General features: G+C 37.8%; 4 protein-coding genes and 3 pseudogenes across 5 annotated transcripts; 6 read left to right on the forward strand and 1 right to left on the reverse strand.

Annotated features, from left to right (window-relative positions):
- The first annotated feature begins 43,895 nt into the window (after nucleotides 1-43,895).
- On the forward strand, nucleotides 43,896-55,738 carry LOC114275315 (uncharacterized; annotated as a pseudogene). Its single transcript, XR_014332507.1, has 6 exons — nucleotides 43,896-44,127; nucleotides 44,245-44,382; nucleotides 54,147-54,241; nucleotides 54,436-54,558; nucleotides 54,691-54,953; nucleotides 55,244-55,738. The product of XR_014332507.1 is annotated as an uncharacterized LOC114275315 (transcript).
- Nucleotides 48,841-49,651, forward strand: LOC145792722 (E3 ubiquitin protein ligase RIN2 pseudogene; annotated as a pseudogene).
- A 12,400-nt stretch (nucleotides 55,739-68,138) lies between the features above and the next one.
- Nucleotides 68,139-69,017, forward strand: LOC145793378 (pentatricopeptide repeat-containing protein At3g53360, mitochondrial pseudogene; annotated as a pseudogene).
- A 6,950-nt stretch (nucleotides 69,018-75,967) lies between these two features.
- On the forward strand, nucleotides 75,968-78,245 carry LOC114275313 (uncharacterized). Its single transcript, XM_028217329.2, has 2 exons — nucleotides 75,968-76,102; nucleotides 77,340-78,245. The coding sequence occupies exon 2, from the start codon at nucleotides 77,379-77,381 to the stop codon at nucleotides 77,928-77,930; it is 552 nt and encodes a 183-aa protein (XP_028073130.2). The 5' UTR covers nucleotides 75,968-76,102; nucleotides 77,340-77,378; the 3' UTR covers nucleotides 77,931-78,245.
- Nucleotides 78,246-79,174: 929 nt separating this feature from the next.
- On the forward strand, nucleotides 79,175-80,324 carry LOC114270362 (uncharacterized). Its single transcript, XM_082874058.1, has 2 exons — nucleotides 79,175-79,619; nucleotides 79,727-80,324. Exons 1-2 carry the CDS (start codon nucleotides 79,452-79,454, stop codon nucleotides 80,222-80,224), a joined length of 666 nt encoding a protein of 221 aa, XP_082730184.1. The 5' UTR covers nucleotides 79,175-79,451; the 3' UTR covers nucleotides 80,225-80,324.
- A 1,600-nt stretch (nucleotides 80,325-81,924) lies between these two features.
- Nucleotides 81,925-83,647, reverse strand: LOC114294329 (succinate dehydrogenase subunit 5, mitochondrial). The gene is made up of 3 exons (XM_028238450.2): nucleotides 83,292-83,647; nucleotides 83,011-83,196; nucleotides 81,925-82,197 (listed from the first exon to the last, which is right to left on the reverse strand). The coding sequence occupies exons 1-3, from the start codon at nucleotides 83,580-83,582 to the stop codon at nucleotides 82,141-82,143; spliced, it is 534 nt and encodes a 177-aa protein (XP_028094251.2). The 5' UTR covers nucleotides 83,583-83,647; the 3' UTR covers nucleotides 81,925-82,140.
- A 59,135-nt stretch (nucleotides 83,648-142,782) lies between these two features.
- LOC114275327 (putative carboxylesterase 2) lies at nucleotides 142,783-144,142 on the forward strand. The gene has a single exon (XM_028217346.2). It carries the CDS (start codon nucleotides 142,882-142,884, stop codon nucleotides 143,854-143,856), a length of 975 nt encoding a protein of 324 aa, XP_028073147.2. The 5' UTR covers nucleotides 142,783-142,881; the 3' UTR covers nucleotides 143,857-144,142.
- Nucleotides 144,143-144,179: the final 37 nt, after the last annotated feature.

The following is a 144,179-nucleotide window of genomic DNA, read 5'->3' on the forward strand; positions in this document are numbered from 1 at the left end:
GTTTGGACTTACATATGCCTATACCTTTGCGTGGGATGTTAATTAATTGTACTTGACACACTCTTTGTATCCGCTGCATTTGTATTTAGACTGAGTAGACTTATGACTTGTCGCCTTAACTATTGTATATGGGAAAACTGTTTTGTGTTCATTTGTACATAGACCTCGTGAATCTGTATTATGAAGGTTATTAGACTCTGGACATGTATATATATGACTATACCGTTGCCCAGAATGCTTGATATGATTATTTGTTGATAACTTGACCGCTGAGACCATGACTCTGGGAGATTGTTATATTGACTGTGATGCTTACTTCTTGATATGAACAATGACATACCCATGCATCCACGTGTGAACTTACTTGGAGAATGTAACATTGTATATGACCTTTGAAAGTGTGGCGACACTACTTGTTTGGGGAACACTTTGAGTTGTACACAGATCACAAGAGCCTCAAATATTGAATTCGTCAGTAGTTATGATTTCGAGATCCTTTACCACCCAAGGAAAGGAAATGTGGTCGCTGATGCACTTATGGAATTATAGCTTCTTTGATGATTCAAGAATGGAAGTCCTTGGAGTTAATTTCGATGCATGATGTTCAACCAATAGAGAGTGCTGAGAAGGCATACAATGGTGGTTTGACCGTGCAGCCCATTTTACTGGGTAAAGTTCGTCAAATGCAGAATTTAGATGGGTTTCTCGTCAGTAAGCTCGATGATCTTGTAGTGGATTTGATTGATGATTGTCCTACTGATTAGTCTGTGGATTCAGATGGGGGACTGCGATTCAAGGGCAGGTTGTGTGTACCTAACATTGTTGAATTGAGAAAAGAGATTATGGATGATGTCCATAGGTCCCGATATACCATCCACCCTGGTGAGACTAAGATGTATCATGACTTGAAGAGGACATTTTGGTAGGAAGGTATGAAGAAAGACGTAGGAGAGTTTGTTTCTCAATGTTATGTGTGCCAACAGGTTAAGGCAGAACACTAGCGACCGTTTGGACTTTTGCAGCCTCTTGAGATTCCTACTTGGAAATGGGAGTATATCTCTATGGACTTCGTGGATAGATTGCCACGGTCTAAGCGGGGCAATGAATCTATTTGGGTGATAGTAGATCGACTTACCAAGTCTGCTCATTTTATTCCTATCAGTGTTCACCGAACTGCGAATAAACTGGCTAGGCTATATATTCGGGAGGTGGTGCAACTTCATGGTGCACCAGTTTCTATAGTTTCAGATCGTGATTCGTTGTTTGTAGCAGAGTTTTGGGAGAGTTTTCAGCATGCATTGGGTGCTAGGTTAGACCTGAGCATGGCTTATCATCCTCAGACAGATGGGCAAACTGAGCGGGTAAATCAGATCTTGGAGGATATATTGAGAGCTTGTGTTCTCGATCTTGGTGGTAGTTGGGAAGAACACTTGTCATTGGTGGAGTTTGCTTATAATAATAGCTATCACTCCAGTATCGGGATGGCACCTTTTAAGGCTTTGTATGGAAGGCCATGTCGATCACCTTCATGTTGGATGGAGGTAGGAGATGTGCCGTTGTTAGGGCCAGAGTTGGTGAGAGAGACCACGGAGAAGGTGAATATTATTCAGGAACGTATTAAGACTGCACAGAGTTGTCAGAAGAGTTACGTTGATAGAAAACATAAGGGGGTTAAGTTGAATGTTAGAGATTTTTTGTTTTTGAAAGTCTCGCCGATGAAGGGGGTCATGAGGTTTGGAAAGAGGGGAAAGTTGGCATGTGAAACCCTTGAAAAATGTTTTCTTTTTAAAAACCCTAGTATTTAAATTATTTTCTTAAAGCCCTTAATTACTTGAATTATTTCGAATCTTGTCGGATAGTATTTTTTTTTTATCAAAACCAGAATATCCTAGCTGGATTAGGTTCCTTAGTCTAATTTACATAAGTAAGGTTCCAATACATGAATTTAACTTCAAGCCCTCACTTCTTTATTTAAATTCAAAATTTCCCCAAAATTAGTACATGTACCTTATACTATAAGTACCATCAATTAATTGAGATCTATATAAATATATTCATTGAACTTCCCAAGGTTAAGCTCCCTAAGCACTCCTAATTCATTGAACTCCAAGTAAATTCTAGCTTGTCCATTCAATTCCAACTAGTGGGCTTCTATGTCATTTTACACCAAATTTGCCTATAAATATCACCACTCCCTAGCTTGGCAAACACAAGCATCACACCCACACACACACTTTCGGCTAGAGGAGGGGAAGGAGAACAAGAGAGAAGTCTTGAGAGGAAAAGGAAGGGAGAAGAGAGTCATTTTGTTCAAAGCTTAGCAAGTAAGCCACAACACAGCCTTCTCTTTCATTTTTCTTTTTCAAATACATGTTCTTAAAGGTTCTAAATATTGTTTTCATGTGTCATTGATATATGTTAGTTAGCATGTTTTCATCATAAAAGAGACGGAAATTTTCCGTAGTGGATCCCTTTTCTCACAAATCTTCTTGTTTTGGGTATTGTGTCTTAAAATCTGTTTTCACAGCCAAATTTCAAAAATTCTAGAAAACTTTAGAAAATTATTTTGGACCTCTATTTTATGTCAAAATCTTCCTTAAGGAGTTAGCTTTCAACTAAAATTGGTTTCATTGAAAAACAGTGAGCGGTTTGCAAGAAAATCAATTTTTTGTAACGGTCGACGAATCTGGACAGCGCTGGAATGTTTTCTAAATAACTTAAAATCTAGAAAAGCTATCACATTTTCAAAATATGTTCTGGAAACTAGATTAAATTCTCCACAAACCATTTGGAGGCCGAGTCCGGTAAAAATTCTAGAATAGGCCTTTTCATTCTAATCCTTATGTGATATTGAATCTGGAAATCCTGTTGTGCATGGATGTTTTATGCTCTAGTATTCATGATGATGCTTATTAGCTTATGATCATATCTTGGCATGATATTATATGTGTTATGGTTATGTTCTTTATCTTCTTCATCTCAATGATGCATGCTTTTGTGGATATTATTACCTTGTTAAGTTGGTCTAACCTTGTTTTAAAACATTTAACTTAACGGGAAACTTAATTGGGATGATATTGGGTTTTTGATCACTTGAGTAATAATGATAATGTGTGATGTGTGGATTGTTGGGATGCGTTCCCTACTTAGAAGTTAAAGTCTTGCGCAAGTGGTTTTTGGAACCCTTGAACGGAGCGGTTGTATTCGAACCCTAGGTGGTTTGGTGTGAGGAGGGATTTGGGCAAGGCCCATTATTACCGTCTTTTTTGAGGCCCTGCGGTTGGCGCTACGCGGTATATAACCGTTGGTAGGCATCTGAGGCTAGTTCTGCAACAAAGCAGCAAAAGAGGGGACATACCGAATAATCCGCGTCTGATTCTTGTGGTTGGGAGGACGAAATCTCTTTGGGTGATTTCTAGTTTACTAACATCTAACTTGTAACCCTTTGTTTATCTATTTTGAGTATCATGCTTTACTACGCGTTGTTATACTTGAGATTGTGTATTGGACTGGAAAAAAAGGACGGGGTGTGTGTGTGTTTACTGGGCATTCAAAGCTCACGGCATATCATGCCAGGTGACGAAGAGGAACTTATAGCTGGAGACGAAGAGCCTGAAACCTTCGAAGACTTTTAGCTATCTTAGTAAAGTTAGAAATTTCCTTTTGTTGTTTTGTAAGACTCATGTGAATATTTAAATTTTCTTGGGATGTTATGTAATAGAACAAGCTATTGAATTAAGGATATTCGTGATTGTTATGTATTTATATTCTTCATATATGTTTGAACCTTATCGTTGCTTATGAGACCTTGTGTCAATGCCTTTTAAGATCTGTTAAAAGGGTAGTGCACTGCCTAAGAAAGCTGGACTTAGAAGGGAGGCTAATTTGACTCTTCCGGCGAACTGGGATCTTACTTGGATATTGACCATAGGACTCATTAGTGACTCTCCCTTGACTGCAACCAATAGTGTAGATTCGAGGCGTCACATGGCACCTAGATTTGTGGGACCATATGAAATCACTAAGAGGATTGGTAATGTGGCTTACAAATTACCTCTACCACCTGCTTTAGCTATGATTCACAATGTGTTCCATGTATCTTTATTGCGGAAGTGTGTACAAGACCCTTCCCAAGTAGTATCATAAGAAGTGTTGGAGATAAGTGATGATTTAACGTATGTGATGCGACCGGTTACTATTCTAGATTTGGATGTAAAGCAGTTGCGGCACAAGAAAGTGAAATTGGTGAAAGTGAATTGGAGCGAAGATGAGAACGATATTACTTGGGAGTTAGAAGAGAAAGTTCAGCGTATGCACCCAGAACTTTTTGCCTAGTACTCTCTCTTATCAAATCTCGGGATGAGATTCTTTTGAGGTGTGTATATTGTAGCGACCCTAATTTTCTTAAGTCATTATTTATTATTATTATGATTATTATTATCTTATTTTATTTTTGGCTTTATTAATTATGTGGATCCGTGAGAATTTAATGTCGTATTTAATTAATTTAATGTGTTATTTAATTATGGATAATTAATTTGAATATTGATATATTTATATGGTTTGAAAAAAAGTGGTGTTTAGATATTGATAAAATATATATCATATTTCTATATTATATTTATGTTCTATTTTTATAATATAAATATAATAGTCAAATAGGTTTTTTGGTACCGTTTGGGAAGAGCTAAACTAGGCTTTTTTAGCTATTTTAGCCACAAAAGATAAAATATGCTATTTTAGCCACAAAAAATAAAATATCACATCCAATCCATAATCATTACACTCTTTTCTCACAAAAAAAGTCAAAAAAGCCAAAAAGTCAAAAAGTCCTTCCCAAACCAAGCTTTTTAGCCCAGGCCAAAATAGCCAAAAAGCCAACCCACTTCCCAAACCAACCCAAAATAAAATATAATCCTAAGTTAGGTTAAGCATATATAAGTGGCTGATGCTAATAAGAAAAAAAAAACAGAACGAAAAAAAAAAAAAAAAGGAAGAGAAAAGTGTGTGAGGCAGCCGAGTGTGAAAAGGAGAGAGATTAATCAAAGAATTGAGAAAGAACAGAGAGACGGCGGAAAATGGAGAAAAGAAAAGAAAGAAAAAGATTAGGGTTTTGTTTTGGTGGCTCTATTGACTTTTCAAATAATTTTTTGATCTTTAAAAAAATATTATGAGTACAAAACCCACTTCTCTTGATTTATATTTAATTCGTTGTTTTTATTTATTTATTTTTATTTATTTGATATTAGTTTGATTTTGTATTTATATAAAGATGATAGATTGATTTTAATTATTTTGATTAGTTGTGTATGTAAGGTTTAGGGTTTTTAGATGATTGATTGATTTTAATTATTTTATTTAGTTGTGTATGTAAGGTTTAGGGTTTTTAGTTGATTGATTGATTGATTTTAATTATTTTGATTAGTTGTGTTTGTCAGTTTTAGGATTTTTATATGGATTTATTTTATGGTTGTAATCACACTCATGGTTATATGAAATTAAAATTAATTAGGAACTCAAAGATAAATTCCTTATACTCCACCATGACTCCGTGGATTATTGTTTTATTTGAGTGTTGGTAAGAAAGAGTATTAAAAAAAAACAGTGAAGATTATAAGATTTATTTGAATACCTTAGGCTTGGCATTGTTATGTTTGTTCTCAAGAGTGAGATGTTTTGGAAATGTATATTGTTGCCTCGTTCTCATAAGTAGACAAGTGCTTTGATTTATGCGTGTACGTATATGTTAACCATCCGGAGAGTGTGAGTCAAACTCGGGATGATATCCCCATGCAAGTTTGGCATCAGAGCGGTGTTAGGTATACGGGAGGCACATAGGATATATGTGTAGGTTAGAAGTGGGGGGCCAAAGTGGTGGAGTTAAGGTACAAAGAATTTAATCATGAGTTTATTAGTATAGTGTGAATTGTATTAATTTGTATATCTTGAAAAATAGTAAACGACCTCGACAAATTATGAAATTTGAGAAGAGGCATGTATACGTGCTTCTAGACAACTTTTGTGTTTTAACTTTTTATTAAAAAGATCGATTAGAACTTATAATCGGACGATCTTAAATATTATAGTTTTGATTCATTTTAGTAATGTAGATTTTAGAGACTGTTTTAACCCATGAAACGAGCTCATTTTTTTTGGTTTCGCGAAAATTGAAGTAAAACATTATTTTGCACACTTTTTGTGTTTTGAAATTTTCCAAAATAAATCATCTTATGGCAGTTTTTGTTTGTTTTCAACTTCAGATTTTTCGATTGAATTCCGTCTAGGTTTTTCTATCAAGTTTTTCTCTCAACCTGTTCAGTTTTTGTTAAATTCGTTCGCGTAGTCTTTTAGGAAATTTGATTTTATACAATTTTCGTTCTTTGAGTTTTGGTCAGTTCAAATTATTTAAGCATGAAACGGTGCATTTTTATACTTCTTCAGCAAGTTACTTATGATTAAATTATGCTAACTTTATTTTTTTTGCAAGATGGTGGGTATTACTAACTTTTTTGTCATACCCTGAATTTTAATTACTCGAAAACATTACCAAAGCCTGTAAATTTAGGTCCATTTTTTTTTTAATAGATAGATCTATTACACTTGAGTAATAGAAACATGCCAAGCTTCCGCTAGTTTTCGGATCTATTACACTAGTTTTCACTCTCAAAGAGTGCAACAACAATAATACATGCCAAGCTTCCGCTACGGGGCTACAAATAAATAATTACAAGCCACAAGATACATTTTTTATTCCCTTAACATCTATGATAGAATTTATACAAAAAGAAACATGGAATCCATACTCTTCAACTAATGAATCTGAAATTCTCTTCTTGAAAAAGAATAAAACAACGAGGGGTGAGCACTAATGCCCAGTAGGAATCCCATAGTTCTACAACAATAGTTAACACATAGATAGAAATGATCATGCATACAGAGTGATACCATATAGTAAGGTGACATTTTGTAAGTTCAAAATATTATACAAAAAGTATCTTTTCTTAAAATTTCACTTGAACATTTAAGAAAACTCTCTGCCATAAATGTAGTATCTCATCATTAGGAAGCCGTAAATTCTCTTTGAAAATAAATATACTTAAGGAAGAATATCATCTTAAATTTATTAATCCGATTCTAAATTATTCCTCATTTCGTTTCCATTTTAATATCCCACATTTCATTTACATTTCAAATTACCATACTCCATAACATCAAAATCTAAAAGATTAGAGTTCAAACATAACACAAGAGTCACAAACCCTTTTTAATTCAATTTCTCAATTACTTACAAAACAAAGCTCATAATCTTCCCTTTTGTCACAAACAATCCATTGAGTTCATCATCACTAGCCCCTAATCCAATTACCCACATGATGGCAATTTTAATCCTTAATCCATTTTCCTTCAGTTCATTTTCAATTCATTTATTCTTCTCAATTCATGAGTCAATTTCATTATTTCACAATAACCAAATTGAGACTACAACTTAGTGGTTTTCCAATCATACAAAACATACACAAACACTTCAAACTGCCATTTTACGGAAATTTCGTCCGCGTGATCGGCACTCCTGTATAAATTTCAGGACTTTCACCCAGGACACTCCGTCCAACTTAGTTATAATGGAGTCCATCCCCTTTCTCTTCCCAAACAAACATACATATACAATATATTTAATCACATAATCACACATAGAGTACATCTTCTTTCTCCTCCAAAACAATCACACATATACAATGTATTAAAACACACAGTCATATTCAATGACAACCATTTCTCAGATTTATCATATTATTTACTCTTTTCAACTAGCATAATACATGTGATCCAAAATATGATTTTCAAAATGAAATAAGTTTACTTAAAACATAACGCAAGAATTTCCAAAATCTCTTTCCAAAACATACAGCTTATATCTTCAAAATCCATTGCATGCACCATGATATGCATGATTTATAAATAGTCCAGTTTGCCTAGTCAACATGCAATTTCTACGACAATCATAGCTATCCTCCACCGATAGCCAAAACAAATATATCTAAACCAATAAATAAATTCCTTTAAAGATATGTTTTTTCCAAAATCTCATATGGGAGTGATAATGCATATCAAGCTCCACCATCATCATTAATAATCCTCCGATTTCACATTTACAATGACAATTTCAATTATTTTTACAAAATAACAATTTGACCCAATTAGGAAAAAACTCCCTCTACTTAATTCAACACAATTCAACGTAGTCAACACAATTCAACATGATCAACACTATTCAACATGATTCAATTCAACACCAAGAAATGTAATTCAACATAAATCAAGGTGAACTCTTAAATCCCCATTTCATCATTTCATCCCAAGTCTCACGCCATCCATATCATTACCAAATCTTTTTCCCCAAATTTCATTTCATATTATAACATGATTTACAATATCCATAATAAAGGTTCATTCACTAATTTTTAACATAATTTTCAAACACTTCCAAAATTCAATTAAACTGGCATATATATACTTCAATACCTCAATTTCATGATTCTACTTTCAATTTAGACAAAATCATTAATTATCACCATGAATCAACTTAGGGTTTTCAAGAAAAACCAAGAATTTCAAGAACAATTGAACTTCTCACACCATTACTTTTAATTACAATTTTTCCCTTGATTATACACCTAAGGTTCATAATCCACAAGCTTAACCCAACAATTGAACCCTAACATTTCAAACCCTAAACCCCAAAATTCCATGATATAACACTATATGCTCAAAAATGGAGATTTTGTATTTATAGGATCAAAATACCACAAATCTATCTATAAATGCAAGTATTGAAGAAGAACTAGGACCCCTACCTCAAGATTCAAGCAAAAGAATAAAGCTTTGATGAGATTCCTTCACAAATCCAAACTTCAATCAGTTGAAAAGTGAGATCTTCAAGCACTCTTCACTTTTTGGTAAGAGATCTTAGCCAAATCTTTGATGAATGGAAGGTATTTGGGTCAAGAGATCAAGGGGTTTTCAGACCTAGGGTGAGAGGAAGGAAGAAGGAAAACAAAAGTGGAGAGAATGATCTAGAAATTCACTTTTTAAGTCGCTGAATTCGCGCAGTATGCTCAAGCATCACTTTTCCCGCTGGAGCGTAACTGTTTCCAACACAGATACCAAAACTTCAAACGGGTATAATTCTCCCATCCGGACTCTGTTTTAGGTCGTTCTTGTGTCCAAATTGAAGCCCCAGAAATAATATTTCCAATGGTTCTAGTCTTACATCCAAATTCAAAGTGTGGAAAAAAAAAAGGGCAAAAGAGTAACGGCTGTTCGTAGGAAAAATTACCCGAATTAAATTCTTAGTTCACTCTTACTTTACCATCATATTACCACTTTGATCAACGACCCAAAATAAAATAGAGAGGCTCCAAACACAATAACAAAAGGTCAAAAAAAAAATCCCACTAGCCTCAGAAATTCAAACTCAACCAGGCAGAACGCTCGAGCACCCATTCTTGCACTCAAGCGTGCAAACCAACAAAACCGGCCGCTCGAGCGACCACTCCTACGCTCGAGCGGGAATTCACAACTCTCACAATCTCGGACAGACTGGAAAAGTACTGGAAGCTTCACAAGTCCGCTCGAGCGTCAACTCCCCCGCTCGAGCGGAGGGAAAAATTTTGGATTGCTACATTTTTTATGCAGGGCTGACCCACCATATTTTTATTTCTATTTTGTTTATTTTATAATCAATTTATATTCCGTTGTGTACGGACAAGAAACTAAATGTCATCGTATCTCGGGAAACTACCCATTCGTTTCGGTGTGGTTGGAACTACTTGTCTTGTCTCGTAATAAGAATTATATGTATTTTTGTTTGTGTCTAGTGGACACATGGGAATTAAATCTTGTACTCATACCAGTATATCTATATATTGACCTGTTTTGTCTCTTGGCAACTCGGGTGCGTTCTGTTTGAGCGCAGCCGAGCTTCCTTTGCAAGATTAGTTGGGGCTACGGTGGTGACATGGAATTACTATAGTGTTGGACTTGTCGTTTGGACTTCTTTTGTTTTCTTGAGCTTAGAGTTGATATTAGCTTATGTATTTATTTTTTTTTTCTTTTATGACTTTAGCATTGGGATAATTTTAAGTTATTTAAGTTAATAAAGACAAAATAAGCTAAAATAATCAATAAAACAAATGTTATCCAAACCAAAATCATTTTACTTTTTCTCTTACAATCATCAAATTAATTACCAAAAAAAAAAAAAATCAACTCTTCCCAAATACAACCTTTTTAGCTAGAAACAACCAAAAAGTCAACTAAAGTAGCCAACTTTCCAAATGAGTCCAAAGTTATTTCTATTGAAAATTTAAAATAGTATTATATACAAACATATAAAATTTATAATTTTTTTTAATGATGTAATGTGACACCTATTATTTTAGTTTATTGATTTTTCTAAAATTTTAGGACAAATTATAAAAAAAAATTTACATGTTTTTTAATTTAAACTCTAGGATTTCAATTGTAACAATTAAAATCCTGATATTACTTTCGTATCACAGTTTAGCCCCTCCGTTCATTTCTGTCTCATTCAACTAATAGAAATCTAGGCAAAATGTTTAGAGTCAAACCCACATGTTCAAGCCCTTGTATCTCCCTCATCGTAACTCTGTTTCGCCGCATTTTCACATCATTGGATTCGCATATGGCCTAGTTTTCATTCCACCCTTCATACGCCTTATTCCACCTCTTTTTACATGCCGTTAGAGCTCCGAAAATTGACCAAAAATAATATTTTTTTTTTTTGTGTGTGTGTTTATAGATTCAAACCCACATGGTCAAGATCTTGTATCTCTCTCATTGTAACTCCATTTCGCCTTATTTTCACTTCGTTGGATTCACCTCATGGCCTAATTTTAATTTCACTTCTCATATGCCTTGTTCCATATCTTTTTGCATGCTATCAAAGTTCCTAAAGTTGGCCAAAAATATTTTTCCCTTTTGGCTTCTTTTCTTGGTTACAAAACTAAGCCAAGAATATTCTCTCTAGAACAAAATGAAACCAAAGTTTTAACCACTCGATGGCATCGCCACCGTCGGAGGTTCATAAAGGAAAAGAAAAGGAATGAGAAAATAACAAGCACAGAGATAGAAGATAGAGAAAGGAGAAAAAAATGAGAAAAATTTTATTTTTGGCCATCTTTTGGAGCTCCGATAACATACAAAACGTGGTGGAATAAGGCGTATGAGGGGTGGAATGAAAATTAAGCTATGAGGTAAATCCAACGATGTAAAAATGAGACAAAACAGATTTATGACAAGTGAGATGTAAGGTTTTGAACATGTGAATTTGAATATGGAAGAGAGAGAGAGAGAGAGAGAGAGAGAGAGAGAGAGAGAGAGAGATAAATCTTATTTTTGGCCAACGTTTGGAGCTCCGATGGTACGCAAAAGAGGTAGAATAAGGCATATGAAGGGTGGAATGAAAACTAGGTCATGAGGTAAATCCAAGACACGAAAATGAGGTGAAAAGGAATTACGACAAGGGAGATATAATAGTTTGAACATATAGGTTTGAATTTGAAGAAAAAAAATGAGAAAAATCTTATTTTTGGCCAAATTTGGAGCTCTGACAGAAGCAAAAAGAGGTGAAACAAGACGTATGAGAGATGGAATGAAAATTAAGCTATGAAATGAATTCAATGACACAAAAAAGAGGCAAAATGGAGTTATAATGATGGAGATACAAAAATTTGAATATGTGGGTTTGAATATGAAAATTTTGTTTAGATTTTCGTCAATTAAATGAGACAGAGATGGCAAAGGGGTTAAATTGTGACACGAAAGTAACATCAGAGTTTTAATTGTTACAATTAAAATTTTGTGATTTAAATTAAAAAATAGGCAAAGTCCTAAGTTTTTTTTTTATAATTTATCCAAAATTTTATTATGCAATTTATATGAAAAAATTTATTTGTATATTTATTTGAAAAATCACACTCTTCATATATGATATGATGAGTTGTTCAAACAAGAAAGCACCATAATAACTACCATGACTAATGATCTGATGCTGACTTCCTTTATTGTCAACAAATCAGCAATATCTGTTAAAAAAAAAAAGTTACAAAACAGCTGTACTTTAAGAAATAATTACTAATACGGAAAATTTTATATCCTTAACAATTAAATAATAATATTAGGGATCATAAAAAAAATATTATAAAATATATTATGAAAATTTTTTATTATTTAATTAATATGTAATATTTTATTGTATGTGTAATCTAAAGGTAGAAAATCTTTCATTATTATATTCATGATATTTTCTTTATGATTCCTAACATTACTCATAATTAAAATTTGTAAAGTTTATCATTAATTTAGTTATTTTTTTCAAAATATACACTGGTATGTTATTCCCCTAAAAAAAAATCATTGATGTACAAGTAGAACTCTTAATTAATCAGTTGATTTTAGATGAAAACTCACTAAATCTTGAATTAATATTCATTATTTATTTACTTATTTATTTTTGTTGTGCTATTTTTAAGTCAACATCTATCATTTATGGCGAGGTGTTCAATAATTTGCATCAAACCAATCCCATGCATGTATGCCATAATCTCATATGAGTAATATTTGAAAGATTAACATATCACATGCCTTAATCACATGTCATATGCATCTAACAAGTGTGTTTAGAGCAATGTTTAATATTAATTGGAGTGCAAATTACGTTGGAAATATATATATATATATATATATATTTTAATTTATAAGTAACGAAAATTATTTTAAATAAATGAAAAATATCTAATATTTTTTCAATTTTGTATATTTTTCTTATTTATGTGACGCAATTGTTAATAAGACCCATTTTGTTTTTAAAAGACATACTAACAAATGCATGTTGTTATTTATGTAAAATTAAGCGATAACCGCTCATATCATTGTTGGTATTTTTTTCATAAAAATACAAGGAAAATATATAAAATGAATTAAACAGAAATGACAAAACAATTATTATTATTATTATTTTTTATTAGTAAAGAATGAAATATATAACAAACTATAGAACTAAAAAAAAACCTCAAGAATGAATTAGATTACACCACGGAACATATTACAAGATGGATTCAAATGGACATATAAAATAATATACGAAAAATTATTTATATTTAAAACTTTGAAGAACAAAAGATAAAGGATGCAAATCGAAACTTGCATAATATCACAGTTTCCTTAAAACAGATTCATCACCTCCCGGTGAGTGTTGGAGGTACGCCAAGCAATTAAAATTTGTTATCAGAATTATACCAATCATAAAAGTTAACTGGTATTCTCGGAACTGAGCCCATTATTTATGAATAAAAATAAAAAATATTTTGGCTAATGCTAAAAGTTGGTTTCTTTTCCCAAAACTAAACACTTTGAAAATAATCAAATTATAACCAAAAACTTTCTCAAAACTTGGTTTCCTAGCACTTTGGGAATAAAATATTAAACCCAAAGATTTCCTCTAATCACAAAGGTTTGAAACCAAATCCATCTTAATTGCCATTTCTGAACAAATCAGAAACACTTTTTAGCCAAGGCTAAACTTTGGTTTCCATTACAGAAAATCAAAACAATTTGAAAATAATAAAATTAATCCCAAAGATTTTCTCTAAACCCGAAGGTTTGCAATTTCCCCCTTTCCTCATTTCCTTTCACTATGGTGAAACTATTAAAAATTAGAAATTAAAAACACTACAAATGGAAATGGAAATGGAAATGCAATTGTTACAATCACAAATTGTCTAAATTTGCAAAACGGAGTCCATGGTTGCATCCGAAATCGTCTGTTTAGCCAAGAGCACACTTCTCCACTTATGATGCTTATCTTTGTGTAAAACAAATTACAAAACTCTATCCTTGTTGCCACTAAATCTCCATGCTCACTGTTCATATACATACTTGGATACAAGATGGATTAATGAACCAATAAAGTGAATATTACACAAGTAATTTCAGCTATAACTCGGTATGTGTAAATTAAAAGCTATAGATGCATTGTTGTTATAAGAATGACATGAGTTGCATAACTATAAATCAATTATACACACAGGAATATTATGGTCATAATGTTAGCAATCCAACTATGCAATTTTGAGCAAATATATATAATAATAGAGTTAAACTTCCATTTACCATTCCATGAATACAAAAAATATTTTGGAGTAATTTCCTTGATTACCCATCAAGATATGAAAGAACTTTCTACCGAAACAACAATTAATTAATAGAATTATAATACAAAATTATTCCACCATGCATTAATTCTCTCTTAGGATCCATCCACCTTATAATATAACATAATCATAAGCAAACTCAGAAATAAGACCATTATATAGAAAGAAACGAAACTGTTTTATTAAATTTCCTTCTAAAACAAATCTGTTTGGAGATATTTTATACCGTCGAAAACCTTTTGACTAGACAAGTCGCTTGAAATTCTCAAAACACGAATTCCAACACTTTGATTTTCTCAGAATTTAATAAATCAAATTAAATCAAAATTATTACTAAACTTTCAAAACAACAAACGGAATAAATCTAAAATCAAACTAAACTATAAAGTTAATAATTAAATTCACTAAAATTCCGAAGGTCCAATATTTTTCCTTATTCTACGCAAAGGTAATCTTGTTCAAATCACAATTAGTAGTGAAATTTACTAATTCCAATTTATTTTATTTGTTCGTATTATATATCATTCTATCTCACTTAGATAAACCTGTAAAGAAAGTTAGTAACAAAAGAAAGCAAATAACAAACAAATCAAATCAAATAGTAAGAATATTACATAATAAAATTTTTATTTTTATAAACTTCTACCAACTTAAACACTAACAATCAAATAACTCATGCAATAACAACTAATTAAAGTAAAATAAATTGTATGAATAAATTATTAGAAATAAACAACTCAAAACAATCCAATAACTCTAAGCGATTAAATTAATTTTAATTCCAAGAGTTACTAGAAGCAATTAAAATAAAAGCTAAATTGTTTTTTCAAAAACTATTTTTAAAAAATCTGTTTCAAGAATGTTGGTTTTTTTCCATAAAAATACAAGAAAAATATATAAAATGAATTAAATAGAACTGACAAAACAATTATTATTATTATTATTATTATTATTATTATTATTATTATTATTATTATTATTATTAAACTATAGAACTAAAAAAAAAAAAAAAACACAAGAATGAACTAGATTACACCATGGAACATATTATAAGATGGGTTCAAATGGACATATAAAATAGTATACGGGAAATTATTTAAATTTAAAACTTTGAAGAACAAAGGATAAAGGATACAAACCGAAACTTGTGTAATACCATAGGTTTCTTAAAACAGATTCACCGCCTCCCGGTGGGTACTGGAGGTACGCGGGCGTTTGTCTCCCAGGATAAGACGGTTGAAACTAGCTAATGCAGAAGTACATTCTGAATAGCTTCAACGAATTTGACAATAGCTGCACTCTTTCTAACAAGAACCAAAGAAGAGGCTAACAAAAGAAGATAGAAAAATTTTTCTTTGGTATAAAAAATCATCTCCAACTTTTTATTTCAAAATACTATATCATTTTCCATCACAAAACCTCTTTAAAAAACAACCTACTAAGTTGCAGGAGAAATGCCTTTATTTATACTAGTAGGGGAGAGCCTTAACCATGAAGGCTAACATCAATGGGGTTATCAAATGTCATCAACTCTAGCCATTAAGGCTAGAGTTACAAAGGTTCAAAACTCTAAAGCCATTATATAAAACATAATGTGTATATAATGTATAAGTTTTGAGAATTAAATTAGATGGGTTGCAAAATGGATACGGGTGTTGGGTCACAACCTGATCCAAGCCCAATCTCAAACACATGTACAAACTAAGCCCAACACAGCTCAGCCCAAAGCTCAAGACTAGATCTAAGTCCAAGTCTAAGACCAAACCCAGCACATGAACAAGTACAAGCCTAGGCCTAGTCTAAACGAAGACTAAGTCTAAATCTAAACCCAATTTTACTGATGCCCACTTTATGAGACAATTCTCATCCACAACTCAATGATTTCGACTCATTATTTTTGTATTGCAATCTTCTCAAAACTACTCAGACCCATCTTAACTGGCAATTAGGTCCCACTTTAATTTCGAATTAAATTGCCAAAAAACCCATTATTTTCTAACAATTTATTTATTAATTATTGTGACAACCTAAGAGTTACATTGAACTAGTGGGGTAGGCTAAATAAGTATGGTCCATAGTCTTAGATCGAGCTAATTATCATGGTCCTTAATCTTGGGCCGGTCTATATATGATCTCATAAGTTTTGGGCCGAGCTAAGTTTGTTGACTTGGCAATTTGAACCGAGCTAGAGATGTTGATTTGTCAAACAAAGCATGCATGTTGAGCGAGCTAAGCGGCTTATTAGGTCATTGACCGAAGTGAAGAACCTAATAGAAGGATGAATTGGACAAATTTAGCATGGTTTTTGTGTTGAGTTTCAGCTTGGCAGTCTCACTAGAGGTTAGTGAGACTCAACTAAAGCGGTTGTGTAATTGACATACAATCGTGTTAGAATCTTGAGTTAGCTCAGTTGTCGACTCGAGAGTTGAGCCGTTTTACTTGAATTTTGATAATAAGTTATCCTTTAAAAGATGGAATCCTGATAGGACTCTACATGTAATGCCCCAACTTTCGGGCCGTTAAATACGTATCATAATACAACACAAGTAGGATAGATAACCAAAACATCTTAATATATATATATATATATATAACCAGAGTTAATATCACAGATAATTCGTTTATGTTCCACTACAGGATTACCAAAACATTGCCAAACCAAAAGTCAAAAGAGAAAAAAAAAAAAAAAAAAAAAAACAACAACAACAACAACAACTAGTCTAAGTCTTGAAATGAACCACAACTCCAACACTTCATTTTATTTGCCTTCAAAATAATCTTCACCATTGTAAACTGCTTCATCACCTGGCATTACATGCCATGAGCTTGGAATGCCTAGTAAAAACACACACACCCCCATATCTTCTATCAACCAATCAACCATATACAAAACAAATTGGGTAACATAACATATAATAGTTCTATGAATTAATAGTTAGACTAGACATCTAGAATCCCCCAAAGAGATCCTTCTACCCAACCACAAGGATTGAACACCAAACTATTCAGAACTCCCCATTTTGCTGCTTTGCAGACCTTACCACCTATGCCCACCTCCCAGTTATTTACCAGTCAATGATATTGATGGACCTCAAAAGGGACGGCCAAATAAGTGGGCTCGCTTATACCTAAATCGTGCTTAGGGCTGGCTTACACCCTGTACATACCATACCAAATCGTGCCTAGGGCTCGCTTACACCCTGCACATACCATACCGAAGGGCTCACTTACACCCTGAGACCACCGCATAAAGTCTGAATGCATCCGTGTCAACCTAGGGGCTCGCTTAGACCGCTTGCGCAAGACTTAACCCATTTGGTTTTAATCCCATCATAATTCATGTCCTTTATATGTATAAATTATGTCACAACACTAATGTGAACGTCACCCATTGCCAACCCCTTATCATTTCCTGTTTATTAGACCTTTTGCCAAGCAAGTTGGTCACATTCAGTAATTCGGTAATATAAAAGAGCATGAGACAAACGTAAGAGAGAAAATATAGCCCATGATAATCATACATAAGTATGGTAAGGCAAGAAAACAACATTAGGTATGCTTTGAAATACTTGGAGACAAATAACAAAATAAAACCCCATTTTCAGCACTATTTAGTTCTGTAGGGCTAACAAGAATGCTTTGGTAAAAATACTTCCAGGTCAAATTAGGGGCTAAAATTGCACAGAAACAATAATCACCCTATCTAGTTTTAATTCTAATTCTCAGAATTTGCACAGAATCTCCAGAAATTCATTCACAAGCTATATTCGAAAAACCTGTCCAGATTTGTCACCCTTTGGGAAAACTAGCTTTCCTCTCAATCTACCCGGTGATTTTCACCCAAATAAATTCTATTGGAAAGGGAACTCAAAATTCTAAATTTTGACAAAATAACCCACATGAGATGATTTTTCTGAAATTTTATAAAATTGAAAGAAGTGGACTGTTTTTCAGAGACTTAGGACCAGATTTTTAAACACAATATCCAAGCCCTAAAATCACACAAGGAGGGGCTAATAAAATTATCACAAGCTCTAAACACACAAAATAGCCTACATTAAATTCATGTTTGAGAAATAAATAGGTTTGATATTTCTTTTAAATTAGAGAAGCTGCAGTAGTGTATAATTTGACAAACTGGTAAGGCAACGTCACTAAATCAAACCCACACTTTTCATACACATCAAAAACCCTATTTACCATTAATATGCAACATAAGAGGGCATCTAGACAATAGGATGAGATGGGTGAAGGATTGGAGAAGATAAGGGAGAGATGTGTTCTTAACTTGACTCAAGAAAGCGCCTTTTCTTCCTATACTCCCTTCTTCTTTTTTCTTTTTTTTTTTTCCCTTTTTCTTCTCTATTTCCCCCTAATCACTCTCTCCCTCTCTCACCCTCTCCTTGGCTGCTGAAATATGGGTGTGAAATTGAGCCAAGACTCTCAATTTATAGGCCATGAATTTGGGTTAAAAAGACCATTCTACCCTCTTGCTTAAAGACTAAGGAAAATCATAAAAATCTAGATATTTTGTGTTCCACTAATTTGCTCAAATAAAGAATAAAATAAATAATAAAAATATTTATTTAAAGATATTTATTTGCTCAAATAAATAATAAAGATTCAAATAACTAATATTCAAATAGGCTAAAAAAAATGTATGAATTAATTTCGAAACTAGGAGGTAAGTAAATAAAAACCAAGTTTTAGGGTATTTCCAATTATAAAATAGTGTTTTAGGATTTAATTATAATACAAAATAAAATACAGAAAAATTATTCTTTATTGGACCATTTTGTAAAATTTTATGAAATTTGGGACTAAAATGCAATTAACCTAAGGCTTAGGGTTTCAAGTGTAATTACCAAAAATTAGGGTCTCTACACTACAAGTAAGGAATTAGAGTTCAACTAAAATTCTATCATGTGAAAGATATAAAAACTCAGAGTTAACCTTAATAGAGGTAAACGCATATTTAGTTTACGGAATTTATAGAGTTTTTTTCATGTAGATCTTGAGAACTAACTTAAGTATCGGAGGAGTTTTCCAACACACACCCACTAGTTAGTTCATCGGTGTTGTTTTATAGGAAATACGATGCCGTTTGGAAGAGTTTAGATTTGATCACAAAGAATACATGTGTGAAGTATTTTTGTGATCAAATCTGAACTCTTCCAAACAGCTTTAGTTGAGTCAGAAAAGAAAAGCTGAGGAAGGGCTGCAAATATGCGTTTACCTCTATTAAGGTTGTTTTACAAGAAATTATTCATACAACCCACGTACACAACCTATAATTATTCACACAATAAACCCCACACAAAACTCATTTTAACATTGAATCAGTATATGCGTGTCGTAAGTGAGTGATCTACAAATATATATTGTATAAAGAATAAACAAAATACTGTAAATGTAACATATAATTATAAAATAAAAATATTATGTAAATTAATAATTTTTATAATTTTTTTCACTTACACTCGTATCATTTAATTATGAAATTTTAAAATTTAAAACGAAATGCTTTGTAATAATATAATTGTTGGCACCTCAATTAAGAAAATTTATTTATTTATATTATAATATATTGTTGCAAATTGCTACAATAATATCTCTCTCTATTTCTCATGGAAGTAAACTATCTTAATTGATTATTTAACTTTTTGATTATTTTACTCTGGTTAAAATAGTTGTATTTGGAAAAATAGTTTTTTTTTTTTTTTGTAGTTGATTTGATGGTTGTGAGAGAAAAAATAAAATAATTATGGATTAGATATGATGTTTCCTCTATTAACTATTTGAACTTATTTTATCTTTATTGCCTATTTTAGCCCCCCCTCCAAAAAAAAAAACAACAACTTGCCAAACAGTGCCTAAATGACTTGCATTAATTGCCTTATAAAAAGTCTAGGCGCACAAACGATTGAACACAAATTTGAACACAGAAACTGTGCATCCGATCACTTGTCAATCGCGATTGTCATCTTGATCAAAACTTATTGGCTGTGACTATCATAATATCCTCCGGTCGTCTGGACAATTGTCTCACCGATCGTCCGGTAAAACAGTTTTCATATTTGACCCATGTGAGTAATGTGGGTGTTGATTTTTGACCACACAACCAAATGGGAAACTTAGCTAGAGAGCACTGGCAGAATAGATTAAACCCAACAACCTGTGCAAGAAGATGAGAATCTGGCGGTGGTTCGTCCACCCGTGGGCACTCCGACGATCAAGTCAGTAATCAATATCCTCACAGATAGCAAATTGTTCTTAAACTCACAAGAAAAAACTTACCTCAGACCCATGAGGGTGCCCTACTTTTATAACTAGAAGTAACCTGATCCCTTTAGAAGCCTTACTTTAGTGGACTCAGGCTCAATGCTCACCCTGCTTTTATAATTAGCAGTGACCTGTCACGCACAATCTTTCCAACTGTTTCATACACGTATCATTTCTTTGTTGGTTTGTACCTGAGACACGCTATCAGAGCGCGTCATTCCTGCCCATGCCACCTGACAGACACGTCATCCGAGGCAGCTCATTATGTTTTTGCCGCATTTTCATATTTTTAACAAAACTTCTTCTCTCTCTCTCTCTGTCTCTTCACTTCGCATTCTCGCATTCTCTCTTTGTGTTCAAATTTTCTCTCTCTAAAGTTCTATACGAAACCCACTATTTCCAATCCCTTTAAAGCTCTGCAACTGCTCCATTTACCTCCTCCGGCAAGTTCCTCATTGTTTGTTTCCAGTCATTTCTGTCATTAGGCTCTAGCGAACCTTATCCCAATGTCTACTTCTCCAGCTCCAATCAGTTAGTCCTTGACTTTTTCCTTTTCATTTTTCTTGTTTTTCAATATACTTCCTTTTCGAATTTGCCATATACTTGCACTGTATCTGTTGCTGTGAAATTTGCCTCTGTGTTTGTAGTTGTACGTTGTTTTTCTACTATGACGAATTACTTTTCACAATGCCCATGGTTTTTGTACACAACCTTGCACACTCCTATTTCACGAATTTTGTCGTTTGGTGTGGGCATATCGATTTTCTTGTTCTCTGCCTCATTCTTGAATGTCTGACACAGTTCTTGCCACATTTGTATTTGTCTTTTCCTGATTCTGAATCATGCTCTCTTTATGGTTTCTTGGTGTTTTTTCCAGATCTTTGCCTTCGAATATTTGTTCATTTGTATAGAGTTCTAGGTTTGGGATTTGATTAGAAACCACACACTTAAGAAAATTGAAACAGATTCCCCCTTAGATCTTTATAATCTTTACCGTAGTGCTCTTCTAGGGTTTAGCCGAGGTCTTCAGACCCTTTTCAACCACTTTTTCCAAAAGTCTAGTACTAATTTCCTCAAGCCAACATTATGGATATGTTTAGGTGGAAGGTAGACACCCCTTCTAAACTAGAGTACTTTAGGCAAGAGTTTTGCATTCCAACCGACGTTTAACATCGGTTGCTGTTGGAGGGGATGACTCTATCATGCCTGGGAAGGACTACATGCCCTTTCCCTGTAGTCTCCATCATTGAGGGCGGAGTTAGATTTCCGCTCGACATTCTCTTCAGGGAAGTCCTCCACTATTTTAAACTCAATCCCATGCAGCTGGTTGTTAACTCCTTTAGGATTATCAATGGTTTTGCTGAGCTGACACGTAGGCAAAATGCCAGAATTACCTTAGCCGATATCCAGTATTGCTATACTATGTGTGGCCTTAAGACCAACACTGGCTACACATACTACCTCAAGCCGAGATCCACTCAGTACAAGCTAATAGCTGGCATTCAATAAGGGCGTGGCGGATGACTACCTGATTGCCTCAAGCAATTGGGAGTTCGCGCCAAACGATGAGCTCCACCTTTTTCCATTGCGCCGTGAAGTTTTTAGGGATGACAAGGGTAAGGACTTAGTCCCCCCGTAAAGTCCCTTCTCTATTACCTTACTTAACAATCTTTCTGTTAATCTATTCTAATGCTCTTCTTTCTGTCTTTGCAGCCTTTCCTCAGCCAAAAAAGAACTTTCGCCAGACATACGTTCCAAACAAGGACTTGGTTCGCCTCCTCGACTTACCAATTGAAGTTTGTAAGGCTCCAATCCTCCTCAACTACATCCCGACGTATCGGAGCCCTCTGCCCGACGTCCCTTAAAAAACCAAGTCTCCTCTGTTTGCCACGACTCCTCTAGCTGCTTCATCTCCAGGGCCAAATCAGGCCTCCACATCTGATCCTGCCGACCAGCCGTCCACTTCTACCCCCCTGCTAATTCCTCCAACTCAACGACAGCGCCGACACCTATCCAACCTTTCTATTGCCCTCCCAGCAATTTGTTTCCGTCCCAGAGTCACTGTTGTTGTTACCGCCGATGAGATAGGCCGCGCTAAAATTATTCCAGATGACCTTCTTGCCGACATCCCTAGGGTGGTTTCAGTCCACTCCTTCTCCTATTCTCAGTCTCAGCCAGAGCCCAAAGTCAAAAGGGTAAAAAGGGTTAAGTCAAAGGCCACTACTATGGAGTTGGAGTCTAAGGACACCGTGCCAATCTCAAAGTTGGCCGAGATTGAGAAAAAATCATCTACTGCTGAGAAGAGGCCTGCCGAGGCCGGATCATCGGAAGAACCTTCATAAAAAAAGCCGAGGTCAAAGGGTACAGCTCATCTTCGCATATTCCACGCAGACGAGCCTTGGGCTCCTGCAGTTATGGTTGAAGACCGACCTCTGGTAATCGGCGATAGTGCATTTGATAGTGTGGAGGTCGGGGCCACTCTCTCCACCACTGTACTTCTGTCGGCCGATATTAATCTCATGGCCGAGCTTGCTGAATATGAAAACTATGCGTTGATGATGCAGTATTGTGTTCTAGTAAGCTTCTACACTTTGTTTCTTTTTGTTTTATTTTTTATTTGTACTTAACCAAAGTTTTCTATTTTCCTTCTTCTCTAGAATTCTCTCTCTCTCTCTTGATATTTTTTACACTTTTGCCTAGTTTCTCTTAGTTTTTGCTCATCAACCCTTAACCAAATACTCTCACCTTTGGGCTGAGATCCCTTGGAGCCTTGTTTGAGCTTTAGAAGGAGGTTTGGGCTTGGATTGTTGCCTATTTTGTGCCTTAGCTTCAAGAGGTATAACACTTGTTATTTAAGCTTGCTTTCAATACTTGTTTTGCCATCTTTTTCTACTATTTTGGGGCTGGTTTTGACATGTAAAAAGTTCTATTTTTGAGACCTAAAAGTGGTGGTTTGAGCCCCTTTTGAGTTAGGGGGTTGTCCATCCCTTTTGCTTCTTAACTTGTTAAGCTTTTTGAGCTATTTTTCATCACTTTGAAATCAAATTTTTTGGGCCTTTTAACCACTGAATTTCAGAGGTTTTTCGGTGGTAAAAACCTTGTTTTGAAGTCCAAAATTGGAGGGGTTAGCCTCTCCTCCTTGTGTCTTGTTTGCATGCCTAGTTAGCTTCATGAGTTAGCATATTTTTCTAGATTACCTTAGCTTAAGTCCAGCATGCTTTTGCTTCTGTTTTGACTTTGTTTTGGGCTAGTTAGCTCAGTTGAGGCTTGTGTTTCATAGTTGTAGTGTAATTTCCTTCACTAGCTTGATGTTTTAATGCTTTAATCATCATTGCTTTGAGTTAATAGCATGTTTTAGTGTTGTTTTGCACTTCATTCCAGCACTAAAATCTCTGTAATCTCCCTCCATTCTTCACTCTTTTATTTTCTTTGAAAGTGGTTTCAAACCACTTGTTTGCCTAAGTATGGAATTGAGGTGTTGCACCTAATGGTTTAATCTCTTAGGGGGTTCATTACCAACAATGTAATGCCTCTTTCATGCCCAAAGTAACTTGTGGTTTGAGCCATCTTTCCATTAGAGGACAGTCACTTTTGGACTTAATCGATTAAAGAACGAATCGGTAACTAAAATGAGTAAACAAAAAATAACAAGTAAAAGAGGCAAGATAAGCATCTTTCGTGTTGCATGTTCGAATCGGACGTTAATTCGAACACAAGGAAAATGGAACATTTCATACTCAAAGTAATGAAATGTGCCACTTTCCTTGGTCACTATCACCCTTGATCATGCATGATAGGGTGGTGGTCTTTTTGAGTCTTGTTTTGCACTTATTAACTTGTACAAACTTGGTTCTTTGGCAATCATGCATGGAAATTGCTTGGTTGGTGGTTTGAGAGCCAAGAATTTCACTCCTTTGAGATTGTTTGATGATAAGGAGTGTAAATAGTACACACAAACCTGTGAGAATACACTATTTTGCTCTGTCTGCTCTCTATTGCAGCAAAAAAAGGGATTCATGTCATCAGTGACCGACCGGCCACTAGTGGCAGCCAACTGACCCCCTATCGGCCACCAATGAAAATTGCACAGTGTGTTGGTAAGTTGAAGCAGAGGCATTCTGGGAGTTAGCAGCACTGTTGGTATTCAAATATGCAAACAGAGGCGTTCAGTGGTAAGGCGATGGCTTTTTCGGGTGGAGAAACCGAGCATGCATGCATCCCTCGCTTCCCAAGGCCATTTAATTGCTTTGTTTAGTTAATTAGTGGTAGCTAATTAATTAGTTTAATTGCTTTGTACTTAATTAGCATAGTATTTAGCTAATTACTTCGATTTGTAATATTTAATTAGCTTAGAATAAGTTAGTTAATTCATTTCAATTGTTGTAAGAATTAGTTAACTTAATTAGCGTAGCTAGTTGGTTAGCTTATTCATTTGGACCCTCCTTCGCGAGGGCATAATGTTGTAATAAGTGTGCGTGCGTGTGTGTATGTTTTTCAACCCCACATCTTTCTCCCTTTTATTTAATCACTTTTGATGGTTGGATTAGGGGCATGTTTTAATTAGCATATCGCATGCTTGCATCCATTCATTCGAATTGCATGCACCGAGGCTCGGCGCATCATTCAAATTGCATTGCCATTTCAATATAATTCTTTGAATACGTGTTTAACCGCATGTTGTTGAAATCAATCCATATGCCATATTAGTAACCGAGCCTATTAATTGCATTATTGCATGCGTTACATTAGGTATCTTGTATAGTTAGGATCATGATTCTTTCTAACTAGTTGTTGTTTTGGCTCGGAGTACTCGGTGAGTGTTTATGCTTTAGCATACTTGCATGAGTGTGATTGCCATATTGCCATTATTAGCATGCTTGCCATGAGGCTATGTGCTTAAATGCTAAACTGCATGAATGCCTATGGATGAACGCTTGTTGTTTAAATTGGAATAATTCAACAAATGTACATTTTAAGCCCATTTTGTTGAGTGGCAAATCATGTTTTAAGCCCACTATGTTTGGTGGCAAATTCGCAAACTTTAAACCCACTTGAGGTGACAAATTTAAACCATTTTCGCAAATAAACATGAGTTGAATTGTTCTAACTTGAGCAAACTAGTCTATATTTGCTTGTGTGCATCACATAGTAAAGCTAGTTTAATAATCGGAATAAGAACGCATAATGTTTATAAAACATCATATCATGGTTAGTAGAGGCCGATCTTTGATCAGACAAGCGGGGGTGCTCAATTCAGGACCTTTCCCTCTCATACCCAAGTTCCCGAGCTGAGGCAACTTTGGTGATGACGGACACGTGACCTTTGACACGAGTCAGGGTTGCCTAAATTTCCCCAAAAATAAAATATTTAGGTGGCGACTCTATATCTGGAAAAACAGTCCAATTTTGGCATTATTTGATTTAAAATCGATTTTCTAAAAAGATTTGTCAGATTTGGACTCTTTGGTGATTATTAATTTCACATTGCACTTTATGAGACTAGATTCAGAACTGCGAGAGTTCGAACTGTGAGGCCTTTCTTTTCAAACCTTTCTGAAAGGGGGCGAAAAAAGGCGAGTCCACAGAGGCCTAGGCCCAGACCGAGCTCCAATCGGCGCTTGCCACAAAAGAGGCCGAACTTAAAGCTACCGACGAGAAAGCCTACGTCGAAGGGGTAGCCAACGTCTGTGATGCCTCCAAGAAGCAAGTCAATCAGGCATGCAACAAGGGTTACACCCTTGGCTGGATGACTGCTTTGAAGGAGTTGGTCATCCCGGACGACTCGCTTCTTTGGGATACGAGCTGACTTGTCATGGCATTCCCTCATACTCCAAGCCAATCTGAGGATGAGGCTAAGGGGGAAGAAAAAGCTGAGGCCAAAGTCGATGCTGAAGAATCTGCTGGCGCCAAGTCCCCAACTCTTAATGAGCAAGTCCTAGACTTGACTTAGGATGGAGAGGAGGATGAGGTCCCCAAAAATATTACTTCTGCAAAGAAGAGTCCGGACTAGACCCTTCTTGAAATTGATGCCAAGATAGCGGCCGAGAATGAGGGAGCTCTGCCGACTGAGGCCAACACAATGCCAATAGCCAAGGTTGAGTAATCCGAAGTTAACGCTAATGTTTCCAGTACTTAGAATTTTTTCTTTGCTTGTGCTTTTTTACTTTTTGAACAGTTGTAACTTTTTGCTATGTGAACAATGCTTGCTTTTGTTTGGCTGATATGCCCTCTACTGTAATCCAAAACTTTGTTTTTCAATGCAAGTCTTCTTTTTCTCTAAGTGTTGAATGTTTGTTTCCTTATGTTTTATCTGTCTTCATTATTTTGTATGCTTCCATCCTTAGAATATTTTTGCACTTTTTCCAAGTATACCTTAACTTGTGTAATCATTTCGGGTCGGAACACATCCTACATGTATCACCTCAGACCCATTTTGTCATGGGTGCAGCCTTGGTCATCTCGAACCTACTTTCCTCGGAATTCACCTTTTGCTGTGATCTCAGCCAACGGGCACTTCAGAAACATTCTTTGAATAATCAACAAGTATTGTTTCCTTACTTGTACTTGCTGTCTTTTATCAAGACTTCACCCTTTCAACCCTTCCAAGTTTGACAACCTGATTGGTGATCTCGTGTAACAAACAATTCGAGTGTCCCTTATTTAGATACCTCAGCTGACTCTAACTTGTAAATTTTTCAAAAATTCCAATATCTGTCAAGCCTATTCCTACTTCCTGCCCCCTAACGCGAACCTAAGTACCACTTATGTTCACATTACGCATTCAACTCCAATTCTTGCCGAGGTCTAATTCAAACAAAGATTAGCTGAGACTTTCTACCTCAATTTTGCTGTTAATCTAACTAGATCAAACTTAGGTTAACTCAATCATATGGCAAGTGTTAATTTAACTCTACCATATGGCAAGTTTAAGTTATTCGTCATTTTTCATTTGGAAACATCACAAACTTAGTTCAACTCTAGCATAGGTAAGTTGAATTCAACTCTACCATATGGCAAGTCTAAGTTGTTCGTCATGTTTCATTCGAAAACATTGCAAATTTAGTTCAACTCTACCATATGGAAAGTCTAAGTTATTCATCATGTTTCATTTGGAAACATCGCAAACTTAGCTCAATTCTACCATAGGCAAGTTGAATTTAACTCTATCATATGAAAAGTCTAAGTTATTCGTTATGTTTCATTCGGAAACGTCGTTATAAGACTGCTAATCCTTATCGCACAAATTTCAACAAGAATAAAAACAAAATCTAGCTAGTGTTTTATTATAACGTCGACTAATAAAATAATTACATAAATCTCAAAAAACAAAAACTAATGATAGAAAAACTTTAGATTGCAAATGTTCCAGGGTCGTGGCAACTCTTTGCCATCAGCGTCTTCAAGTCGATATGCCCCATTGCCTATAACCGAGATGATTTTATAAGACCTCTCCCAGTTTGGGCCAAGTTTGTCCTCCTTAGGATCCTTCTTGTTGCGGACAACTTTCCTCAAGACGAGGTCCCCAACCTTGAACTCTCTCGGGTTGACCTTCTTGTTATAAGTCCTAGCAAGCTGCTACTGGTATGCCCCCAGCCGAATTGCTACTCTCTCTCTCTTCGTTCTTCTAATAGATCTAGATATTGGGCCCTGAATGCCTTGTTAGTCCCATTCTCCACTCCCTGGGTTCTAATTCCAAGGATGTCAACCTCCAGTGAGATGACTACTTCAATGCGATATGCCATGGAAAAAAGGGACTCCCTAGTTAATCTTCTAGGTGTGGTTCGATATGCCCATAGCACATTGGGTAATTCTTCCATCCACTTGCCCTCGGCTACTTCCAGTCTCTTCTTGATCCCATCCAAGATGGTCTTGTTGGATGCATTTGCCTATTCATTGCTCTGGAGAAAGCTAGGGGTAGAGCATTAGTTTTTGATTTTGTATTTTGCACATAAGCTCTTGATTAGCTTACTGCCAAACTGGGTGCCATTATCTGCTATTATGGCCCTCGGGATTCCGAATCTGGTGATGATGTTCTTTCAGATGAAGCTTTTCACCTCAATATCTCGAATCTTCACAAGGGGTTCAACCTTTACCCATTTTGTGAAGTAGTCTGTGGCTACTAACAAGAACTTTCTTTGTCCAGTTACCTGTGGCAGTGGTCCCACTAGGTCCATGCCCCGCAGGGAAAACGACCAAGAACTGGACATTGGGTTCAGATCTGCTGCTGGCTGATGTATCAGATGAGCAAACCTTTGATACTTTTCACACTTCCTGACATAGGCTTCAGCATCCTTTTGTATGTATGGCCACCAGTATCCTTGGGAGATGGCTCTATGGGCAAGTGACCTGCCCCCTACATGGCTTACACAAACTCTTTTATGGATCTCATATAAAAAGTCCTCTACCTGATAGGGATGCACACACTGGAGTGAAGGTCCAGTGAAGGATCTTCTATACAGATGACCTTCTGCTAACAAGCAGAACCTGTCCGACTTCAACTTAGTTTTGTGTGCCTCTTTTTGGTCGTCTGGTAGTCTATCCTCTCTAAGGAACACAACTATGGCGTCCATCCAACTAGGACCCATTTCCACACACATTGCTTCGTACTCTGTTATCAGAGGCTCTACATTTGGTCCTGTCAGATAATCAACCATGATTGTCCTTGGTTTCCCTGACTTTATTGCACTAGCCAGGTTTGCCAAGGCATCAGCATGACTATTGTCATCACGGCTAACCTATTGTAGCCGGCAATTCTCAAACAGTGTTAGCAGCTTGACAACCTCTTTAACATAGGCTATCATCTTTTCATCTTGGGCTGCATACTCACCCGTTGCTTGATTCACAATAAGTTGGGAGTCACAGAAGACTACCACCTTATCGGCTTCCACGACTGCTGCTAGTTTCAATCCTACAATTAACACCTCATACTCTGCCTCGTTGTTTAAGGTCTTGAAACCGAAACGAATAGATTGCTCAATCATTCGCCCATCTAGTGATACCAACACCACTCCTACCTCCGCTCCTTAACAGTTTGAACTTCCATCAACAAATAGGCAGAAGGAGTCGTCGATGTAGATGTCGCAGGGTTTTAGTTTCTCTTCCTTCTTTTGCGCTACTGGTGCGGGGTTCTTTAGCCCCAGTTAGGTTTTCTCTGGTTTTCCTGGACAATCCAAGCCGCGGCTCACTGGAGCTCGACGTGGGATGGTGTAGGCGTCCCCGAACGTCCCGGGAGGGAATCCCCCGTTTTGTTCATTGGGGCTCACTACAGTTTGGACTCAAATTGTCACGGTTCTTAATCTGATCTTGCAAAGGGCAATGCAAGGTTGATAAATTACCAAAGAGTCCAAATCCGGCAAATTGTTTTGGAAAACTGATTTTGAGAAAGAAGTACCAAACATGGACTGCTTTGCCAGATACAGAGTCGCCACCTAAATATTTTTTATGGGAGAATTTAGGAAACCCTGACTCGTTTGCCTAAGGCCACGTGTCCGTCATCACCAAAGTTGCCTCGGCTCGAGAACTTGGGTACAATTGGGGAAGGTCAGCTATGAGCACCCCCGCTCGCCCGATCAAAGAACGGCCTCTACTAACCATGATATCGAGTTTTGAAAACATTATGTGCTCTTATTCCGGTTAATTAGCTAGAATTACTATGTGATGCGCACAGCAAAACAAGTATAGACTAGGTCGCCTAATTTGGGACAAAGCATCGCATATCCGTTTGTTTGGAAATGGTTTGAAGTTTGCTACTTGCAAGTAGGCTAAAATACGAATTTCAATAAATTATCTCAACTCAAACAACCCAACCTTCACCCACGGGCATTCATGCAGTTATATCACGTAAGCAGATAGCCTCATAGTAAGCATGCTGTCATGGCAACACTCACACACATGCAAGAATGCTAAAGCGTAAATGCTTACCTAGTACTCCCAGCCAAAACAGAAACTAGTTAGTAATCAAATGCATGATCCTAGTTCATGTTAAGATGACTAATGCAACACATGCAAAATGCAACTCAGATAGGCTCGGCTATTCTAAACATGGTATATGAAATGCAACAGATAACATGTATTCAACTTGGAATTGAAATACAATGCAGTTAGCACGATGCGCCGAGCCCGGTGCATGCAATACAGATGAATGATGCAAACATGCTATCATAAGTATGCTAATTGAAACGTGCCCTAAAACTAACCATTGAAAGCAGGTAAGTAAAAGGGAGAGAGAAGTGGGGGTTGGAAGGCATGCACACACTCACGCACACTTATTATAAAATTCGCCCTCTCGACGGAGGGTCCGAAAGAATAATATAAATTTAATTAAGTAACAAGCTAATTAAATATTACACAACCATTTAACTAATTAACAAATTAACTAGTCAACTAAAGTAGTAAAGAGGCCGCCGTAGCTCCACCTTGGAATTCTTGGATGATGCATGCTCGATTCGCCTCGCTCGGAAACCCGTCACCATGCCACTGTTGCCTCTATTTACACTGTTCTGCACCTCTGAGAATCATGAAAACATTTGTGATGCTTTTGAAACAGTCCCTGCACACTTTGGGATGCCACCAGCCAAGATAGAACATTACCGGCCATGGAAATGTGGCCATCGGCCAAAGATTGGATCACCGGCTTGACATTGATAGTCGGTCGGCAGTAAAAGTGGACGGCCGGCCATTTCTTCCTGCAGAATACTGGTTTTGCTGCAACAAAGGACAGATAATGCATGGCATGGAATTTTCAAGACAGTGTGTGCATAGCCACCCTTCCTATCATGCTATGATCTCAAGGGAGTATAGCCCTCAATACTTGGGCCACCAATCACGCATCTTGACGCATGATGGCCAAAGGTACCAAGTTTGCAAATCGATGTAAATGCATGAAACAAAACAAATGGATGCTTCATGCCCTATCATGTTGAGATCAAGGGCGTCGGCGACCGAGGAGTGAGACATGTTTCGTCACTTTAAGTACGAACACATCTCATTCCTCATGTTTGGTTTGACACGCCAAACTAAACAAAAATGTGATGCATATATGGCAAATGCAATGCAAAAACATGTAATTGATGCAATGCAACATGAGCAATGCAACATATGTAACTAATGTAATGAAACATAACACTGTGCAATGCAACCTATCATGCAAACAACATGGCAATATGATAAGTATACAACACTACAATGCAACCTAAATAAGCAACTATGCAAAGTGATAGGCAATGCAACAATGATTAACTACAAGGATGCAACAATCATACAATGTAATGAGCATGCAACAATATACAAATACATGATCCATGGTCTTACACTATGGGTGGACAGACCTTAGCCTTGTCCATAACAGTGGCCGATAATGATGTAACAAAAACACGAATGACACATACAAGCATGCATGCACCAAGGCCCATCACCTAAGGCATAAAGGAGGCAATTCTAAGCATACTTAAAAGAGACAAACATGGGCATTTTACAAATATGTTGAGCTCTGAAATCATGATAGAAGGAGTGCAAAATCCAAACACACAAGTGGAACATAGCATGCAAAGGGGCCCAAAGCTTGAGACCAACCAAAGGGTTCAAACCATAGCCACATCAAACGAACCCCAAAAGGCCAAGAGGACTTAGGACAGTCCTAGGGGAGGCCAAAATAGGGCTGGAACATGCATGGAACATGGCCAAAACATGCTAAGAAATAGGCACCAAAAACAAAGGCATTCAAGACTACAAAGAGAGCACTCCATTACAACTATCACAACCAAGCAAGGCATGGACTAATCAATACAAAACAGAGTTACAACATGCCAAATAAGCCCCCAAAACCCACCTAAATAGCATCTAAATGGCCTAAGACTAAAGGCATACACAATGACCCAAACATGGAATACAAAACAACAACCCTTCAAAGCATTGAGAGGATGGAAAACGCAAGTATATAAGCATGAAACATGGACTAAAATGGCACGATAAGTGATTCCAAATCACCGAAATAACCCAAGTAATGCATACTCAAGACTCACACACCCGAAGCCAACAAGCTAGAATGCAAAGAGGCTATACAAAGCATGAAAAGCATGACCAAATCAACACCCAACAGAGCTTAAACATGATGAAACATGACTAAAAGTTTCATGAAGTCAAGCTAAAACATGCAAGCATGGGGGTCTAAATGCATGGTGCATGTTGTGACAATAGAGATTACAAAGCAAGTGTATGATGCATGTAATGGACTATTAATCCGACCAAAAATAGAGGTATAATATGACCAAATAACACCAAAAACCCTCTGAAATGGAACCAAAATTGACTAAGCATGCATGCTACCCTTATGAGCCAAAAACACAAGCAAATGAGACACAAAGGGAGAGGGGTGTCCCTCCCCTATACAAGACCTCAAAACTTCTTCACCACCACTGAAAATCCTCTGGATTTCAGTGATGAGAAGACCAATACACGAAAGTTCTCAAAGCTCAAACAAAGAAGGCACAAAAAGGGCCAAACAAGGCCTAAGAGGAGGAGGACAACCCTAAACACCAAAATGAACTTAATGAAATATCTTAAACATGAAAAATTAAAACTTTTATTAGTTAAACACCAAGCTTAAAACAACATGCAAGATAGGCTAAAAGCTAGTGCAAAAAATGGAGAATATAAAGCAATAGTGCTCACCCTTGAAAAATACTTAAAGAACAGCAACTCCAGCCCCCTCTTTTTGATCAAAACCCACTCAAAACTCCAAGAACAAACTCTCAACACCTCCCAAAACCGACGTATGGTGTAACACTAGGTGTTTTAGTGCAAAACTAAGAACAAAACACCCTTTTGGACACTCTAACACACACAAATGAAGAGAGAGAGGGAGATATAGAGAGAGAGAGAGTGATATATATATCATATATATCTCTGATTTGCTGAACCCCCCTAATGGAAGGAGAGGCCTCCTTTTATAGAACAAAACAAGGACCAAAGCTTCTTAGAGAAGCTAAGGCAAAAGGGGTCAAGCTTTCTCAAGAAGCTAGACCAAAGGTCCAAGCTTCTTGGGGAAGCTAAGACAAAGGGTTCAACCTTCTGGAGGAAACTAAGACAAAGGGTCTAAGCTTCTTCAAGAAGCTTAGAGCAAAAGGGTGCAAATGGTGCAAGTCCTCCATACACATAGGACAAGGCCGTGCACTCCAGCTAGCACAGTTGGCATGCACAATGCTTGAAAAAGGAAAAAAGGAGGCACCGGCCAGAAAAAGAGACAATCGGCCAAATAAATGGCCGACTAACCAAATATCTGTGCCAACCGACCAAAAAATTGGTCGGTAGACAGAAAACAAGGCCGGTGGCTTCATGCCACAGTCGGTGGGTTTAAGGGATGGCTAACAAGCCACTTCCTACCCTCAGGTGCAAAAACCACTAGTCCTTGGTCCACAACCAAGCACAAAACAGTCAAGTCGAGAGATCTTAAGGCAAGGCGCGTAGCCGAGTCCTTTGGGATCTCAAAATGAACACGAACATGGATGATCGTTGAGTGTTCAAACGATGACGTCCAAGTCTTGAGGACGGTCAAAATAGGGTGTCTACAGATGGTACCAGGGGTGAACTCGGCCACAAAGTCGGCCAAAACCTGCCCTTCGATCGTTGTTCTAGGCTTGAATTCTAGGTCCTATTGGCACAGCACCACTGCTCATCTGGCTACTCTACCTGTCAGATCTCCATGTTGTAACAGGAACTTCAAATGATGCTCAATCGGCACCACAATCTTGTGGGCTTGAAAATACTGATTCAATTTTTTGGAAACCATCACCAAGGCTAATGTTAACTTTTCTAAGGGCAATTACCTGGTTTCTGTACTTGCTAGGGTCTTATTCACATAGTATACTGTCTTTTGCTCTCTCTCATTTTCTCAGATTACCACTGCACTGACAACTTGGTCTGATACTGCCAAGTACAGGAATAGTTATTCCCTAGGTATTAGAGTTGACAAAACTGGAGGTGTTGTCAGGTACCTTTTCAAGTCGGCCAATGCGACCTCGCACTTTTCTATCGACAAAAAATTTGTGGCATTCTTTAACAATTGAAAAAATGGCTTGCATTTATCAGAACTTCGGCTGATAAATCTATTCAAGGTTGTTGCCTTATCGGTCAAAATCTGGACTTGCTTAGCTGATGCCGGGCTCTTTAAGTTAAGGATAGCCCTGATCTGATCTGGGCTTGCCTCAATGCCTCTTCTAACGACCAAGTATCCTAGGAATTTGCCAGATCCGACTCTAAATGCACATTTCGAAGCAATGAGTCGCAACTGATATGTTCTTAGCATGTCAAAGACTGCCTTCATGTCGGCTATGATTCCCAGGTTCTTTGGTCCTCACGACCATATCATCAATATAGACCTCTACTGTCTTCTCAATCAGATGCTTGAACATCTTAGTCACTAACCGTTAGTAGATTAGTCTCGCATTTTTTAATCCGAAAGGTATTACTCTATAACAATAGAGTCCTTTCAAGGTGATGAATGCCGTCTTCTCTTCATCTGGGGCATACATTACTATCTGATAGTAGCCTTTGTATGCCTCCAAGAAACTCACCCTCCTATGCCTTGAAGTGGCATCTACTAACTGATCAATCTTAGATAGTGGGAAACTGTCTTTCGGGCAAGCCTTATTTAGGCTAGTGAAGTCCATGCAAACCTTCCACTTACCGTTCTTCTTTTTTATAACTACTGTGTTGGACAGCCAGGTTGGGTAGTTCACCTCCCGAAAGGTCTTGGCTTCTAACAGCGTGTCCACTTCCTCCTCAACTACTTCCATATGTACTAATCTCAGCCTCCTTGCCCGCTAGATGACAGGTTTAGCCGACCTGTCAACATTGAGTCTATAGCAAGTGAACTCAGGGTCGATTCCTGGCATCTTATAGGGCGTCCAGGAAAACACTTCTATGTTCACTCGCAAGAAAGTTTCCAACTATCTTTCCTCCTCCTCGGCTAAGCCTAAGCTGAAAAGGAAGAAGCGCTCTCCATCATCTTCTTGGACCTGAATCTTCTTCAAAGCCTTCTCACTCTTGTCGGCTGGTTCTTTGCCGACATAATCTAGGACCTCCATGTCCTCGTCTTCAATTTCAACTGTCTTCGTTTCCCACATATTGCATGTGGACTTCATTGCTGCCATGGAGCAACACCTGATCCCTTTTGACCTCCTCAATTCCATGCTCCGTTAGGAACCGCAATAGCTAGTGCAACGTTAAGGGACTAACCCTCATTGCGTGTAACCATGATCTTTCCAAAATAACATTGTAAGGAGAGGGGGCATCAATTACTGTAAATTCCGTACTTACCTTCTTGGTGCCTGTCTGTACCTCCAAATTTGTGGCTCCTAAAGGCCACGTCGGCGTTCCGTTGAATCCCACCATCAGGCTGTTAGATTGTTCTAGGTCATCTAGGTGAAAGCCAAGCTCCTTGTAACATCTAACATACATGATGTCACAAGAACTACCTTGATCAACTAGTATGCATCTCACCTGGCACTCTCTAATATTCAGCGTTATTATCAGGGCATCGTTGTGTGGATACTGCACCATATATAGGTCTGCCTCAGTAAAAGAAACCACTGGCCCCTAGTACTCATTTGTCTTAGGCTTCTTTTGCTAGACCTGGTACACATGTTGTAGATGCCTTACTCTTTGAGTTTCCCCACGTACATCATTCTCATTAACCTTTGAGTAAATCACATTAATCACCCGAGGTCCATCTGCTTGTTGCGGTGGCAGTAGTGGAGGTGCTGCTGCCGATGCCTGGGGTAGCCTTGCTTGCTCTTCCCTTGTCCTGACCTCATTTACTAGGTCACTCAGGTGACCCTGTCTGACCAAATCCTCCAAGTGTGTCTTCAGAGCCCTATATCCTTAAGTCAAGTGCCCATCTTCATTATGGTAAGCACAATGCTTCCCAAGGCTCCTTCCCATAAACTCATCAAGGATCTTCTCCAGTGCTTTGTAGTATGGTTGGTTCTTGATCCTTTTAAGAACTTTGTAGACCGAGATTCTGAATGCATTGGTGACTGCTTGTGCAGTCCTTAACCCTATTTCCTACCTGTTGAAACCAGTATTACCTCGGCCTCACTTCGGCGAGCTGTTTTTCTTCTCTTGCTTTGGTGTCTTTATTCCTGGCATATCCTTTTCTGCCTTGGCGTATTTCTTGATCCGAGCCATGAACTCCTCCATACTTTTTGGTAAGGTCTTGGCCAACAATTTCCGTAGCGGGCATTCATCCTCTAGGCCATTCTTAAAAGACACGACCGCTAGTTCCTGGTTACAAGTAGGAATTCGGTTGAACACCTCGTAATGTCTTTTGGCATAAGTCCTGAGACTTTCACCCTCGCTAATGTTCAAAGCCAACAGTGAGTCTACCCTGAGTGGCTGCAATTTGTTTATAACAAACCTGGTCACAAACATTTCGGCCAGGCCTTTCCAATTCTTCACAGTTCCTTTCTACAACTTATGGAACTAGTTCGATGCGATTTTCCCAAAAGATAAAGGGAACACCTTGCACAACAACTGCTCATTCCCACTTCACAAAGCCATCGAATTAAAATATAAACCAACATGAAAGTTCAGATCAGACTTATCGTCATAAATCTGGAACCTCGATATGTGGAATTTCTTCGGGGCCTCAAATCTATCTAACTCCATTGAGAAGGGTGTCCTTGGCTTGACGGGGGATGTTACCTCAGTGTTGAGTTGTTTCCTCTAGTCTCTCAAATCCTCATTTGTTCGGCTGGGAGCTCGGCTATCAACAGATTTTAGCTTTTTTGGCAGCTACTCCCGGTGTCATTGTATATCCTCTTCAACTTCTCTTCATTCATTATATTAAAATACAAGCCCTTCCATTGGACATGCCAAGGTTCTCTGACATAAGTTTCCTTGGTTCGAGGTGTCTTTTGTGACTCACCTTTCACTAACTTTGCTCGCCCGACATATCGTGAAGGCCGATGTGAGCGCCCCATTTCCTTGCCATGCTGCGGGTCTATTAGGATTGTTTCCTGTTCCCCTTTCTCAGTGTCAATCTTTGCCGCTGGTACTGGCGTGTCCTACAACGAGAACGGTGGCCGCATCATATTCTTCTACATCATGAAGTTGACAACCGACTGTAGGTCTACCAATTTGTTTGCCATTCCTTTCATCTCGTCGTCCCTCTTCAGGCATCTATTTTTCCATACCTGAAGGTCATTTTCGTTGTAACACTCATCTCGGCCTACTTTCTTCGGGGCGTTACCCTCTTTGCTGACATCCTTCTCCCTAAGATTTGGATCCTGTGCTCCTTCATTACAGTTTTTTCTCCCTGACATTAGGATCTGTATGCTCACCACTCTCACTGATAATGTCATCTTCAATATTTTCTTCCTATCCGTCATTGGCCATCTATTTTCCTTAAGTTTCCACAGATGGCACCAAATTGTAGATATTGATTTTTGACCACACAACCAAACAGAGAACTCAGCTAGAGAGCACCGGCAGAATTGACTAAGCCCAACAACCTACAAAAGAATATGAGAATCCAGTAGTGGTTCGTCTACCCGGGAGCACTCCAACGATCAAGTCAGTAGTCAATATCTCTCACAGATAGCAAATTGTGCTTAAACTCATAAGAAAGAACTTACCTTAGACCTACGAGAATGCCTTGCTTTTATAACCAGCAGTGACCTGATCCCTTTAGAAGCCTTACTTCAGTGGACTCAAGCTTAATACTCATATTGGACCCTCATCTAGATAGAGATAAACTCTGCTTGAGCCTTATCTTTATCCAGAATGAGATCCTTCTCTGTAGGGGTGGGCAACGGTTTATCCGACCCGCACAACCCGCCCAAACCGACTTTACCCGCACAAATCCGACCCTACCCGCATGCATAAATAGGGCGGGTGCGAATCTGTTTTTCCATACAAAATCAGATTTAGGTCAAACCCGACCCTACCCGCGAAACCGCATAACCCGCGCCGCAACATCATGTTTCAAATAAAAAAATCTACTCTCACAACCCACCCGTAGATTTTATTTAAAATAACACAACGATCCCACTGTTGAACTAAAAAAATCTCATTTTTTTGTTTTGGTCCTCCTCTCTCTTTGCCCAAATAGATTTCTCTCTCTCTCTCTCTCTTTCCCCTCCTCGTCGCCGTCACCACCACTATCTCTCGCCCCTTGCTTGACGTCTCTTTCATCTCCTCCCCGTAGCCATCTCCCAATCACAAATCAGATCTGGAGATGCCAGATCTAGAAGATGTAGAAACTTCAAAAAAAAAGAAAAAAAAAAGAAAAAAAATGTTTCATTGCACAAAGGTATGAATCCTAGATCTGGAATCCTTTATCTTCATTTATTTATGGTTTGCTAGTTATGTTATAGGTATGGGTGTTTATTAGCTGGGTTATACAAGTACTCCCCCCTCTCTCTCTCTGGGTCATAATTTTTTAAGCAATTTTGACTATGAAGTTCTTCAACACCAATTTTCATTGCCAGGTTGGAAAATTTTTATTTTATTTTGTTTTTTTTTTTTTTTGGTGCAGATTCAAGGTTTGGGTGGTTGTGGGTTTGAAGACTTTTCTTTATAACTTTTTGCTTTGTTTATTTAATAAAAAAAATCTTTCATTGTTGTAACTTGTATGTGAAAATGTTGGTTTATTTGTTTAATAAAAAAAGTGTATTCATTGTTGCTTTGTTTATTTAATAAGAATATTGTTGGTTCTAGAATTCTTCTTGCGTTTTCATTGTTTTATGACTTCAAAAAGTGGGAAGGCGAAGCCCCAACGGAAAAGCCCAAAAATATATATATATATATATATATATATATTTCACAAACTGCATGCACAACCATATGACCCACCCGTTCAATCCGCAACCCGCACTGCGGGCGGATGCGGTTCCATTTTTTCCCAACCCGCACCCCATCGGGCGGGTCCAACCCGTCATCCGAACCGCACAGAACCGATCCGTGACCACCCCTACTTCTCTGTTCTAGAACTCTTGTCCTTTATTTGCTTAACTCAGATTCTGGTATTTCCGCAGATAACCTCGGTCTAGTCGAGATCATCTCTTTAGCATGACCAAACTACATGGCACCTCGGCTGACACTTCAGTGTTACCTTAGCCACGTGCTGTCGTTCATAAAATATGTCCCCACAAATAAGGGGTCGTTTGGCACTAACTGATATAGCCAACTTTTTTAGCCTTGGACTTTTTCAACCTTGTTTGGTTTTTGTTTTGAATTTTTTTTTTACTTTTGTAAAAGAAAAAGTGTAATAATTATGGGTAAAAAGTAGATCTTATTGATTTATATAACTTATTTTATCCTTTTATATATTTTTAATCTCCAAATCTTAGCCAAATGAGTACTAACAATACTGATTACTTTACCCTTCTTCCAGCGCACGTTAGTACGTGGCTCACAAAAAATAGAGCAACCTATCATGCAACCCACCACGCGCCCTTTAGGCACACCGCCATTACAACCACTAATAATCCTACTTATTAATATTTAATTTAATAATAATCATGATTCGAACCTAATTTTACACATTAACACAGTCTAATGTGGATTAAAACTTAATTAACACAAATTAATTTGGGGCCAAAATCAGCACCAAATCACAACACTCATATACATAATACATCTTTTTCTCAATTTTTTTTCCAGCAATGCTACGTATCATGAAAAATCTTTTATGAAAATAATCATGAAAGTTTTGTGACCTTTGGATTATACTTAGAATAAAGCATCACACACTAATTAAGGTAATCCAAGAATCATAAATCTTTTATGATCATTTTCATGAAAAAAAATTCATGATCCTAACTTTTTGTCTTTTTTTTTACTTTACTACTTTTCTCATCATCTGAGATCTTCTTCAATATCTTGAGACAAAAAGCACATAATTTGCCAATCCCAAAAGAAGAAAGCGGTTGATTGATGATACGATCAATCGATTGATCCATTAGAGGCAATCAAGAAACATTCTTTGAATATCAAAGAGAGATAGATATATATCTATACTATTATTAAAAGCCAATAAGTACTTTGGTTTCTTGAAGTCATGCTCTCATAATTTTTTATTAATTTTCTTAAAATAACCTTAACTTCAATAATTATACTAGTTTTAAACTCATATCAATGCATAATTAAGGATAAAATCATAAATTATTAACTCACAAAATATAACTTCTCACATTGAATAACTTCCCATGTTCAATAACTTCTTTCAACTTCCATCTTCTTTCAACCCCACCATACGGCTTTGCCACCTCTATTGCATGCTTTTGTTCATTTCACTCTCTTCGCTCCTTTCTCTCCTCCCCTTCTTCTCTGTCCCCAAACCCAAACTACACAGAAAGAAAAGGGAAAAAACGAAAAAGAAAGAGTAGAGATAACCAAGAAGAAGAAATCAGTTTCCATGGCGGTTGAAGCACACCATCTTAATCTCAATGGCATTTGTACCCAAGGGAATACAAGTTTAGGCTCTTTGATGTAATTGTTTGCGAGAAATATGCTTAAATTTTTTCGAATCATGTATGTATGAGAAATTTTTGTATGAATTATATATATTACATTGTAAATTGAAATTTTTGTATGGATTATACACACACATCCACAATATGAGACCTGTCACAAACACCAAAGCCACCACCATCATCATCAATGCCGCGAAGATCGTACGGCCCACATTCCTTCCCGAAACCAAACACTGCGCAATCGCTAACCCCCTCATCAGCTCCATCTTCCTCAGCAACCATAAGTACCGAATCATCCGGTGGTCATTGTGGTCATAAACGTAATTGTAATCGTAATCTACTCCGTTTAACAAATAACAATCTGATGATTTCTCACAATCCATGAAATCTCCGACGCAGCGGCGATGGGCGGTGGTGTGTAGTCCGGGACTGGCGTTGGCGGTGGTGGCGACACCGGTGGACATCAAAACCGTTGATTGTTGAGTTATGGGCATGGGTGATTTTTGCTTCTCTCTCTAAAAAAAAGTATAATTTTATCTCTCTATATTTCTGTGAAATGTTTCCGAACCAGGTTCCTTTGGGAAAAAAAACATATAGTATAAGTTTATATTCAATTTATATATATATATATATATATATAATTGCGAAGTATAAAATGTGTGCAATTATTTAAACTTAGATTACATTTAAAAAGTTTTTTTTTTCCTCACGGTTAACTCTTTTAAGCTTCTTCTTTTTTTCGATTTTGTTTTGTTTTTTTGTTTTTTTTTTTTTGTGTGTATAAATTCAGTTTTTAAAAATCGGATTTGTTTGTTCACTTAATTTTGTTTGTATGTTATTTAAAATAAAATCCAGTGCTCTTAAAAAAATCATATAAAATGAGTGTCTTGAGTTTGTATTTTTATATATTTTTATTTTTGGTGTAATACTGTTAGTTGTACTTTCTATAAAAAAATTTACAAAATTAAATGTTTCATTGTGTTATTAGGTTAACAAAAATCAATTATTTTTTTTCTTGATTTATACCAACATCTATGTTTGTAAGTTTATATCATTTTTTTTATTTTATATATATTTAAAAAACTGTGAAGCATAAAATGTGTGTAATTATTTAGACTTAGACTTAAAAAGTTTGGGATTTTTTTTCCATTTGATTTGGACTATGTTAATCTATGTCAAAATGTATTTTTAAAATTTTTTAGTTTCATTCATAAAAACTTCTATAATATTTACATTTTGTGCCTTTATATATAATAAGACAATTAGAAAACCAAAATTATTATTGTACTCTATTAGTCAAAGTACGCATGTGTACAATTGTGGTTCATTTTAATAACGTAAAATTTTAATTTGATCATTATACATTGTTTGTAAATTAATTTTTACATGTATCTTATATATTTTTTTACAAGATTTGTAAGATCTTCAGTCTTATTTTACCAAATTAAGATTTTATATGAATTTTTATTATAGAGTTTTCTTTAGTTAAGATTAGTAAATATTATATTTTTTTAAAAAAAAAATTGAACAAATTTAAACGTACATCTATTTTATTTATCAAATATCTTAATATTAAGGCCTAATTTGGGAAGGCTAAATAAATGTAATTTTTGACTTTTTATGAAATATGGGTTGGGTTTGAGTTGAGTTTGAAGTGATGTGTTAGAGAGGTGATGCGACTTAAATAAGATGATGTGATTTAAATAGGATAGTGACTTTTTGACTTTTTATTTTTTTTTCAATCATGTCAAACTTGACCTAAATGTTACATTACACATAATTATACATGTGATTTATATGTGCATTATTAAAAAATTTAATGTAAAATTCATATTATAATTCATCATCGCGTGTGCGCGGCTGCTAATATATATATATATATACTAGTGGGTGGCACACACGATGTGTGTGCAATTTAAATAAGTAGAAATAAAAAAATAATAATGAAATTAATATTATGATGTGTACTTAGCTTAAGTGGTATGAGTCCTCGTACTTAAACCCATGGTCATGGGTTCAAGCCTTGCCCATCTCTTTGTTTAATTTTTTTTAAAAAAAAAAAAATTAAAATTACTGCCATAAGAGGTGTTCACTTTATAATAGTACTAGTGGGTGGCACACACGATGTGTGTGCAATTTAAATAAGTAAGAATAAAAAAAAATAATAATGAAATTAATATTGTAATGTGTACTTAGCTTAAGTGATATGAGTCCTCGTACTTAAACCCATGGTCATGGGTTCAAGCCTTGCCCATCTCTTTGTTTAACTTTTTTTTTAAAAATAAAAAATACTGTCACATGACATGAGGAGAGTAGAGCTTCAGGACACCATAAGAGGTGTTCACTTTATAATAGTACTAGCGGCCGCGCACACGCGATGCGTGTGTAATTTAAATAAATAAAAATAAAAATAAAATAAAAATAAAATTAATATTATAATGTGTACTTAAATAAATAAAAATAAAAGAAAATAATAATAAAAATAATATTATAATGTGTATGTAACTTAACTAGTATGAGAGTCGGGACATATAAGATAAGAGGTGCACAATTTATAATAGTATAGATAGATAGATGGATAGATAGATATAGATATAGGGAGAGAGAGATATGTGGGATGGATGGTGTTTGGCAAGTTGGGTTGGGGCTAAAATAGCCACAAAAGACAAACCAGGCTATTTTAGCCACAACAAACAAAACATCACATCTAACCCATAATCATTACACTCTTCTCTCACAAAAAAAATCAAAAAATCCAAAAAGCCAAAAAGCCCTTCCCAAACCAAACTTTTTAGCCCAGGCTAAAATAGCCAAAAAAGCCAAAAAGCCAAAAAGCCAACCCACTTCCCAAACGGAGGCGAAGTTAACGAAGGAAGATGGCGAGGGGTGGGGGTGAGTGGGGGTATAATGGGAGAGGAAGATGGCGAGGGGTGGGGGTGAGTGGGGGTATAATGGGAGAGGGAAATGGTGTTCGTACAAGCGAACCACTCTCACCGTATGCTCAATCAACATTGGCGTTGCTCTCTATGTTCTTCCCTCTTTGTACAGTTGTTAAGTACACCCCAGATCAGATTAGGAAAATGGAAGATTCAATTCGAATACGAAAAGCGTCCGAACCTGTAGAGGTAATTAAATTGGTAAGACCCATTTTAGGTTTCAGCGAATCTGTGTACCATGTTTTTGAATTTTTTTTGATAAGTTTAATTGGATTGATAAAATATAGTGTAATGAGGAACATTTTGTTGTGATAAAAGGTAAAAGAAATCAAGAAGGAATTTTTAAGTGAACAAAGCCTGGTCGAATTGCCGCAGCACTTGAAACAGAAGATAACGGAGAGATCGTTGGAAGGTTGAGGGGCTTGAGAGCTGGTGCCAATGTGAGCGAGCAGCGAGGTCAGTACATATTACTTAAACAAGTAACTTTACCAATTCTGTTCATTCTTTGCCTGCATCGTGATGTTAGTGTTAATTCATATTTGGTCCTCTATTCTTTACCCTGTTACAATTGTCTATACTATACTATATCATCTTTTGCTACTTTAATTCTGCTTGGAAAGTTGCAATATAGAACAAGATTTTAAACATTGTCTCTTTTACACTTTGGCTGTTTCTTGAAAATAAAACTTATTTATGGAAGTTTATGGGAACTTTAAACCATGTTACTTTGAACCTTCTTGCTTATTTAACATTTACTGGCATTAGAGTTGATGCCCACAACGGCAATATTTTGTACAAGGTGGAAGTCTAATTCTGTTGTAAGTTTTCTTAGTTTTTACTTTAGTTTGATTAAGTGGGCAATGAGCTGTAAATTGTTAAAAGTTGTGGTAATGTTAAGCATATAGCAGTGAGTTATATAGTGGATGTATTAAACATTGGCAGTGCAACTTGATGAATGAGTGAAAGATTGTAAACTGATTGTTTCCAATTAAGTATCACATAGTTGGATCTTTTTTCTATTTTGGTTAAGGTTAAATTTAATTTTGACAGAAAACCTGCTTCTTTGGAAGTCTATATATATGATGGGAAACTCCTAAAACTTTGAAAACCCATTTTCTATGACCTAAGAAGCATAGATGCGGACACAAAACACGGGTATATACAGTAATTTTCAAAAAATAAAGACAGGACGATAGATAAAATATATGTTTTAAATACATAATGATAATAATAATTACATTTATTTGTTATATATATATATATACATACATTTTATTATATCAAAACAATTAGAGAGATTTTTCCCCCATCCTATATATTAGAAAAGAAGTGTTAATGAAAAGTGTTAATGGCTATCTCGAAATGCCCTAAACAAATTGGAAGTTTTACACTTCAGACTTAGGAATTAATAGGTATGAATTCACATTATTTTGATTTTAATCATTGACTTGAGCTATTTTCTTCAAATTTGTGATGTGTTTTGTGTATTTAAGTGATGGGCACACTCTTCCTACAAGTATTTGAAGCATGTTTGGTTCTAATTTTTAAAAATAAGACACATTTCAGGGGCATGTCCAATATGTATCAAACATAACACAATCCTTTCTTAATGTGATTCTTATCTGACACTTTCTCGGAAGAATATGTGATTCTTACCCTATGCTTGCAGATCGAAAAAATTGTTAGCCTATGTTGTCTGATACAAATGGTTATGCATTGTAAAGTGATCTTTTCATCTACAAAATGTTTTAAGAACTTGTTTTAGTTAATGGCTAACAAATTAGCATGGTTTATTTAGGCATTTGGTTGTGTTGGTTGCTTTAAAATTTTTAAGAACAAATATGAAACAGGTTTCCATTCATTTTCTTTTATGATAACAAAAGAAAATGTTGATACTTATGCTGTGTTGTGCTTGGATTGAGAAGAAAAAAAAAAACTGATTTTTGTTTGGTTAGGATGCGTCTAATTGCTATTTTTTATCTAAGGCTCCAATTTCCAAGTAGGGAAAAAAGATATTTGTGAGTGCAACCAATTATCTTATTTATTTGATACGTGCACCCAACAAAAATTATAGAGGTAAGATATATATAGGGGAGAGAGAATTTAAGAAAGAAGAATAAAAGTAAAGAACCTAAGATAAATGATTAGACCCATAAAGATTATAATAATAACAGAGAACTTATGAAACAAAAATAAGTATAATCAGAGAGAAACTCATCTAAAACGATTTCTATGGTCTATTATTGATGGAGTAATGCTAAGGATCCCAAATGTTTTACCAACATTTCTACTAAATGTCTCATATGGGTGTGAGACTCACATAGGACCCACATAGTGTGGGTCCTACACCCATGTGAGACATTTGATAGAAATGTTGGTAAAACATTTGGGGTCCCTATCATTTTTTCCTATTGATGGGTCATGGTGACAAGTGTGGATACATGGGTGTGAGTCAAAGGGCACTCACTTTATACAAATAAATCAAAAGTTGGGTGCAAGTATAGACTATCTCCAAACACTCCATATAGATAGGATAGGCAAGCTATGGCCTCTTAGGAATTTGAATATATGTATTAGTTAGAGTAATGTATAGCATTTTATTTTGTTAAGAACCCCACTTTGACACTCCCTGCCACCAACCAAAAGAAAGGTACCAACAAGAAAATAAAGAAAAAGGTGAGTAAGCATAAAGAAAAAGTAAACTATAGAAGGAAAAAGGTACCAACAAGTTGATTTTGTTCTGGACATGATATGAGTATGCATCAATCTTTTAATTGCTGCGAAACAAGACCAGAGGACATTCTAATGCTTAAGTCAGCGAAGGTCTTCAAATATAAATGATACTGTTCTTGTGTTTTTTTGTATCACATACCTTGGCCTATGAGGTTGTAGGTCTATTCATAATGTGAGGATCCTTGCTATGTAAGTATGTGTTAAAATTGATGTATAGAGAAATAGAGAATTGTATACATATTGATTGTATTATTAATTGTTGTATTATTGAATGTTACAATGATTCCTATATATAGAAGAGTAGGTGGTAGTAGGTGGTAGATGGAGTAGGTAAAGTGGAGGTGGTAGGTGGAGTAGGTGAAGTGGAGGTGGTAGTGGTGTAGTGGGTTAGGTTTAGTGGAGTAGGTGAGGTGGTAGTGGTGTAGTGGGTTAGGTTTAGTGAGTGAAGTAGGTGATAGGTTTTAACAGCCCCCCGCAAACTCAAGGGGGATAGGAACTAACCAACTCGAGTTTGGAGAGAGTAACAAAACAAGAAAATACACTGAAAAATAAAAAAATGGATAGGAGACACTGTATGGTCGTGTCAGACGGTTGTAGGAGACTGTATGGTTATGGCAGACCGATGTAGAAGACACTGGCTCGTGTCGGACCGATGTAGAAGACAGTTTATGGGGTCATGCCGGACCGTTGGAGCAGACAATGTTGTGACAGTTGTTGTGACAGTTTACGGAGTCTTGCTGGACCCTTGTAGAAACTAACCGGAATCAATGTCGGGACAGTTTACAGAGTCTTGTCGGACCTATGAAGGAGCTAACCGGAATCAATGTCGGGACAGTTTACAGAGTCTTGTCGGACCCATGAAGAAGCTAACCGGAATCAATGTCGGGACAGTTTACAGAGTCTTGTCGGACCCATGAAGGAGCTAACCGGAATCAATGTCGGGACAGTTTACAGAGTCTTGTCAGACTCATAAAAAGTCGCACCCTCAAAAGGTGTGCCCAATCTGTCAAAAGGCGTGCCATCAAAAGGCGTGCCCAATCCATAAAAAGGCGTGCCGGACATGATGGCGAGGCGCGTGATTACCTTGGCTTGCGCGCCCGTTTTGTCGTCTGGCATCAAGTGGCGCGCGATGCGCGGATCGGCCCTGGCTATTTAAACCAAGGTTGAGGCGGAGGCTGTGCAAACCAGTCTGAAACCGCTGAACATTGGCATTCTGAAACACTCTGTAAACACTCTGTAACCAACCCGTCTCTGAAACACTCAGCAACCCATAACATGGCCTCTTCTTCCCGTCCAGCTACCCAGAACATGGCCTCTTCTTCCCGTGGTCTGCTTACTCTCTTTCCCGACCTCAACGAGTCCACAAGAGAGATAACCGGTGCGGTTGCCCTTGAACCTCAACCAAACGCCCCTGAGTTTGCTCCGTTGACCTTTCCTATGCGGTCTGTGGAGCAAAGAATGGCAGCGCAATCAGATATTGAGGCGAATCAGTATACATTGAAGTCATGTGTGGAAACCATGACTGCGGTCACAAACTTGTCGCACCGGCTGCAGAGTAGGACAAATGAGGTGCAGCAGTTAAACGCCCAACTGGCTCTGCTCCAGCGCATGTATAAGGATGCGCGAGCAGAGATAAGTGTGCTAAAGGCGGAAAATAAGGAGCTGAAGCGGAAGGCCACCGTTATGTTCCGGTTTGGAGGTCCGCCATATGCTGTAGTGAAGGAGCAGGGAGGAGTGAACGTGCTCGGTGGCGTGGGAAACACGGAGGCAGCACCGTCAAGGACCGCCCAGGACGGAGGCAAAAAGAAGAGACCGGCGGCAGAGTAGAGAAGAAAAATCCCGCCTGTGGATGTGGTTGTTTTGGTGTTGTTTGTGGGTTTGTTTTTTGTTTTTTGTTTTTTTTTTTTTTTTTTGGTGTAAAATTGTGATCGGGGTTGATCCCCTGATATGAATAAAACAAATGTGTTGTGCAAACCCGGATGGTAGGAAGAACATGCAGAAAAAAGGGGTGAGAATGTTTTTTTTTTTTTTTTTTTTTTGAAAGAAGGAAGATAAAAAAAAAAAAAAAAGGGTATAGTGGGATCAGACGGCGTGGTGTGAAAGTGGAGAGGGTTGGAGTAATAATATAATAAAAAGATATATATATATATAAAATAAAGAAAGTAGGGAACATGATGATAAGGGTGTATATGGATGTGATAATGAGAATGAAACAAACTTGGTGGGTGTAATTAAATAAATAAAAGAAGAATGGGTGTGTGTGTATGAAGCTCTGTGAGAGATAGAGAGAGAGTAGAATAAATTGGTGAAGCTCATGATTGTTGATGGAGCAGCCATGTGGAAAACAAGCCCTCGTGTAGTAGATGTTTCAACTGATGAGCAACTTGCCCATCAAATAAGTTCCGGACTTGATCGGCATAATCCTCCTGGTCATACCCTGCCCACAGGAGTGTTCCCCAATCAGATACAGAACCCTTTAGAAAGTGGTACTTGGAGGGGGGCAGGATTGGATTCAAGTTGGTTGCATACTTGGTCTGACCAAGGTCTGGATGGAGCTGGTCCATCTACTGGTACTGGGTCGGTTGGACTAGGGAGAGTTCAGATGATGATGAGGCATCTTGCAGCTGTAGGAGAAACCTATGCGCAGACTGCCCTTGAAGATGCTACTTGGAGCCTTTGGCCTATGAATCCATCTCAGGCTGGTACGTCCACTTCACCAATTCCTCCTCCTGGTTCTGCAAGATACCCTGGAGGTGCTGGTGGTTTACATTTGAGGACTGCTTCACAGTCTGCAAATGATGACATAGCAAACATACTTTCCATGGCTGAAACAGTACAGGAGGTCCTTCCCCACATCCCAGATGAACTAATTTTCCAGGATTTGCAGCGAAGCCGGACTTGGCGAAGAGGACGGAGGTGAGCTGAATGAGCCAGCTCGACTCGCCGGTGAAGCCGTGGACGACGGCGACTAGTCCGATGATCTTCATCGGCGGGAGTGGGGTGTAAAAGGTGAAGGAAGATAGGGTGGAAAGTTGACAAAATGGTGGGTGTCCTTGAGAGAGAGAGAAAGAGTGTGTTTGGTGTAGGTGACCAAGATGGATGATGGTGATGATGCTCTGATCTTGAAGGTGAATGTTGAATTGGGTTTAGTGGCAGCGGAGTCAAGGTATGTGTAGAGGTCCGGCGGGCGGCCAAGGCGAGGCTGCCGCCCGCCGGTGAAGCAGAATGACTAGGTTCTTAACCTAGCTCTGATACCATGTTAAAATTGATGTATAGAGAAATAGAGAATTGTATAGATATTGATTGTATTATTGATTGTTGTATTATTGAATGTTACAATGATTCCTATATATAGAAGAGTAGGTGGTAGTAGGTGGTAGATGAAGTAGGTAAAGTGGAGGTGGTAGGTGGAGTAGGTGAAGTGGAGGTGGTAGTGGTGTAGTGGGTTAGGTTTAGTGGAGTAGGTGAGGTGGTAGTGGTGTAGTGGGTTAGGTTTAGTGGGTGAAGTAGGTGATAGGTTTTAACAGTATGCTTGTTGCCCAAGTCCCATCTTTTAGAGATTTCCCTTAATGATAAGATATGGTGCACATCTTTTTTGATAATCCAGGGTATCTCTCGCGCCTTGCCCAGCCCAATTGGGTCCGAGTTACCTCATATGTGAACAATCGAGAACTAATCCTTGGAGGCACTAAAGTTAAAGACCAAGCAAACCTCTAGTGGCCACATCTTATTGCTAAGTCTCGTAGGAATAAGTTTCTTATGTTTGAGGAAACTTCCTCATCCCTCATCTTTTTAATGAGGTTGTGTTCATATAGGTTACTGAATTGTTATTTTGATGGTGTTCACATGCCACATGGTGGCTCTCATTAGAATTATTGCTAGCTTAACCAGCGTGGGATCCAAGCTATTTCTTTTGTTATTTTTCCTTCCTCACAAACAAATGATCATAATAATTAAAAAACCATGTTAATGAATCATACTCTATGTGGTGGTGGTTTGGATTATTAATTATTTCGCTCTTCTTAAGAGTGTGTTAAGAGCTGCCTGGAAATCTAAACACCTTCAATGTACCCATCAAAGGAGATGCTGCTGCCTTGTTAATGTAGGACCCACAAGAAGATAATAAATTGATTATTACTATTAAATGCAAGGTTTTAAAAACGGCCGCAACCGTTATGCAACGCCGTTACGCAACGGTTGTGGTGGTTACCGCCACCCGTTACGGCCGCTTTTGCAGTGTGATTGAGATTCACAGGTGTGTCGGTCGTAGCGGCGGCCGTAGCGGTCGTAACGGTGCCATAACAGCCGTAACGGCCTGTTACGCACCGTTACATAATGGTTCCAAACTGCTTCTTTCGAAAAAATGCACAAAAAAAAAAGCTGAAAATGGGGGAAGAGAGATAGAGAGAAGAGGGAAGATAAAGAGAGAAGATGGAAGAGCAAGAGATAGAGAGAGAGAGAGAGAGAGAAGAGGGAAGATAAAGAACATATTATTGATTTGTTGAAGCTGTAAGACCTATGTTATTCTATTTAGTTGGTATCACTTAACCATTTTGTTTGTGTGTGTATCTATATATTGTTTGAAAATAATAATAATAATAAGTGTGGTCATTATCTATTTAACTTGGTTAAAATATATATATATATATATATATATTTAGGCTATTATTTATCCTTTTACTTTTATCATTGTTTATCTTATATATAATAGTTAGTGATTGATTTTTTGTATAATATAAAGCCATTAATTATTAAAATAAAATATAAAAAAACTCAATTTATAGTGATTTAAAAATATGAAATATGTTGGATCATACTTAAAAATTTATAAAAATTGATCAATATTTATTTTAAACCCAATAAATATGATTATGGAAAAAAAAAATATGCGTATCGGTAAATTTTTTTCAAATTGTACAAAGAATAAAAAAATTCACGGTTCCGGTTACCGTAACCTTTACTCTACGACCTTTACACCCCGCAACCGCAACCGCGCTACCACCACCGTTTTTCAGAACCTTGATTAAATGGTTATTTTTGTTAGGAGCCTTTGATTTAATGTTGCTCTATTTTCTTTCTACTAGGACTTTTAATAGCTTTTGTGATACGATTTGAGTCTTACTAGGTATTTATGTTGGGTGGGATTAGTTTGAGAAGGTTTCCATGAGTTTTTAGGATTGTCTACAACTACAACCTATAAATAGGAGTTATCCTTCTTGATCCAACTGCACCAATGTTCTCTTGATCCAACTGCACCAATGTTCAAACCTCAGGGTTCATATCAAGGAGATGCATTGGGTAAATATGTTTAGTCACCTGCCTTGGTCAACATTCTCTATCTTCTTGTAGATGCCTCTCTCTCTCTCTCTCTCTCTCTCTCTCTCTCTCAAGGTGAGTTCTATGTGGAACCTTGATGAAGGGTCATGAGTCAGCTGGACTCCCCATGATTGAGGCACCACCCCAAGAGGAGGTTCTCAAGCCGTGTTCCTCAACTAAATTGGCATGACAAGTATCAGAAGATATGCACTTGAGACGGTGAGCCACTAAGCTGAGCATGCCAAGCGAAGCGGCCTAAGAGTTGCCTCTTGATGGCTGCCTCACAAAGGATGACTACCTCATGGAGAGGTACTATGGCGATGACTTGGGAAGCCATGTCGGAGATCCAGATGCATTGGGGGTTGTATCTCAGATGGACCATCTAAAAGTAGGTGGTTGGATCTCAGATGGACTATCCAAACCTGTCAAATTTTGTTGAAGTTGAACTGGACTTGTTGCAATGTGACATTCTAACTAATATGTTTGAGGTTTGCATAAACAACATCAATCTAATCAGTATCATGTGGTTTGGCAAATCTCGTGATTTAGGTGGATATTGCATGTTTGGATTATTATTATTAATTCAACTCCAAATAAACCACAGGGAATTGCTTGTAAAGAACACCTTAATTTTGTTGATATCCTGCATTCAGGTGATCATTTTAAAAATCCTGCTAATGGAACCCTTCCAAAGTTGAATTTGTCCATCTTCACAAGAATTTCATTTTTGGTCTTCATCTTAGCGAATTTGGATTATGAAAATGTCCCTTATTTTGAATTTGCATGATCAAAAGAATGGAATCTGTTTAGGCAATGACGAGAGATGATCCTTCTTCAATTGTCATTGCCTCTTCTCTTATAACCAAATCTATCAGGACCTTTTTCCCTGGATATTGTGCAAAACATTTTTTTTATGCTATGGGATGAAGTGATTGATGTTAAAGCTCATGGATATTATATTGCCCTTAATTATAATGTTTTATGTCCACTATTTTTTGTGATACATTTGTATTGAACATTTGACGATCTTTGGTTGGTTGCTGCATCCTTGCAAATTGTCAATGATTCGTAAGCTTCCTTAATTATTATGTTTTATTTCTTGACTAATGGACACATTCTTATCTAATATTTGATTATCAATTGGTGGGTTCAGTATGTATTTGGTTTTGATTTGATGTCTCCTTGAAGATACATTGGCATTTTTAATTGTTTCATGGACAAACAAGTCTTTAGATCTGTTCACACACTGTCTCTGTAGTGTTGCTTTACATTTACTACAAACTGAAAGTCTTATTACTAGAATTACCAATGCCACATCACACAGAAAGTAGCATTGGTTATCCTTAGGTACATTTCAATGTACTTTGGGTTTGATTGAGTTCTCAGAAGTTGTTTTCTGATTTTTTTTTTTTTTTTTTTTTTTTTGGTTGAAAAATTAGAAACTAGTTTGACAAAACTAAGCACTACAAAAGATGTTTTTTTGAATTTTTAAAAATTATTTCCTTCCAACTAAAAAGAAAACTATACGAAATTAATGATGAGTGTTTTTTTTTTTTTTTTCACCAAAATATTTTTTCAAAATTTTCTAGAAAACTTATTCTGAAAACTCAACCAAATAGTATAGGGTAGTGGGAAATTATTTCTTGTTGAAATAATGGCAGGGGTTGGATTTGGATCATGAATCTAGTTACTCTAGACTTGATAATGTAGTGCTTTTATATATATGGTTGATTCAAAAGGTATTACCTTAAATTCATATTTACTATGAAGTCGACAACAAATTTGTAGTTGTTCTTAAATAAATTTGGAACCAAATGGGTTGTGTGTTGGAGATAGAGCACAATCTTATTGCTAGTTTTTCCCCTGGTAATTCCTCGTTATGGATGGTGCACCAGTGCACCAGTGTAGTATTTTCTGCCAATCTGAAAGGGGTATTATCTCTGTGTCTACCATGGGATCTTCCGAGGAATGTATTGGAAAAACCAAACTAACCCGACCAGACCCTTTGGTTCTCGGATTTTCTGGGTATTTTGTGCACCCTTAATGATAATAATGTGAAAAAACAGTTGTAGTGAATTATGTAATCTTCTATCTTGCAATCTTTTTGTTGTCTATAATATTAGCTCCCCTTATCTTTCCTGATATCCTATTGATATTGTTTTCTATGACAGAAGCTGTTGAAAGCTGGCGCAAGGAAAAGCTAAAAGAAGCAAAACAACTACTCTTGGAAAGACCTTGAGCTCAACTGTTCCGCCAAAGGAAGCTGGTAGAATCTCCTCTCTTATCACATCCATGTTTGGAAGAGTTATTTATTTTTTTATTTTTTTTTTATGGGTTTGAAGACTATTTGGGCTATAGGAAATATTTAAAATCCATCAGTAAGAATTTAAGTCGCTTTTGTGACAATTTTTGTCTAGAAGGATCATTGTCACTTAGAATTGCAAGGGGATATGCTTGTAGGGACGCTTGCAAGAGCTTCAGAGTCCGGTTGGAGTCAGCTGTCAAACGAAATTGGTCTTTGGATACCAGTTGAAATCAATAATGAGGAACATGATGACAAACTGGAGGGTGCAACAGATTTCAGTAATAAATCAATATTTATTTTGCTAGTTTGAAGAATTGATCTCCGATATATGACCTATTTTGAAAGGGAAAAAATTAGATTGTATTGTTTTCTTGAATTGATATTTACTGCGGCATGTATGTTCTCTCCAGATGATGAAATTTTAGCTGGAAGGCAACTTCCTCCTGAATGCCATCCTGAACTTCATACGGATTATGATGGTGCTGCGGTCAGATGGGGCCTTACCCACCATAAAGAAAGTGCATATGACTGTTGTCAGGCTTGCTTGGATCATTCAAAACGTGCCAGACCAGGCGAAAAGAAATGCAATATATGGGTATATTGCCCATCAGAGACAGGGTGCTATTCCCCCGACGTTTATGAGCACAAACATATGGAGTGCTGGCTCAAATATGTAAGCATTGGCGTACCTTCTTATGAAGTTATTAAGTTCTCTTTTTTAAATAAAACCTAATAATTAGAAGTAAAAGCTAAAAGCACTGTTGCGCTCCTGCTTTTTTTAAGCTATTTTGCCTCACAAGTTGTAAATAAAAGCTGCACTAAACACTCGGGCACAATTTTCATAATAAAGGAATGCTATAAGCAGCCCCATAAGCTTCACCAAACAAGGCCGACCGATTTTGCAATTTAACTTTAATGGCATCTGAATTTTTGGCTGTTCTTGCTCTGATCATTATAACACAGGCGGAAAAACCCAGAGTGAATTTCAAAGACAAGTATTCGGAATCTTATAGGAACTCCCACCCAAATGTGCCCGTGATTGTTCCATGGGTCTCTGGTGTTGTTACTGCATAATTGGTTTCTGTCAACAATTGACAGCAAATCTGAAGACGGTAGAGTTAGTAACTGTTAACTGTGTTGTGGAAACTTTACAAATACTACCTACATGAAGCCCCTCTGTAATTGTAATCTCTAGACTCGCAATATGCTCATATATCAGTTGGGGCTTTCAACATTTGTCTTTTTTGTTGTTTCACTCTTTTTGATGTTGGTCAGATTTTGTTGATGATTCATTGTGGTGGGTTTGGTGCCGATGCTTTGAAGTTGAAGTCCGGTGCTAAACTGAGAAAAAAGGGGCTTTCTAATAGTCAGATGTGCAATTGTGCAAATGCTTGTGCCCCAAGGATGTAATATGATAAATTGTTTCGATGTATTATTGGTATTGTCAACTTATAAGCATCTCTCTCTCCAAATATTTTTAACTATCTCGGCTATATGCATGATTGTTAGAGCATTTGGTTTTTGGCAAAGCAAATGCAACGAGTATTCAATAATTCAAACAATATTGATTTTGTCATTTTCTTTTATCTTGACTATGTTTGATTCTTTGAATTTTTGTTTCAAATTTATTTTGATTCTTTATCTTCTAATTGCAGTAGTTAAGTCCTAATACTTTAATCCTTATATTTTATTGTGGTTGTCAGTTTCTCATCTTTATGGTTTGATATGAAAGTTGAAACATAAATAATTATAATGAATTTTGAGTAAAAATTAAGGAGAAAAGTAATTTTTTTAATAAAAGTTTTTTCTCTAATATTTTAAAAATGTGCTTTACATAGTTTACATGAGTCTTAATTTTAATTGTAAATGATAGAGGAAGATTATATTCAAATAAAGTTAAAATTTAAAAACTTAATTATTAGGGTAAATTACACTTTAACCCCTTGTGGTTTGCCCTAAAAACACGGAGCCTTCTTGTAGTTTCATTTGTAACACTTAAACCCCTAAACTAAATGTCAAATTGTAATTTTTGACAGATCCGTTTATTTAATTAGAGCGTGAGATTCACGAGTATAAAAGTGTACGTAGCATTCTCTCCTGCCAAAAACATTACACTTTTGGACCAAAACACCCTTTCTCCTTCCCCTTATTATAAAAATATGCAACAACCACATTGAGGCCTCTGAAATTGCCTAGATTATCTCAGGATTTCTTTCTCACTGCACAGCAAAACTAGCCTGCAATTCCCCACCACCATCCACCCTCCATCTCCTTCTCATTTCCCTTTCCTTATCATTCGCTTCATCTAACAAACCAAGGCGTTACCCACTGCACTGCCACACCATTCTCATTCAGCAGCACTACAGCTAATATATATACACACATCTTCAAAAGCAAATCTCCAAATAAATTTGTCAAATGGATCGGACCAGTTAGAATTAAAGGAAATTATTTTTTTGAATTGTTCAATAAAAGTTGCAAATTATAATGCAAAGAATAGTTGGAACTTGAAATAGTTTTTACCTCACAACTTCATATTTTTTTGGTTTGAGGTGTTATATGTAGGTGGCTGCTTAAACTAGAACAGCCATGGCTACTTTCATAAAAAGGAAAAAAAAAAAAAAAAAAAAAAAGTGAGGAAGAGGGTTAAAAAAAAATCCAATGGTGAGCGTTGAAATTTTTTTTTGATGGGATTTATACCAACAAAACCCACTTTATCTTTTCCAAGGTGGTGTTGAAAGGTGGTGGTGACATGTGCATCTAGCTATATATAGAACTAGTTTGTGAGTATGGAGTTTTGGTGTTGTTCCAATGCATCATTGGTTTGGCCATATGGTGTTCAGACTATGGCTGGAGTGTTATTCTATTCATGGTTGCTCTATCCAGCTTGGGCCTTCAAGATGGGAAATTTAGATGATGTTGTGAAGTTAGTGCCACCAGTCTTGGAGGATGTCGTCCTGCCGGTTTGCTTCTTGTCGTTGGTGTTGGTGGTCTCAACGCGCATGGTGGTGGTTGTGTTTGAGCTTAGTCCAGTCTGGTTTCTTGGCTGGTTAAGCTTACGGTGTGTAGCTCATGTTGCAAAGAGTCTCTCTCTCTAGATTTTCTCTAGAGAGAGAAAGTTCCAATCATGGTGGTGAAAGGAGTGGTGGGTTTAGAGCTCGTCGGCTTGTTTTAGTACCTGGTTGTTGCTTTACTTTGTTGGTTTCTCTCATGCACCTATGTGTGTCTTTTTCTCTGGCGTTGGACTAGTTTTGGTCTCCGGTAACGGTGCTCTCCATGTCCAGGTTGTCTGTTTTGTGTTGATGTCGGAGATGGTAAGTCACTGGTGTTGGTTACAAGGGTCCCCTCTGTGATATTTCTACTCTGATTTGTTCTCATTCGGCATTAGTTTCACCAGCGTGATTGTGCGGTGTGTTGCTGCTTTGGTCTACTCCGGTAGTCCCATGTGAGTAGGTGCAATAGCGCTGCAATGCGGGTTCATTTCAGTAAGGAATTGTTGCGGCTTTGGGAGCTTAAACCACTCCGAAAATTTCTTTCCTACTCCGGTGTTCGATTTTAGATTGACTGATGTTTGTTGCTCTCTAGCTACGACTATTTTAGAAGCTTCGGTTTGTTGTGTTTGACCAGCCGTCACTGGTGATGAGGTTGTGAGATGGGGATGAGGGTGGTAGTGAAGCTGTAAGCATGGTATCCGGCATTGGGCAAGAGAGAAAGATGGTTCACGCGCATGATGCGCATTGCAAATGTTATATTCAAGCTAGCACGTCTGCGGATATAGCTTGACATGGCATAGCTGGATACACATGTTGGCTTGGTGTTGAAAGGTGGTGGTGACATGGAGCTCACGGTGAGAGAGAAGATGGAGAGAGAGAGAGAGAGAGAAGATGAAAACAGAGATACGAAGTAATACAAATAAAATGACTGAGTGGAAAATATCTAAGGGTATTTATGACTTTTTATTACTTCTGTTACGTCCGTCCAAAATTATAGTTTAGTATTAAGTTTAGGGGTTTAAGTGTTACAAATGAAACTACAGGGAGGCTCCATATTTTTGGGACAAACCACAGGGGGTGAAAGTGTAATTTACCCTAATTATTATCTATACAATATATATATAAAGCACCAATGTATAGTGAACAATATTTTTTGCCTTGAATGAACAGTAACCTCTCGGGTATTGAAATATCTGTTTTACCCCTTGGTCTTTATCTTTTCGCTCCTTATTCTAAAACTTAAAAATAGAACCAACAAAACACAAATAGAGAAGAGAGAGAGAGAAAAAATCGAAGGAGACGGAGGAGGAAGACCCGTCCGTGACTACCGACACTGTCATAACCCGAACCCGCCCCCGTGGGTTAAGGACATAACCGGCCAGTAATCATGAGATTACCTACGGCCTCAGACCAAAACAAATGTATTTTTAACAGAGATATTGAGGGCCAAACGGAAGTAGTTCAAAACTTTGTCCATAGAGCTGTGCTTACATGACACATCCATACAACCAAACACATATACATTAATAACTCACAACAGAAATGCAGTAGCATAAGTTCTGTACAAACAAGATCATCCAAAAATAAGTCAACCCATGACAACTATATACAGACATATGTAAAGTCCTCGCCAACATGACAAAAATAAAATAGTATAGCAGAAAGGCGAAGACAGGTCTCGTGCGTGAGACACTAGGGCTGACTCTCCAAAACTCGGTTGTTCCACACAGACTTCACTGGAGCTGGGTCTGGACCTCCCTTGGCTCACCTACAAACACATGAATGAGCGTGAGCGATAGCCCAGTGAATAATATCAAATAAGAAGATACAAACAATATGTAGAACAATATACTCCGAACGGCCTTGGGCCCAATTCACATTTTTGTTTCCCATTTATATACGCAATTTAAGTCAAGTGACTGTGCCCATTTATCTTTCATTCTTGTCAAACGGCCTCTGGCCCACTCATTTGTATCAAAACGGCCTCTAGCCCATCCATTCATGTCAAGACAGCCTTTGGCACATCCATTCATGTCAAGACGGCCTTTGGCCCATTCATTCATGTCAAAACGGCCTTCGGCCCATTCATTCATGTCGAAACGGCTTTCGGCTCATTCATTCATGTCGAAACGGCCTTTGGCCCATTCATTCATGTCAAAACGGCCTTCGGCCCAATCATTTATGTCAAAACGGTTGTCCATAATTCAAACTAGCAGACTGGTAGAGAAATAAGCAATTGGACAATTGACAAACTTCAAAATATCGATGTTACTCGCAGTAATCAGTTGGTTGGTTTGCCCTAGAGCTCGACCCTACACAGTCTATGAACACAAAAGAGCCACCAACAATTCAATCCGTTCTTAAATTCACATTTTCCTCTTTAGGCTTTATTCTTATCTCTTTAATTCAATTACAATGCTCAATGCATGCCTAAGAGTACTTAGAAGTGAAAGAGAACAGAAAACGGAACTCAGAATGCATAAACAAAATTTCAGAAAAACAGGGTCCCCGCTCGAGCAGACCCTTGAGGCCTGCAAAAGTACTGGGAGCATCAAAATTACGCTCGAGCTTGAAGTCTAGCGCTCGAGCGTGAAATTACCCCGCTCGAGCGGACGCCATGTCTGTAAAAAGTGCTGGATGCATCATTTTTACGCTCGAGCGTGAACTCGGATGCTCGAGCTGAAGGTCTGTCTACATAGCTCCCTGCTCGAGCGTGGACTTTCCCGCTCGAGCGGACATCCAAGTCTGTAAAAATACTAGGAGCACGAAATTCACGCTCGAGCGGACATCAAAATTCTGGAAAACCCAGAATTGTTCTTGGGCTTCAATTTCGATGTTCAAGGGGTTCAATTCATGATTTCAGTTCCAAAAACATAAAAACACATTATATTACATGAGAGTGTGAGGATATTACATCAAATTGTTCAAAGTCATCATCTCATTCTCAAACAACTCTCATTTCTTTATCATGAACAAAACCCATATATTTCAAACTTCACATAGGCTCCAAACTTCACATAGGCTCCATTTCTTCAAAAATCAAACATGCAAGTAGGTTGGCTTCCAATTTGAGTTCAAATGGTACAAATAAGGTTCATGATCATGGAACTTATGAAAACCATGCATGCATGTGAGATTTGGTGCCCAATTCCTCTTGTTCAACATGGTTCATGCATGAATATGCAAAATTATAGCAATCAGGCACACGCATGCTCATATAAGCTCCCAATTCAACAAATTCAACTCAAATTAAGCTCTTGATCACAAGTGAACCTTGAACCTACAAAATTACAAATTCAACTTATGAATTCAAGATCAATTACCTACCTAGAGGCTCAATTTCTCCAATCAATAGCAATTTCTTGAGTATGGCTTCAAAGTATCATGCTTTAAGACCAAAACCTTGATTCTCTCCCCTCTCTCTCTCTAATTTCGGGTCTCTCCTCCTCTAGAGAGTTAAATCAGCCAAGAGTGAAATAAAAGAGGGAATTGCACATATAATGGTCCCATATATAAGCCCACTAGGCCTCATTAATTTAATATTACATATTTGAGCACTTAGCACTAATTTAATCCAATTAATTTGATCCGAATCAATTTTCAATTAAATTTCACCGTAGGCTCTAAAAATTATGCCAATCACAATGGCGCAACCAATTTTGGTTTCGGTGGCCGATAGGGCCTTCAATTTAATTCCCAAAACAGACAGTCAAACAGATATTCCTACGGTAAACAGATAGAAATTCAAAACCACATATTTTCACATAATGGCACACAAAATCATATCAAACACATAATCATACTCATATTATGGACCAATTAACATACTACGGAACAGGGATATCACAGACACAGTTGACATCCGCCCGCTTCAGCTAAGCAACGAATGAGCTCTTTCACTTCTCCCTCCTACTAGAGTTCTCACACTCCTCTCTCCCATCGATCAGGTTCGTTTTTCAGAAGTTAGGGTTTTCATACATAAAATATCTGATTTTTGTTTTTAATCTTTTTTTCTTTCCTGTTCATCGTTTTTCTCTTCTTGTGAAAATAGTTTTTTTGGAATAGTTTTTGTGAGTTGCAAGAAACAGATTGAACCAGATTGAATGTCATTTTTCCTCCTTTTTTTTTTTGTTGAAGTTAGGGTTGTCTGCTTGTGAAATGTCTTCTTCTTTTTTTTTTTCTTTTTTCTTTTTTCTTTTTTTTGTTAACAATTGTGAAGTCTCCTAACAGTATATCTAATACAATCTGATATTGGGGTCAGATTGTGGTATGGTTAGAGCAGAAAAGCAGGGTTATGATGTTAGGATGGGTGTATAATTTGAATGGTAACACTAAAGACAACCTAAAGACAACACCAAGTAGATATAAAATAAAATGAAGGGGAAAATAGTGAGATTGAAACATCATTGACAGCAACAAGAAGAGAACAAAGGCATAATATAACTTCAAAATATCAACAATATTTATTACCTGGTCATGCAGAGAACGAAACTTGGATTGCCAGGAGATGACTTTCTAAATTTGCTATTAGGAGGTAAACATCAAATAACTTGTTCAATCCTTATATTATTGATTATCACTTCGATCTCCAGTGTGCCTTTACCATTACAATGAGGATAAGAGTGGAAAATTCAAAGAACATCATTATATCACTTACAGATTCTCTTCAATTGAGCAATAGATCTTGCTACTGCAGACTATTCCTATTATTATCCACATGCTACCCTTCTTCCCAACAACCTCAGCCATTCCCATCTCATCATCCCAATGGGCCCTAGAAATATTTTTCCTAATGAAAAAATACACAATTAATTGTTAAAACACAATGATCTAAAGAATTTATAAACAGTTTTTCATCAAAATTTCTACCTAAACTGCAACTTGGGTATATCACCGGATGTAAAAGTAATTTTCTTCATCATTCGTGTCTGGCACACAAACCTCAGAATCACTCATTCCACCTGAAGAACTTGCCCATCCCTCAACCTCAATCCCACTAATATTTGTCAAATAACTTATCAATAATAAATGCAAGATTAAAATCCCATAAAGACTTTGGTTCTCAAGGACAGAGAATCATAGTATAAGATTTCCTTCAATATAGTGAAGATACTGAATTGTAACATTGAATAGCTCACCTTGGCAACCTCTAATTGCTGAATTAGACTCAGTAAAGTGAACCTTTTCGTTCATATAGGCCACAATAACGAAAAACTTCCTACTGAAACTCACAAAAAAAAAAAAAAAATTTTGAACATTTTCACAACATTTCATACAAACCAAGACAACCGAAAACATAGAAAAAAACTATGAAAATGATAATTGCACAAAGTCCCAAACATCTAAGTTGTTGACTAATACTAATTTCATAGGCCTTCTCTGGACAAAGTCCCAATTACCTTAAAAAGTGAGTCAAGTCTAAGATTTTTTTTTTTTTTTTTTTTAAGTACACTAAAAAAATTCATTTTGAAAACAATTCTTCAAATTATTATCGTTTTAATCCAGGATTAATCTTTTCTTTTCAGTCCCAAACATAGGAATGAATTGTTTATCTTTTCTTTTTTCTTTTTTCTTTTGCACTGTGAAAGAAAAATTCTTTGATAAACTTATTGACTGGGAAGTGCTTTCAGATTCAATCAAGGAAATTGATTTTTCTTCTACGAAGGGTTTTTTGATGGATTTCTGAGTTCTGATACGGTAAATTTCGCAATTTTATTATTTTTTCCCTTTCTTATTTGTTCTTTGTGTTGTTAAATGTTTGATTTCATTATGATTTTGTTGTGTGTTTTGGAGCTAATCCACAGTTTTGAACCATATCTTCAGATTCAATTAAAGAAATTGATTTTTCTTCTACAGAGGGTCTTTGAAAGATGGATTTCCGAGTTCTGATACGGTAAGTTTCGTTGTTTGTTTGTTTGTTTCTTTTTTTTTAATTATATTCTTATTTGAAAATCAAAGTGTACAAAATAAAGTAAGTGCTGCAATGTTTTTAGGTAACTTCTGATTTTTCAATCATTCTTCTTGTTATCAATTCCATTTTCTTTGGTTTCTATGATTACCATGATGTATGGGTATTTTTATTTTGGGCATTCATCCAGGTGTGACTCCTAAATTTTTGAGTTTTGTGTAGATCAATAACTTAATTTGTGTGATTCAGAAAATTTTTAGGGTTTATTATTTAGCTTTGTAATTTTTGTCTATAATATATATATATATTTTTTTATTTTTTAGTTAATTTTTATGGGTTTTATATGTTGTTAAACTTTTAGGGTTTGTGCAAATAAAGAATTAAAAACTCAATTTGTGTGACTCAAAACTTTTTTGGTGTTTTCCTATTTGGCTTTGAAATGAATTTTGAAGATGTGTTTAATGCCAACGATTGAACTTCAAAACCCAATTCTAGCTCTGACGGACTAAACATATAATCTATGAAGCACGAACACCTCTCGGAGGGCTCCGTACCAGTGTCGGACACGCAGTGGACACGTGTCCGACACGCACCAGAAAGTGTCCTATTTTTTTTTATTTTTTTTGAAGACGGACACATTCCGGACACATTCCGACACTTGTGGGACACGCTCGGGGTGAATTTCAGAATTTACAAAACATATTTGGGGTCGATTTGTAACAAACAAAAAATGGAACCATATTTGCCCTAAATCGAACGAGAAAGAGAGAAAAAAGAGAGAGAGAGAGAGAGAGAGAGAGAGAGAGAGAGAGAGAAGATGAAGAGAACAGAAGAGAAGAGAGACTTGGTCAGTCGTCGGTCGTCGCTTCTCGTCGCTCGTCGCTCCTCATCCATCGCTGTCGTCGCTCCTTGTCCATCGCTCGTAGCTCATCTAATCGCTGATCTTCTTCGTCCTTCTGCTTCGATGTTCTTCGTTCTTCTTCTGGTTGGATTTTCTTCTTCTTTTCCTCCGATCTCTCAGTCGATGTCTCTCTCTCTCTGCCTCAGTCACCCTCTCTGTCTCATTTTATTTTTTCTTTTCTTTTATTTTTTTTTATATACTGGGTAGTCTCTCTCCCTCTCTCTGTCTTCTATTTTTTTTCCTAATTTCATTTAATATTTTTTTTTACTCTATGCCACTCATTTCAATATATAATTTTTTTATTAGGTTTGTTAATTTTAATAATATGGGTTTATTAATTTTAATAATATTATTTTGTATTTTTTATTAACTTTTTATGATTTTTTAATTATTTTATGACATATAATAAATAAAATTAATTATATATATTGAACGTATCACTAGCGTGTTGTGTCCCCTATTTTTTTGAATATTTGCATATTTGCGTGTCCATGTCGTGTCTGTGTCGTGTCGCGTGTGCGTAGCATATAATCAATATTGTGATGGAATTTAGTTCTTTAGGTTGAATACTAGAGATTTTGTTCTGTTCAAAGATTATATCCATTGGGTGTTTGAATTTTGTGCTTAAATTATTTAATAAAATAATTGGAAGGCAAATTGCCACATAATCACTGATGTGGTCAAAAAGTAGTAGGTTGACATAGTTCCCTTCACCAACAAGTATGTTCTTGCTAATTCTCTTATTTGGAAAAGTTTTGTATTTTGTCCTATCTTTGATTTTTAAGGAATTGAATAGATGATTGATTTGTTGGTGCAATTCTATTTTTGTTACTTGCTTTGTGTGTTAGTTGTGCTTTGTCTTTGTCTTCATCTTCCTTCTTTGATCATGAATGGAGGTATTGTGAGAGTTTGCCTAACAAAGTTAGGGTTTCTTCGTACTTTCCATGTACTAAAAATTATGCTTTTTGTTTGTTTGTTTGTTTGTTTGTTTTGTTTTGGGTGCATAAAATGGGGGTTTTCATTTTTTTTTTTTGGTTTACTTGCTTTAGGATTGTGGGGTTGTTGTGCTTTGTCTTCGTCTTCTTGCTTTGATCATGAACTTCTATGAGAGTTTGCCTAACAAAATTAAGGTTCTTGTCTTCTTTCAGCTACTGTACATTATCTTATTTATTTATTTATTTATTTGCATTAAAAGGGGGTCTGATTTTTAATTTTTCTTTGTTAACAATTTTTTTTTGTTTACTTGCTTCTTTTTCTATTTCTATTTTGAAGGGTTGTGTGGTGGTTGTGCTTTGTCTTCGTTTTCGTTTTCGTCTTCCTCTTCCTTGTTTGATCATAAATGGGAATTCTATGAGAGGTCGACTAACAAAGTTAGGGTTTTTGCCTTTTTTCCAGATCCTATATTTTTTTTTTTGTTGTTACGTAGGGGGATCTTGATTTTTTTTTTCTGCCTATTTTTCATTTTTGTTTCTCATGATTTTTTTGTGGAACTTGCTTCTATTTTTGTTTCCATTTAGAAAGGTTGTGGAGTGGTTTTGCTTTGGCTTTGTATTCCTTATGTTCATTAACTAACAAATTGTGTCACTATATTTCTTTACATGTTCCATAAACGTCAACAATTTCTTAAGATCACTTTTAAACGTCGATTTGAACTATTAAAGGTTCAATCTTTTCTCTTCATTGCTTTTGTTTTTTTTTTTTTGGGGGGGGGGGGGGTTTGGAAATGACTTTTGTTTGAGTTTCATTCATTAAAAAGAAGTATACCACATTAGTATGAATCGTGTTTTAATTTGATTGGGGGTCAGTGCCTTGGGCCACTATGGAGGGTTAAATAGAAATGTGAAGAAAACTACACATAGTCATTGGAGTCTTGGCCAATGGTTTGCTTCATATTTAGTGGTTTAATATTTCTTTGTGATGTGAGTTTGTAATATGTTTTATAATTTCCTTTGTTACCTTTAGTAGATTTTGTTACTTGCTTCATATTTTTTTCATTTGTGTACCATTTAATAAACAAATTCTAGGTGTATAACAGCAATCATCTAGACATGGATATGCATTTCTTCTTTCTCTGGTTATGTGTGCACAAATATGGGATTTGAGAGAGTTGTTGTAGGCTAAGATTACACTTTCTCGGTCTCTATTACAGGGAAATAATGGATTTTGTGACAACAATATAGTTTACCAAATACATAGGATTAACAAGATCAAGGTGAGTACCTTCTAATTTTTAGCTATCATAATTTCTGAAACCACAAATTAAAGGTAATTGTTACTTGATAATTTGCACACATAATATTTCAGATAATTGTTATAAAGATCTCAAGCATTAAATGTTCATTATTTCAACTTAGACAAAACAAAAACTGCATTGAACAAATTATACAACAAAAAGTGTACCCTTTATGAAGTAGGCTACTTTTAAGTTAGAAAACAATTTGTTAATTTTAACAAACAAATGTTTGCATTTCGAATGATCAAGTCTAAAACATTTGGTATAATTTCACAATTGCACTTTTGTTTTCATTTTTCTTATATATCCAGTGCATTTCTAATTATGTTTAAAATACATGTTTTGTTTTGTGTCTACATGTTGAGAGGTGGGAAAGAGAAATGTGATGTTTGGAAAAAGTTATTTCACAGTTGATTATTTTATTTTTTCTTCTACCAAATATCTTTAATTAATATGCAAACTCAGTAATACCGATTAAATTTTCATGCTTAATGTTGACTGCCCATTTATTTTTTTTGTTCTTTGTTTTTAAATACATTTTAAAAAGCACTTGAATGTGTATTTCATACCTGAGACTGTTGATGGGCTGTTACACTGATGGACTGGTTTTGATCACAAAAAACTTTAATGAATGTGCTCAAAACATAGGGAATGAATGTGTATTTCAAAGTGTACAACCAGACTTTAAGTTAAGAGAACTGGGTGATTGCATGAAAGGCCTGGCAACAGTTTAACTGCAGCTACTTGTTGTTTAAGCTTGGTTGTTGTGTGTTGCATTCATTGCTGGTTTGAGTTGAATCCTTATCAACTCTGTTTGTATTTGTTGGTTTGCTACTAGGAGTGCACATGATTGGTCCATCACTAGGTGCCAACACAGTTGGGCTGAGGTGTTTTGGACAATGATGCAATTTTTTTTCCTCCTACATCATTGTAATATATTCTCCTTTTCTTTTGCCGCTCAAAAACAAATCTATGAAATAACCTTGGTTATGTTACTGTTAATCTTTTCAGCAACCATTATGAATTGTTTTTTTTCCCTCTTGCGAATGTTTAAGTTTATTACGAATTTTTTCTTTTCTTTTTCATGGTTGAGCAAGTAAGCGAATCGAAACTACATGCCAAGCTAAGAAGGCTGTCGTCTGGAATGTAGCTAGTTCACCGTGAGGATCACCTTTCCAATTCTACGAGTGTGAAAAATGACCTTGGTTATTTTGTCACATTTCTTTTTTCTTTTCTAAGTCAGTTCACCATGAGGATCACCCTTTCAGAGTCTACAAGTAAAAAATGGCCTTGGTTATTTTGTTACACTTATTTTTGAGTATTACCGGCTATGTTTATCTCTTGTGATATATTGAAATTTAGAGAGAAATTCTCTTGCAATTGTTTTCCACTAAACAGATAGCTCAATTATAAGTTAGTTTATATGTACATAACGTTTTTCTCTCCATATAATTTTCTTCTCTAGACTTAATGGCCTTGTTTGGTTTGTGTTTCAGAAACAATTTTCTGAAATCTTCTTTGAAAACACATTTCTAGAAGTAATCAAACCAAACAGATTTTTCCAAAAAAAATCTCAGAAATGTGTTTGGTTGTCTTTTTTCAGGATCACTTTTCAAAACAAATTCTCAGAAATCCGTTGGTTGGTTTTTTCAGAAACACAAAATACAAACACCCCCAATTATGTAAACATGTTTTTTTTTTTCTTTTTTTTTTTGAAAATGAAGCAAAACAGCACAGATTAGAATGAAATTGATGGATACTCACAGCATGGTCAAGAAATTCATGCAATAAAGCTGTATTTTCTAATGCAAAAATCTAGCCTTATGCCAGATCAGTTCACCTTTGGAAGCATAATAAGATCTTGCTCAAGTTTGAGTTCCATTGAGCTAGGGAGGCAGTTGCATGTTCATGTCATTAAATCAGAATTTGGTTCCCACATTATTGCACCAAATGCTTTGATTGCAATGTACACAAAATTTGGTCAAATTGCTGATGCGTTGGATGTGTTTTCTGGTATTAAAAAAAAGGATTTCATTTCATGGAGTTCAATGATTGCGTGCTTTTCACAACTTGGTTATGAGTTAGAAGCATTAAGCCATTTTAAAGAAAAGCTGTCTCAAGGTGTTTATCAGCCAAATGAATTTGTTTTTGGTAGTGCTTTTAGTGCTTGTGGCAGTCGACTGCAACCAGAATGTGGGAGGCAGATCCATGGGATGATTACAAAATTTGGGCTACGAAGAGACACTTTTGCAGTTTGCTCGCTCAGTGATATGTATGCAAAATGTGGTCTATTGGATTTTTCAAAAACAACTTTCTATCACATAGAGAGGCCTGATTTAGTGTCTTGGAATGCAATCATTGCAGGGTTTGCGTATGGTGGTGATGCAGACGAAGCCATGCTGTTTTTTTCTCAGATGAGGCATCTGGCATTGACCCCAGATGATATCACAGTTCGCTTCCTGCTTTATGCCTACACAAGTCTAGTTACCCTAAATCAAGGCATGCAGATACAACCATACCTTATCAAAGTGGGTTTTGATTTAGGTATAGCAGTGTGTAACACTTTACTTTCAATGTATGCAAAGTGTTCAGATCTTTATGATACATTTAAAATGTTGAACGAGATGACAAGCAATGCAGATTCGTTCTACTACTCCTATCAAATGCTCCTTTCAAATAAACCACCGAACTCTATAATGTGATGAAGGATAACCCAGTTACCAGACTAGAATGAACACAGTACCTGTTACCACACTGACAACATACCAAACCAGTGTCTCAAGGGATGAAGACTAACAGAATCTATTTAAGCACCCAATTAAGGCCTTCTGTAAAAACATGTAAAAATGGATCTAAATATGTAAACACACATTCAAAACACAAAGAAGCATCTGTTCCCAGACCAGAAAACAGAAAGCACCATAATGCAAATTTAACAAACACAGAGAAGCATCTGTTCCAATTACAGATTCAGATCACATAGAGATGGGACTGTTCCAGTTACAGTATCTAAATATAAAATACAGATTCACCATTGCATCTAAATTTAAAATACAGATTCACCAGTTACAGCATCTAAATTTAAAATACAGATTCAGAACACAGCAACACAGACTTGCCAGCAACACAGCAAATTTAAAATTAATCAAATCACAACTATCCACTGTTTCACTAATTTGCCAGCAACACAACAACATAGACTTCAACACATGGATACAGAACATCACCCAGATAAAGAAGACACAGATTCAGAACAGCACCACAGTGAATTTGATTGCAGCAGCCGCACCACGCGTTGGCTTCATCTGTATATGGCTTTTGAGTTAGCAATCCAATTTTCAAATATATACAAGAAATACAAATATAATGTAAAGTTTGAAACATTAACCTACTTTGATTATGTGCTCCATTTTTTCCAATTACCAAAAAGAATCTACCTACTTGTTATCATATACCTATTGTTGTATGCCTCCCACATAGATGCTGCAACCTCATCTCGCCATTGTCCCATCTGCACTAGTTGTTCACGTGACATGTTCACATGGTTGTGTTGTTGCATAGCTGGTACTCCATCTTCATTTCCGTGGACATTTTGAACTCCAACTTCACCCTGAACTTGACTTGCACCTTCACTTCCACCTTCACCTTCATCTTCATCTTCATCTTCGTCTTCAACGTCATCTTCATCTTCGTCACTTGATTCTTCTGTATCAAAAAATTCATCCTGCTCTTGCACCGTCCGGATCCAATTGTGGAGAACACAACATGCCATAACGATTGGCCCTTGTCGTATCATATCATATCGTGGCATGTGTCTCAATAATGGAAACCGTTGCTTCAACACTCCAAAGGTTCTTTCTATAACATTCCTCAAAGAATAATGTCTGTGGTTGAATAACTCCTGTGGACCATGGTAGCGACGCCGCCTATTGAACTCTTGCAAATGGTATTTTTGGCCACGATATGGGGCTACGTACCCGGGCATGTGTGTATACCCGGCGTCAACGAGATAATACTTGTCTACAAGAAAACTCTTTCAGTAAGAACATGTCATGCCATATTTGGGTGTGAGAAAAAGGAAAACTCTAAATTAAAAACAAATACACTTACTAGGTGGTGGGTGTGGAAAGTCAGCAGAATTTGTGGTAAGTGCTTCTAGGAAAATTCGCGAATTGTGTGCACTACCTTCCTAACCAGTGTATACAAACGTAAACTTCATGTCAAATGAACAATGCAACCATGACATTTTGAGTTGTATGTACTTTTCTACCTCGATATGGGATTTGGTCACCTTCTGGTGCCACAACAACAACATGTGTGCCATCTATGGCCCCCACACAGTCTTACATGACATAACTTTGAATTAATTTATCTAATTTTCAGTCTGAATAAGCCATATAAAATAATGCAAATGAACTTAAGTTTTTGTTACCTTAAACCATTGCCAGTACCGTCTGTCATTTCGAATTTTATGATGGGTCACATCCATGTTCGGTGGTTGGATTACAAATGGCGCAAGATTTCCCAACGCCCGCATCATAAGTACGAAATGACGATGAATTGTTCATTTGAGTGCTGAAATCGATCTCCTGCATTTCTTGTTCCTGAACTTTGACTACAGATAAATAGAAACATAGCCAACGACTCTTCAAGTGACAATCGCATGTTCGACCAGTCTACAACATTTCTACGGACAATCTGTTTAACTAATTCCACAAATGTCGGAACTTCCATTCGCAATTGTTCACGGATTGATTTAGGATTTCCACTTAGTAAGAATTTTATGTACTGCTCACCGGTGTGTGGACAATCACGTTGCGGTTGTCTCGTAGGAATGTCACGTGTTAGTTGACAAACCATGTGTAAGTCCATCACATCATCGTCATCGTCACTGTACGGGTCGTACATACTGTTCAGTTGCCTTCCATTGGGTCGTGACGACGACATCTAAAGCGGAAACTGTAAAACAGTCAAGGTATTATCAGTAATGACATGAGTACAGCACTAAAAATTTAATGAGGACATTGCAACAAAGAAAGCATGGCGAAAAGATATTACGACAACATAGTGGTAAGTCTAAAGCCAATGAACTTAGACAGCATGATATAGATAGTTAGGTCAACACCCAACATAGTCCAAACTGAATATTACAAAAACAAACAAATTAAAACAAATATAATTTAAGTTTAACAAATGCGAAAAACAAAGAAAAATACACCCAAACAATTCTACGAGCATCTTCATTTCCAGAAACCTCAAACCAAACAGTGGGATGACCAAGCTTCTCACAAACTGAGGATCCAAAGGTACCTCATTTCCGGTTCCATGGTCATAAACATGGTTCGCCATTCTAGTGATGTGAACATGTTCATGGCCTTCAAAAACAAGCTCGAATCCAGGGCCATTGATTTTAGGATGGTCATACATGCTGCAACGGAGTACGCATCAGCTACCCCAGCGTTGGCCTCGGCTTGAAGGTAAAACCGTTCACGTGCTTCACATGAACGTTGCCATGATTGCAGTGCATCGTCCATTTTTGGGTTCTTGCTGGACTAACCCTGGCCACTAGACTTACGCTTACTTCTGGAATTTATAGATTCATCTACTACGCCTTTTCCCGACGTATATGCATGAAAGCGTTCATCCATTTCTCGCTCGTCATCAGATGTGGGTGCACCCTGACGAGAAGAACGCGCAAAAGCGCCCGTGGCAAATGACTTGGCAAATATTTCTGACAGGAGCTCATAATGTTCAAGGCCTTTGGTTTGGAATTGTTTTGCATTTGGGTGTGCCTACAAGTTGTAAACTTTAATTAATTAAGCATTTAGAAAATTATTTCTCTATGCACATGGTTATGCTAAATGTATGCGCCAAATAATTACCTGAACATAATTTTCCCAAACATCGTCTGGGGCTGTCACTGTTTGAGTGATTGGATCCCAGCCCAAACCCGTGTGGTTTTTCTGAGCAACAAACTCTTTGTAGTTCGCCTTCAAACGCGCGAACTTACCCTTCAATTTTTTTTGCCCATAATTTTTTCCAACCTTTTTAGTCATCTCATCATCAATTGTTTGCCACTGCCTTGGGAAAAAACTCCTATCTTTCTTTGACATGGAAGGACCCTCTTTCTTTATTTCGTCCACCAATATTTCTAAAAATATCTTGACAATTTCGGACCCCCACATCTTAAAGTCGTCATTATCGTTAGCCATTCTAGTCTAATACAAGTGCAACAAATTACAGTTTATAGTTATGTGAACAACTTAAGTTCCAGTAAAAGTTTGGCAGTACGTGACATGAAGCATATGCATAATAATAGCCATTACGAATATTACAAATATTTAATATGAGATTCCGCGTGCAAAAGTTTACCGGATAAGGACAATCGTTTTCAGCTGTGGAGGAATTGATTGATGGTTGAGGTGATCTCTTCCTCTTAGCCCTTGGTGTATTGAACAATGACCGTGGAGTACAAAGTTGGCCTGGTTTAAAATCAAAATGAAAAATTCAGAATGAGCAGAATTTATGTGGCATACATGAGCAGAATTATCAAAGCAGAATTTTCAGAATGAGCAGAATTTATGTACGCATACATGAGCAGAATTTATATTTCAAATCAAGTACCGCCTTTTTTCTAGTCATTCATTTCTGGTCAATGCACGAAAAATCATTGAAGTTATTCTAAGTGAACATATGTGAAATACAATATTCAAACCTTCATAGTTTAAATTTTAAATCCTGCCAGTATTCTAAATCAATTTTGCCTTATAAAACTGAAGAGAATTGTCATTCCAACTACATTGACTCCACAGCACTAACTGATACAGAACCAAAAACTGGGTCAGATTGTGAGAACCATGCCACTCCTGTGAAACACACTATTGGGTTGTTTTTTGAGCCCATGCAATAGAGATCACCATCTAGAATTTTTAGCTGGTTCCCTGGTTAAATTTAAAGAACATTGACAATGTTTGTGCACTAGTTTGTAGTTTTGACATTAGTAGAATAAAAAATTAAATTAATTCCACTCTAAAATGCCAACAAAAGTAGAAAAATGAATATAATTGAAAAATGCCAATAGAACAACTCAAAGTTTATTGAAGAAGAAAATAAAAAGGCTGCTCCAAATAGGGAAATTAATTTTTGCAAAACGTTCATTAGATCATTTCAGTAGGAATATCCCAAACAGAGTTTTTGATCTGTCATTGATGATATAAATGCTCTCAGAATTTGTATTGACCAGAATTTATGTATGCATTGACCAGAATTTATGTATGCATACATGACTAGAAAAAAGGCGGTACTTGCATTGACCAAAATTTGTGTGGTCATCTGTAGCCTTCTCTTGAATGGTTCATTTGCAGCATATTGTTCCCAAAATAAAAGCTGAAATGGAGAAAACATTGCAGTGGCTCATTCCCATTGCCACTAACACAACCAAGTAAAACTACTAGCCTTGACAACATTATGCAAACTCTACCACTGTATAAAAAATTAAACTACTCCATTAAAACTTTAAAATCTACTCAAAAGATAAGCAACTCAAACTTTTTAACACATTCTAAACTGCTACTCGACTCATTTACAAGTCTAATCAGTAGTGTTTTGTAACCTCACATTTGCTATTTTTCAATGTATCAAAACTGCATCTTCTATTTCCAACATCAAATATGTGCAGCATTTTCTATTTTCTCATTGTTTTTATATTCTCAATGTAAAAGATTTTTTGAAAAGCCAAAACTACAACAAAAACAACACTCATCAACTGCTATGTTAGACTTGGCTTGCTCACAAACACAAAACACACACCAAGCCTACTAATCTACAGAATGAAAGCTTCTCCGGAATCAATTCAGCACAAAATGATACAGAACAAAAAATAAGAGTGCAAATGTATAATAAAGTAAAGAAGATTCCAATGTTTATGGTGTAAACCAAGTGGTGTAGCAATTGCTATCGATTCCATATCCCAAAAGTCTGGCGTCAAAGATAGTGTAACAAATTGCATCAAGCTTTTGCACGATATGCAAGGATATGTTACAGTATATGACCACAAAATCCTGCATTTTCGGGCAAAAATTTCCTTCTTATTTGAGAGCTTGAAAATGATATCAGCAGAATTGAGGGACCTTTAAATTATTCTTTCACCTTCATTGTTTACTGCCATGGAACGAAATTCATGGCTGAAATCAGTGTAAATTCATCTTTTCACAAAAAATGGAGAGAAACAGCCATTTTCTTATCAAAATTGCTAATCCTAAAAAGAGAACTATTTGTAATCTGCATATGTTCTATGAGACACCAAATAAATTAGGCTAAGGTTAATTTACCGATTTCGAAACTTATCTGGTGTGTGACTGTGTGGACTACGATTTCAAAATTTTACCAGAATCAGTCAATACATTGTTCAAAACTGACAAACCCAAATGAAATTTAAAAAAAAAAAAAAAAAAGTAGTCATGCATTAGAAATACCTCTTGCTTGCCTGCTTTTGGTGGCCCTCAAATCCCACCGTCCACAACGAAGTTTTGAGCACGGCCTCTCCGTTTTTGCAGCGAATGATGAAGTTATGCTTCGTCTTGGTAGGGTTCGACACTAGTTGGTTTGCATTTTATAGAGCCCAGAAGAAAAAAACGAAGGACATTGATGTTACAAGTCCCGATTGTGTGAAGATTTCATTCAGTTTGACTAAGACCAAAGCTAGGGCACGATTTGGGGAAATCTGTGAGGTAGAGAAGTTGTGATAGACAGTGTCGGTGCATCTAATGCGGAAGATTTCTCAAATCTTGAACAGCGTATTGATGGAGGGAAGGCAAGTGGGTCTTCGAAGGCACTTGGGCGAGTGCAAATCTTGACGTACAGGTGCGGATCGTCTTCCTTCACACAGCCGATAGAGAGCCGTTGGACTGCCTTGAATGATTTTCTTTGTATCACAGAGATAGGTCAGAGAGGTTCTTTTGAGAGAGAGAAGACAAAAGATGCGTTTTCAGAGAAGTTTTGAGAGAGAGAAGTTCCAAAACGTGTTCTGAGATGAGTCTCAGAGAATATTTCAGAAACAGGTTTGCCAAACGTGTTTTGGTACTTTTTTCTCTCAAAAATTGTTTCTGAAATACAAACCAAACAAGCCCAATATGTTTATAAATTTCAGTTCAAAACACATATGTAATGGGCACTAGCTGGGCATTAGTTAACGTGCCTTGCACGCGGCCCTCTAACTAGTAATAATTAAAAACTTGATGTTCAAAACTAAAATTTGAAGATGAAATTCGAAATCCTATGTTTGATAAATATAAATAATAGAACATGCCACCTGTGGGATGCCCCAGGAAGTTTTGAATAAGTTTAAAATAATTTAGTCAATGAGCATGAGAATGGAATTAAGGCTAGAACTCAGGTCTCTTACTGAGAAATTTATAAGGTAGTATATTTTAATTTTCATCATCAGGTGTTTGGAAGGAAACGTTCAAGTCTTAATATCGATTAAAATGGGATGTCTACACCACCATTTGATAATAAATAAAGATTTCACTAGTGTAATTATTTTTCAAAATCACACCACTATTATAATTACATTATTAATTTTTGGTTATTGTTTTTGTAATATTTACCGAAATCCAAATTTCTGCAATTTACCCCAAAACTTATCAATATTATAAAAATACCCAATTTAAAAAACTAGGTCAATTTTTCACCCTCTCTTCCGTCGTCCGTCTTCTTCTTCGTTTTTCATCGATCGTGACGAAGACCTCAGCCGCCAGTACTCCCAGCAGCTGATCGCAGCCGTCGGGTATTGCCTAGCTTCTTCTTGAATTCTAGAATTAAAATTTGACGAGCTTGATTGTGACCTCTCTGTTTCTTGTTTTAATGTTAATTTTGCTTTTGGGTTTGATTGTAAAAAATTATTGATTGATTTTTCTGCCCTTTATATATTGATTCATTCTGGGAAAAAGAATGTCTTGCAATTTGTGGATTAATAAAAATTGATTTTTTTGTTGTTCCCTCAACAATCAAAAACCCATTTTTAGGCAAGTCATGAAGTTGTTTATTTATGCTTCTTTGTTTATCTGTGTTTTGTGCTTTATATGTTTTTTATTTTAATTTTTTTCTTAGGGTTGTGTTTGGTTCATGGATTTGAAAAGGAAAAGGGGTAAGGTAGGTTAAATGGGAATGAAATCTCCCAAAATCCATTAACCAAACACAGACTAAAAGAAAAGAAAACTGAAATGGATGGGTGGACGGGGCAGAGATGGAAAAGGAATTGTTTTAAGAATCTTCTATGGAAGTGGATAGGTTGTTCAATAAGGTTTGGTTTGGAATCCTTTTGAGCTCAAATCATGTGTCATGCTTGTAAATTGTAATAGTTAGCTTAGCGGTGTGCAATAGCTAGGTAGGTAGCTTCAATTTGGAAACTCATGGCTCACCTAGCAAAATTGTGATGATTGTTTGCAAAATGCAGTGAAGTCTACAATTGCTTTTGCTTCATTTGGATCATGGATTTCGTGAGGGAAAAGAGACAAATGAAAGCATTTTTTCTTGTTTAGGTATAATGGAAAAGAAGAAGCAGATAACAAAATGGAGAATTTTTACTTTAGATGTCATTTCTCTTATTTTTCATGATTTCCGATAATTTTAGAGAATTTTTAGTATTTTAAGTAGTAGGGAAAATACCAAAGGAAACTGGTTTCCTCCTCATTTTCTTTTCCTTTTCCATTTCCACTACAATTTCCCAACACCAATCAGCGCATTAGCATTAGTGTGTGTGTGTGTGTGTGTGTGTGTGTTTTGAAGTTATTGCTTCCTTTGGTACTGTTGAACTGTTTATTGTTCTTGGAAAGTCTTGAACTGGCTTTGTCTCTCAATTTGTCTTCAATTGCTTGCCTTGGGATGTCAATATTGTTGTTAGAATTATAATATTGTTCTCATCAGTACTTTATTTAAGATTTAGTTATTTAAATTTTTAGTGCAGTTCCTTTATGTATATTTCAAAAAAAAAGTTAAATGTGAAATGTTTTGTGCATTTGCAGTGGAAGTGGCTTGTTACAAGCTACTTGCAATTTTCAACCATGCTTTTAGGCAAAAAATTGATGGGTAAAACCCATTATGACATTCTAGGTGTGAGGGAAGATGCAAACTATGAAGAAATCCGTACAAGCTATCGGTCCGCCATCCTCGATTCCCATCCAGATAAATTGCAAAAGACATCCGAGACTTCCTTTCCCAACCATGAGTCGGGAAATAGATTTCTAGAGGTGCAGAGGGCTTGGGAAATCCTCAGCAACTCAAAGTTGCGCGTGGCTTATGATAGTGAGTTACAAGCATCAAGGCATGATTTTGTAGCTGCAGAAGATGTTGGTTTAGAGGATTTGATGGTTGAAAATACTGGAGAATTTTTGGAGCTCTTTTACCAGTGCCGATGTGGTGACTACTTCTCCATTGATTCTTCTGAGTTGGAGGAGATGGGGTATCAATTATTGAGGGATGGGAGCAAGATCTCTTTACATATATCAGACGCTACTTTGCCTTCATCAATTATTCTTTCTTGTGGTTCTTGCTCTCTACAAGTCCGTCTGTTGATTAATGCAGATATTAAGCTTCAAACCAACGATCATCTATAATATAGGATATGGGTTTTGCTTAAATTATTTTGGCTGATGATCGTTGCTTGTCAATGATCTAACAGTCTATTTTTTGTCGTCACTTTTCAAATTGCAGAGTAGGTGTTTTGAGGCTGTCTTTCAGTTTGGGAAAAACATCCAAAAACTGGAAATGCATTGGTGCTGATATTTTGCCAAAATTTTTTGTATTTGGCTGTCTATACGGGTTTTGATGTAGGCAATTCTGTGGGTTGTTTCTTTAAGAATATTGTTTGTTATTTGTACGGGTATATAGACACAGATCAGTGTAATGATTATTCTTTCTTCTTCTTCTTCCCTTTTTTTTATTTTTTTATTTTTCTAATGAATTTGGTTTTAGTTTGGGGCTGCCTTTTTTTCACAAGGTGAGACCTACCCATTTGAGATTGGGTGTTGTGGATCCTTCTAAATTGTGGATTAGAAATAATTGTCTACATTTGGACCGGCTAAGAGAACATCAGAAAACAATAAAGATATGAATCAACATTAGATAAAAATGTCCTGAAATGAAAAAAACGATTGAACCGTTATTTAGTCTGGACTGAATCAATTTGTATAATTTGGTTTGGTTTTGTGAATGATAGATTTTTAAAAGTGGCAACCGTAGGCCACACTTCATGTTTGCAATGGTTTTAGTACTTAAAGAGTGTAGTGATATTGTTGCAGTTTTCCTAGAATGTATACCAAACAACCATTTTGTTACTTTCTGATCTTTTAGATTAAGCTTATATTGAGGGAGTATTATTATTTTTATGAAATTTGTGGAGTAGAAGTGATGGTTTGGTGCCATGTCTAGCTTACTCTTATCTTAAGCTTTAAGTGAAACTCAAAATCTCCAAATGTGGCACCTCAAGCGGGCATGGTAAAATAGCAACAAATGCATACATCAACTTGTCGCTTCGATGAGCCGCAAATTAATCAAGTTGTTTATAAGCTCATTTCATTAAATAAATAAACAAGTTCGAATCATTTAAATTTGTTTAATAAATGAGCACAACTTAAATAAATTCAGTTCATTTATTATTTATTTAAATAATAAAATAAATATATAAATAATATCTAAAAAATTTGTCATTGTCGAAATTCAAGCCGAGCTCGAACTTGCTTAATATTAATGAGCTAAGCCAAAAGTTTAATTAATTGTCAAGTTGTGTTTGAATGTGATTTTCAAGCTCGATAAACAAATGAGCTGAGCTCAAACTCTACAAAATTCAGCTCAGCTCGACTACACAAAAATTTGTTTTCTCTACTCTGATAAGGATCAGATGCTCAAGTGAAATTTATAAGTAATTTGTTAAAACTTTCTTATCCTGTTTCAACGTAGTCTTTACCCCAAAGGATAGAAGTGCAGAATATTGGGATAAGCTGAGAGGCCACTATCCCACGAAAGATTTCAATTTTCACATCAAACCAAACATGAATTATAAATATTCACTTCTATACATAATAATATCATTCTAACCCACAAACCCATCAATAATTTCCACCCAACTTTCTCCAACAATGAGCTTACTTTATCATGAGGAGCCACCAAATCCCACTAGCAGATGCAAATTCCTCACCTCAACCCTCAAGGATGCTTTTGCCAAGTGCCAAACGTGCCGTGGACGGATTTCTTCAAGAAATGCGGATGAAGAGGACTCAGGGAGCAATGCGGATGATGATCAAGAAGTAGTTTCTAAAATCCCAAAGGCTCATTCAAGTTCAAGATCATTTTTCTGGCAACATACTTGTCTTTTTTTGGGTTAAAAGCTTACTGGGTATGATCTTTCTTTCAGGTAGTTGTTTCAGAGATTCGAAGCAGAGCAATGGAAGCAAAAACAAGACGTAAAGCCAGCTTTTCGATGGATAGCTTTAACTGGATCATCTCTCCAAGTACCGGAGAATTGTTCACAACTCCAAAGTCAATGCAAAAAAATGAGGACGGTGATCATGAAGAAAAAGAGGACTTCTTCTCTGTTGGCAGTTGTCTCTCTCGCTGCTCGACAGTTACAAGTGTGGAAGAATTTTTGTCTGTGAAGACACAATTTTCTCGGTGTTCAAGCTTAAGCAGGCTTGATTGTCGCGATTTCAGGCCCTTTGTCGTTCAGGAGTTCTGGCATGGCATTGATTATCAAGAATTGTTGCGTCGGCGCTCAATTATTCAAGAGTTTTGTCACTGTAAGGGGTGGCCTTTTGGTCTCTGCCGGAAGGCACTGTTGCTTCCACCTCTGCCCAAATCTCCATCGGAGTCATGGTCATGGCGTAAAGGTGTTAGACTGGGGAAGCTACCTTGATGAAATGATGTTTTCCTGTAGTTCATGACTGCAAAATAATGTGAGAATAAAAAGTGCATTTAGTGTTGACATTTTCCTAATGTAATAATGCATAAAAGAAGATTTGAGTTGCAACTGAAAAAGGAATATATTGCAAATGAGCAGTTTCACCCACTTAACTCTTATTTGTTGAAGAGATGAGTGCTTTGGTGAGTGCATAATAGTACTAAAAAGTCTAAAACCATCTTGTGAAAAATGTCATCATCATCCATTATCATGTCAACAAAGCTATGTTTATATAATTTCCACAAATATTCATCCTACTGAAATTTGCAAATAACAGCATCTGATCAAAGTTTTTAAAGGTGAATGTGTAATTTGATGCGTTTTACCTCTTAAAAGGCGAGACATATCTTAAGATGTCAAGGCGTGAGTATTTCAATTTTAAAATTTAATATTTAATAAATAAATTAAGGAGTTGTTTGGAGTAACTTAAATAAGTGCACTTTTTGTCTTTTTAGACTAAAAAGTTGAGATTGAAAATATGAATGTTTGGGTTAATTTTTTGACTTTTTATGAAAAAATATGTATTAAAAAATTATATAAATTAATGTGTAGGAAAAAATAGTATTGAGAGTTGTGCAGCCGTAATTGTTGACTTTTGGTAAATAGTGATAACTTTTAACTTTTTGAGTAATTTTTTGACTTTTTGACTTTTTTGACACTCCCCAAACTTGGCCTAAATATTTTTAAAAATTTTAAAATTTAAATACTTTTCTTCTCAAACTGTAGATAAAGAAATTTGCCTTCATTGAAAGTGAAATTAATATTCTTAGCTTTGACAATTGAGCTTCTCACATGAGTATTAATTGTGTTTTTTTTCTTAATTGATCGTTTACTACTATAAAATATAATTGTAAAAGGAATACTGTTTATTTTTTACCTTTTTATGTTTAAACCATGTTTAACAATAGCCTAATGCAACCTCTTCATATACATACTCATATGCATACGCATAAAAGACACACGTCTTAAACTATGATGTGAAACCTTTTGGGAGTATAGCATAAAAATTAAAGTCTGGATGCGTTTTACCTTATTATTGAGACAAGCCTCAATAAAAAAAAAATTAAAACTTGGTAAAATTGTAAATACATGAGACAATCACAAAATAAGTGCACTAAAAATGAACCTTTTTTTCTTTTTTTTGTTTTTTTTGGATGCAACTCTAACACATTGCACTAAGCACAAGAATAAATTTACACCATGCGATCATAAAAATACAATTTTTTTGACACTGCTCCACACCATTGAAATGCAAGTTTCCCTTAAAACTTTGCACCCTGATAAAAAAAAAAGCAAAAACAAAAAACATATCACCATTTGCATTACCTCTTTATTTTCTTTTTTCTTTTTTTTATAATTATTATTGTTATTATTACAAATCGAGCCTTGTCATTCTGGATAGGCCTTTTGTAGTATAAAATTTTCTTGTTGGCGTACAATTTTCCTTAATTGCACCACCCTTCATCAACATAATATAATATCCCAGCCAAGGTATTTATTTAATACTAGATGATGCTATAATCTTCCTACATAAAGTAATCAAACACAATTAAATACAAATACTCAACAATGGCTCAAAATGACAGGACAAACTAATGGCAAACAAACATTTCTAACCCCAAGGAAACCAATTTCCTACCACAAGCTTTCTGATGTTATGTGCAACATTAAGTTGTAATTATTAGTTTCACCAAACTTCATTCAAAAAAATAAAGAAAAGAAAAGAAGCAGAGCACATAAGATCAAACTGGGTTTATTTAAAAAGTAATGACAGCACCAGTAAAATGCCTGAAAGAGGAACAAACATGAATGAAGTTCCCCAAGAGAAAAGACAACATGAAGACCTGATGCTTTTAACCATCTCCAAGAAACTAAGCTCTATGCTCAACATAGGAACCTGAAAGTCCAGAAGTCCCCAGAACTGTAACCTGCAATCAAAACAGGAACTGATTCAATAATTAAACAAGCTACTTTATATTCTTCACAATATTGCACAAAAGAACGGTTACAGGCATGAGTTGTAAAATTCATGATAGCTGATATTCATTTGGTGTAATTAGTGGTCAAGACTTTGTCACACTATACCTGCATTTAAGGATATAGACCGATTTCATAAAAGAGCAGTCCAGTACACGAGGTTCTCGCTAAAGCGGGGTCTCACAAGGGCAGATGTATGCAACCTTACCCCATTTTCGGACAGACTGTTCTGCGACTAGAATCCATAGCATCAAGGACGCTAACGACAAGCATTACTGTTGTTGGGCAAAGCTACCCTTTCATCTAGACCAATTTCATGTACAGCCAGGGAGCAGCTCAAGGCTATTGACTTATTTCAGTATGTAAAGTTTTTTAAGACAACACAACTATTTAAGGAAGGGGTTTTCCTACAGAACAAATGATCTGAGTTTCCTGAAAAATTAATCTTCGTCTAAACTTTCCCAAACTCCAACATAAGCCCAAACTAGCACTATACGCTATTGGATATGTGCAATTATGCACAGATCACGTAAGTTAAAAGACAAGCTGATTGTAAACACGATTTGATGATTACTTTAGCTTGCTTTCATGTCTGTTTCAAAAGAAATATAGTAATTGGTTAGGTGCCCACAATATGTAGCACCTTAAATCTTACACACCAAGCAAAATAGGCTCTCATAAAACTTACATATTGTGGTATGGCTGGACTGGAGTGCTCTAAATAAACATAGTGACAAGAAAGCAATGTGCAAAAACTACAATACCTTTCCCCACTCAGAACCAATACCACTGCACCTCATCTTTAAGTGTATCATTTTCGTTCCAAGCTCAGTCTCAACTTTCTTGCGCAAATAGGTCTCGTCTGGCCCAAAAGCATCCAAATATGCAGTATATCTTTGATAGACTGTACGCAATGTGTTCACAAATTCCTCCGGCAAGGGTTTTACATTCTACAATAAGTAGCAAAATTTTAAATCATTAGACCACAAGAACTTGAGAGACAAAAAAAAAAAAAATGTCATTCTTCCCATATAACTTATGTTACCTCGCCACCCAATCCAGTGTTGTCATCTATTGCCATCCTCAAAGACATAAGCATCCCACTGAACTCCTTGACTGCCTCAGCTGCACGGAAAACATTTGCCACAGCTTCTTGGGCAGCCTTGTCATCTGTATTTTTAGACAAAGCCTTTTTTGCATCATTGATGAGTGTATCTGGAAGCTCATCCCAACTTGCAGCCATTAAGTCCTTAAAAACAAATAGAATTTCAGGGTCTTTTATGTCAGGAAAGTGGGTCACATCTTCACTAAAAAAGTGTGTACTTCCAAGGGCCATTGTGAAAGGAGGCCGGCAATCTGTATGTCACAATATGAGACCATAATTCAGAAAAAGGGAAGCTGAATATGAAAATAACATATGAGCAAAGATGTACAGAAACTAGCAGTGAGACAGCATTGGAATGCACATGAGCCAATAATAAGATGTTATTTTGTTTATCAAGGAACTCTGTCTCACTACTTATCATCCTCTCAGCTTCAACCATGGAACCAGTGCTACCATAAAACATTAATACGCGAGTGTGTTATGCTATGGACCGCGCGTTTTGAAATCCATAATATTTTTCAGAAAATGATAAATTTGGTTGATGATCCAAAGTGATTCTAATTTTTTTTTTATATTCTTTTTCTTAAATTTTTTCCTTTCACTGAGGCATCTTCCTAAATTCGTAAGCATATAAAAAAGTAAAATAGGATGAAAAAAATACAAATATAAAAGACTAGAAATAAATGAATTAGATGAAAAACATTTTTTTTTTAAAAAATCCCCAAACTAATGGAATGTTTGGGTGATGGATGACAAAGGAGGTTGATGATACAGCGTGTTCCAGATGGAACGGGTCAGATTGATCCACACTTCTCTAACCAGTGCCCGAGGTACCAAGCCCACCAGAAGACCTGCACAAGAGTTCAACGGGGAACGGGAAGTCCCCCAGCGAACCCTCCGACGAGCAAGTTAGAAAGAGAGGCGGAATGTAGTGATAGATTAGAGATAGAAAGCTTACCATTCTTCTTGTCTTCGACGTCTGCTTATATCCTCTGGTAATCATTTCGTTGTTGCTTCCGACTTGTCGCCATGGCCGAAAGTCTATGCTCTAGCTTGCCTTGTTCATGGTGAGGCCGTTCTGTCTCGACGGGGAGGGTTTATCACAATAAATGCTGTAAGGGCCTTCATTAATGGCTGATATGCAGTGCAATAACTTTGCAGGATCTTTGTCTGCTTATGTGGCTTGTCCTTCTCTTGCCACGTGTTTAGGTGTTATTGGTTCTTAATGCCATTTTAAGCTCCAGCAACGTTGGGCCCTAAACGGTAGACTATATCCTTTATGGGCTTACCCATGTCAGTAGTCCCCCATTCCCAAGTGCAGCTTTAGTCCAACGAAGGGAATAATGAAAAAGACGATGGTGGTGAAAGACCGACGGCAATGGGTGGCCGAACGGAGGGGCCGAGTCTGAGGAGGGGTGTAACAAGCCCGCAGGGGACCTCGCTACAGCTCGGACTCGACTTTCGTTAGTCACGGTTCTAAGTCTGAACCAAAGAGTCCAAATCCGGCAAATCGTTTTTGAGAAAACAGATTTTTTGAAAGAAGTGCCAAACATGGACTGCTTTGCCAGATACAGAGTCGCCACCTAAATATTTTATTTTGAGAAATTTAGGAAACCCTGACTCGGTGCCAAAAGGCCACGTGTCCGTCATCACCAAAGTTGCCTCGGCTCGGGAACTTGGGTACGATTGGGGAAGGTCACTTCGTGAGCACCCCCGCTCGCCCGGTCATAGACCGGCCTCTACTAACCATGATATCAATTTTTTGAAAATATTGTGAGTTCTTATTCCGGTTTATTAGCCTAGGTTACTATGTGATGCGCACAGCATACAAGTATAGACTGGATCGCCTGAATTGGAACAAAACATTTCATGCTTGTTTTTGAAAATAGTTTGCTACCCGCAGGTAGGCTTGAAACATTTGATGATTTATTCCAATTTAAGTAACCCAACCTTCACCTACAGGCATTCAGGCAGTTATATCAGATAAGCACATAGCCTCATGGTAAGCATGCTATTCATGGCAGTCACTCACACGCATGCAAGGATGCTAAAGCATAAAGCTTACCGAGTACTCCAAGCCAAAATAGGAATTCATTAGAAATTATGCATGATCCTAACTATACAGAAATGCCTAATGCAACACATGCAAAATGCAATTATAGTAGGCTCGGCTATTCTAAGATGGCATATGAAATGTTACAACTATCATGTATTCAACTTTGAAATTGAAAGTACAATGCAGTTAGTATGATGCACCGAGCCCGGTGCATGCAATACAGATGAATGAATGCAAACATGCTGTCATACTGTATGCTAATTTAAACATGCCTTAATCTAACCATCGTAAGCGGATAAATAAAAGGGAGAAAGACGTGGGGTTGGAAGACATACATCACACTCACCCACACTTATTACAGTTGTGCCCTCGCGCAGAGGGTCCGAATAAATATACAGTCCAAATATCACAGTCCCGAATAAAAGAATATTACAGTCCAAAATATTACAAAATTCTAATTAATTAACGAATTAACTAAGAAAGCAAGTAAAACTGGCGTGCAAGCCAGGGACCGCCTTGCTTCTGATGGATGATGCATGTCCGGGTCGTCTTGCGCGGAAATCCACCGGAATGCCCCAATTAGCCTCTGTTTACACCTGTTCTTGAAATGCGTGCCAAGCCCCGAAAGGTTGCTGATTCTTCGTTTTGCTGCAACAGAGAGCAGGAAAGGGGCATAGCAATGTATCTGCACAGATGTATGCATGTCTCGATCCTCGTGCCACCAATCACGCATACCGAGGCATGATGGCCGAGGAGTCGAAATGCACAATTCAATATAGGATGCATGCACATGAAACTACAGCTAAAACCTGACTCCATCATGGATAATCCGGAGTGTCGGTGACTAGAGAATTGAGACACATTCCGTCACTCGGAGTACGAAATGCACCTCGTTTCCCGTGCCCGGACTAACTCCTATTCCGGACACGATGCAATATGCATGATATGCATGAAATGCAACTAAGATACAATCCTAACATGTACAATGCTATGGAAATGAAATGCCTCGAAATGCGTGCACACGGGCACGCAAACCGAGAAAATGCACGAATGTAATGAAAATGAAATGCCTCGAAGTGCGTGCACACGGGCACGCAAACCGAGAAAAAGATATGTGTCTCGAAATACGTGCACGCGGGCACGCAAATCGAGGCGATGATATGTGTCTCAAAATGCGTGCATGCGGGCACGCAAACCGAGGCGATGATATGATGCTATTAAAATGAGGTGCCTCGAAATGCGTGCACACGGGCACGCAAACCGAGGCGATGCAAAAATATGATGAAATGACATGGAAATGACAAATGGGCTTATACCAACATGAGTGAGCCTCAGCCACACTCACATAGGATGCCAGCGGGTAAAAAAGGAGTGCCTTGAAATGCGTGCACACGGGCACGCAAACCGAGGCGATGCAAAAGCGATGCGAATGACATGAAAAATGACAAATGGACTTATACTAACATGAGAAAGCCTCAGCCGCACTCACATGAGATGCCGATGGATAAAAATGAAGTGTCTCGAAATGCGTGCCCACGGGCACGCAAACCGAGGCGATGCAAAAATATGATGAAATGACATGGAAATGACAAATGGGCTTATACCAACATGAGTGAGCCTCAGCCACACTCACATAGGATGCCAATGGATAAAAATGGAGTGCCTTGAAATGCGTGCACACGGGCACGCAAACCGAGGCGATGCAAGAATGCAATGAAATATGGCAAAAATGATATGCAAGTATGCCAATGGAATTTCAGCACTAAAATATGGGGGAAAACAGTCCCGAAATGAAGCGAAATGACATGAAATGCAAGGAAATGTCCCGAAATGCGAATTTAGGCACCCGAAATGGCCCATAGTCATGCTAAACATGCACAATATGGACATGCAATGCAAAGACAGAAGCTAGACAGTCCCAAAAGATGCACTTTCACAGTTATAAACATGGCCAAACAGCAAGCATAGGTAAGGGAAAAATAGCATGCAAGAAAAGGGGCCAAAAGAGGGGTAATGAAGCAAGTGGTATAAGCAAAACTCAAATTGAAAAATTTCCTTCTACAACACTGAAGATGGACCAAAAATATGAACATTTACAGTATATGGCAGACCTCAAATCAGTATACAAATATGCCAAAAATGTGATGCAAGACAAGGCTCAAAAGGTGCTATAACATGAAGTATATAAAATAATCACCAAACAGAAAAAAAGTGTGAATGAAACATGAAGTATAGGCCAAAATAATGCCACTTTTAGTTCAGACCAAGGGCCAAAAACAGAAGCAAAGAGGGCTATCAATTTATGCAAAAATGGGGCCAAATAGGGGATATAACTACAAGTGACACATGGAAGCACCAAACAATGTTGAGCCCTTCTCTAATGTTGAAGAGGGGCTCAAAATAAGCCTTATATCAGTTTATAACATGCTCAAAAACAGATTGATCATGGGCCAAAAATAGCATGCAAAACTATGACATACAAGATGATCAATGAAGCAAGTATATTATGGAGGGCTCAAACAGGGTTGAGCCCTTAATGAAAAGTGAAGATGAGCTCAAAAGATGGCCCTTTTCAGTTAGGGCCGGAGCTTGAAACCAAAAAGAAGTGGGACTTAGAAATAGATCAAGAAAAAGGGTCAAAAGGGTAAAAGTGTTACTTACCCTTGAAGATTCAAACTTTTGTTGCTTCTTGGATGGATTTGCAGCTTCTTTAGCCTTCAAGAATCCTTCCTTGTTGCTGGAAATGAGATGGTGGTGGTAGAGCTTGGTGGTGTAGAAGGAATAATGGTTAGGGACTTAGGGTTTTTTCAAGAGTTGAGAAGGAAAAAGATGGAGTTAGCTATGGAAGCTTGAAGGAGAGTTTTTCTAACCCTTGTAAGTGAGGCCACCAGCTGGTTAAAAGGGTTCAAAAGGGGGTGTAAAGGTGGGGGAGAAGGAGAGCAAAACTCCCCCACAAAATATCCCCCGGATACAGAAAATATCTAGGGGATATTGCCCCACAGCTGTAAAGTGCACAGTGCGAGGAACACGGCCGGCCTCTCACTTTTGTTGGAGGTGGCCGGCCGGCCACACCCCCTAGCCGGCCGGCTAGGGGTCAAAAGGGTCAATGTGATTTTCTGGCCGGCCAGCTACTGGGGAGGTACTCCTATGTGTGTACAACACAACCATGTGGTTAGAATTTCAAGAAAAAAGGTCCAAGGGGTTCAACATTAGCCCGGAAGAAAGGGGTCAAAAGGGTCAGGTGACCTTAATGGCCGGCCATGAACTTTTAGTGGCCTCCCAGGTGTGTAGATCACAGATATGTGGTTGAAAGTTGGCAACACTAGCTCCAAGGTATTCAACATTAGCCCGGAAGTGCGAAAAACGGGCGCCGGGAGGCTCCGGAGGAGAGATAACTGGTTGTTGCAACAATTGCTGGCCTCCCACCCATCAGTGACCTTCCTAGTGATAAAACAGAGGTTCCTGCCAAAAAGGAACGAAAACCGTTGCAAAACGAACGTTCCGGGGCCAAAACACGCAGTTCGGGGTCCCGAAAATGAGCTGTTAAGCACCGAAAGTGGCATTCGGCCACGAAGTGGGTTTCTCAGACCCCAGTGTCCCTCAAAAGGGAGCAAATAAGATGTATGCCAAAAATCAGAGCAAACGGAGATGGTTAGGCGGTCCCGAACCGAGGCACACGGCCTGACGGCTCCGAAAACCGGGAACCGGGCTCCGAAATGGGCAAAATGGCCTACGGCCACCAAATGTAGCCCACGGCCACTGAGAGATGGTCTACGGGACCTCTCCCTCCCCTCAGGAAAAGAAACAGAGAAAACCGAGTCTGGTTCGCAAACCGAGGCAAGGCACCGAAGAAGGTCCGGAAGTCCGGAGGCGGGGCTCGCAGCCGCGACTCTGAAACTTCTGAACGAGCACATTATGCAATATCACCAAGTGCTCAACTGGTGACGTCTGAGTCTCAAGGTCGGTCAAAAATGGGGTGTCTACAAGGGGCGACCGCGAAGGGTGGCCGAGTGGAGGGATCGACCATGAGGAGGGCCAACTGTGAAGGCGGCCAAGTGGAAGGACCGACCATGAAGAGGGCCAACCGCGAAGGGCGACCGAGTGGAGGGACCGACCATAAGGAGGGCCGAACGCGAAGGGTGGCCGAGTGGAGGGACTAACCATGAAGAGGGCCAACCGCGAAGGGCGGCCGAGTGGAGAGACCGACCATGAGGAGGGCCGAACGTGAAGGGTGGCCGAGTGGAGGGACCGACCATGAGGAGGGCCGACTGCGAAGGGTGGTTGAGTGGAGGGGGAAGGGACAGTGCGCGGGGCTCGAGGAGTGGCAGGGCCCGTGGTGATTTGAAGTAGAAAAGACAGGGTAGGGGAAAGGGGCAGTGGATCGTGGTCGTACACGTGGCGGAATCCCGTAATGGGAAAGGTTAGGCGTTGAGCAAGAAATGAAGCGATAGGTCAATATAGGGTGTTGATAATACAGTTTTGGCGGATTTTTAAAAATTTTCAAACTGGCGAAATTTAATTGTGACCCTTGGAATATAGGCAAACCTTGGGCTTTTGATATTATTCTCTTTACCTACCTTTTTGCAGAAAATCAAAACGTTCCAGAAGTAAACTCTTTCGTTTCCAGTGATACACCCCTGCAACACTTTGTGAACTTTTTTGTGCCTGCATCCGAAGCCATTTGTAGACACACAAGAGAAATGGCCCAAGAGGAAGCAGCAACCGCAAGAGTTGATCCGTTAGGCGGTGACGATGCGGTGGACTTGGTGGAACAATATCGTACGGGGCGAAGGGAGGGGGAGGTAGCGAGTCAGGCGGTGCGGGCTCGCCCCAGGACAATGATTGCGGCCGCGAGGCTTATTAGTCAAGTGGAGCCGAACCACTGGCACACCAAACCGAACAGATCCATACTGACGGCAGAGGAGTTGGAGGGAATAAGGAGAAAGTACCAAATTCCCACGAAAATAGGCCTGAGGCTGCCCACATCTAGAGAGAGAGCGTCGGATGTACGGTCGGACGAATTCAGCATCTACGAGGAAGCGTTGCGAGGAGGTTTCAGGCTACCTCTCTCTCAAGTTGTGGTGGACGTGCTGAATAAGCTGGAAATGGCGCTAGGGCAGTTGATGCAGAACGCCTGGAAGATAGTAATGGCCTGCGCGAGTGCATGGCTGCAGGCGACCGGAGGGACGGCAATGACAGTAGAGGAGTTCTTCTCCTGCTACAAGGCCTCCGGTCAGCAGGAGACTTGGGTGACTCTGCAAGTAGTGGCGGGGCGAGGTCTAGTGGCGGGTCTTCTATCTTCGGTAAAGGGGTGGAGGCCGAGATGGTTCTTTGTGACGGCGAACGGTGGGCTGGGGTTCGCACAATGTGGAAGGTCCTCACCAAATCGGTCGAGCCCAAGTTGGACGGGGCGGCCGAAGACCGAGTGAAGAAGGTGAGGGAATGGAGGGAAGAGAATGGGGAGAGGTGGGACAAGCTGGTTCTTCCTTCAACGTTGTTTTCCCTGAACTTAGGACCACAACCGTTGGGGGAAGATCCAGCAAGCGAGGAGTTGGAGGTGCAGAGGAGGAGGAAGAAAGAAGATTGTTCGCCAGAGCGGACAAATATAAAGAGGCAAAGTTGGGGCCTACTCCGAAATCGGTCGCAAGGAAGTGAGTCCGACCGCACCCCAAGTCACTGGGGGAGAAGGATCTGAGTGGTTTTGAGCCACGACCACTTCCAATCGATCCTTTGAAGGAGAAGAGCAAAAAGGAGGTGGAGGCTGTATTGAAGAAGAAGAAAAGAGTAAGGGAGAGGGAGGAGGGGCCAGCCCTGAAGAGAACGAAGGTGGTGATGGCAGAGGAGACCCTCGAAATGGGACTGGAGGAGGCGACGAATGGGGTGGAGAGTAGGGCGACTGCCCTTGAAAAGGGAGTGGAGGGTGGGGCGACTGGCCCTTTGGAGGGGGCAGGGCAGCAGCCCAAGGGGGGTCGTGCGCCCCAAGGAGAAGAAGAGAGGGCCAGGTTAAAGACTACCTTTTACCACGCCCCAGCAGTGTCCGGGCGATTGGAAGGAGAAGGAAGAGAAGTCAGGACTGCTGCAAATTGTCTCTTAGGAGTAGTGGAAAACGCAGTCGTGCGCTTGATGGCCAGTTTTACTGAGGCTGAGCTGCTAAGGGGGTTGTGCTCTGCCCAAATTGAGGTGACCGCTTTAGCAGGGGCCCTACTGAACAAGGCGGCGGCTGCAAAAGGCAAAGTAAGGCCACTGAAGACAAAGTTGGAGGAGGTGAAGGCCTAACTTAAAAGTTTGAAGAGGGAGAGCACAGGCTGGAGGAAGACTGCGCGGAGCGCGTGTGTTAGGGGGCTGGAAGAGGCACAGAAGGCGAAGAAAATGGAGGTGTTAGCGATAGTGCAGAGCAATGTTGCCGACTGTGCCCATGCTGAGCTGGTCGCAACCAAGTTGGAGTTGGAGATGGAAAGCCGCAAGGTAGTGTCGCTCGAGTTCCGGCTGGTTGGCGAGCAGAAAAAGCTGGAAGAGGCCCAGAAAGCCTGCACCGTCGCCAACGAGTGGTGGGATGAGGCCATGACCTGCAATGAAGATCTTCGTGCTCAGTCGATCAAAGAAAAAGAAAAAGCGGATCTGAAGATCGCTGAGCTGGAGAGGACGTTGGCAGACGAGCGGGCCAAGTCAATGGAGGAGAAGACGGGGTTGGAGAAGGCTTTGGAGGAAGAAAAGACCAAGTTAGCCTCTGAGAGGGCAGCGTACCCCGACTTATGTGTCGCAGCAGTAGAGCAGTTCAAAGGGTCCGCTGACTTCCAGATGGCTATCGATGCCGCGATTGCCAGCAACTTGGCGAGAGAGAGAGATAGAGGGGCTGGTCCGTCGGGGGCGACCGCTGGAAGCAGGAGTGAAGAGGAAGTAATCCAGAGCTTCCAGCAGTCAGACTTCTATAAGCATGAGATGGCTGAGTTCTGGGACAGCGGCTGGAAAACCTTCAAGCGTAAAACAGAAGAGCCGTTCCCAGACTTGGACTTCAACAATGTGAGAATAGATGAAGATGACGTGGCCTAGACCCCCCTAGACGAAGGTGTTGATGAAGAAAACCTTGCGTCGAGTGAAGATGAGTGATGGAGGCAGATCAGATGTGTAAAAAAAAATTTTGTTGTTGTTTTGTTCGTTTTGTTTTTTTTTTTTTGTTTTTTTTTTTTTTTGTATATGTTGGGCGCGTAATTTCTGTAGTGGATGGATGTGTAAGCTTTGTAAATAAAATTATGAACTGTGTTTTTCATACTATTGTCTTTTTTTCTTTTTTCTTTTTTTTAAAAATGAGAATGGTTATTCAAATAATGCTTGTGTATGAACCACAGTGAAATTTGGGAAGTAGGGAGCCAATCTAACTTGTGAGAAAACTATGAGGCAAAAAATGTTAACAATAAAAATGTGAAAGTCTTGAAATGTAAAGGTCTTTAAAATGTGAGAGTCTTAACGTGTTAAATTGAGAAAATGTGAGAGTGAAAAGGTCTCAAAATGTGACAGTCTTGAAATGTTAAATGATTGGGAAATGAAAGTTAAAAAAAATGTAAAGAATGTTAAGAAGCGTAAAAACATGGACCTGGAATTGGACCAAGTATGGCAACTATGCTGCAAACATGAAATTGTGAGAATGCTTGAGCCAGAATTAACTCAATCTGGGTGATCCCTTTGTGCTAAGGCTGGCTGAGCCCTTTGTGCTCAGTCTGGTTGAGGCTTTTAAGTAACTCAGTCTGGCTGAGCCCTTCGTGCTCAGTCGGGGTCTGGCTGAGCCCTTTGTGCTCGGTTGGGCTTAGGCTTTAAGTAACTCAGTCTGGCTGAGCCCTTCGTGCTCAGTCTGGCTAAGGTTTTTAAGTAACTCAGTCTGGCTGAGCCCTTCATGCTCAGTCGGGGTCTGGCTGAGCCCTTCGTGCTTGGTTGGGCTGAGGCTTTAAGCAACTCAGTCTGGCTGAGTCCTTCGTGCTTAGTCGTGCTGAGGCTTTAAGTAACTCAGTCTGGCTGAGCCCTTCGTGCTCAATCGGGCTGAGACTTTAAGTAACTTAGTCTAGTTGAGGCTGCAAACAGGGTGTTATTGAAATACCACACAGATAACTGAGATATAAGAGTGTTCTCATTTAAAGCGTAACCCATTGATCACAAATTTACACCATGCAAGCGAAGGACAAAAACATCCAAGTATGTAGATTGTCAAAAAGAACATATAGCAATTGATTAATACAAAAAATACAGCTTTTATTGAAAATAACGCTTCAGGTGCTCGGCGTTCCATGGATGGGGAAGGTCTCGGCCTTCCATGTCCTGAAGTCGGTAAGTACCCGGACGAGGTCTGGCCTTAACAACGTAAGGTCCCTCCCACTTGGCTGCCAGCTTGCCCTCAGCTGGATTTTTGATGGCAAGAGTTGCTTCTCGCAAAACAAGGTCCCCAACGGAGAACTCCCTCGGTCAGACTTTGCAGTTGTAGTGTGTTCTCATTTTTTGTTGATATGAGGCCCATCTGATAACAGTGGTCTCTCGGAGCTCTTCAATCAGGTCCAGGTCTGCCCGACGCAGCTCTTCAGTTAGTTCTAGATTCGGGTGCAGAACCCTTGGGGTGGGCAAACCAATTTCCACTGGGATGACCGCCTCAGCGCCGTATGTTAAGCGGAGGGGGGTCTCCCCAGTGGGGGTTCGGGCGATAGTGCGGTACGCCCAGAGTACGTTTGGTAACTCCTCAGCCCAGAGTCCCTTAGCGGCTTCCAACTTAGTTTTGATGATCTTCAGAAGAGAATGGTTGGTAACCTCAACTTGGCCATTGGCTTGGGAATGACCTAGGGAAGAGAAACATGGCTGGATTTGAAGCTCTGCACAGAATTTCCTGAACTTGGCATTGTCGAATTGTTTGTCGTTATCGGAGACGATGGCTTGAGGGATGTCAAATCGGCATATGATGGACTGCCAGATGAATCTGGTTGTGTTCCGCTCGGTGATTGTGGCGAGGGGTTCCGCCTCCACCCATTTAGTGAAGTAATCAATGGCGACGATTGCGAATTTGGTTTGGCCTCGGCCGGTGGGCAATAGGCCAACTAAGTCGATCTCCCATTTGGCGAACGGGTAAGGACTGCAGAGTGTGATCAGTTCTGTCGGAGGAGCATGGGAGATGTTGGCAAAGCGTTGACACTTATCACATTTAAGCACGAATTCAGTGGCATCTTGATTGAGAGTAGGCCAGAAGTAACCAGTGCGAAGTATTTTGTAGGCTAGTGACCTGGCACCCGAATGATTACCACATATACCCTCATGGATCTCCCTCATCACGTAGGTTGCTTGAGTAGGATTGAGGCATCACAGGTATGGGCGTGAAAAGCCACATTTGTACAAGAGGTCGCTGATGAGAATGTAGTTGGACGACCGAGCCTTGACTTTGGCGGCCTGCTATTTGTCGTCTGGCAATTCCCCCTTTGTCAAAAATAGAAAGATGTCGGCCGCCCATGGAATGGGTTCGTTTTGGAGGAAGTGGACTTGTTGCTGGTTTGGGGAAATGACAGGGTGGGCTAGATACTCGAGGCGGACACCATGGCAGAGGTCGGACTGGTCTATAGAAGCCAATTGAGCCATCTCATCTGCCTTGGAGTTTTCTGCCCAGGGGATGTGCTTGATGTGGAAAGTATTGAAGAGACGGGCAAAGGGGAGTGCAATATCCCTGTAAGCTTGGCATCGAACTCCCCCGTAATTTGTCCGACAATAAGTTGGGAATCGCTGAACACCCGAATATGGCTGACACTAATGTCTCTGGTTAGGCGGAGACCTGCTATTAATGCCTCATATTCGGCCTCATTATTACTTGCGTCGAACAAGAAGCGGAGAGCACACTTGAAATAACCACCCTCGGGGGCGGTGAGGATGAGGCCAGCCCCACTGCCTTCTTTGCGGGAGGATTCGTCAACATTGAGGGTCCAAGAATGGGGGTCTTCTGCCTCAGTATGGGGTTGCGGGGGCGGTGGGGCCGTGGTTAGATTGGGATTAGTGAATTCCAGGATGAAATCGGCAACAGCCTGACCTTTGATCGCCATTCGAGGTCAGTAGGAGATATCAAATTGGCTGAGCTCGACCGACCATTGCATGAGTCTGCTAGACAGCTCGAGCTGTTGCATTATCTTCTTCAGAGGTTGATCAGTGAGGACCACTATGGAGTGGGCTTGGAAGTAAGGACGGTGTCGTCTTGAGATGGTGACCAATACCAAGGACATTTTTTTCTAGCAATGGGTAGCTCTGTTCGACGCCTCTAAGAGCTCAGCTAATGTAATAAACCAGGCGATGTACTGAACCGTCTTCCCGGATGAGGGCCGCGCTAACTGCGGTGCTCGAGACAACTAAATAGAGGAAAAGAGGCTCGCCCGTGAGTGCCTGGAAGAGTAAGGGAGGGTTGGCCATGCACTGCTTCAACTATTGGAAAGCCTCTTCGGATTCGGTCGTCCACTCGAAAGTTTGCCGAAGAACTTTGAAGAAGGGGAGGCATTTGTCCGTTGCACGGGAAATGAAGCGGTTGAGGGCGGCAACTCTGCCAGTAAGCCTGTAAACTTCCTTAACCGTTCTAGGTGACTGCATTTCTATCAAGGCCTTGATCTTTTCGGGGTCAGCTTCGATGCCTCGCTAACTGACCATGAAACCCAAGAACTTTCCAGATCCTACGCCGAAGGCGCATTTCTCCGGATTGAGCTTCATTTGATACTTTCGTAGGGTGCCGAAGGTCTCTCGCAGGTCGACCAGATGATCAGTGGAGAGTTTGCTCTTGACTAGCATGTCATCGGCATATACTTCCATGTTCTTTCCTATCTGATGATGAAAGACGGTGTTGACCAACCGTTGGTAAGTGGCTCCGGCATTTTTCAACCCAAATGGCATGACACGATAATGGTAGGTTCCCCGGTCGGTGATGAAGGAGGTGTGTTCCTGGTCAGAAGGGTACATCAGGATTTGGTTGTACCCAGAGAAAGCATCCATGAAGCTGAGCATTTGATGTCCAGCCGTGGCATCGACAAGTAGATCTATGCGAGGAAGGGGATAACCATCTTTGGGACAAGCTCGGTTGAGATTAGAGTAGTTGACACAAAGTCGCCACTTACCATTGTTTTTACGGACTAGGACCACATTCGACAGCCACCTAGGGTAGTCCACGTTTTTTATGAACTGTGCCTCAAGGAGCTTATCTACTTCAGAAGCAATTAGGGTATTGCGTTCCGGGTGAAAGATGCGCTGCCTTTGGCGAAAGGATCGGAAATGGGGCTCAATGCTAAGACGATGAGTGATGAAGAAGGGATCAATGCCCGGCATGTTGGAGTGGGTCCAGGCAAACACATCTTTTTGTTCAATCAGGAGGGTCGTAAGGTCGGCCTTGGCTTGTGGGGATAGTTGGCTACCGATCTTGGCCGTTTTTGTCGGGTTGGTGGGGTCGATAGGGACCTCAACAAGCTTTTCTACCGGTTCCCCTGTCACACCCTCAAAATAATAACATTAAACCCATCCATATAGGGACATGCGTTGATACATAAAGGTCCACATTCATCTATTCATCAGGGTATTTCATTACAACAATGTTACATATTTACAACACAAAAGCAAATGCCCTACGGGCTTACAGCTTTCCAAGTTAACTCTTGGTTACAAAAGAGAGTGCTAACTCAATTACACCTTAAGCTCTTGGCTTGAAACTATATGTAATACAATCAAGGAAAATAAGACAGCCAAAGTATGTCCGCCTCTAGCCTCCCAAGCTATGTCCTTAGAGGTGGCATGCTACCTGTACCTGAAAATGATGTTTCCATATAGGGTGAGCCACAGCCCAGCAGAGATATACTAAACCAACTATAAACAATGCCTAAAAGATTAGCAACTGATAGATGGTCAATACTTACACATCCATTTACATCTTATTACAATTCCATGACGGTTAAGTCTATGTTACAATTCACTTTCTGATTCTTATTCAACTTTGAGTTTGAAAACAAGGCTCAGTACTCAGGCCAAAACATTTGATGAGATTATAGTTCATCTCTAGAACATTTTCGAAATTCAAGGTGGATACACATTTTGGTGTTGTATCAATAACACATAAGCTACTTCCATACTTCACAAACGATGATGATATACATGTTAGTGCTATATCAAATCAAACAAACTTTTCAATAGATAAGCACATGAGCTATATCACTACTACAACAGATAAGCATATGAGCTACATCAATACTACAACAGATAAGCATATGAGCTGTATCAACACTTCAACGACAAGCATATGAGCTGTATCAACACTTCAATGGGAAAGCATATGAGCTGCATCCCTGGGTCCATCCCCCATCTTCCCTTAACCATTAACCATTAACCGGTTTAGAGGTATATCCCACATCTTTCCCTAAACCATGGAGTACATCCCCCATCTCCTCCCATACACAAGTAATGCATATAAACACAGAATCACATATGCAATCAATCGATACATAAAGTTAATGTATTCTATCAACTGTCCACACATAATGCATATAAACACATTGGCCATATGCACAATCAACCAACACATAAAGTTAATGCGTTCTATCAACCGTCATGCTCTATGACACATCCAATTGATTAGTTTTAGTTTACCTAATCATTATACATTGTCTACAACAATCAATACTACCCTCCACCGGTAGCCCAAAACAATTATTTCTAAACAGGAAATAAATGCACAAATGGATAATATATCAACATTCCAATTAGGTGAGCAATAAATGATTTAACTATACCCTTTAGTCCCATACATTCCCAATTTCAACATTTCCAATTCAGTTCCTTATTTCCTTTAATCAATTATATACATTAATTAAATTAAACAATTATGGCAAATTACCTTAATTAAGAAAACAACTCTAAGGTTCCACTTTCATCCACAATCCATCATCCAACTTGCACATAGGTTTATTCCAAACAAAACCCCAATTTTTGTATAATTACACAAAAGGCCCAAACTTTCTCAAATCTACCCAACAACACCCAACATATCAAAATGCTAAAATTTAAAGACAAAATCCATAAAGAGGAGTAGGATATCCCTACCTCAAAAGATGGCTCTCAACGGAGAAGACGAAGAAACTCAACGTGCTCCAAAGCTCAATATTTTCGGATCAAATGATAGCCCTCGACGATCAACCCAACTTTTAAAAAGACCAAAGGTAAGGAGAACACCCTAGCTAGATCAAACCCTAGAGAGAAGGGAGATTCTAGAGAGAGGAGCTCTCAAAAATGGGTTTTAGAAAAGTAAGAGAGAGAGTGTGGATGTAAAAAGTGATTTAAAATAGACTAGCTGTCAACTGATATACGACTCTCCCGTTCGAACGGAGAACACAACGCTCGAGCGTCAAGAACAAAAACTAGGTCTGCTCGAGCGCAAAAAGGCCCGCTCGAGCGCCAAGACACAAAAATAAAGCACATCCGCTCGAGCGTGAAAACCAGTCCGCTCGAGCGTAGATTTCCCCCTCCCAAAACTTACACCAAAAAGGTACTACCCGCTCGAGCGCTACCAATCCCACTCGAGCGCGACCCGCTCGAGCACAAGAAACCAGCTCGAGCGCAGAAAGCACATCTGCAGAAGTTTTGCAGAGGCACGAAATACTGAAACTGTGAAAACCCCGCTCGAGCGCAAGAAGACCCGCTCGAGTGGACCATTCAAAAACTGGGCAACAACAATGGGAGCTAAAGCTCTAACAACCTGAAACAACCGAGCCCAACACATTCTAAAACTCAAACAAAAGAGTTTAAAGGTTGACAACACGATAGGTACAACTACCAACTCCACGGAACCGCGTCCGGAAAATGACAGAACAGTAAAGGGATAACCGGGATCGCTATATCCCCTCTGATCAGCTCGTCTTCATCTCTGATGTCGAGTGGTTCGACGATCATAGCCTCATTTAGTTTGACCTCTTTAAGTGAAGCCGCGTAACATTCTCTGGCTACGGTCTGCTCTCCCCTCACCGTGCCGACCCCAAGGTCGGTGGGGAATTTGACGGCAAGATGGAAAATGAATGTCACAGCTCGAAAGGCATTCAAGGCGGTGCGACCGAGGATAATGTTGTAAGCAGAGGGACAGTTGACGATGAGGAAGGTGAGCAACTTTGTGGTCTGCCGCGGGTATTCTCTGAGTGTGATGGGAAGATCGATGGAGCCAATAGAGGTCACCCGATCTCCAATAAAGCCTACCAGTAGGGTTTTGAGAGGGAACAGACTTTCTTCTCCAACCTTGAACTAGCGAAAAGCATTGAGGAAGATGATGTCTGAAGAACTGCCGTTGTCGATGAGAACCTGTCTGACTTTGTAATTGGAGAGGAGAGCAGAGATGACGAGGGGGTCGTCATGGGGGTAACGGATGCCTGTGCAGTCGGCTTCCGTAAAGGTGATGGGCTCCATCCACTACTTGGGATGTTTAGAAGGGCGGTCCAGTGTTGCAACTTCTTTATCTGAGCCCTGCCTTATTTTTCTAAGTTCTGCTTGCTGGGCCGAACGGGATGGTCCTCCACAAGTGAGTTCGTCAGTAATAACTCTGATCTCTTCGACAGGGGGAGCAGGATTGCCTTGTGCCCGGGGTTGTTGTGGAGGCCTATCATGACCTTGGTTAGGTTGGGCAGGTTGTCGAGGATGAGCCGTCGGTTGTTTCTGATAGGTTCGGTCCTTTGCCTTTGCTGAGGGCGGCTGCCGTGAACCGACTGAGACGTCCCTGACGTATCAAACCCTCGACCTGGTCTTTGAGGTTAACACACTCCTCCGTATTATGGTCGTGGTCCTAATGAAAGTGGCAGTATTTGGACTGGTCTCGTCGATTGGAAGGAGACCGTGACGGTTGGGGCCATTTTAGGGGATAGTCTCATTGGATTTGGTTGAGGACTTGTTCCATAGGGAAATTGAGGGATGTGTATCGCTCGAACCGGCTGGGCGGTCGGGCTGGCGCCGACCGGTCGGCTCGGGGTGGTCGGTCGGGATACTGAGGTGTTAGGTGAGTGTAGTGGGTGTTTCTGGTTTCGGAGTCCTTTCTTTTCTCTTTGTGGGTCGGGTTTTTGATTGTAGGATATTGTCGGGCAGCTAGGGAATCTTCTAAGTTCATGTATTTTTGGGCTTTAGAAAGTAAGGTTGCCATGGAGGTCGAGGGGTTTTTAGAGAGGGAGAAAAGGAAGTCAGATGATCGTAGACCGGCTATAAAAGTCGTGAGGATGACCTTGTCATCGTTTTTCGTTACCTGTAGAGCTTTGGTGTTGAAGCGGGTGACGAAGCTGCGCAGCAACTCCCCTTCAATCTAGCAGATATTGAGAAGTTGGGTTGCCGAACGCCGCTGGCGCTGGGCACCAATGAAATGGCTGAGAAATGAGTCACTTAGGTACTGGAAAGTGGAGACAGAGTCTGCTGGCAGTTGACTAAACCAGAGTCGCACCGACCCCTTAAGAGTTACAGGGAAGGCGAGACACATGATCTCGTCAGGGAATGCATGGAGGATCATGAGGGTCCTGTAAGTTTCCAAATGGTCAACCGGCTCTGTTGTGCCGTCGAAAGAGTCAAGCGAGGGCATTTTGAATTTAGGAGGTAAGGGTTTGTCCCTGATGGAGGCAATGAACGATGAGTTGGCTGTGGTAGATGGTTTATTCTGCATGTTCTGCATGACTCCTTGGAGTTTGAGCTTCATGGCTTGGAGTTCTGCATCCCAGAAAGGAACGTTGTCACCACCGGAATGCAGCGAAGGCTAGACACTACTGGCCTCCCCCTTGGGAGTGGGTGCCTGGACCGACGGGTGAGGGGCCTGGGGAAGCAGGTTCATATCTGGGGGAAGGGGTTGCAAACCCTCCAAGTTGGGCGGGTAGGGCTGTTGGATGGGATGACTCGGGGCTCGTTCTTGGTTGGGTGGTATATCTAGAGGTGGTGGAGGAGGCATAGGAAGATTTCTGTGGAGTAGAGCATTAATCAAGACTTGGTTTTGCTCGGCGATGAGGTTAATGCTGTTGGTGAGCTCAGTGAAGTACTGTGGTGGGTTGTTTGGGTTGGTAGGGTCGGCTTGGTGGTCGGCAACATTGTGGTGAGAAGCCATGGATCTAGTTGTGACCATCCACCTTAGTGGGTGGCAGGAAGGGATTATCAAGAGGGGCTCTCCGGCGACAATGAGCACAACTGGCGCGCAGAGCAAAAAGGGTTCTCACAGACGGCACCAACTGATGATACAGCGTGTTCCAGATGGAACGGGTCGGATTGATCCACACTTCTCTAACCGGTGCCCGAGGTACCAAGCCCACCAGAAGACCTGCACAAGAGTTCAACGGGGAACGGAGAGTCCCCCAACGAACCCTCCGACAAGTAAGTTTGAAAGAGAGGCGGAATGTAGTGATAGATTAAAGATAGAAAGCTTACCCTTCTTCTTGTTTTCGACGTCTGCTTATATCCTCTGGTAATCATTTTGTTGTTCCTTCCGACCTGTCGCCATGGCCGAAAGTCTATACTCTAGCTTGCCTTGTTCATGGTGAGGCCGTTCTGTCTCGACGGGGAGGGTTTATCACAATAAATGCTGTAAGGGCCTTCATTAATGGCTGATGTGCAGTGCAATAACTTTGCAGGATCTTTGTCTGCTTATGTGGCTTGTCCTTCTCTTGCCACGTGTTTAGGTGTTATTGGTTCTTAATGCCATTTTGAGCTCCAGCAATATTGGGCCTTAATATTTGAGTTATGTATTGGGCCCTAAACAGTGGGCTATATCCTTTATGGGCTTACCCATGTCAGAGGTAATTCCACTTAAATATTAAAAAAAAAAAAAAAAATAGGAATAGTGGACATTATATTAGAGTGCACTAAAGACATATAATCAAACAGGTGAAGTGCTCAAAAGAATTGCACACTAAATTTCATAAATACATAAATTCTTGCCCTAAAAAGAAGAATAATATGTATATTCAGATTAGTCTCAATCAACAAAGCACCTGTTTAGATATATGGGTAAAAACAAAAAAATGAGGAAGAGAGCGAGAAAGTACCGGAAGGGATGGTTTTGGGAGAAAATGGAAAGGGGAGAGGAGGAGGAGGAGGAGAGAGATGGAAATAGTGGAGGCCCTGTGGGAGGTGTTGACGGCGGCGGAAGAGGAATAGAGATATCTGAAGCAGATCGAGCGGTATAACGACCTCATCATCGCCATTTTCTCTCTCGATTTCTCACGATAATTTGGAGCTTCTTTTTGGGTAGAGTTTTCCTCAAGGTTTTTTTTATTTGTTTGTGCAAATGGGCAGTTCGGGCCAACCCGTATGGACCATACTCCACATGGTGGGTGTGTTTTGATGGAAATAGTGGAGGCCCTGTGGGAGGTGTTGACGGCGGCGGAAGAGGAATAGAGATATCTGAAGCAGATCGAGCGGTATAACGACCTCATCATCGCCATTTTCTCTCTCGATTTCTCACGATAATTTGGAGCTTCTTTTTGGGTAGAGTTTTCCTCAAGGTTTTTTTTATTTGTTTGTGCAAATGGGCAGTTCGGGCCAACCCGTATGGACCATACTCCACATGGTGGGTGTGTTTTGTAGATGAGTTGAGTTCAAGGTTGTTAAAATCAGGATCCTACGTTGGATCATTGGAGGTGTTTATAGGATCGGATCGTAGAATCGGATCGAGGATCGTAAAATAAAAAGACAAATTACATAATAATTTAATTTAAATAAATATTTCTTGAAAGTATACACAAAATGAGCCTATATTCTATTAAAAAGAAATGAAGATATTGTGAAAAATATAATAATCTATGTAAAATGTACATATAATATTATACAATATCAAATTCGATAGTAAAAGTTTTGTATTTCATCAAAAAAGAAGATGAAGAAGAAGAATTCTATAATAAAATACTTTACAATTTACAATAATGCATAAAAAGTGAAGAAAAAATATTTAACAAAGTTGGATATGAAAATAGATTAAGAACTCAAAAGAACAGCTCAACCGAATGATAAGGTTTGTCGTTAGCATCCCTGGTGAAGCGGATTCGAGTCACAAAAATAATCTCTCCAAAAATTGGGATAAAGTTGCAATAATCTTACCCTCCGTAAACTCTGCTAAAGCTAAGTTTGTTTTTTCAACTCGTTAATTTTCTTAAATTACCGTAATATTTGAATGTTTATTTCCTAATTTGTTTTTTTTAGTCTATTTGATTCAACACTACTTATTTTTTATTATTTGTTTTGATCACATAAATTGGTATTTAGACAACAAACATAAAATTTACAATAAAATATGTCATACAATACAAAACAAGGCTTGTAAATTGGATCGGATAGGATTGGATTCGGATCGAGATTCCACGATCCTATAAGATCCCATTACCAAGATCGAAAGATCCTACCTATAATGAATTTTTTACACGATTCGGATCGATTGTACTCAAATGGATCGTAAGATCGTAGGATCGTAAGATCCGGATCGGGATTCTGATAACCATGGTTAGGTTTGGTCAAGGGTCCAGAAACTAATGGGCTTATGTCCACCTTGTAAACGCTGGGTTTACTCAGCTCAGTAAGCTCTGAGCCTCAATATATTTGTATATCAGGCCCGACCCAATATATATATATATATATATTTGATTTCAATTTTTACTACGAAAAATAGTGATAATATTTCTATTTTAATTATTTTTGAGTGAGAAATTCTGTACAGACCCTTGACTTCTCTCACAAGAAATGGAGCCCGCCTTACAGGTCACTTATGCTGTATTTGGTTGAGAGATTTAAAAAGAAAAATGACAAAAATAAGTGAAATATGAATAAAATATATCTACATTTCACCTTATTTCACACACATTTTTCTTTTCCCTTTCTAAATTCCTTCACAAATACTCTAACTATGTTACTATGCTATGCTATGCTACATTAGAGAAAACCTCAATTCTTTATTTTTTCTCGCTCAACTTATTTACAAAAGAGCTATTATATATTATTTAATTAGTTCATCAATTTTATTTATTTATTTATTTATTTTATGTTGCTTCTTATGCTATGTGATACAACTCAATATTTTTCTACAAAAATATGATAAATTTTACATAGGATGTTTTTTAATCCCATTAATTATTTGAACCGTAACTTCTTATTCAGTCCGTTATAAATCTATTAATTTGAACATTTAATTTTTAATGACTTTAATAGATTATTTATTTAAAAATTAAATTTATCATGTATAAATAATGACATGTTTAAATCATATTTACTTTTAAAAATGTATATTAGAAATAAACTACCTAATTTTCTTCTTTAATTATGATAAAATTTCTTATTTAATTGTGATATTATTTTACTTTTGACTCATAAATTTTTTAATTATGCCTTATGTTGGCCCATTTTGGGAATTCAGCTAAAAGCCAACTTTTTAATTTTGACTTTTTTGAGTCACATCACCTCTCTAGTTTTTTACATATTTTTCCAAAAAAAAAATTAAAAAGCTAACTTTTAACATACTTCTCAAAATAAACCGTTGTATTTAGTTATCATATATATATATATATATATATTTTAATTATGACTCAGAAAATTAAAATTATGTCATTTTTTTTTATATAGTTATGAGGTATATATGGTATACACTCTTTGAAGGATGTGCACCATAGTATTTTCCTAAGTTCTAACACCATTACATTATTTTATATATAAATTATGGAGAATTCTATTATACACGCCCCATATCATATACACACTTAGTTACTCTTTTTCTTTTTCTTTTTTAATTATGACTAATTTTTTCTTTAATTATGACATTATTTTAAAATTTTAATTATGACTTTTTTATATTTTGTTATAATTTTTTTAATTATGATTCAAAAAGTGTAAATTTATGCCATTTTATATGTACGTCGTTATTCAATTATTAATTTATATTGTTCAAAGTGCATTCGAAGATGGGTCACAAAGATTTGGGTATTTGATGGGTGGTGTTCGAAGGTGTTGTTTGTGCTGTGTGTTCCCCTGCAAACTAGGATCTTGGGTTTGACCATATTATTTATCACTGGAATTGGGGTTGCCGCGTCCGCGCAGCAATAACTTTTGTGCGGTAAAATAGGTTTATTTCGGGATTTATTTTGATAATTCGAACAGTTTATATTTTAGAACACATCAAGTAAAACATGCCTGTAAAAAATCAAATTAATCAAATATCGTTTACCCATTTATCAACGCACATTTGTATCTATAAAAATAAATAATAATTGTGATTTAAAATATTAAAATGAATATAAATGTGAGTAGATGAATAGGTAAAAGATATCCGATTAACTTGATTTTTTTACAAGCATGTTTTACTTGATATATTCTAAAATTTGAATCGTTCAAATTATAAAAATATACCCCGAAATAGGCCTATTTTACAATACAACAGCGTCGCAGACTGCATAACAGCCTCTCCAATTCCATTATGGAGGAGGTCCCTCCCTCCTCTGAAGAAAAGGTGTTCCAACATGTGAAGTGTCAAGGCAACTTAGGCTAAGTTTGGCATCTTCAAAAAAAGTCAAAAAATCAAAAAGTTACTGTCCTATTTAAGTCACATCATCTCATTTAAATCACATCACCTCTCTACCACATCACTTCAAACCCAACCTATATTTCATAAAAAGTCAAAAAATACACTTATTTAGAACCTCCCAAACAACCCCTTAGTGGTAGAACCCATGATTTGAATGGAGGAGGTCCCTCCCTCGTTAGTGCATCTTGTTTTGTCCGAGACTTCAAATTTTCTTATTTGATGTATTTCGTTTTAGCTGTTATCAATCTTTAAAAAAAAAAAAATGTATAGACATTGTGTATATATCTATGTTTTCTTTGGTTATCTCCATAAATTTTTTTTTGTTGAAATTGGCAAAATGTTCGTTACTTCATTCATGAATTGAATAAAAAAAGAAAGTTCAATGTTAATAAGAAAACCTAGACCGACCAAAAGATAGATTTTCTTGACAGAGTTCATAAAAAATCAAAGTGATCCTTTGGCTATCTAACTTAATACTTGAGGTTTTGTATTTTTAAAATAAAAAAAAAAGGCCGAAATTAAGACTTAAGGTGAGTGACGAGTTATGCGTGCGTTTGTAACCAAAACTTAAGATAATTTATTTATCTCTAACTTTGCTTATCTATAATGGCCCTGTTTGATAGAACTTATTTTCACTTTATTTTAGTTTTTAGTTTAATTTAAATTATTTTGATGTGTTTGGTTTAGCTTAATAATACAGCTTATAATTTTTTGTAAGTCAAAAATTAACTTATTCTTTGAGTGAGGGAGGAGAAGCTTAATTTATAAGTCAAAATCAACTTATATTTACAGTTATAAGGTATAAGCTGTTAAGGTATAAGGTATAATCACTTTTCCACAATCCTACCAAACGGAAAAAATATAATGTTAAAAATAAAACTTCACAACTTGTCCAATAATTGAGCTCTCTCACACAGAATCTCATAGGAATGTTCCAGTTCCCACCACCCCCTCAAAAAACAAACTTTGATGTTGGCTTTTATATATAAAATAAAGTGGATTGATGTTCAATTTTTAGCCTCCGTTGGGGAAGTGGGTTGGCTTTTTGGCTTTTTGGCTTTTTTGGCTATTTTAGCCTAGGCTAAAAAGTTTGGTTTGGGAAGGGCTTTTTGGCTTTTTGGCTTTTTTGACTTTTTTTGTGAGAGAAGAATGTAATGATTATGGGTTGGATGTGATGTTTTATTTTTTGTGGCTAAAATAGCCTATTTTGTCTTTTGTGGCTAAAATAGCCAAAAAAGCCCCGTTTAGCTCTTGCCAAACGGAACAAACTTTGAACAGTTTAAAATAAGGACATGCCTCCATCAATTTCATGTGATTAATCTATTGATTTTGTCAATCAAATATATTTATTCCTTTTATTAATTTTCATTAATCTACGTACAACTTTTGTAACAATTTTCAATTATTACATATTAATGCGTGTTTGAGAATAAAAGATTAGATACACACTTATTTTTTGATATAATGCACAAAATAATTGTCCCAAAATTTGAATTCATAATTTCAAAATTATTAGGCTAGACCCAACTTTTGTACAATTTAAAATTCTTTTTGAACTTCTTTTCTCCAAGAGGAGTCCTTGTTGTGGGAACAACAGTGGAGTTTTTCTTTTGTTTTTATTTTTTATTTTTATTTGTAGATTAGTTAAACTGAAAACCAAGTAACGAAATCTCAGTCAAGACTAAAAGACAATACGTGTTGGGGGATTTTCAAATTTTATAATTTAGATTTTGGGTGTTTTTAAAACCTTTATTGTTTTTCTTTAGAAAGTTTTAAATAAGTTTGGGGGATTTTGTCTCATGTTGGAAAGAGAGAAAAATATAGAACACTTAGGCCATGTTTGTTTGGGTGAACATGAGCTTGGGATTGGACTAATAGTCTAATAAAATTATTAATCCGATATTTGATTAAACAATTGAAGTACGAACCAACAATCCATCCAGACATAGTATTCCACACATGATGGATTATTCAATCCCACAAAGAGGGGTTGGATATAAATTGAAGGACTAACTCAAAGTCTGGATTATTAGTCACTCCTCATAATTCTAACTCAATCTAAACATAGGATATGATACACAATTCAAAGGGATTCATAGTCCTAAGATTATTAGTCATGGTGATACTAATCCAACCTAATCCAGTTTGCCCAAACAAACATGGCCTTAGGGTGTGTTTGTTTGGAGGTGGGATTAGAATCTACTAGATTGTTAGTCATGGAATACAGTGTCCTCGGACTATTTGGTTGGACTGGATTTGTATCCAATGTTTGTTTAGTCATGGGATTAGATGTTAGGAAAGAACTATTTGGTTGGATAGGATATGAATCATATGTTTGTTTGAGATATTATGGAGAAGGATAAATGTTTAAATTACTATTTTACCCTTTTCAATTATTTACTAAGTAATATCAATATTAAACATATTCAATTGTTTACTAAGTAATACCAATATTAAACATATCTTTAATATTTTAATTATTTTTTACTAGATTAAATAAAAATTTATTTTATTTTATTTTGTACACAATTAAAAAATTAAAAAAATAAAATATCAATAAAAATATATGTTATTTTTTTAATTAAAATTTTAAATATATTTATTTTAAAAATAATAATAATTAAATAATGGAATTAAATAAAACATCTATTAAAATTTAAATAATGAAATTAAATAAAATATAAACAAAATTTTAAAATAAAACATCAATAAAATATCTATAAAAAATTATTTAAAAAAAGTTAAATAAATGAAACATCAATAAAAATTAAATAAAATTATTTTGTTTTTAAATTGAAACATTTAAATTTTATTGAATTTTACTAAATATAATACATAATTAAATAGTAGAGGGTCAAAATGGTCATTTCACCATCTAATCTCATATCTCCCCTTATCCCTCCATTTGTGTCCACCCCCTCCCCCCGCCTCCGCTGGGATATAATAATCTAATGGATTTGGAACTAATAGTCTGATGCAAAAATTTTGAACCAAACAACGGAGTTCAATCCCACCCCTCAATCCCCTAAAACAAACACCATCTAAGAGATGTTTGATAATATGATTTAGTGTCTAAAATTGAATTGATTAAGTGATAATCAATTAAGGTTTGATAATCATAATTGATATCATTTAAAAATTTAAGTGCCTCTTAAAATATAAGCTAAAATTTAAGAAAATTTTAAGTCATATAAAACTTACTTAATTCTGACTGAATTTATAAATATTAAACATAAATATCGATATACACTATTATAAACTTAACACCACCATCGCTACCACTATCATCATACCACCGCCACCACTACCACTACCACTACCATCATGCCACTACCATCACTACCATTACCACCACCACCATCATATCACCACCACTACTACCACTACCACTCGCATCACTATTGCTATCACTACCACCATCACCATGCCATCACTACTATAACCGCTACCACCACCGCCACCGCCACTACCATCATGGCATCATAGCTGCCACCACCACCACTACTACTACCATCAACTTTATCACCATTGTTATTATTGCCATGAACATCACCATCATTTTACTACTACTATCATCCCTACCACTACCACTACCACTACCTTGCCACCGCCACCACTACCATCATCACCACCACTATACCACTCCACCACCACCACCACCACCACCATTACTGTCATGACCCAAACACGCCCTTACAGGTTTAGCACTATAACTAGCCAGTAATCATTGGATTACCAAAGGCCTCCGAATAGAATAACATATAGTTAGGGGCTGCGGAAGCAAATATACAAAATATATGTAGCCCATTGAGCTGTGAAGACATACATGAGACTAATAATTTAAAACTTTTATAAAATAGCGAGTGGCGTCAAAAGATACAATATTTTCACATCACTCCATGAGCACATTATCAAAAATCTTGCTCGTAATTCAAAAGAAACAAAATCTAGTATATTCACAAAAACAGCCACTAAACTTGACTTAATCCGGAACCTCATCGGGAGGCACAAAGGTTGGCTGAAAAAAACTGAGACGCCAGGTCCTCAACTTTGAGCCTGGTCACGTGCTCGATCACCTACATATGTAATATAAATAGTGAGCGAAAGCCCAGTGAATAATAACAGAGTAAAGGGTTTTAATGAATGATATCCATACTAGATTCAAAAATCATAATTCAGATTCATAAACAAATTCATATTCTTGTTCAAATCATATACAAAAATCAGAGTTCATTCTTAATCATACATGGTACATCCATTAGGGCTAATAAAACAGATACAAAACATATGCAGAACATGTAGTGGTTATGAGTAACTAGTTCCATAAAGAAACCTCCAGATCCGGGTAATAGAGAATAAACATGCTGAGCCCCATAATAGAGCCTCCGGTACGGATAATAGATGACAGACATAATAAGTTCCATAATGGAACCACCGATACCAGGAAACAGCTAACAGATATCACATGATGCTAATAATGCCACAAATACATTATTAGAAATTGAACAATCATTCATTGTACAAAACATATCATTTCAGAAAATAGATCTTAATTCATCATACAAAAAATAAATAAAGTTGAACATAACTTTACTAAGTTATTAATCACAGATAGCTTTGGGTGTAGACAGATAGAGCAGATTAATCAAACGGTTTACGGCACGTGACCTATATCAACACATAACAAATATATATTTGAAACACACGTTGGAATATATTTAACTCATTACGTTCCGTTCTTAGTGTGTTTCTACATTTTACCCTCATTACTATGTCTTAATCTTGGCTTAGGAATGCCTATGATGCAATGAGGATGCTAAAATGTATTGGAAAACACTTGGTCAAAGTTTTTAAAACAGGGTCTCCCGCTCGAGCGTAACTTCCCCCGCTCGAGCGGATATACAATGTGTGAGGGAACAATTGAGCGAAACTTCCCACGCTCGAGCATTATACAAATTTTGAAAAGTAGTGGTTATGTGATTTTCACGCTCGATGGTCGCTCGAGCGTGAGACTCATGTCCTCGCTCGAGCGCAACTCTTGACGCTCAAGCGGTCTGCAAAAACATAAAACTTCTAGGACCATGTATTTCACGCTCGAGCGAGCTTCTAGTAGCTCGAGCGGAGATGTAAAAATAAAGGTGGCCGCTCGAGCACAAAATCTCATGCTCGAGCGGAAGTACAGAATTTGGAATTTCTAGATTGCACCCTCAAGCTCCAAACTCAAATTCCATACCTCAAAACTCATTTTCTTGGACCAAAATTCTGGAAAATATCTAAGAACTTGTAAAACATCATGGTTTGAAGTTCATTTCATGAAATCAAGGCCCAAAAGTAAGTCAATTGTGCAAAAATTTAACTTGAAATGTAAGAACATGCTATAAATATGACATGTATGTATTCATTTGAACTCATAGCTTCCAAAACATGATCAACTAAGGTAATTTGATGGAAAACTTGATGAAATTACAAGACTATTGTAGACTTAGTACATGCATGTGAAAATCCTTAACCATTAGACTCAAAATAGAAGGAATTATGCATGCATGCATAGTATGAGTTATAATTCTCAAATTTTAGCTTGATTCTCATGCTTAATCTTCAATTTTTCTTGAATTCTTACACCAAGTAATTCAAATTCATAATTAAGGAGTTGAATTTCCTACCTTAAGCCTTGAGTTAGCAAGTGTTGGAGTTCACTCAATTCTCTTCAATCTCCCCTATTTCCTTTTTAATTCTCTTCCTCCTTTAATGTTGGCTTCAATCTCTCTCTCTCTCTTTCTCTCTCTCTCTCTCTCTCTCTCTCTCCTTCCACACGTTTGAGCTCAAAATGAATGAGGAAAAAGGGAGTCTTAGGCTTGGCAGTGGCCTTATATAGGCTAATTAGTGATGCTTCATGAATTATTGCTTAGACTAATCATTTGGAATTATTTTATTCTAATATAATCGTTCTGAATCGAATTTCAATTAAACCTACTACAAAATTCTATAAATCCCAAATAACACATAAATTAAGTCAATTTCTAAATCGGATGCCGATAAGGCCTTCATTTCGCAAACCGAAACAGAAACATGAACAGATCTTTCTACGTTAAATATATATAAACACAAATAAGGTAACATATGATGCAAAATTTCACTTTAATTACTCATTAGGCATAATTAAACATGGATTAACGTTAATCATGGGTCGAGGTTGTTACAATTACAATCATCACAATATAAAAATTAAAATATATAATTTTCAACATTTATGTTACACATAACAAACAATTTATTTTTAATTCAACATATAAATTTTTATCAAACAGTTTTTCAACTTAAAAAATTTAGCATTCAGTTTTCAACACTTAATTTTCGGTCTTTAGTTTTCATCTTTATCAAACACTACCTTAATAAAGTGTCACATGGAATATTCCTTTGAATATGGAATTGTAGAATGGATGCTAGTGCACATACACTCACACCGCAAGGATGGTGGTTCTCACCATCCACACACGTACACGTGCGCCTGTGTGGCGTGAGCTGTCACGACCTAAACCCGCTCCTATAAGTTTAGTGTCATAACCGGTGTAGACACCCCATTTTTTACCGACCTTAAGACTCAAACGTCATCAATTGAGCGCTCAGTGATTGCGCATGTTGTGCTCGTTCTGAGGTTACGGAGTCTCGGCTAAGAGCCATGCCTCCGGACTTCGGGACTCTTTTGTGCTTTGCCTCGGTTTGCGAATCAAGTTCTGTTTTCTCTTCCCGAAGGGAGGGAGAGGTCTCGTAGACCATCTCTCAGTGGCCGTAGGCTACTTTTCGTGGTCGTAAACCACTATTCCCGTTTGGAGACCAGTTTCTAGTTTTTGAAGCCGTCGGCCGTGTGCCTCAGTTCGGGACCGCTTAACTTTCTCCGTTTGCTCCGATTTTTGGCACACACCTTGTTTCCTCTCTCTAGAGAGACACTGTGGCCCGGGAGACCACCTTCGTGATCGTACTCCACTTTCAATGCTTAACAGCCTGTTTTCGGGACACCCGGCTGCGCGTTTTGACCCCCGAACCCTCGTTTTGCATCCGTCTTGGTTCATTTTTGGCATGGACCTTGTTTTCATTGTTTGAAAGGTGGTACAAGGGTGGGAGACCACCTTTTCTCCTTGGAGACCACTTTTCTCCCGCCGACCGATTTTCTTGTCAGGTAACTGGTCTCCCTTTTTTTTGGGCCACAATTGCTGGTCTCCCACCATACCACTAGCTTGCATTCAGTTGGGAGACCACCAAATGGGGCTGCCGACCGCTTTTTGTTGAGTTGACCATTTTGAATTGGCTGGCCGACCACCTAAACTAGTCGGCCTACCTCCTCCAGTCTTGTCTCAGTGAGTTGATTCCAGCTGTGCCAGCTGGGAGGCACAGACTAGATCCTCCATACATAGAGGATCTTCCACCTTGGTTTGAAGCTTCTTGGAGAAGCTTTAGTCCCTCTTGTCTATAAAGGAAGGCCTCCTCTTCCTTTGCAAGGGTTCTGAAATTGGTCTAAGGGTCCAAGACATATCTCTATCTATATCTCTATATTTTGGGTTCAAAAGGGTCTTGTTCTTGCACCTTTACACCACACCTCATAGCCACACACCTCCACCATTGTTCTAAGGTTCTTGGAGGGTCTTGAGAGGTCCTAAGGAGTTGCATTTTTGGTCTATAAGCTGCTGGAGTTGCTGAGCTAAGGGCAACGCCCTATTCTCTCTTTTGAGTTTTATTTTGCTCCATCTTTTAGCCGTACTTGCATGAAATTTTGAGCTTCGGTGTAAACTAAAAAAAGTCTTATTTTGAGGTCCTTAACATGTTTGTTTAAGATCATTTTCCTGTTGGGGGTCATCTACCCCCTTGCATGCTTCATTTCACCTTATTTTGAGCCATGCACTAAGGCCTTTGTTTTGAGCTTTGTTTGCTCTTTTGACCACTGAAATCCAGCATATTTTCAGTGGTTATTATGTGTTTTTGATAGCCAAAATCAGAGAGGGGTGACCCTCTCTCTCCTTGTTTTGATTTCTAGCATATTTGGCCTAACAAAAGAGCCCTTATTTGCATGCTTCCAAGCCATGTTTCAGGCCATTTTTGGTGAGTTTTAGGACCTTCATAGGCTCTGTCCAGAGCTTGTTTTGCCATATTGGGTGTCCATCTTGCATGTGCAGAACAACCCTCTTCATAGCTTATCAAAGGAGCATGCCATTCTTGCATGCATTGACTATGTTTCAGTGAGTTTTTGGGATTTATTTGGCATGTCATGCCTCTAAGTTTTGCTGGTTTAGTGGCCTCTTGAATGCCTCATGTGCTTGTAGTGTAAATCCTCTTTTCTAGCTTACATTGCATGCTATTTTGGCCTTTGATTCTAGCATATTTTGGTCATACTCCAAACTGATTTTATGCATGTTTTGGACTGCCTTAACTCTGTTTTAGGCCTCTTGGTCAAATGATGCTTGCTATGCATGCTTGTAGTGTAATGCCCATGCCTAGCTTTGAGTTTTGAAGCTTCTTGCATGCTTGAATGGTGGTGTTTTCATGTTTTGTGGTCATTGAGCATGTCATTTCAGAGCCTATACTTGTGTCATACTCCCATATTTTCCACCCTTTAAATGTGTTTGAGAGTCGTGCTTAAATACCTCATTTATAGGCCATTGCATGAGCTTCATTTCCATGCCTTTCGAGTCATCATTTTAGTCCATTTTCCTACTGTTTTGGGCCTGCATAGGGACTATTTGGGGCTGGTTTGGTCATTTGTGCATTGATTTGTGAACCTCTAGTGTAATGCACTTCACTAGTTTCGGTATCCAGGCCATCTAGCATGCATTGTATGAGGCGTTTACATGATTCGGGACCATCTTGCATGTCATTTCAGAGCTGGAAAATGAGTGATTGTATGCCATATTTCGTCCCTTGCCATGCTTTAGTAGAGTTGCATTTGGTGCCTTAGGTTTGGTCCCTTGCATTTGTGCATATTTGCATCAGTTTTCGTTGCCTAATTTCATCATGTTTGGCCGCTGATTTGAGTGTGGCTGAGGCCCATTCATTTTAGTTTAAGTCCATCTTGCATTGTATATGCCATTTAGTCCATGTTGTTGCATGATTGACCATTGCATTGTGTATGCCTTGATCATTTCATTGTTAGTCTCCATGTGTGCATTGCGTATGCCATATAGTTTTCATGTGCATTGAGTATGCCATTCTTAGTTCATAGCATTGTGTATGCTAGTTGCATGTTTGCATCATTTAGTGGCATTATGTTTAGGTTGCATGTTAGAGTTGCATTCATGCATGCCATGTGTATTGCATTGTGTTTGGAGTAAGGTTTAGTCCAAACACGGGAAACGAGGGACGTTTCGTACTCCAAGTGACGAAACGTGCCTCAATTCTCGGTCGCCGACACTCCGGATTACCCATGATGGAGTTTAGGCCTTATTGTGTTTATTTGTGCATCCATTTCACATTGAGTCATGCAATTCGACTCCTCGGCCATCATGCATCTCGATGCATGATTGGTGACACGAGGATCGAGGACTACCCTCCCTAGAGCTTATGCAATGATGGGGAGAGTGGTCGTGCACACATATGTTGAAAATACTTTGCCATGCCCCTTTCTTGCTCTCTGTTGCAGCAAACCAGAAACAGCAAAAACTGGTCGGCAGTATCCCTACAGGTTCCCATGGTGGAGTTTTAGCCTTCTGGAGCTTTGTACAGTATTCTGGGACCAGTTGCAAACAGAGGCAAGTCGGGGCATCGCGATGGATTTCCCGACGAGGCGACTCGAGCATGCATGCATCCCTTATCATTCAAAGCAGAGCTAAGGCGGTGCATCATATGTAGTTTGCATGCTAGTTCATTTACTTATTTAGTTAATTTGTTAATTAGCTAATGTTGTGTAATAATTAGCTTGATTAGCTTAGATTAGTTAATTGGTTGTGTATTATTCATTCGGACCCTCTGAGGAGGGCAATGCTGTAATAAGTGTGCGTGTGTATGATGTATGTCTTCCAACCCCACGTCTTTCTCCCTTTTACTTACTTACTTTCAATGGTTAGTTTTAGGGCACATTTCAATTAGCATCCTTATGCTCGCATGTTTGCATCCATTCATCTGTCTTGCATGTACCGGGCTCGGCGCATCATACTAACTGCATTGTATTTTAATTCCAAGTTGAATACATGTTATCTGTCGCATTTCATATGCCATGTTTAGAATAGTCGAGCCTATCTTAGTTGCATTTTGCATGTGTTGCATTAGCCATCTTAACATGAACTAGGATCATGCATTGATTACTAACTAGTTTCTGTTTTGGTTTGGAGTACTCGGTGAGTGTTTATGCTTTAGCATCCTTGCATGCGTGTGAGTGACTGCCATGATAGCATGCTTACCATGAGTCTATTTGCTTATGTGATATAACTGCTTGTATGCCTGTGGGTGGAGGTTGGGTTATTTAAATTGGAACAATGCATTGAATGAGAGTTTTAAGCCCACTTGAGAGTGGCAAAATCATGTTTTCTAAGCCCACCCGAGGGTGACAAAATCCACGTCTTAGCCTATTTGCGAGTAGCACCTTCAAACTGTTTTTCAAAATGAACATGAGATGTTTTGTTCCAATTCAGGCGACCCAGTTTATACTTGTATGCTGTGCGCATCACATAGTAATTCTAGACTAATAATCGGAATAAGAGCACATATGTTTTCAAAACTCGATATCATGCTTAGTAGTGGCCGATCTTTGATCGGGCGAGCGGGGGTGCTCATAGCTGACCTTCCCCAATCGTACCCAAGTTCCCGAGCTGAGGTAACTTTGGTGATAACGGACACGTGGCCTTAGGCAACGAGTCAGGGTTTCCTAAATTTTCCCAAAATAAAATATTTAGGTGGCGACTCTATATCTGGCAAAGCAGTCCACGTTTGGCACTTCTTTCTAAAAATCAGTTTTTCAAAACGATTTGCCGGATTTGGACTCTTTGATGATTCATTGGTCTTGCATCGCACTCTGCGAGATTAGATACAGGACCGTGACATTGAGTCTTGAACTGTAGTAAGCCCAAATGAACAAAACGGGATTCCCTCCCGGGACGTTCGGAGACGTCTACAGCCAGTAATCCTGGGATTACCAAAGGCCTCTGATCAAATTAAACAAATTAAGAGGCTAGTTGAAGCAAATAACAAAATATGATATCCATAGAGCTGTGTAGACATACATGAGATTGAAAATTTAAAACTTAATTTACATAATTAAGACGTCATACCCATGTCACCATTCATACATACAGACAAACAAAAGACTTGTCCAAAACTTACCAAAAGAAATACAAAAAAGATCTTTAATATGGTTTACAAAAACTTGATCACAACAAAACGAGAACCTTCTCTGGAAGCACTGTGGCTAGCTGATAGAACGGAACTCCAGGCAATTAACTCTGAGCCTGATCATGCGCCTGGTCACCTACATACATACATAATAATACGATGAGCTGGAGCCTAGTGAATAACAACAAAGTAAAGGGGTTTATGAATGATGTCCAAACAATTTCAGAAATCAAAGTTCATATCATAAACAGATTCAGATTTATATATGTAACCAAAAATTATAAGCAGTTATATGTGGTACATCCGTTAGCTATCATATCATCTTGGTCCTAGGACCCATATACATAGTCGGTACCGACGACCCCAAAGGTCATATCTTGTGCACAAGTAGCCATGGTATTGTTTCCCCCAAGCAAGGGCCATGTATGAACCACGGTATTGTTTTTCCCGGGTAAGGGTCATATGATCATAAGCCATGGTATTGTTTTCCTCGGGCGAAGGCCATATAAACATATGCCACGGTATTGTTCCCCCCGGGCGAGGGCTATGTGAACTAAGGATGCTGCAAACACATTTCAGAAAATTGGACACTCATTCACTATTTATAAAATAGCATTTCATAAAACAGATCATATCTTAACATAGCTTTACAAAGTTGTTACTCACAGATAGCTCCAATAGCAGAAGAGTCAGAACAATCAGATCAAACAATCTATGGCACGTGACCTACACAAACACAAAGTAAATACACATTGAAACACACGCTTAAAAGATACCTAATTAATTTCTTTTCTATCTTGGTGTTTTTCTAATCTATATCCTCATTAGTATGTCTTAATTAAGGCTTAGAAATGCCTAAAATGCAATGGCGATGTCAAAATGTAAGTTAAAACACTTAGTTAAATTAACAAAAATAGGGCAGTCCGCTCGAGCACAACATCAGTCGCTCGAGTGGTATGCAAAGTCTGCAAAAGTACTGCTTACATGATTTTTACGCTTGACGGACGCTCGATAGTCGCTCAAGCGCAAGACTGGGTAAAAAGGGTCTCCGCTCGAGCGTAACTTCCTACACTCGAGCAGTCTGCAAAAATCTGTAAAACTTCTGGGAGCTCTCATTCTATACTCGAGCACAACTTCGGTCGCTCAAGTGGAGGGTCAAAAATAAGGGTGGTTTCTTGAGCGTAGGTTTTGCCACTCAAACTAACCCCTAAACTCTACAAAAAATATTGGGAGCTCGCATTCATTGCTCAAGTGCAGACTCCACCGCTCGAGCGAATGGTGCAAATTTTGGAATTTCCAGATTGCTGATTTAAGACCAAAACTCAATTTAAAACCTTCAAAACACATCCTTTTGGGCCAAAACTTAGTAAAACACTAAAACACTCATAGTATATGATGAATTATAAACCATTTTGCAAAATCAAGCCCAAAAGTTTTGCCAATTGTACAAAACTAAACTTGAAATGTAGAAAACCTAACATGCATGAGGTAACATTAGCTTCAACCTTCCAAAACATGATCAAACAAGATAAAATGGTATGAAACTTGATGAATTTCCAAAACCAAGCTATGATCAATGCATGCATGTGAGAATTCTTCAAAATCAAACTCCAAATGCAAGAGAATTTGCATGCATGTATGGTAATTTTTCTAACTCTTATTCCTTAGCTCAATTCTTGGATTAATTATCCAACTCTCTTGAATTCATGCATTAAGTGCTACAACTAGACAACTAAATGAGTGAATTCCTACTTCAAGCTTTGATTCTCAAGTGTAAAAGCTTAATCTTCTCAAAGTTGAATAATTCCTTGACTATCCTCTTAAGTTCCTTCAATTCTTTAGCAAGTTTCCTTAGTTAAGCTCAATTCTTCCCTTCTCTCTCTCACTCTCTTATGTTTTTGATGCTCAAAATGGTAAAGATGAGATGATTAAATAGTGTAATATAAGCCTTATATAGGCTTGATTAGCATTAGTTCTATAAGTTGAGTTAAGGCTAATCCATTGGTATTATTTTATTCTAATTATTTGGTTCTGAATTGAATTTCAATTAAACATATCATAATGTTCTAAAAAATCCAAATAACATATAAACTAAGTCAATTTCCTGACCAAATGTCGATAAGGCCTTCAATTCGCATACCAATTCAAAAATACAGACAGATATTCCTACAACCGACAGATATAAACACAAATAATGCAATTCACGTGCAATTAATTTAGAATTTCATTTTATTTTTTCATTAGGCATTCCTTAATCATGATTCATAGGCTAATCACAGGTCGGGGTTGTTACATGGGTAGTGGGTTATTGTAACAACCTCGACGACCCATAGTTAACGTTAATCCGTGTTTAATTATGCCTATAAAAAAAAAAGAAATTAAAGTGAAATTTTGCATCATACATTGCATTATATGTGTTTATATCTTTTTAACGTAGAAAGATCTGTTCATGTTTCCGTTTCGGATTATGAATTGAAGGCCTTATCGGCATCCGATTCAGAAATTGACTTGATTTATGTGTTAATTAGAATTTTTAGAATTTTATGGTAGATTTAATTGAAATTCGGTTCGGAACAATTAAATTAAAATAATGTAATGTCTACTTGATTAACTTGATCAACAAATAATTACACTTTTGCCCAAGCCTATATAAGGCTTCTATATACATCTCAACTCTCTTTTCTTCACTATGTTTTTTTTTTGTTTGTTGATGCCAACTGTGAGAGAGAGAGAGAGAGAGAGAGAGAGAGAAGGGGAAGAGATTGGAGTCAATTTGAGGTCAAGCTAGCAACTATTAGAGGAATTGAAAGGAATTGGAGAGATTAAACAAGAGAACACTAGCATTTAAGGAATTGAGGACTCTTGGTAAGGAATCAAACTCTTAGTTGTGTAATTGAGTTAGATTTTACAAGAATTCAAGTGAGAGAAATGGATTGACAAGAGAATTAAGTTGGAATTGGAGAATTGTAACTTATACCATGCATGCATGCATGCATATTTTCTCATATTTTGAGTTTAATTGCCAAGAATTCGCTCATGCATGTTTTGGATTCACCTTAATTTTGGGAAATCATCAAGTTTCATGTTGTTTTGTAGCATTTGATCATGTTTTGAGAAGCTTAGTTCAAAGAAATTCATACATGTCATGTTTATGGAACATTCATAAATTTTAATTTTTTGCACAATTGGCAAGCTATTAGGCCATGATTTCTTGAAATGATCCTTAATTCATGATATTTTATGAGTTTCTAAGTACTTCCTCAAGTTTTGGCCCATAAAAATTGAGTTTTGATGCTTTAAGATTGAGTTTTGGACCTTGGAAGCAAATCTGAAAATTCTAAAATTTGCACCCTCTGCTAGAGCGAAGTATTGTACGCTCAAGCGACCACCTTTATTTTTTCACCTTCGCTCGAGCGACCAGAAGTCCGCTCAAGCGTGAAATGTATGCTCTCAGAAGTTCATATGTTTTTGCAAATCGCTCGAGCGACAAAAGTCACGCTCGAGCGAAGGTTTGAGTCTCACGCTCGAGCAAGGATCAAGCGTCCATCGAGCGTGAAAATCAACCAACCAGTACTTTTTTCAAAGTTTGTAGACCGCTTGAGCGAAGAAAGTTACGCTCGAGCGTACCCTCACATTTTGCATGTCCGCTCGAGCGAGGAAAACCACGTTCGAGCGTGGACCCTGTTTTCAGTAAGTTTTGAAAAATATTTTCAAGTACATTTTTGCATCCTCATTCCATCCTAGGCATTCCTAGGCCAAGATTAAAACACTATAATGAGGGTAAAGGCTAGAAACACACTTAAGACAAATGAAATAAGTTATGTGCAATTCGAGCGTGTGTTTCAATGTATGTATCTATCATGTTATGTTGGTCACACGGCTCAAGTTAAGTGAATTGCCTACTCTACTCGTCTACTTGGAGCCACCGGTTATCTGTGAGTAATAACTCTGTAAAGCTATGTTTGACTTTAATTATTTTCTGATGATAAAAAATGATTAGTTTTCTGAAATGCTATGTTTTGTATGAATGAATGATTGTTCAAGGTTCTTGAAAAGTAATTGTGGTATCTTTAGCAGAGGCCCTCGCCCAGGGAACATAATACTGTGGCTTATGGTCATGAGGCACTCACCCGGGAGAGATAATACCGTGGCACAGGCCCTCGCCCGGGGAAAACAATATCGCGGCTCATGTATGAGATATGTTACCCGGTACTGGAGATACCTTTTTGGAACTTGATATGCTTGACCAAAGAGATATGTTTATGCTAATGGATGTACCACACATGATTTGAATATAAATAAGACTATGACTCTGTTTCTGTTATATACCTGATTATGATTCTGATTTGCTATGAGATTTGAAATATGTTCTGGGCATTATTTATTAAAATCTATACTCTGTTATTATTCACTAGACTTCCGCTCACTGTTTATATTATGTATGTAGGTGACCAGGCGCGTGACCAGACCCAAAGTTGAGGATCTGACACTTCTGTTTTGTCAGCGAACCGTTGTGCCTCCAAGGAGGTTCCCTTGTGTGATCAAGTCAAGTCTAAGTGGCATAAGTAAAGTCATTATGTTTTTGTTTGTAATACGAGCAAGTCTTTTGTTTTGTGTATAAAAGTTATCTTCCTTTTTGGGCTACAACTGTATGAAATGTGATGAAGACTAATGCATCACGATGTCATATATATAAATATAGTACATAAGGTTTCAAATTTCTGTCCTATGTATATTTGCATGACTCTATGGACTATTCATATTTGGTATAATTGCTTCCGCAGCCCCCAATTAAATGTTATCATGTTAAGAGGCCTTTGGTAATCCAAGGATTATTGGCTGGTTATGATACTAAACCTATAGGAGCAGGTTTGGGTCGTGACAGTTATGTGGCATTTGATGGCGCACTTTGTACTCTACACTTAGCACGGGCGCTATGAGGGCGCCTTTCTATTTGAATCGAACAGGTTGGAACGATGATGTGGATCCAACGTGGCATGGGCTGTGTGGAATACAGTCAACTCCGTGTGGTAGTGATGTGGCGTCCGTTGGCGATGAGTCAACCAACCAATTGAACAGTTGCATATCGGTTTGAAGAGGTTTGATCATAGCCGTTGATTGGAGATACGCGCAATCGCACGGATGAGATGGCACCCGATTATGATCAAGTATGATTAGTCAAGACATCTATTTGGTGTGAGAATGATCTGCACCATAGATTGTCGATCCAACGGTCATATCTAATCGAATGGGATCAAAGGATATAAACATTCGATCAGATGCATCAAGGCTTATAAGTAGGCTGTGAAATTAGCCATTTCAATTGTCACGACCTAAACCCGCCCCTATGGGTTTAGCACCGTAACCGGCCAGTAATCTGTGATTATCGAAGGCTTGCTTAACAGTAATAACAGTAATACAGAGTACAGGGGCTGGCGGAAGCCAAAATAGTGATAAAAGATGTCCAATGAGCTGTGACAGTCTGTATGCAAAAAGACTTTTCATAACACATTCACATTCAGTACAAAAGCAGTATGCACATACATCATATACAAGCATTTAGGTTAGGGACCAAATCCCTGCCATAATAGTACAGTACAAGTCTAAACAGTCTATACAAAACAGAGACAGAAATGATGAATCTAAAACACCCCCAAAAGCCCTAACTATGAAGGACTTGGAACCTCTCAGTGAGGCACAGTGGTTGGCTTGACAAAAATGGGGTTTAACCCAACGCTCCTAGCTCCGATCCGGTGCCTGGACACCTACATATATATATAAACAGTAAGCTAAAGCCCAATGAATAACATATACGTAAAGAGGTTAAGAATGAATATCCTTTCAGTAGTTAAAACAGTCAGTTAAATAGTATATCGGTTATTCGATCATAGTAGTCATAAGTGGTACATCCAATAGCAAACATTACAGTAGGTCTTAACAGACCGAACAGTCAATTGATGGCCATCATATCAGTAAACAGTAGTGGTTCCAAACATGGAAACCGACAGAGATCTCTGTGACAGTAGTAGTACAGTACAGTAACAGTAAATTGCTATGGATGCCATGAATACAGTTCGCAGATAGGACAAGCATTCATTCAGTAAGAAATATCATTTCAGAAAGCAGTACAGTTGATCATTCAGAAATTATTCATGATTGAATATATCTTTATAACATTGTTACTCACAGAGTTCTGGGCTACAGATAGGCTAGTAAGCGTTCTCGGATGCCAACCCTACACAGTTACAAGATGAACACACACTAAGTTGCACGTTTGGGAAATAATAACTTAGTCCCTATCTTGACTCGGTGTGGTTCTACATCAATATCCTTATTAAGATGCCTTAAACTAGGCCTAGGAATGCCTAGGATGGAATGAGGATGCAAAGATGCACTTTAAAACACTTTTCAGAATTTTCAGAAAACAGGGGTCTCATTCGAGCGTGGCTTTCTACGCTTGAGCGGATATGTAGACAAAGGATCTCCGCTCGAGCGTGACTTTCCTCGCTCGAGCGGACTACAAAAGTACTGGATGCATGAAATTCACACTCAACGGGCGCTCGACCCCCGCTCGAGCATGAGACACAAGTCCTCGCTTGAGCATGCATTCCCTCGCTTGAGCGGACTGTAAACACATGCAAAGTACTGGATACACGCATTTCACGCTTAAGCGCTACTTTTCTCGCTCGAGCGGACTGCATGATCTCAGAGTGTACGCTCGAGCGTGGAGTTTCTCGCTCGAGCGTGGATCCAAAATCTGGAATTTTCAGATTTGTCTCCAAGCATGAAACTCAACATTTAAAGCATCAAATTCTATCCTTTTGGGCTAATTTTCTGGAAAACACTTTAAAACTCATAATATGACATGTTTCAAAGATCAATTTGCAAAATCAAAGCCCAAAGGTAAGTCAATTGAACACCATTTTCAACCATAACTTCAAAAACATAATGTGAATGAACATGCATGTGTTCAATTGAAACCAAAGCTTCCAATACATGATCAAATAACTCAATCCTTCCAAAAACATGATGAATTCATGGACCAAAGCTAGAATATGGACATGCATGTGAGGATTCTATGAAAACAACCTCAAAACTCAACAATGTATACATGCATGCAAGATTTAAGCTTCAATTTAACATGTTAGAACCAATTCTAGACTTAGATCACTAAAGACTCAATAACCATGCAAGGTACCACTAGAATTCATAATCAAGAAGATGAATATCCTACCTTATGTCTTGAATTCAAGATATACAAGCTCAATTTGCAATTATCCTTCAAATCTCCTAAGTTTCAAGCCAATTTGATGGACTCCAGCTCCTCTTCCAACTCTCTAGCTCTCTCTCACATTTTTGGTCTAGGAAGTGAACACAAAATGATGCAAGACTAAGCTCTAAACAAGAAGTGTGAGGTGGCCCACTAGATGGAAAAATGGTAGTTAAGGCAACTAATGTGATTCAACACTATTTAATCTAATTTAATCATACCAAATCAAATTTCAATTAAACATACCATAAAATCACATAAATTCCAATTAGCATAAAACACTAATCAATTTCAGATTCGGCCGCCGATAAGGCCTTCAATTTATAGTTTAAAGCATAAAACATGAACAGATAAATCAATGACAAACAAATAGAGATGCATTTAAACTAATACACTCAATCAATCAGTTCAGAATTTCAGTCAATTAGTCACTTAACATGCTTAATCATAGATTAGCACTAATCAGTGATGAGAGTTGTCACATCAATCCATCCAAAAATCCAGAAAGCATTCTTACAATTCTCTCTCTCTCTTTCTCCCTCTTGATTTAGAGTTTTCGATTAAGAATTTCTTAAGCAAGTTTCTGCTTTTCTTATTGGTAATCAAATTTTACATACTTGATTATCAGTGTCTTGGTTTTCTTGATTATATCAAAAGTATTCTGATCTATTGTCATCAGTACAGACGCCAATAGACTTAATCCTTAGATCAAGTTTGGTTGTATCCTAAAGGTGAATTTACTGTAACTCCTTGCATACTTTTTGGTGGATGCAAATATTGTCTTTAGCAAAGCGACTAAATAACATGACTTGAAACCCCAAATTTCTGCTCTATATAGACAAGATCATCGCCAAGTTTTAAAGACCAAAAACTACCAACTGAAGAATTCAAAACGAATTGTTCCAATATAAAGCATGAGGTACTTCCTCCATCCATACTAGTAGCCCATCACCACAACCAACCATTCGAGCCAAGCCGCAAGCGACCTTATTCCCAAGACGGCCAACATGAGATAGACGACAACAACTCTGAAGCTTCTTGCAAGATATGACCAAAAGGAGAAGGCAAGTGAGCCCCATCCCCAATGCCATTAATAGTAGTAAGTGAATCACCGTCAATGTGGACATCATGGATGCCCAACTCTTCTGATTGGGTGCACTTATTTTGAACATATTTTGATAATTTAAATTATTCATTTTATACAACTAATGGAGCATGCCACTTACGTAAAAAATTGTGTTCATCTGATATTGATAATTACATGATCAATTTAAATGTTTCATTATCAAAATTAGGCTTGCTATTTGTTTTATTTAAAAATAAATAAACAAATATGGTCTATTCTTATGATGTCTTGCAAAATTAACCGATGAAATTATTAAAATAAATCCAAGATGGACACACGCAATCTCTCACAGCACCCTGCTATGCACAACAAGTACTCTCTCCCCTTCTTTTTCCCCCTTATTAATTGACCAAAGTGCACAAAAAACATGCATTATTATATTATCACATGGCATGCTTGTTAATGATTGAAGATTTATTATTGATACCACTCATGCTAAATCTTCACGAAGTTAGTATCTAATTTTATCAATGTATCTACATACATGTTTACGTATGGATAATGAACTCGTGTCATCAATTTCAAATTATCAATCCATCCTATTGGTTCTATATAAGATAGATTGGAGAGGCTGAATTTGTGAAGTTTATTATAATTTTTTATTTGTTTTATGATTTGAACTATTTATTTTGTACGAGTTCTCTGTGTAATGTCATTTATAAAAAAAAATTAAGACGATCTGATCATTATAACAATTTTATTTTATTACATTTATCTTTAAAAAAATAGACAATATTTAAAAACAAACATAATACAATGAATAGAATGTAATTGTCATAACAATATAATTTTTGTTTATGAATAATATATATATATATATATATATAATTTTGCATAATAAACGATTCAAATGATTGGACCACTACTGAACTCACATGCATGAATAACACTATCAAGTCGAAATTATAAACAGTAGAAAGCTCAAATCGTAAAAAAGAAAAAAAAAATGAAAAAAAAAAAAAACCCCACGTGATCCTTACGTAGTAATTGCTGCAATTTAATAGGAGCCAAATTTGACTTGCCAAGCTTCTAAACGCTATGGACTGACTGGTCAAGCTGCATTGAAATCCATTACTAGTACTACTAGTGGTGTTTGGGGTTTTTGTTTATTTGGTGGTCTTTTTTTTTTTTTTTTTTCTTCTTATTTTTGTTTCTAGTTAATTCTTTTTTTTTTAATTTTTAAAAAAAATTTAAATTTTAAATTCAGTTTGATGAGATGAATCAAAAAATTAAAAAAAAGTTCAAAAAAAACAAAGAAATAAGAAGCTAAAAATAGTAGTCTTTTTGGTTTATTTTGACTTTTAATTTTTTTCTTTTAGAATCTTCAAAAATTTTACATTTTAGATTTTTCTACCTACGATAAATAAATAAAAAAATTCACATAATTTTGAAAAAAAGTCACTATAGACAAAAAAAAAAAAAAAGAAAAAAGAAAAAATTAGTGAAACATTCCTTTTCAACTTTTAGTAGTAGGAGAGGTCCGATATATTTTTTCTTATTAGTTAAGGTCCTTTAATAATATTATTAGAAAAATTCTAACCCATCACAAGGAAATTTCACAAATTTGCTTGTGACAAATTTCTACGTGACAAGCTAAATTTCTAGGTGAAATTTTTCATTGAAAGTTGAAATTTCTCTTTGAAAACAAATTTTTGTGTCAAAATTTTTATCTTGAAATTTCTTTGGGCCGAAATTTTTCTGTGAAAACGTTAAGGAATTCCAATTACTATGAAGATGTTGCATGTTTTTTATCTTATAAAATCTTAATATCAGGAATCTTAAACTAAAACCCTCCAAAAAAAATCAAAAAAAGAGATGGCTTATATAACTATCCCCAAATTTTTTAATTTTTGTTTTATCTTAATATATTTTTAAATCCCTTAGAATTATTGGTCGAACTCTCTCCCCTCTGTGAGAGTTGTCTCTACCTTTTGGTAGCCTTTAGGGTTTATACCTTGTTTTCGGAGTTTGTGAGTTGTCTCTATCTTTTGGCATCTGTTAGGGTTTCTACCTTGTTTTGAAGTTTGTGTTTCTTCCTTGCCTTCAGAGTCGGTCTAGGGTAGAGTGCCTGAGGGTGTGGAGTTTCGGTGTATCTCTGTGTCTCTTCGTTTCTTTAGTTTTCATTTCTATTCCATGGAAACCTTTTCTTTAACCCCTGAAGGCCTAGACTGTGTAGATCTTGAGGAGGGCTCTGGTGAGACTGTTGATGTATCCCATCTGTGCTTATTAGGAAGGATTCTAGCCCCAAAACCTCTGAATCGGCAAACTGTCATTAAAATTGTCCAAGGGGCTTGGAGGCCTCGGGCAAAGGTGATTATCTTCCCTTGGCCAGAGAACACTTTCTTGTTTCAGTTTGACGATGTGGAAGACCGACGACGAGTCCTCCTGGAGGCTCCTTGGTCGGTGATGGGGCATTTGTTGGCCTTTTAACCCCTCTCTGTAGGAAAATCTTCAACAGAGATGGAGTTTCAATGGTGTCCATTTTGGGTACAAGTTCATGGTATTTCGGTTGCCAAGATGACACGCCAGAATTGGGAGATTATAGGACATCGAATCGAGAGGCTTATTGGGGTTAAGGCTATGCATGATGGTCTTCTGCTTTATTGTAGCTTTCTCCGTATCTAGGTGGAAGTGGATGTTTCCAAACCACTGCCACTTGGTTTTCTTCTACAGCAGAAGGGCCCTGCGACCAAAGACACATGGATCTCCTACAAGTATGAGAAGCTGTCGGATTTTTGCTACGATTGTAGAAGAGTGGGCCATGAGAAATATGCATGCAAATTTGTATCTCGTGAAGAAGGAGCCAAGTCGGGGTATGGATTGGAGCTGAGAATTGGTCGAGCACCTAAGTTAGCCATCTCCAATGCCCACATTCACCATTGGGTGGACATGACAGAGGAACGAGTTCAGGTCTTGGCGTAGCAGCAACCGCCGATGGCAATACGTAGGAAGGACGAGTCGCGACCCGGTAACCACAAGCCCACTACTACAATAAGGACAGACGTGGGTGTACATGTAGTCTGTACACCTTCCCAAAGGCCCAGTGTGGAGAGTGGTAGGAACAGTGGGATAGGTGGCCAGACTACGGTTGGGATTGGGCCTCAATATTTTGTTACTGAGCCTACAGAGCTGGGGTCCAATTTGTTGGATAGCCACACTCTTGTGAATGGTGTTAGGCCCAATCCTGACTTTCATATCGAAGAACTGAACCCAAATTCTAGCTCGTCCAATTTCTCTGTCTTGGAGCGGAGTGTTGATAAGGGCATGGCCCAGATTTTTCAAGCATTGTCTATCAAACAAAAGGTTTGTGATGACTTTGATGCCTCACCCCATGTATCCAAAAGATTGAAAGCTGCGGGAATGGCTGAAGCTAGGGCTTACAAACGGATCACCGCAGCGACGAAGGAGAGAAAATTACTCCATGATAGCTCGACAAGCTATTCACGTAGATGAAGGAAAGCAGAGACCTCTAGCCAATCACTGTTTGAGGTTCGAATTGCTCCTTCGGAAGATGTGGTGGATGATGTTTCTTTGGTGCCGATTCCAGTCCATCCGGTACATGAGGAGTTCGATGATTATGTTTCTCAGGTATCAAGCACTTTTCCCCTGAAGAGTGAGGACTCTACTGCTTGGGCTTTGGTGGCTGGCCCTTTACAGCCACGGGCTCCATGTTAATGCTCAGCTAGAACTGTCAAGGGTTGGGGTGACCGCTGACATCCAGATCCTCCGAGGGTTGGTCACAACCCATCGTCCCTCTTTATTTTTTTTTAATGGAAACTAAGAATAAAGCCTCTAAACTTGATTGTCTTAGGAGGCGGCTTCACTTTCCTAACAAATGTTACGTCAATCCTATGGGTCTGTCTAGTGGTTTGGCACTTTGGTGGTTGGATGATCTGTGTGTGGATGTTAGATTCAAATCTCCTCATTTGATTTGGTGTGTTATCGGCACTCCAACAGGTGCTAGGCTTTGGGGGGCATCTTTTGTCTATGCTCCTTCAAACCAGGTCGAACGCAGGGGATTCTGGAAATTTTTGACCACTCAAGCCAAGGCCAATCATTATCCTTGGCTCTGTGTAGGTGACTTTAATCAAGTTGGTTCCATATAGGAAAAGACGGGTGGCTTGGAGTGCAGTCGGTCTCAGATTGTAGAGTTTCAACAGTTATTATCTGATTGTAAATTGATGGATCTGGAATTCAATGGCCACTTTTATACTTGGTCTAACAACCAGGTTGGTGAAACTAACATTCGTGAGAGACTTGACAAAGCCTATGCAACTGTGGAATGGCGTGAAAAGTTCCCCTATGCTCAAGTTCTTCATGACTGCTTTATTGGGTCGGACCACTGTCCATTAGTTGTCCACTGTTGTCTTCCTCCAAAACCAGTCCCAAGACTGTTTAAGTTTGAAACGATATGGTCTACGAGTCCTGTCTACGATGAAGTCATCAAAAATGCATGGGCCACTCAGGTCCATGGGTCTCCCATGTTTCAGTTAACAAATCGTCTGGAGACTTGTCGCAAGGGCTTGATTGCTTGGAGCAAAACTGAATATGGCAACAATAAAAAATTGCTCGCAGAATGGAGACACAAGTTAACCACCATTCAAGGCCAAGAGCCTACTGATGAGAATCTTTGCTAGGAACAAACCATTAAATTCCACATTGATAAGCTTTTGACAAGGGAGAAGATGTTTCTTCACCAAAGGTCACGAGTCAATTGGCTTTCTTATGGGTATCGAAATTCAGCATTCTTCCATTCTACTCTTACCCAATGACGTCAACGAAATCAGCTTGTCAGACTTAAAACTGAGGAAGGGTTGATGATGATATTAATTCCTACATACATCTTTATTTCTCTCATCTGTTTACATTAGTGGGTTATAGGAATATGCATGAAGCTTTAGCAGTGGTGCATCCGATAACGTCTGATATGAATAGGTTGTTAATCAAGGAGGTGTCAGAGGAGGAAATCAAGACAACAGTTTTCCAACTGGGCTCTATAAAGGCCTCGGAGCCTGATGGGTATCCGGGGTTTTTTTACCAGAGGTATTAGGCAGATATTGGGGCAAACGTTTGCAAGGTTGTCAAAAGTTTTTTTCGTTGGGGGTCTCTCCTACAGGAGATGAACCACGCAAATTTAGTCCTCATCCCAAAAGTCAAGGCCCCGGAGAAGCTTTCCGATTTCTGGCCAATTAGCCTCTGCAATTTCAATCTCAAGATTATCACCAAAATTCTGGCCAACCGGTTGAAAGAGGTCCTAGGTAAGGTTATCACTCCAAATCAATCGGCTTTTGTTCCGGGTCAGATGATTCAAGATAATATCCTGGTCGCACATGAGGCTTTCCATTTCTTAAAGTTATAAAAAAGGGGCACAATTTCGAACATGGCCATCAAGTTGGATTTTGATAAAGCGTATGACTGAATCCATGGGACTTCCTTCTAATGGTGTTACAAAAGATTGGCTTTCATGATCAGTGGACAAATTGGGTGATGCAATGTGTTACTACGGTCACTTTCTCGGTTTTTATCAATGGAGCTAAGCGTACGTCTTTCATACCTTCTAGGGGTGTTCGACAATGTGACCCTTTGTCCCCGTATTTGTTCATTTTGGTGGCGGATATTTTATCGAAGCTCCTTCACTAAGGTTTGTTGGCGCAAGAATTCTCGGGCTTGAAAGTTCGGTGAGCTAGCCCTGTTTTGTCCCACTTATTGTTTGCGGACGATGTTTTGCTTTTCCTCAAAGCAGATGTCCTTCAATGTCAAAATCTGCTCCACATTTTGAAGGTTAATGGAGATGCGTCTGGCTAATTGATAAACTTCCAGAAATCAGGCATTCAATTTTCCTCCAATGTTGGGCCATGTCTCAAGCAACAAATTTGCTCCACCTTGGGTATGGCTACGGTTAAAGAGGGCTCCAAGTATCTGGGGCTTCCGTCCTACTAGGGCCAATCAAAGACGGAGGCATACAACTTTTTGGTAGAACGAATGATGGATAAATTGCAAGGTTGGAAACTCCAGTTGCTATCCCATGCTGGTAGAGAGACTTTGACAAAGGCGGTGGCTCAAGCTATTCCCACCTATGCTACGGCGTGTTTTCTTTTTCCGAAGAAATTATGTGCTTCTTTTAATAAGCTTGTGAGTAAATTCTGGTGGAACGGAGACCCAGCTAATAGGGGTGTCTATTGGGTCGCCTGGGATAAAATGAGCAAGTCAAAAAACCGTGGTGGTGTGGGTTTTTGCGATTTTTGAGCTTTCAACAAAGCTCTGCTAGCTCGCCAGGGGTGGAGGCTCATTCATGACCCAAACTCCTTTTGCTCCATATTCTTGAAAAGTATCTACTATTGTAATAACCCTCACCACTGCTGTTAAACATTGATTACCGTTAAACTGAACTGATTGTGACTGATAATTGAACTGATTAAAGTACTGAACTGACTGACTGAAAACTGGAACTGGATTGAATGAGTACATCTGTTTGAATTGCATTTTTATCTGTTGATTGATCATTTGATCTGTTTGTGTTTTGTGTTTAAACTGCTAATTGAAGGCCTTATCGGCGGCCGAATCGAGAATTGATTGGTGTTTTATGATCCTCATAATTAATGTGATTTTATAGTGTATTTATCTAAAAGCTGATTAGGTATGATTAAATTAGATTAAAACGAGTTAATTGCAAAGTTTGCCGTAATTACCAAATTGCCACCCTTAGTGGCCCACTCAATATAACATGTGAGCCTTGTATACACTTGAAACAAACATTTCCTCAGCCCTTTCTTGAGCCTTGCCGACCTAGAGAGTAGAGAGGGAGAGAAATTGGTTTTTCACCTTGAATTGCTCGGAAACTTGAAGAATTGCTTGGTAATTGAAGTGTAGATTGCTAAATTGGACCTCTAGACTTGCATTCAAGGAACCTAGGTAAGGATTTCATCTTCTCATTCTTGTGTTTGAACTAATTCTTGCATGGTCCATGTTAAATTGTAGAGCTAAGTCATGTTTTAGTTCATACATGTTGATATAGAGCATAATTCATGCATGCATGTTTGAATTGTAGATGTTTGAGTTGTTTTCATCGCAAAAGATTACATGCATGTTCATAATTATGTTTAAGTCCATGATTTCACCATGTTTTGAAAAGAATTGGCTCCTTAGAGCATCAAATTGGAGCTTCAAAATGATTTGAATTCATGCATAATTGCATGTCCTCCATGTTTATGTTATTGGTTTGAAATTGAGTGTGAATTAAACACCCTTGGGCTTTGATTTCTCAAATTGAGCTTTGAACCATGTTATTCTATGTGTTTATAAATGTTTTCCAAAAAATGGGCCCAAGAGGATTGGTTTTGATGCATTTAAACTTGGTTTTGGCTTGGAGGTGCAATCTGGGTTTTCCAGATTTTGCACTTCCGCTCGAGCGGGGAAAGTAACGCTCGAGCGTGAAATTCGAGCATCCAGCATCTCTCTGCACTGTTTTACAGTCCGCTCGAGCGGAGGATTGGGCGCTCGAGCGGAGTCATGTCTCAAGCTCGAGCGGGCGTCGAGCGGAGATTTCACCCATCCAGTACTTTTACAGTACGCTCGAGCGGGAAAGTTTACGCTCGAGCGTGTACCTTTGTTGCATGTCCGCTCGAGCGGGGAAGCATGCGCTCGAGCGGGGAAGCATGCGCTCGAGCGGGAATCTGTTTTTCTGAAAATTCCGAGACTGTTTTCTGATCACACCTTTGCATCCTCATCCCATTCTAGGCATTTTTAGACCTAGTTTAAGGCATCTTATTGAGGATATAGATGTAGAACACACCGAGGCAAATTAGGGATTAAGTTGTTATCTTTCCTAACTGTGTAGCTTAGCGTGTGTTCAACCTGTGAACTGTGTAGGGTTGGCGACTGGGGAGACACGCTCTAGCATACTGTAGCCCAAACTCTGTGAGTAACAATTGTGTAAAGATATGTTCAAATGATTATCTTCTGAATACTGAACTGAACTGTTTACTGAACTGATATTGTTTACTGAATGAATGTATGTCCTATCTTCTGAACTGTATTGTGGCATCCTTGGCACCTACTGTTTACTGTTACTGTTACAGAGATCTCTGTCGGTTCCCTCGTGGGACCACTACTGTTTACTGATTGATGGCCATCATTACTGTTCGGTCTTTAAGACCTACTGTTTACTGCTATGCTAATGGATGTACCACATATGACTGAATAACTGTTCTAACTGAAAGACTGAAGTATTGTCTAATGAACTGATTTCATTACTGTAAGGACATTTCATTCATAACCCCTTTATGCATTATGTTATTCACTGGGCTTTAGCTCACTGTTTATATATATATGTAGGTGCTCAGCCGCCAGATCGGAGCTAGGAGCGTGGGTTAGACTCCAGTTTTGTCAAGCCTGCCTTTGTGCCTCACTAAGAGGTTCCGAGTTGCCATGCTATGGCTTTGGGGTGTCTTGTTTTTCCCCCGTCTGTCTCCATACTGTTTGGATTACTGTATAGACTGTTAACTGCTAACCGTACTGTTATCAAGGGATTAGGTCCCTGTACTGTGTGACTGTAAATTTTGTATAGACTGTACTGTTGGTATATGTGAATGCATGAAAAATCTTTTTGGCATACAGACTGACACAGCTCAATGGACATTATTCATTTACTGTATTGGCTTCCGCCAGGCCCTGTACTCTGTTTTACTGTACTACTGTTCTGCAGGCCTTCGGTAATCTCGGATTACTGGCCGGTTACAGTGCTAAACCCATAGGGCCGGGTTTGGGTCGTGACAACTATTCACATTTAGATTTTTTGAATGCTAAAAAAGGGGGTTGGGCTTCGTGGGCATGGGCTAGTCTAATTGAAGGGTTGGAGGTTCTCACTAGAGGGGTTCGCTGACAAGTACATAATGGAGCCTCAATCAATTTCTGAAATGATAGATGGTTACCCTCAGCTAAGGACTTTCGTATTCACTCCCAAAAGCCTAGTGGCTGCCCTCTTACTCGGGTAAGCGAGGCTATTAACCCACGTACCAAGACTTGGGATGAGAATCGGCTGGAATCTCTGGTTTCTGATAGGGACCTGGCTATTATTCGAATTATCCCTGTTTCGGTGAAAGACAAGGCTGATTGTGTGGTGTGGCATCACGACCCTAAGGGGACATACTCGGTCAAATCGAGGTACCGTGTGGCTTTGGACCTCCATCACAGTTTGCGGGAGCAGCAACCATCTTCTTCCTTTTATGTCCCAGAGAGTGTTTGGAAGTTCCTATGGGCCCTCCCTGTTCCCCCTAAACTCAGGCACTTCTGGTGGAGGGTGTGTCACAATTCGGTGGCCACGAAATGCAATCTCTTTCGGCGACAGTGTGCTTCAGACGGCCTATGTCCCATATGTGCCAAGGAATTGGAGACTGTGGAGCATTTGTTATGCGGGTGTAACTGGGTGCAGGCTGCTTGGTTTGGTAGTTTGTTGAATCTCTCCTTCCAAGGGAGTTCTATTCCTTCCATAACCAAATAGACTTGCGACATCTTTGCTGGCTTCTCAAATACGCAACATCGGTAAGAATTCTTTTGTAAATTGCTGTGGTTGGCTTGGCACATCTGAAAGGGAAGAAATGATTTTATCTTTAATCATGTCCCAATTGACCGTCTATCTGTTATCTTTAAAACTGGGAAGGATTGGGAGGAATTTGCTGCTGTGTTTCCCATCAGACAGCCCGTGGCTGGCCGCTAGGATTTTGTTCCAAGGACCCATCAGGTGTGGACTTCGCCTTCCTGTTGGAGGTTAAAAACAAATTGTGATGTGGCCTTCATTCCAGGGTCGTCTAGAGCTGCTATGGCGGTTTTGTTTCAAGACTGGTCAGGATCTCTCGTGTATGGGGCAGTCCGAATGGAAGTGGTGGGCTCTGTCATGCAAGCAAAAGCTATGGCTATTAGATGGGCATGCCTTATGGCCCAATCTCTTAACGTCTCCCAAGTTGAGATTGTGGGCTACAATAAGACAGTGATCCACTTGTGCACCTCTGAAAAGGTTCCTTCGTGGGAGTGCTCTTCCATTTTTGCTGATATTCGGACTTTGGCTTGTAGAAACAATTTCCTTTTTCTTTGGACTCCTAGGCCCCGTTTGTTTTGGGAGATAGAATGGAGGAGATTGATAGTGAGGGGATTGATAGTGAGGAATTGTTAAATTATTTTTATATAAATTAATAAAAAAATATAAAAATATAAAAAATTAAACATTATATTTAAAAAAAAATTCCCAATATATAAAAAATAAAAAAATTTCTAATCCCCTCACTATTTTCTAATACCATCTCTACCTCCTCCTTACCAATCCCCCTTCCAAGGGTATTAGTAGTACCAAGGGACTAATAGTCCCAAGGCTATCTCTGCAAACAAACAAGGGTATTAGTAATACCTTGGTATTACTAATCTCAATACCCTCCCTATAGCCTAAAACAAACGAGGCCCTAGAGAGGCTAATGATACTGCACATTAAACTGCTAGATAGTTCCTTAAGGGTCTTTTGCCCCATGACTGGTTTTGTAATCCCCCTGATGCTTTGCGTCAGGCTTTGATTTTGTGATTAATCGATATCCTTATCCCAATTCAAAAAAAAATATAACTATCCCCAAACAACCAAGGAAAATGATCAAAAAATTAACATTTGGATCAAAAAAATTAAAAAACATGTTTGGTTAACCAATTTTCAAAACTCTCTTCAAAGTCTTTCTCTCATCTCTCCTTCTCTTTATTTATTTATTTATTAATAAATAAAAAAATCTACTTTTCTTTCTTATCTCTCTTCTCTCTTCTCTTATTCTCTCACATTCTACACATCAATCAATCAAATTTTCTCATACCCATATATATATATATATATATATACATATGTATAAATCATCCCAAAATAATTTTCAAAACTCATAACTAAAAAATTTTTAATTTTCAAATCTCTTTTCAACAACTTATATTTCAAAATACAACTCAATACTCAAGAGTTTTTGCAAAAATTAAACCAAACAGAGTCAGTATTTAAAATATAATATTCTAAAATGTGAAGAACAAAAACACTTTTTTTAAGTAAACTTTTTTTTGGGGTAGAGCATAATATTTTTCGTAAAAAGTTTGCTCAGAGAGAACTTATGAAGGTAATTGGATTACAAATGATATGTCTATTTTGAGAATTAGGTTAAATGTCAGTTTATTAATTTATTATTTTTTTAATCACATCATCTCTTTATTTTTTTATACATTTTTTTTTAAAAAAAAGTCAAACAAATTAAAAAAAATTAATTTTTAACCTACTTCCCAAATAATTTGTTTGAGTAAAAACAGGATAACGCAACAAAGTAATACCTCCGGTAGGGGTGGGCAACGGTTTATCCGAACCGCTCAAACCGCCCAACCCGTATATAAATGGGCGGTTTCGCAAACATAGTGCGGGGGATGCGGTTTGAAATATGACAAATTTGCGGGTTGCAGGCGTGTCGCGGTTTAAACCCACAACCCGCAAAAACCGCCCACACTTTAATTATTATTATTATTATTTTTTTATATACCAACTTTGTAACTTTTACAGGAACACCATTATATTCTCTATGACACTAGGATCCTTATTTTTAAGTATTTCTCAACTTTCTTAATGCCGTAAAATTATTAAGTCCTAAACTTGGTTTTTTATATGATTTTCATTGGTGATTCATCCACTTTTTTCTAATAAAATTTTCCTTCTGGTGGTTGATGGAACTTCTAGTTTGATTATTGATTACTGAACTGACAATTCTAATTGAGTACAACCTTTAATGCATTGATATACATTTTTTTCATGGCAAAAATGCTAGTGTAGGGTCTCTTTGTTTTGGGTACTTTCATTTAATGCATTGATATTCAATTTTTATTTGTAAACTCATTAGAAAATTGTTATCACAAATATATAAAATGAATCTGATGCCTAAATTCGATGGAAAAAAAACTCAAAATTAATTTTTAAAGAAAAAAGTATAAACCGCAAACCGCCCACAACCGCCCACACATTTGCAAACCTAACCGCACAAACCGCAAACTGCATTGTAGGCGGTTGCGGATTGACTTTTTCCCAAACCGCATGGATGCGGGCAGGTCAAAACCGAACCGCAAACCACACAAAACCGATCCGCGAACACCCCTAACCTCTGGTTCACTTAAGCAATTGGAGTAATTATTGGGTGCTCTAAGGGTATTGTAATTGGTAGAACCGGTGAAATTCATGATTTTGTATCAAGTAAATGGAGAATATGAAAGGACATAATATATGATAATTAAGCCTTGTTTGTCATCTACTATATAATCCATCTTTTTATCTTTTTATCTTTTTTCCATCACATCACCTCTCTACTTTTCTGCACATCTTTTCGTAAAAAGACAAAAAATACACTTTTTTAGTACACCCCAAACCAACCCTTAGTGAAGAGTATGAACACGCCATACTCTAAGAGTACCCAATAATTTTTCAAGCAATTGCAAGCTGATGTGATTATGACAAATTCAATAAGAGTTTAGTTTAACTCAATTTCTTAAAGGAGGAGAATCCTCTCTAGTTCAAATTTTGGTTTGGAGAGCATTGTTTGGGCCCATGGAGCCCACTACGGGTCCCGTTTCAAAATTCAAACATTTCATTTTGTTGAGCACTTTGTAAATTTCATTCAAACAAAAAATTAGATCGATTCAATAACTGCAACTTGTTCAATTTATTACATTTGTCACCAAAAAAATATATGATTTATTTTTAAACATACAACTTTTTTGGGTTAAAAATATTATAAATTGAATAAGTTACAGTTATCAAATTGACTTAATTTTTTGTGTGAATGAAATATGCAAAGTGTCCGACAAATAAACAATTCGGATCATTGAAATGGGATTCGTGGTGAGCCCCATGGGTCCAAACATCGCTCTCCCATAAAAAATCTGGACTGAAGGGGATCCTCCTTTATTAAAATACTTGACTTTTTTTTTTGTTGGTTTTATTTTGCTTTTTTTTGTTCTTGTTTTTGTTTTTGTTTTTTTTAAAATTTTAAATTTATTGAAATTTAACTTTTCTAACTTTGATTGTTATTTTATATTATTTAAAAAATATAATAGTCCTATATGTACACATAAAACTTGAAGTAACAAAATTTCTATTGATTGATAATCAGATCGTACCGAATTCAGTAATTGAATCAACTCGAATTGAATATTTATTGATAGATTTAGATTTTTTAAATTGAATTCAAATTAATTCTGATTTGTTGGCAAGTGTAATTAGATTATCGGAGCGGAATTTATGGTGACGGGCAATGGACATCTCTTAAGTTGGAGAGAATCTAAGGTTAAAGTCTTGATATTTTCTTTTGCCCGATCGCATATATTTTTGAGTTTTTATTTCTCGATTCAAAGGATCGATTCTTGATTATAACAGGAAGAAAAAAAAAGAAGAAAGTTGTCTTTGTTTATCAGTGCATTAATAATTTTAAAACCAGTATTGACTTCAGAATTAATCATAATTAAGTAAAGCACGTAATACAACTAAAAAATTAATTAACAACAATTTGAGCCTTTACTTCGATAGCTGTTCGAGAGATAGACCAGTTAACAACCTTGATGGATGTCGTGATCATTGACAATCAAAACCAAGATGGATTTTAAAATTAATACAAATGTGTATAGAGTTCATACACAACAAAATACATTGAATAAAAACAAGTGAGTCTCTACTGAAAAAATAAAATAGGTGTCCAAAATAGAGATATAGGGGAAGCTCATACCGTTGTTGTTGGGTTTTTTTATAATTGACAATTTTATATGACAAAATTAATTTCAGTTATAATTTTATTCGCTCTTTTATTTTAGCGAGACTATGAATATTTAGATGTGAATCCAATTCGAATTGTGCCTTGCAGATGAGTTTGTGATCTTAATTCTTTTATGTTTGCCACGTCGCTGATCATGGCAGGTCTGAGGCAATGCCCAGGCAAGGTCGAGGGGTAGCCCCTCGACTTTTGCAGAGTGCCAGTTGAGCAGTCATTTGTGCAGAGTCGTTTGACCGGTCAAGCGGTCATTTATGCACTCAAGCAAAGAAAATGATCATCCAGTACTTTTGCAGAGTGTCTGAACTTCTGAGAAGAAAGTTTTATCACTCGAGCGGTGAAAGTTACACTCGAGCAGTCAGCCTATATGTTTCACACTGTCTTTAGTCACACTGCTCGATCGATGAAACGTGCGCTCAAGCGGTTTTTGCGATCAAGTTTACTATAAATTGTGTTGTTTGCTCATTTTAAGGTTTGCGCCATCCAGATTTTCAGAGATAAAGAAAATACAAAGTGTTTTATATTGGATAGTATTTTATGAGTGTTTCCTTGATGATTTAAGAGTGGTCAATGAATCTATGAACTTTAGATCAACATCATCAAAGGGTTTGTTTATTTTCTTTTATTCACCAAAGAAATAGTTGTTCTTCGGTGGATTTCGAGAAACTTGAGCCTGAAGTTTTGGTAGATTCCGGAGTGGTTCATCGTCGTGGATTCGACATCGACGTTGTGGATTCAACGTTAGACAAGATAATTCCGTGATAAAGACGGTGGTGGAAAAGGTGCATTGGGATCTGTTCAATTCGGATGTGAATTCGTTAGGTAATTGAGAGTACATTTGTTTAATTCCTTTTTGTCTTCTTAGTGAATTGTTTTGTAACTTTGGTCCATTTTTTTTTTTTAATCACAATTGGGGGCGCTCCAATTGTAATTTTCCATGTTAAATCATTATGTTGATTTTTCTTTGATTGTTTGATTGAGATTATTATTTATTGTTTAAAAATTAAAACAAAATCAAAAATAAATATCTCGAGAATTTTAGATTTTTTAGTTGTCCTTTTTATTCTGTGAACTATTTTTGTATGGATTGAGATTCTATCCATTTTATAGATGAAATGGAAATTTTCATTTTATGATCAATACTTGTAAAAAATTCACGTCGACAAATATTTATTTGGAATAAGACTCTTTCACTTGGGCCCTGTTTGTTTCACTGGATATAAAATGGAGGATATAATATGATGTGGATTTACTCAGGATATATAATGAATAGGATATAGATATTTGATAGTATATCCCCCAAGTCATGTTTGTTGACTTGATATATAAGATTGGATATATGTTATGCATGTTTGTTTTACAAAATATATTGTGGAATATAACAAGTAATTTCCAAGATTGCCCTCATAATATTATATTATATTAAATTAAATTAAATAATATTATATTATAATAAATTCAAAATTTATATTAAATTATATTATATTAAATTAAATTCAATAATATTATATTAAATTAAATTAAATTAAATAATATTATATTATATTATATTAAATTCAATCATATTTATATTAAATTAAATTCAATAATTATATTATATTAAATTCAAAATTTGTATTAAATTATATTAAATTAAATTAAATTAAATTAAATAATATTATATTATATTCAATAATATTAAATTAAATTCAATAATTATATTATATGAAATTCAAAAAATATATTAAATTATATTATGTTAGATAGACAAAAGGGTAAATTGGACTTTTTACATCATATCCCAACCAAGGGGATATGATATAATGAGGGGGTGGTATTGTATATCCTCCGCTTTTGGGGGATATACAATCCCACCGGATATTATATTTCCTTCAAAAAAAAAATCGCAAATATGGGATATATAGACTCCACCGGGTATAATATTCAATCCCAATCTTCATATCTTCCAATCAAACAGGCCTTGGTGGTTGTGTAGTATCATTTAATGATGTGAAGTGTTTGGTTCAAATTTTATTGAGAAAAGTTGAATATCTTTTGATTGTTATTTTTCTCTTATTATGATTGTTGTATTGAGTGAAATTAAGGCCAAGTTTGGCTAACAAAAAAAAGTGTACTTATTTCATCTTTTTATCTTTTTCGTCACATCAATCAACATCTTCTTTTTACTTTTTTTACACATAATATAAAAAAAAGTCAAAAAGTACACTTATTTAGTCTTCCCAAACTTGACCTAAATGGAGATCTCTATCATATGGAGATCATAAACAAATTTAGAATATAGCAAAGTGTAAGTATACTGGCACTCAAATTCATCATGTAAATTACACTAAATAAATCTCAACTACACCCTACATTATTTGTATATTTTTTTGGTTCAAAAATACTAAAGACCTGAAATATTCTATTAAAAATTTTATTATTTAAGGGTGGTTTGAGATGTTCTAAATAAGTATATTTTTTGATTTTTTATGAAATATGGGTTGGGTTTGAAGTGATATTGTAGAGAGGTGATGTGTCTTAAATAAGATGATGTGACTTAAATATGATAATAACTTTTGACTTTTTAACTTTTTTAATATATGTTAAATAAGGCCTTAGTGTTCGTTTGGATGTCCCATTAAGGCTAAAATAGTCATATAAAATAAAATATGTTATTTTAATCAAATAGGATAAAATGTCACATCTAACCTATAATCATTTTATTTTTTCTTTCACAAAAGTCAATAAAACCAAAAAAACCTATTCCAAATAAGACTTTTTAACCCTTAACTAAAATGATCCAAAAAAAATTAAAATTCAACCTCCATTCCAAAAGAGCTCCTAACACTCACTTGAATATTAACGGTAATGATACATCCCACTAAAAGTAGTATTCTAAAGCACCACTAATGTGTTGGCAAGCACTTTAAATAAAAAAAAATAAAAAAAAACAAGACACAAGCAGTGGCTCTCATAATAATGATACATACCACTAAAACATCATCACTAACATCACCACTAATGAGGTGGCAAGTCAAAAAAAAAATACGAAAAACTAAGACACAAAACACATGTGGCAGTGGGTGGGACCCACTGCCACATCCCTAGTGCAACCACTAATTAGTGGTCTGCATCATTTTTCGTGGCTCTTATCCACCGCCACATCACTAGTGGTGCTTTTAGAGATCACTAATATAGGTCCCGTCTACTGTCACATCATTAATGGTGCTTTTAGAGCATACTAGTGATACTTTTAGAGGACCACTTTTAATGGTCTCAAACATTATTGGAGTATTAAATAGGAAAATTTGAGGAGACCACACACGAGTGAGAGTGACAACCAACACCGACTTCATTCTTCCCCTTATATGTTCTTTCTTACTGGCATTCCAATCCTTGCTACAACTCTCTCTCTCTCTCTCTCTCAAAAATGGGTTCAACAACACCACAACTATCTAAGGAAGTTCTACCTTACCTCAGGGTCTACAAAGATGGAACCATCGAAAGACTCGCCGGAACTGACGTTGTCCCAGCAACCTTCGACCCCAAAACTGGTGTTATCTCCAAAGACACCGTGATCATACCGGAGACCGGTGTCTCCGCCAGGCTCTACCGCCCCAAACTCATACCGGGTCATAAGAAACTCCCCCTGGTGGTCTACTTCCACGGCGGCGCATTTTGCATATCCTCTGTTTCCGATCCCTTCTACCACCACTCTCTCAACGTACTTGTCTCCAAAGCCAACATCGTCCTTGTCTCCATCGACTACCGACTCTCGCCGGAGCACCCTCTTCCCACCGCCTACGCCGACTCCTACGCTGCCCTCCAATGGGTCGCTTCCCATTCCGGCAGCGGCGCCACCGCCGGCGGTGGTAGCGCGGAGGATTGGCTGAAAGATAACGTTGACTTTGACAAAGTGTTCTTGGCAGGGGATAGTGCTGGGGCAAATATTTCACACCATATTGCGATCCGGGTCGGGTCAGACCCAATCCAAGGCTTGAAGTTTCATGGTATTTTAATGATCCACCCGTATTTTTGGGGGGAGGTGCCGATTGGATCCGAGGTCACGGATCCGGTAAGGAAAGCTATGGTGGATTGTTGGTGGAGGTTTGTTTGCCCGTCGGATAAAGGAAATGATGACCCGCTTATTAACCCGTTTGTGGATGGATCCCCGAGTCTTTCCGGGTTGTGTTGTGACCGGGTTATTGTTTGTGTTGCTGGAAAGGACATATTGAGAGATAGAGGGAAGCTGTACTATGAGTCATTGGTGAAAAGTGAGTGGCAAGGGAAGGTGGAGTATGTGGAGATAGAGGGTGAAGATCATGTTTTTCACATCTTCAATCCATGGTGTGAGAAGGCTCTCAAGATGATCAACAGTTTGGCATCTTTCATAAATCAAGAGTGATATAGCTGTACTAGGTGCGCAAAATGAATTTTATAGAATAAAGCACAGATGTAATTCAAAATACTTATATCTACAAAAAATATATATATATATATATATTTAGTAACTCTAAAATAAGAGTTTTAAAAGAGTTCTAATTACGTGGCACTAATCCATATGTAATTATTGTTATCTTTTATTGGCGTTTTTCATTTTTTTTTGACTTGCCAACTCATTAAAACTCTATTTAGAGTTATGTATCATTATTTTTATATCTATATATCTTTACCTTATGTATTATTCGAAACTTTCTGTGTGCTGTAATTTCTTATTTTAAGTTTTAG

Source organism: Camellia sinensis, chromosome 6, assembly GCF_055761805.1.
Source record: "Camellia sinensis isolate YWXY chromosome 6, ASM5576180v1, whole genome shotgun sequence".
Lineage (NCBI taxonomy): Eukaryota > Viridiplantae > Streptophyta > Magnoliopsida > Ericales > Theaceae > Camellia > Camellia sinensis.

What these genes read in the sequence shown, in the direction of transcription:
- LOC114275313 (XM_028217329.2), top strand. Translation starts at nt 77,379, where the DNA reads ATGCTTTTAGGCAAAAAATTGATGGGTAAAACCCATTATGACATTCTA.
- LOC114270362 (XM_082874058.1), top strand. Translation starts at nt 79,452, where the DNA reads ATGAGCTTACTTTATCATGAGGAGCCACCAAATCCCACTAGCAGATGC. An exon ending in ATGCGGATGATGATCAAGAA is followed by an intron (nt 79,620 to 79,726) that starts GTAGTTTCTAAA and finishes TCTTTCTTTCAG; the next exon opens with GTAGTTGTTTCAGAGATTCG.
- LOC114275327 (XM_028217346.2), top strand. Translation starts at nt 142,882, where the DNA reads ATGGGTTCAACAACACCACAACTATCTAAGGAAGTTCTACCTTACCTC.
- LOC114294329 (XM_028238450.2), bottom strand. Translation starts at nt 83,582, where the DNA reads ATGGCCCTTGGAAGTACACACTTTTTTAGTGAAGATGTGACCCACTTT. An exon ending in ACACTGGATTGGGTGGCGAG is followed by an intron (nt 83,197 to 83,291) that starts GTAACATAAGTT and finishes TACTTATTGTAG; the next exon opens with AATGTAAAACCCTTGCCGGA. An exon ending in TTGGTTCTGAGTGGGGAAAG is followed by an intron (nt 82,198 to 83,010) that starts GTATTGTAGTTT and finishes TTTTGATTGCAG; the next exon opens with GTTACAGTTCTGGGGACTTC.